Genomic DNA, 104,752 nt, shown 5'->3' on the forward strand with positions numbered 1-104,752 from the left:
CCCGTCGAGGTTACTGGATATCATGGCCGGCCTGTACACTGGTACTGTGAGTGCTGTGCAGAGTGGAGGCAGGACCTCTGCGTTTGTCCCAGTTGATTCTGGGGTTCGTCAGGGGTGTGTTTTTGCTCCTACTCTGTTCAATGCTTGTGTGGACTGGGTGTTAGGCAAGGTAGTGGGGTTTATTGGCTGTGGGGCATCTGTTGGTGAGGAAAGATTCGCAGATTTTGACTTTGCTGACGATGCTGTGACTTCGCAGAGTCAATGGAGGCTCTGACCAGGACTCTTGAGAGACTGAGCGAGGAGTCTGAGTGTCTGGACTTGCGAGTGTCCTGGATAAAAACCAACATCCAGGCCTTTAATGACCTTCTTGGCACGGCCATCAGCAGTGTGTCTGTCTGCAGAGAGAGTGTTGACCTCGAGAGGTTTACTTACCTCGGCAGTGACATTCATGTGTCTGGTGACTCTTCCTATGAAGTCACTAGATGGTTTGGGAGGGCATGGGGGAGGGTCATGCAGTCACTGGAAAAGGGTGCAAAAGGACGAAGGTCCGAGTCTTTAGAGTCCTGGGGCCTCATGTATAACGCCGTGCGTAGAACTCGCACTATAACATGGCGTAAGCACAAAAGCCGAAATGTGCTTACGCACAGAAAAATCCAGATGCAGGAATCTGTGCGTACTCCAACTTCCACGTTCTTCCGCTACATAAATCCCGATCAGCGTGAAAACTAACGCTCGTGCACGCGCTTTATGTAACGCCCCAATGCCTCACAGAATTACGCCTCTTTGAATATGCGAATGAATATAAATCGCCCTTAAACTCAGCCTTCTGGGAAAAGACAATGGGAAAAGCACGGGGGGAAATATAAGAATTTCAGCGAATACCAAGTGGAGGCAAAGGAAAAACATACTATTTGTTCAAATAAACGGTGGTATAATCAACAAAAGGAAGTTGATTGAGTGACATAGCGTGTTGGAGAAACTTGAAAGCTCACATTCACAAAATCGCACAGTGCGGAAATAAAAAGAAGTCACATATCAAAGTCGCCGTGAAATGCCGAGTTGTAGCCCACTGTCTGAGTGTCATATGAAAGCTTATTAGGGTACAGAGAAAAAAAGACACACAGTGGGGAAAAAGCACGACATCTCGACATTTCCACTTTTATCACGTAGTTTATTTTGTCATTAAAGTAGAACATCATAAACTTCATCTTAAAATCGTTTAATTAACCAGTTTCTCAAATCACATCGTAATTAAAGTAGCACGTTAAATGCTTTGTTTTGTATTTGATCTTCTACTATGTGCTCTATGTGTGTGAATCACTACTTGCTTCTTAAACCGGCTCTCTTCCTCCAACTGGACACAGAGTCCATTACATTCGTGATATTACAGCTCTCTGAATAACTAAAATACTGAGATGTATACGTGATATCATTTTCATGATGATAGGAGCTAAAGCACGTTATTAAACATGTGTTTCACTTCGATGAAATAATTTATTGCAGCAAACAGGAGCGACTCTAGGCTTGTGGTGGCACTGGGCAGAGGAAGAATCGGTGGCTCCTTTGCCCGCCAATGTCAGTAAAGTATCTTATGCACGGTGGATGGCCACGTCCGTTGCAGACACTGCATAGCTGCCTCGTGCTCATGACACAAGCATTTAACTTTTGTCGAAATTTGTCGCTGCATTTTTAGCTGTGTTGTTATTTTCTCTTTCTGTTTTATATTCAATATATATTGGCGTAGCCGTCACTGCAGTCAGTGCTTTTCTTTCCCCAAGTAACCGATCGCCACACAATCAGCTCTGTAATAGAAGTTAAGCCATCTGTAAGCTTAGCGCCGATTCTTCAAAACGTTTAAAGAACATTGAAATATCTTCGTAGTACATGTTTAATTATTCTATCCTTAAAGACACTCCCAGTGAAGAATATAGATTATTTAAATGAAGTTAAAGTTTTATCTGTATAATTTAATAAACATATTTTGCTGCATTTCACCTTAAAAATGATATCGTCATCATATGTAAATACACGATTTATAAAGTGGCTCAGGTTGTGTAATATTATAACTGTAGTGCAAGTTTACAGTGAGGTGATTGTACTTATAAGTACAAACAGTTCTACAAGGAGCAATTGATTGAGTGCATTTAAAGTTCTTGGGATGAAACTGTTTCTGAACCGCGAGGTCCGTACAGGAAAGGCTTTAAAACGTTTTGCAGTGGCTGAGACAGCGTGTCCTTGAAGCTGTATACCGATAATTCTCTTTCCGATCAGCTGCTGCTGTGATTCACACTCAGATACAGTGATATAAATACTCCGAGTGGTGCAGTGAGAGTAATATGGAAAAAGATGATCCGCTGTGGCAACTCCTAACGGGAGGAGCTGAAAGAAGAAGGAGAAGTGAGAGTAACAACGCTAAAGCAGTTATGGTATTTGGAATACTATGGCTGTTCCCTGGACCATTATATTGTTACAAGTTAATTACAATCAGATGCGTTACACTAATAAACAATATGCGGTTAGTTTCAGTGTATTTATAAAGCCGCGTCAGGAAAATAATGAGTAACCACACAGGAACAGTAGCACTGCTTTGACGCTGGGTGCCGCCAGTCTGCAATACAGAGCGAAAAACTTGCGTACGACAAGGCATGAGGTACCGTGGAAAAGTGCGTGGCTTTACGCCAAGTGTAGGTTTTATACATCGCGATTTGAACGTGGAACAGTTCTTACGCAACATTTCTGTGCGTACGCACCGTTTATACATGAGGCCCCTGGTGCTTCCTGTCTTGCTATATGGTTGCGAGACATAGACGCTATCCAGACCTGAGACGAAGACTGGACTCCTTTGGTAATGAGTGTCTCTGGAAAATCACGAATGAGGTACATGGCCTTCATAGTGAGGGAGTGTCAGTTACGGCACTACGGCCATGTGGCGCGTTTCCCCGAGGATGATCCTGCTCACAGGACTCTCATTGTTGGGAACCCGAGTGGCTGGACCGGGCCAAGGGGTCACCCACGTAACACCTGGCTGCAGCAGATAGAGGTTCATTTCCGGAGGGTGGGACATTGAACCGCGTATCTGCCTAGGGGTTTGCCAATTGGGAACCCGAGCTGTTTCATCGTGTGGTGGGTGTGGCAATGCACTGTACCAGTGCCTGCTCCCCTACTTGACTTGACTTGCAAAGTCCATCCATGAAAAGGAATAGACCAGTGATTCTTAACCTCTTTGGAGTCCCGGACCCCTTTAAGAATCAGAGTAAAGCGTTGGACCTCCTTCCCCAGAAATATTCACATAACGCAACTTGCACGCAATGAATATAATGTACTTTAGTTACGGAGATTTGATTGTCTAATACATATACAATCATATGAAAAAATGTGGGAATCCCTCTTAATTCTTTGGATTTTTGTTTCTCATTGGCTGAGCTGTCAAAGTAGCAACTTCCTTTTAATATCTGACATGCCTTATGGACACAGTAGGATTTCAGCAGTGACATTAAGTTTATCGGATTAACAGTAAATATGCATTATGCATCATCACAAAATTAGACAGGTGCATAAATGTGGGCCCCCCAACAGAGATATGACATCAATACTTAGTCCTTTGAGCCTCTAGACGCTGTCCTCCTATAGCCTTTGATGAGTGTCTGGATTCTGGATGGAGGTATTGTTGACTATTCTTTCATACAAAATCTCTCCAGTTCAGTTCAATTTGATGGACAGCCTGCTTCAAATCATCCCATAGATTTCCGATGATATTCACGTCAGGGGACTGTGACGGCCATTCCAGAACATTGTACTTCTCCTTCTGCATGAATGCCTTTGTAGATTTCTAACTGTGTTTTGGGTCATTGTCTTGTTGGAATATCCAACCCCTGCTTAAGTAACTTCAACTTTGTGACTGATGCTTGAACATTATCCTGAAGAATTTGTTCATATTGGGTTGACTTCATCCGACCCTCGACTTTAACAAGGGCCTCAGTCCCTGAACTAGCCACACAGCCCCACAACATGATGGACAGTAGGTAGCTGGTGTTTTTCTTGGAATGTGTTGTTCTTCTTGCGCCATGCAAAGCCCTTTTTGTCTCATCAGTCCAAAGCACTTTGTTCCAAAATGAATCTGGCTCGTCTAAATGAGCATTGGCATACAACAAGCGACTCTGTTTGTGGCGTGAGTGCAGAAAGGGCTTCTTTCTCATCACCCTGCCATACAAATGTTCTTTGTACAAATTGTACTGAATTGTAGAACGATGTACAGATACACCATCTGCAACGAGATGTTCTTGCAGGTCTTTGGAGGTGATCTGTGGGTTATCTGTAACCATTCTCACAATCCTGCTCATATGCCGCTCCTGTATTTTTCTTGGTGGGTTTAACAGCAACTGTGCCTGTGGCCTTCCATTTCCTGATTCCATTCCTCACAGTTGAAACTGACAGTTTAAACCTCAGAGATGGCTTTTTGTAACATTACTCTAAACCAGGATACTCAACAATCTTTGTTTTGAGATCTTTTGAGAGTTGCTTTGAGGATCCCATGCTGTCTGTCACTCTTCAGAGGAGAGTCAAAGGGAAGGAAGCACAACTTGCGATTGACCACCTTAAATACATTTGACCACTCATGATTGGACACCCCGGTCTGTGAAGTTCAAGGCGTGATGAGCTCATCCAACCAAGTGATCAGCATTGAGAAGTGACAGGCATTTAAATCAGCAAAATGACAAGGGGACCCACATTTGTGCACAGCCAACTTTTCACATTTGATTTAATTTCTCACAACTAAATACGGCTTCACTAAAAATCTTTGTTTGGAAAACACCGCAGTACTCCTAGGAAATGAAAGACAGACCACTGTTATCTTTATTGTTGAAAGGAGAGTCCGTTATTATGCAGGCTGAGAGGGGTTCCCAAACATTTTCATATGACTGTATGACATGCACAAAGTATTATTAAACTTTAAAGTAATCCATTTTTAAAAGCACTCCTTTTTCTATGCAATAAGTAATGGCCACTCATTATAAGTATGGAATACTTTCCTCTTGTGCAAATTAAAACAGATCTACTACTATGTTTTTTACTACCATTACTACTACTCTAAATCAACAGTACCAGGCTGTATAGTGAATATAAATGTTAATTTTTATCTGTCCCTTACGGACCCCCTGAAACCCTAGGGGTCCACGCATGTTAAGTTAAGATGATGAATTTGTTAGTATGTCGTCATTGTAGTGTGTAGCTTCAAGGACCTGCTTTTTTTTTTTTTTTAACTCATTTACTATTTGTACCCACTGGGAGTTCACAAGGGGCTTTCTTGTTACCTTTTATTTTTTCTTATATCCCAAAAACATGCATTTTAGGTTTCCTGAGATCTCATACCCTGTAATGGAAAAAGTGAGTCCAGCAATCAGAAGGACAGATCAACAGATGCTGACTGAAAAAAAAAAAAAATCCGCTTCTCAAAGAACACTCCTATAAGAACATGAAAAAGAATTTATTATGACTCAAAAAGAAAGGGGCTTTGTCAAGTACCCATTGTCCTCAGAACGCCCCCTGGCCCTAATCAAGAATTAGTTAAAAGGGACGCATACAAGGATTCTTAAGTTATGCCGGCAGTCGGCAAGCTCAAGAGAGGCCTGACAGAAGTACAGTGGATTCGGGTCAAGTCTTCAAACCCCTTGAACTCTTTGCACGTTTTATTGTGTTGCGTGATCACATATGTGCACAACAACTACACTGTCCATGTACCACTGAAAATAATGCTTGCTTATATTCTTTTATTTCACCCAAAAGCTTTCTGATGAGGGAATCAGTGAGTTTTACAAGAGAAGCAATCACCCATCATAAGAGGCCCGTCAGACGTCACTCTGTGTTGCGTACTAGATGGCCTTCACCGACACTGAATGCCAATTCCTGAAGAACTGCTGTGCCATCAAAAGTACGTTCATCTTCTGTGCCCGTCAAGACTGAGGCATGTTGGGGAATGATGGGGAAAATAAATATATGGAGATAAATATTCCGAAGTCCAATATGTATTAGAATGGACTTACATTTAATACGCCTCCATGCAACGAGAGTGTAATGTATTTATTTATGATTTGGCCTCCATGCTCTGTATATTAATAAACTAACTCACCCAATTCTTCCCCCCCCCATCTTTTACAGATAATGGAGCAGCCTTTCAGCTTTACAAAAGGCCCGGGCAGCCTTCAACTTACTGCAGTTTTGATGAGAGTGTTATGTGGTAAGCATGGCATGGTTGTGCATTTCTGTCATTTTAAGCACATTATTTGTCACCTCCTGAGTGTTTTGTTTTTCTTGATGTGTTTTAAATGGCTGACCTGTTGGCAGCAGCGTCTGCCATAAAGAGGAATACAGAGAGATGTGATAGGCCGGTTGGCATGGGAAGAAACAAACCCCTGTCTTAGTCTCCTTCACAAATGACACCTGAACAAAACCTTCTTGTGCCTTCCATGGTGGTCACCACTCAACATAAATGAGCAGCATTAAGACCCCCACCTAAACTGAGATGCTCCTTACCTGGTTCCTATTAAGCCCATTTAGGTCCCATCTTGACACTCCTGGCTCATCTGTCCAATTGCTGTGCTGTCACAAAAGGCACATCTGAAACTTACTAAGCTGTATTTGCACCCTCGTTGCTGTGCATTGGACTGCCAGACTGATCAGGTCTGACGCAGCGAGCAAATGTCAAATGCAGTGATGCTCTCGTGAAAGGCTCCAGCTTCCTGTCACCCTATATGGAAAAATATCCATCCATCCATTATCCAACCCGCTATATCCTAACTGCAGGGTCATGGGGGTCTGCTGGAGCCAACACAGGGTGCAAGGCAGGAAACAAACCCCGGGCGGGACGCCAGCCTACCGCAGATGGAAAAATATGCATGTCTGAATTTACAGAAAGTCTAGATGTGCAAGCATTTCTAAACTCTCAAAGTCCCTTCCTCCAGTCTTGAACGGCAAAACATACATCAGTATTATGTACAGTCGTGGCGAAACGTTTTCAGAATGACCCGAGTGTTGGTTTTCACCAAGGTTGCTGCTTCAGTGTTTTTAGATCTTTTCATCAGATGTTTCTATGATATACTGAAGTAGAATTACAAGCATTTCATAAATTTCAAAGGCTTTTATTGACAGTTCCATTAAGTTTATGTACAACGAGTCCATATTTGCAGCGTTGGCCCTTCTTTCTTTTTCAAGACCTCTGCAATTCACCCTGGCAGGCTGTCTGTCAATCAACTTCTGGGCCCAATCCTGACTCATGGCAGCCCATTCTCACATAATCAATGCTTGGAGTTTGTCAGAATTGGTGGGTTTTTGTTTGTCCCTCCGCCTCTTGAGGATTGACCACAAGTACTCAGTGGGGAGTTTCCTGGCCATGGACCCCAGAATTTTGATGTTTTGTTCCCCCCAAACCACTTAGTTCACACTTGTGCCTTATGGCCTGGTGCACTATCATGCTGAAAAAGGCATTGCTGGTCACCAAACTGTGCTTGGGTGGTGGGGAGAAGTTGCTCGTCGGAGGATGTTTAGGTCCCATTCTTAGGCAAAGGCAAAATGGTGAGTGAGCCCCACTGCCTTGGCTGAGAAGCAACCCCACGTGACATGAATGGTCTCAGGATGCTTTGCTGTTGGCATGACACAGGACTGATGGTAGCCCCGCTCCACCTTTCCTTATTTCCAGATGCCCCAAACAATCAGAAAGGGGATTCATCAGAGAAAATGACTTTAACCTCAGCAGTCCAATCCCAGAATATCAGTCTGTCCCTGATGTTTGTCTTGGCTTCTTTGCTGCCCTTCTTGACACCCACCAGGCCATCCTCCAAAAGTCTTTCACTCCCACCTGCCTGCTGCCATTCCTGAGCAAGCATTGCCTTAGTGGTGCCCGCAGCTGAATCAACTTTAGGAGATGCTCCTGGCACTAACTGCACTTTCTTGGGGACCCTGTACTTCACAACGACAGTGGAAATGAGTTTTTTTTTGGGATGAAGTTCATTTTCATGGATTCTTGCAATTCATCTGATCACTCTTCATCACATTCTGGAGTAGATGCAAATTTCCATCATAAAAACTGAGGCAGCAAACCTTTGTGAAAATAAATATTTGCGTCATTCTCAAAAATTTTGGCCATGGCTGTATGCAGGGCCGGTGCCGCCATTAAGGCAAATGGGAGCAGATCCTAAGGGGGTGTGGTTGGCAGCCATACAGGTTAGCTACCAAACAGTTAGGTGGTGCACCAATAACCTTGGCCTAGAGTGCAAAATAACCTACAGCGGCACTGACTGAATGTGTATAAGCCCAAAATGTAATAAGCTTAATAATGGATGGATGTATGTATATATATATATATATATATATATATATATATATATATATATATATATATATACTGTACTAGCTGTGCCCCGCGACTCTGCCCGTGTCCTAGTGAAACTTGTTATGCCTTTCTCCCGGTTGCCTTAAAGAAATTACTTTACTAGTCACGTGCTATTGCAATACTCAGCTCTGGGCGTAAAGGCAGGAATCGCCTCTGGATGAGGCAAGAATTCACTGCAGGTCCCATTCATGCCAATAGCCACACTGGGACAAAGTAGAATCGCTAGTTAAATTAACGTGTGACTTGGGGAAGAAAAAAATTGGAGTAGCCAGAGGAAAAAAAAAACATCACACAGATATGGGGGAGAATGCAGAAAATCCATTAGGACAGTGACTGGGCCAGGAGCTCAAGCCAGTTTCCTGGAGCTGTGAGGTGGCAGCACTAGCAACTGTGCCATTAGGCCTGGAAACATTCAAATCAAGTAAAAGTAAAAAATGCGCTGAAGTTATAATAAAAGTTGCGCAAAGAGAATAGATATCCAGTTTTTCTTCCTGACACAGAATGAATTGGATTCAGTGACTTTAAAAAGTCCTTGCAGTAAATTGGATTCAGTAAGTACAATGGAGTGTCTCATGAGAAAACATACGAGCACAATAGGCAGTTCAGAATAGCTAATGAATTATTATTATTGTACATCTGTGAATGGCTAATTACCACTTCAAATGTCGGTACCATGATCAGGACTGGTTGTGCTGCACATACTGGCATCGCACGTATTGTATGCTGTACGGTAAATTTTACACGTTCAACCAAATCGCATCCCCTTTTTATTTACGGTTGCTTTATAGCACTTTAATGCTGCCTTATAATTTGTTAACTGAGATAATAACTATGTTTAATAATTCCAATTCACATTTTTACACCAATGGCAAATGAGACTTGACCTTGAATGTCCCTTCAGTGAATCGTACCCACCATTATTTAGGATATATGAGCAGAAAAATGTGCGTTAGTATGTAAATATCACATTATCTCTGAACATGTAATACTTGTGTGTAACTCGCCTATCTGGTTCAGTTCCCAGCGCACTGGGTACAATAACAACAATGACTCAATTAGGTTGACCTGTTTTGTAAGTCGCTTTGGTTAAAAGCATCTACTTAGCAAATTCGTGGAAAAGAATGAAGGGAAATGTAACATTTCACATTGACAAGGACCCCATGATGAGGTTTCCAGTTAACCTAACCTGCATGTTTCTGGAATGTGGGAGGAAAACCAACAAGTCATCACAAATTGTGTCAGAGCGTTTTCACCTTGTGGCCAACGAAATTTAAGTACAAATAAAAGTGCGATATTTAAGTAAATGATTTACAAATATAAAATGTTATATATAACTCTGCACTGTACCACAATGCTACCTTCAGCTTAGGGCCACTCAGATTCAGTTTATTTGATGTCAGGTGACAGTAATTTACCTCTGTATATGCTCCGGAATGTGATTGGATAAACTCGAATATGATTAGAGTAGAAAAAAAAAAAACAACTTTATTAATCCCAAAGGAAAATTCAGAAGGTCACATTTGTCATTAGAAAGGGTGTCCTCATCTATACAACTAAAGCATTCTCGGATTATTATGATATACCAGCAGCAGCACCTGGCATTGCCCGGGTACTTCCTTTGAATTCATAACTGTGAAACCCTTTTTAATTGTTACATTTTTTTCTGATTCCAAAGTTTAAATTGCTAATATATATATATATATATATATATATATATATATATATATATATATATATATATATATATATATATATACACAGTATATGTATATGTGTGTGTGTATCTTAACAAAGATTTACACAATGCGATTATAGTAAATATGGTTTAAAAAAGTAGTTGATTTAAAGTCATTAAGTGTTTTTAAGCTTTTTTAAATTTCTGAAAACAGTTATTGGCTACAAATGAAGCACTTCATGATGTTTAATGTCTTTAAAATAATTAAGTGTACAACTAAACATGAACATCCATTACTGACAATAATCACTGTAACTCTATATACAATTTAATAATACCTAACTAATTTACATAAATAGTTTTTACACTGAATAGCTTTAATGTGAAATTGTATTTTTTATTTTAAATCGATTTATTTATAACCAATAAAAAATGAACATCAATAATTGACAATAATCAATGTAACTCCATCCATCCATTCTCCAACCTGCTATATCCCAACTACAGGGTCACGGGGGTCTGCTGGAGCCAATACCAGCCAACAAAGGGCGCAAGGCAGGAAACAAACCCAGGGCAGGGCGCCAGCCCACCGGAGTCAATATAACTCCATCCATCCATCCATCCATCCATTTTCCAACCCGCTGAATCCGAATACAGGGTCACGGGGGTCTGCCGGAGCCAATCCCAGCCAACACAGGGCACAAGGCAGGAACCAATCCTGGGCAGGGCGCCAGCCCACCGCAGTCAATATAACTCTTTTTATACAATTTAATAATACCTAACTAATTTACATAAACAGTTATGATAGCAATGCAATTTTAAAGATTTTTTAGTTTTAACACTGAATAGCTTTAATGTGAAATTGTGGTTTTTATTTAAAATCGATTTATTTATAACCAATAAAACATGAACATCAATAACTGCGAATAATCAATGTAACTCTTTATATACAACTAGCTGAAATACCCTGCGTTGCCCGGGAGGAAAATAAGGTTTTTTTTTTTTTTAATTGTTTGGGAAAACAATAATTAAAAATACCCCAAAACTTTAAAAATAAATGAACAGACAATGAAGACTCACTTATGTGCTTGTCTTGCGCTCATGTATGCCTGTTATCATCCAGTTGACGCTCAGAACTGGCCAACTCTATTTAATTTCAGAAGCAACAGGGGCGCGGTGGTGGCGCTCAAACATAAAGAATGCTGGCAGTCACCTCCATTATGCCCTCTGGTGGTCGTTCGGAGTGTCAACTGAATGATAACAGGCATACATGAGCGCAAGGTCACCCCCACAATACCCAGAAGGGGATGGGTTAGTGTTGATTTCACCCTACAGTATTTTTAGTGATGTTGGAAAATACATACACACACACACACACACACACATTGACTTTTATATATATAGATTTAATAATACCTAACTAATTTACATAAACAGTTATGTTTAGCAATGCATTTTTAAAGATTTTTTAGTTTCAACACTGAAAAGCTTTTATGTGAAATTGTGGTTTTTATTTTAAATCGATTTATTTATAACCATTAAAACATTACCATCAATAACTGGCAATAAATAATATAAATCATTGTATACTTATTTCCCATAGTTTAATATATTAATGGTCCTTTTGGGATTTTTTTTAGTTTTACCATTATGAATACTTTTAATGTAACATTATGTTTTTATTTTTATTTTTAATTCTAAATCACTTTTTTTATAACCAACAAAATAGGAACATCAATAATTGACAAAACAATAAAACTAATTATATACAATATAATAATACTTAAAACAGGTTTAACATATCAGTATTGGTTTTAGGATTTTTTTTATATATTAATGCTCTGAAAAGTTTTAGAATAAAATTGAGCTTTTAACGTTTTTTGTTTTTTTTTAATATTGCTTTAATTATAACAACTAAAACATGAATATCAATATCAATAACTCATTCCAGCAAAAAGAATATAAAATATTTAACTAATTTACATACTGTTCATCATATCAATGTTTCTTTCAGGATTTTGAAGTTTTAACATACTGATTAGGTTTGATTTTTTTTATTTTTTAAATCGTTTGTTTTGTAACCAATGAAAGAAGAATATCAATAATTAACAAAACCAAACTCATGATATGCAATGTATTAATACATAAAACAGTTTTAACAAATCAATGTACCTTTTAAGATTTTTAGCTTTAACGTTCTGAATGGTTTTCATGTAAAATACTGTTTCTACTTTTAAAGGGTTCATATTTATACGAGTGACACACACCGTACCTGCCACTAATTAACAGCGCCCTCCTTTTAAATGTAAACGTATGGCGGGTGTTTTCAAGCGTTTAACATCTAGAGCTCATATAGTGACGTAGCCCAAAGGCCGCTGACGACATGGTGACGTCACCGAGTCGCGTCGTGACAACGCCGCTCCGTCTCCGCCGGTAAGGGCAGCCGCTCGCAATTAGAAAGTCAGTTGTGACTCATCAGGTTCCACGGTGATTCCTTGAACCAACCCCCCACCTCACCCCCTCCCATTTTGTGTCGTCATCGGAAAGGTCAACAAGGTAGAGAGCGTCGACTTGCAAGCAGACGTTTTAGGGAGGGTGGGGGCTACGTGAGAAGAAGAAGATTGGGAGCTGCGTTGTTAACTTTTGTTTATTTCGAATAAAACTGACCACCAAAAAGAAAGAGAAAGAAAAGAACGAGAGAGAGGGAGAAAAAAAAGAAAGTCAGCAAAACAAACAAGAAAAGGACGGTTTCATTGGGTAAGCGGAAATTGTGTCTTTGTTCTGTTTCGGATCGTGACTCGTACTCCGCTTGGAAACTGTTTGCCCCGTTTTGATTTTTAAAAGTATCGAGAAGAGTCGCCAAGAGTTTTAGAACGGTCGGAAAGCCCTTTTGTCGCTTTGTTTGCGTTGTTTTGTGTGGATTCTTTTCGCCGTCTTTCGAGTGGCTTACCGGTTAGTTTGCCGCGTCCGGTATACAGTTCGGCGTCCTTGGGGAATTGGGGCCAGGGTTGAGTGTCAACGTGGAGTCGGTAAAGGGCCGAACAGCTGCTCACGATTCTTTATTATCGTTAAGGACTTTAACTAAGGAGTAAACGTTGTCATGTATTTGATCTGGGGTGGGGGTTGTGTGTGTATGTATGTTTGTTGGGGGTGGACGACCCTGTTGTTCAGTCCTTGTTCCTTGGGAAGATTCTCCTTCACTTTACTGCTTCCAAACACATCGACTCGCCCTATCGGCATCCACAATCTGCCACTTCGCTTGTCTCGTTATTCCCTGGAATTTCCTCATTGCTTAGTCGGCGTTGAACGGCTTGTGACGTCGCGACACAATGAGATGAGGTAGGCCAGCTGTGTGACGGGGGTGGTGGTTAACTCTTCTGAAACGCGAGATGTACGTTGCGAGAATACGCAATGTGTGTCGAAACCCTGTGCAGTTGCATTATTATTATAATAGTCACAAGATCAACTCCGGTTAAAAATAAAATCCTGTTATTTAAATGTCACCTGATTGTATCCCCTGAAACACGATTCAGGTGTGCAAGTCACGTTCTGATTTAGGTTTTTGTTAAGATCCGATATTTTAAAGCAAACTCAGTAGTTCTTGGCAGCAAAAAATTTAACGGGACGCAACGTTTCTTTAATTTTAGGCAGACTTCATTATCCCAGAGGGATTTTTTTGTTTGCAACAGTAAAGTACAGAAAACATTCTATTACTGAGATCCAATCGATACAACAAAGGCACGTTTGACAGCCCATGTTATTGCATAAACACACACTCAAAGTGATCAATACAAAGAATGACTTTCAACCGCATGCAAAACAATAGTACAGAATTTAATTGTTTCTTGTGTTGGTCTTTTTATAGTTCCTTCGGTTTTATTAGTTTTTAAGCTTGTTTTATTAAGCGTCTCAAGCATGGGAAAGGCGCAATATAAATAGGATGTATTCCCATGAATTTATTTCCAGTTTCTAGGATTGGTTTTCTTTCTGTTTTAATTGTGCATGATATTGGAGTTTCTGTGTTTTACGCAGGGGTGGCAAACTCATATTGCACAAGGAGCTTCTGTATCTTCAGGTTTTTGTTTCACCCGCTTTCTGGTTTAGTGACCAATTAATGAAAAGGTTTTCTTTTACAAACCACTAAATAAAGCGATGACAGTCAAGCCAACCAAATGACTAATTTAACATCATTCCCATTGGCACCCGTTTTTCAGTTTCTTAAAAAACTTTAAGGTCTGAGAAATATCAGAGTGATCTGCTCCAAAAAGCTTTTGTACAAGCTGTAGACTTTTTAAAAAAAAAAAAAAAAAAAAAAAAAATTAATGGGTCTTATTAATTGCTTATTAGGAGGTTGGTTAGATTTTTGCAGAATTCATGTCACATGGCCACAAACTGGATGCAAATCCGATTTGGGGACCACATATGAACGTGACCCAAGTCTGATCTGAAAAGAGCAGGTTCCTTTGTCCGCACAATCCTGAAAACCTCAGATTTGGGTCCCATTGAGGCAAAAAATCGAATTGGTGTCATTTCAGCTTGGTATTGTGAACGTAGCCACCTTAGTTAAGGCCTAATTTTACCCTCATTATTTTTTTTTTAATTTGTTTTGGACTCGCTCACTTTAATGACCAGATGGAATTTTTTATTTGTGTGTGTGTGTGTGGCAGGATAGACACAAAGTCGCTTTTATTTGGATTTAAGCAAGCAAGAGTCGTAAGTTGGCCCCCCCAAAAAAAAGACTCCGGTGTGATCTTGGTAGCAGCTGGTTGGCCTTTCGCATGGCTGTGCTAATGGAGTTTCTCAGGGTTTTTTTCTCACTTTCTAGATTACGCTAAAGGAGGTGAGTGGCTCAGCTGTTTGCTTTTGTTATGTTTTTGGTGTCCCTGCCAGTTTTATTCAGCTTTTTGTTTAGTGTTCGTTGCTCAGTAGAGCCTGTTGTGTGCCACCAGCGAGAGAAATGTATACATTTTGAGAGGAACACCTTCTATTCGCCTGTTCTTCTCAAAGAAGTGTGACAAGTGAATATTTACTTTTCTAGGTCACTTGTGTAATGTTGCGTAACAGCTTGTGAATTACCAGTGCTGTCTTTGAGCTCTTATTTAACATGGTGGTGTGGTTTTAAGATTTGTTTTAATTCAGAAGTCGAGCAAAATGACACTCTTTATTGCCTAACTCAAAAGATTACAATAGGCAAGCTTTCTGGGCCCCTTCAGACAAGATGTAAGAATAAGTGAAAAATCTATAACATGTAAATGCTGTACATAAAACCAAAACGTTATTTTAAAGATACTGTAGAGCGTCTCCGATATCACATATGTTACAGCCGTTAAGATAGACAGGCCACCGGCAATAAATACCTACAATGCAAGAAAAATTGTATAAAAGTGTGTACAGTTACAATAAACGTACGTACATGTACTAAGTACGTAGAAAATTAGGTATGGGTACTCGCCGACAATGACACGACGACTTGTCCGATAACAATGAGTTTAATTTTCCTGCACAACACAGGAGAGAGTCGCAGCTCTTCCAAAGGAGCCATTTCAGGCGATTGTGTAGCACCGCCGCTGTTCTTCTTCCGGCCGTCTTCAATCCAAATCCCTAAAGCAGATTCCATCCGGGCTACCGTCTTTATTACATCCACTTACAACTCGTTTTGCGCCCTGGTTAAAGGACACTGCGGCTGTAGATCTTATATTCTTTTCCTCCTTTTTAAATAAAAATAATCGTGGACTCATTGATGCCGTAATGGCATCCTGGAGCGGTGTAGCTGTTCCCTTACTTCAACATATCCACAACTTTTACCTTTTCGGCAATCGTTAGCATCTTCTGTTGCCGCGTGGGCACGGCTCGTGAAGCAGTAGCAGATTGTTTTGGGGCCATAACGAAGGGCTTGACTATGCACAAAGATAAACACGACAGTTAACTCTTTACACGGCGAAACACGTTGATGCTGATAGAGCGAGACGAGACTTCCTGGTTAACGCAGCGGAATCGAATTCGGTGCTCCGTCGCTGAGCCAATCCGCTCGCAGGAACTTAACTGCATGCTCTGATTGGGTAGCTTCTCAGCCCTCTGCCAATAGCGTCAACTGAGGACGCAAGTACCAGAAGTAAATTGTCCGCAGAAACCCGCGAAGCAGTGAAAAATCCGCGCTATATATTTATATATAATCCGCGATAGAGTGAAGCCGCGAAAGTCGAAGCGCGATATAGCGAGGGATTAATGTAATGTGATTGCTATATAAGCACTTAGACTTAAATGGACCAAATATGGTACAACTTGTAGAGTATTTGCTGCAGGCCTCGTTAAAATTTAAAGCGACTGCATGAGCAATTTGAGTGGGAGGTAATATCAAATTTCTTTGTAAGGGGGACAATTTCTTGTTTGCATTGTTATCCATCCCGGCCTTCCTTTTAACAAGCAATTGGAGTTGCAGATCAACCATCAGATGTGGTTGTTCTGTTGAAAGTCTTGTTCAAAGGGTTATCGGCTAAACGCACAAACTAATCCCAGTGCAACATTAAATGAGGGTAAATAAAGGCAGTTTGAAGATTATGTGGTAGCTGACACAATATTACATATTCCCGATGGCTTATAGGGGTGCTTGGAACACGGCTGGGGGCAGAGGAAGTGAAACCTGCTGAAATTCAGAGGATGTTTTTTGGGTGCCAGTGTTGATCAGACATTACGGTACCTTAAATCATAATGCCCTATGGTACGTGCAGGTCCATAACGGATATCCAACAGTGCAGCAATCCCACGTAATGTAATCTGACCGCCTTCGCTGGTGAAGTATTCACCATGTCGATGAGAGCTTGTGTGAGATGCTGGAAGGTCGGCCAGGTTGAGCTTCATAGGTTACACTTGTTCATCCCGCTTTGTATAAACGAAGGTGTTGTCCATTTGTCTGTACACATTCTGCCAGCTTGTTGTGGAAATTCTGCATTGCTCGACGTAATATGTCAAGAGGAATGCCGGCAATTTCCTCTTCAGTCCTCCTTTTTAGTTCAGCAGTGGTTGCAGGACATATGCGGTATGCTTGGCTTTTAGGATGTCCCCACAGAAAAAAAAATATAAAACACAAACCATGAGAACTGGGGTTCTCGGAGGCCATGGAATTGTCACCGTAGTGTGAAATGACGTGTCTTCCAAGCAATCCTCGAATCGCCGCCATCGATTTGTCGGGCAGGCAGTATGCCAGATTGAGCTTCATAGGTTACACTTGTTCATCCTACTTTGCACCCTTTAGAAACGTCTTGCTGGATCCTGCTGGTTCTTCACTTCCGCGGTGAGCCAACATCCTTTTGAATTTCGTCAGGTTTCACTCCCACCGTCCAAAGAGATCTCACTAAGGCGCGTTGTTCCATAATGCTGCAACCTTGCTCAGTTGGCCTTGGCTTCAAGTAGACAGACCCGCGGTACCCAAATGTAATCCTGGGGACACTTTGGGGCTGTAGGTTTGTCATCAGCTCTCAGTTGAAAAACTGCCTTAGGAAAAAACAGCCTGAAATAGTCCAGCGGCGTGTAACCGGTTGTGTCCAACAGCAAGCCGTGCCTTTTTGTAAAGTCCGGTAGCCAGTTCGGCTCCCAAGGATCAATTTCTGGGTATTCCCACCCAAGTGAACCTTGCCGTAGGGGCACCGACAGCCCGAATGCGCTCAGCTGCCAGCCGAGCAGCTGCGGTGGCATCGGCTGGTCTCCGATCGGCTGATGCCTGCTCCGCAATTTCTTCCTCGATCTCCTGATCACTATCAAAGAAATCTGAATCTGACAAATCAGAGTCCGACTCCGCGATAATGCGCAAAGTTTCTTCGGCCGAGTATTTTCTTTTTTGAACTCGCTTCGCTCCCGCATGAGATGTTGATGCCATCTTGCCTTTGTTTCTATTTGTTTACATATCGCAACTCACGCACACGCAAGGATTAGTTGCTGAGCCAACGAGATTAACATTCCTCCAAGCAGAGAGGGAATGCCTGTAACGTGACAATGAGTTTTGTCGCCATTAACAGCTGATTGTCGCCCTCTGTCGACATCCGCCCTCAGCCCCTCCTGTCGACAAAAGTCGACACCCGCCCTAAAAGAGTTAATTGGGATCTTAGCCTAATTAAGTGCGCTGTGATTTCCCAGTTTGTGTTTTGGGCTCAAAGGAGAAATTGGAAGAGTTGGTGTGTTAAGGCATTTTTTTTTAATAAATTAAGCACTTGTATGTAGATTTTTTTGTTTTAATTTATATATGTTCATCCTGATTCTCACTGTGCATTTCCATTATTGACTAATTAGTGGGTCTGACGCTGAAGCAGTTGCTGCTTTTCATCATTTAGTGGTGGTCGTCTGGGTGTCTGCTTTGCTTGTTTTTAATTATCACAATCGGAATACAATGAAGCTGTACATAATGGTTTTGTTGAATAGCTGCCATCGATTGCCGGACAGACAGTATGCCAGATTGAGCTTCATTATGTTACACTTGTTCATCCTGCTTTGTACCATTTATAAACATTTCACTGGATCCTGCTGGTTCTTCACTTTCATAGTGAGCCAACATCCTCTTGAGTTTCAACAGGTTTCACTCCCACTGTCCAAAGACATCCCACGAAATCTCGTTGTTCAATAATGGTGCAACTATGTTCAATTGGCTCGTTTTTTTTATTTTTTATTTTTCCAGACTGAACCCGTTTCTTCGAAATTATGCACTCGTGTTGTAATCGCATGAGCCGACGGGACACACGGTCATGACATCCTAACTGGTAATAACGCCGAAATTCCCTTCGCGCAGCAGTCGCACAAACACTATTATCATAAAAGGCTTTCACAGCAAACGCTCGTAGGGCACCACTTCGCTTCTCCATTATAACTAAATGGCAAGTGGTTGTCAACGAGGTTTCATTGGTCCCAAACAACTTCCAATGCCCCAGGCTCACCAACACTTATTTCCAAAATTTCCCATTTCCCTGCACCATGGGCAGAGTGGTGGCTCCGAGGTAGGGAACTGCACTGGTAATCGAAAGGTTGCTGGTTCAAATCCCGTCGGCGCCCGAAGTGACTCCACTCTGTTGGGCCCCTAAGCAAGGCCCTTAACCAGCAATTGCTCCGTCCTGGGTATGACGTTAATCTGTATCCAGCCTTGCATGTAGGCCCTCCAACCTGCAGGGAAAAACCTTGGGGTTGGTGGCAGAACTCCAGCCACCATAAAAAAACCTCACACTGGTTCCATTCCATCTGAACTACTGTGTTGCTGAGGTGTCACCCATTGCGTGGGGATCCTGAGTTGATTTGTCATGTGGTGGGTGCAGCAATGCGCTGTATCAGTGCCTGCTCCTAGCCTGCACCATCCTGTATTATAATAATCTGTGGAGTTGTATCGGAATAATACCTTGAGGATTTTATTTATCACTTTTCATGTGTTTTTTTTTATCGTATGGGTTCAGAGGTCTGTCTGTCTGGAATAATCTCTCATTGGATTATTTCTGTGCGCCGACGTTAGACATTTGTGTAGGAATGCCAGTGTTAGGATGAATAGAGAGAGAGAGAGAGTCATTTTGAAAAAATAATCTTAGGGTTGTACGTTAAGGTTGAGTATTTGGGGTTTTGCGTAATGTTTCAACGAATGAGTTTTTCATCCTTGACTGTAGGGCTTTAACAAATCCTTATGAAAATCATTAAGTGACTTTCTAGGGCACGGGTTGGCAGATTCAGTCCTGGAGGGCCGCAGTGGTTGCTGGTTTTTGTTTCAACCCAGTTGCTTAATCAAAAAAACAATCCTTTTATTTTCATGGCTTGTTAGTGCTTTAACTCTGCCATTCTCATATCATAGATTTGTTTTCCTATCTAAGGATATCATCCAAATGAAGTCTAAAACAGATGAGAGATTCTTAGTGCTTCCCTTTTTTTCTCTTCACTTTCCTTCAAAGTATTTAATTAAATTAAACCCAATAGTGCACGATAAATACACACAGGTGTAAGTGGAAACAAGCTAAATGGAGAAATGCTGGTTTCTTTTGTCATTTGCATCTTATTTCAAATAAGGAGCAAATTAAAAACCAAGACTAAAATAAACAATAAGGGTTCAAAATCTTAATGAGCGAGACAACCAAAGTGAGGCAGAAGTGTTACTTGAGCAGTAAGGGCTGCTTATTAAGCAGTTGGGTTGGAACAAAAACCTGCGGCCCTCCAGGACTGAATCTGCCCACCCCTGTCTAGGGGTTGTCGGTTTCGAGCTGCACATTGATCCGCCGAAAACGTGCATAATTGATTGAACTAAAGCGAAGTTAGTTATTTAATCATCCCACCATGAGGTACACCAGTCTCGTTTCACTCCTGTAACCCAATCTCTTTAAGGTGTGAATTGTCAACTTTCTCAACGTTTCATTACCTTGCTTTACCGACGTGGATTATGAAACCTTGTAACACGGCAAAAGTACACGGATTGATCTAATAGTTTATGTACTAAACACGAATGGTGCCATCTGGTCTGGTAGAAGAAGAGGAGGAGGAGGAAGGTTAATTGTGTGTCTGTAAACTTGAGACGCCCCCCTATTTTTAAACCGGAACTTGTTTGTAGTGAGCTGGCGGCTAGAGCTGTTTTTATTTTTTTTATTTTATTTATTTTTTGTTTTTTGTTTTTATTGCAAGTCAAAGTCTTCTAGCATGTAGTTGGCGAAGTGAATTTAGCCGATTTTCTCCATTCACCAGAGTTGTATTTTGTTGACAGGATTAATATAAGGGACATGGCTCAAGAAACTAATCAAACCCCAGTGCCTATGCTCTGTAGTACCGGTTGTGGATTTTATGGAAATCCTCGCACAAATGGCATGTGTTCAATTTGCTATAAAGACTTCCTGCAGAGACAAAATGGAAATGGCAGAGTTAGTCCGGCAGGTAAGATTTTACTGTACAACAACTTTTTTTCATTTTTCTTTTTTTTTTTTTCTTTCCTCATTTAGGTAGTTCTCACAATGGTTTGCCTTTTTATTCGAAATGAATTCAAAAATCTGACACGCCTGTAGGCTGGGTACAGTTTGATTTTTTTTTTTTTTTGTGCTCATGGTTTAGGTTGGTCTTTTTCTATAGGGAGGAGATTTTGTGGCTTCTTGGGAAAACTCTTATTATACCAGCTCTCTTTTTTTTCTGTGTAATCTTATTTAAAGCCACAAACTCCTGGAGATCTGGGCTGTTTGTATTTCACAGTGCAAAAGTAAAACTAGAGCTTCCTTATTCTGCTTGTTGTGTTTTATGTTTCAGAATTAGTGCTGGGCGGTATGACAAATTCTATAACACGGTAATTTTCAAAATGATGCCGCTTTCATGGTATTCAACGGTTAATTTTTTTTTTTTCCCCCAATGCATGAGTGGATGTTGACCACAATTTCCACTGCAATTACTGCAGTAGACTGTCTAAGAATACCCTTTTCCACTGTCACGAGAATTGTACGTTGTTTAAAAAACATTTTTTAATGTGCACACAAGTATTTATACAGGTTTGCATGGCCACATAAAGTTTTTAAGGGGGTGGCACTAATGAAGAGAAGGAATCGCATTGCATGAGAGTTGTAGTCAAAATATGGAGACTTTTTATTGGACAAATTTTGCAAACAACTTGAAAGTATCATTTTGCCAGAAGAGGCATTTTGACTTAGTAAAATATACAGAGGTGCTTGTCAAAAGTTGTATTGCACTGAACATGTTTTAGAAAAGGAATAAATCGTAAATATTTTATTTTTTGTAAACCAGCCACACTTGCGACTTGGGATCCAGTGTCTTGGTCATAGCCCTGAATCCGTCTTTCTCCACAGTGCTTAATGGAGCCATGTCTTTGGCTGTATGGATTGTAATGGTGCTTGCTTTTTTTTTTTTTTCTGCTCGTAGGCAGTACCTGTAGCAAACGCGTCTACACGCGACGTCTGACTCGAGTGTCCTCTAACCTTTTCCGTTTTATCTTAGTTCCATGCATTCATGGTACTCCAAAGCATGTTTGCGGCTAAGGTGGTGAAGCAAATTGCTCATGATGCCATCTCTGGCAACAACCTTTTGAAACCGAGGTATCTCCAGACAACAGACACGGCTTCTTTTTTCAGCTCTGTGTCATCGCGTTCAGCTTTATCATCTGCTTCGGCTTCAGAATGTTCTGTCCTTTTTCTCCGCTCAATATCTCCGCTAACACATTCACTCTGTTGCATGTGTGTTTAGCGGTGTAGCAGTGAAAAAGGTCCCCCCCTTAAACAGTTTCCCGCTGCCCCATTTAGGCTATTTAAGCCGGTGTTGCGGTATAAGAGAAATCCATATCGTAACAAAAATAAACGTTTTTCGGTATGAACCGGTATACCTCCCAGCACTATTCAGAATCCCTTCTTAAAATGTGTTTGAGTCCAGGGATGTCTGCATAATGGTTTTGAATTTCTCTACGTTCACATCACAAGCCTCATTGCTCGGTTTTTATTTTTTTTGCTGTATTGGATTTGCCTGCCTTGACGGTTCACGTTCATCTCTTGATCCTGTGTTGTTTATTCAAAACCATAAACTCGTTAAGATCTGGGCTTTTAGTGTTTCACAATACAAAAGTAAAACCATTTTCTTTGCTGCTTTACTCCACTCCTCATGTTCAGCTTTCAGACGTGTTTTGGAGTCAAGGTGTCTACATAATGGTTTAGAATCTTTAAACTTTCGCTACGGTCGCATCACAAGGTTCATTGCTCTGTTCGTTTTTTTTTTTCTTCACTCGCCTCCATAGGTGCCTGCTGCTGTGTATAACCGTAATGTGAACACATCTGTCCTCCGAATCGGCACTCATTGATATATGTCTGTGCACCAATCCTTTACATCGCCAACAACAACAAAAAAAATGTAATTTGTGAGACCACTCGTGGCATTATAACCAGCCAAATGGGCATGGTAATAGCTAGTCAAGCAGGGGTCCCCAACTCCGGTCCTGGAGGGCCCCAGTGGCTGCAGGTTTCCATTGTAGCCCTTAATTGGTGCACGGTTTCTGCTGCTTATTAACTTTTTTTTTTAATTAATTTAAATTTACTTGTTTAAGATTTGTTCCCCTGAATTGCTTCATTTCTTTCCTTAAATGGCACCCAAACGGAAATGAAATATGAAGCGAGTAAGCTAACAGAAGACCAACTAAGGCCTCAAACTCCAACCAATTTCAGTCCAGCCAGTTGCTTAATGAGGTGCCGTAGCTTGTCGTTTATTAGACCCGTTCTTTAATTCCATGGCTTGGTGCTGCTCTCCTTGTGCAATGGCAGACATATACACAATTGTTGATTTTCCTCTTTTCTAAGAGTACTGCTTAAAATGTTTTGGGGATCTGAGCAGATCAGCATTCCTGAGGCCTTCGCCTTTCTTTATTTTCAGATACTGTATGATCGACACTTTTTGGTTATGTTTTTGGGTTCATTTTGTCTCGTTGTTTGGCTGCTAATTAAGGGGGGAAAAAAGGTGTCTTGAGTCATCAAGAGCAAGTCGGTTAAAGTTAATTCAAAAGAAGTCAATTATTGCAGCAAATACAAGTCACAAACTAAGAAAAGGGTTGGAATGAAAACCTGTAGCCACTGGAGCCCTCCAGGACTGAGGCTGGGGATCCCTGAGCCAGTGTATGCATCGCATTTTGCTCTTGAAGACTGCAAACCATGTACACAATTCGGTCAAGAAGGTGCAATAGAACCAGACTGTTAACTTTTTTTTATGCTGTTTTCGTGGCTATTACTGGCACTACTGCACTAAGCGAGGTACGAGAAAGGGAGCCAGCGAAGGTGTGGGACCCATGACTGTTGTCACATCTTGATCTCTTCTCCATTGTTGTTTTGCCAGTGCTGACTCATGACCCATGTGCATAGGCAGAATGCACATAAATTGCCATCGGATAGTTCTTTCTCATGTCACAAATTAGTGTGTGCATCTGATCTGATCAAGGACCACTTGTGAAAATGACTCGAGTCTGAGTTGAAAAGATGTTTTTTTTTTTTTTAATGTGTCCACACAGCCCTGAAAGCATCAGACTTGTGTCGTATGAAGGCGGCACAGCGGATTTGAGCCAGTTCAGCCTCGCTATGTGAAGTCGTCACTTATTTTTACTCTTAGATTGACTGTGCTGTTTTGTCCTCTTCTTTTTTTTTTTTTTTTTTTTCTTAGCTTCCTCAGGTGTTGCCATCATGGGAGAGTCTTTACCACTCCAAAACTCGGAAAGCAGTACATCAGAAGTAATGGCAGCACTGAACTCTGCGTCGTCACCATCTGAACCAAGCAGGTAGTCTCTCTCTTTCAGATTCTGTTTAAATTCAGCATGTATGCTAGTGTGGTGGTGGTTTATATTATTTCAAAAAAAAAAGAGGTCTGTCCAATATAAGCTCGCTGGTGTGGTCAGAATTTAAATGTTTTGCTCTTCATTTGGAGAGTCTGTTAAGGTTGAAGCAGAGTTAAGTGAAACTGCCAGTAAATCAAGTGAAACTGCCAGTAAATCTCTTTGTTAAAAAGCACACTAGAAATGTATTTTACAAAATAAATACATTAATAACGAAGCTTTCCACAACCCCTATATCTAAGCCTAGTTTACTTTGACTAGCCATATTAAATATTCTTCACAGTTAGCTAAGCATGCAGCTGGACATCGTTTCAGTTGACAGTAATATAACTAGAACAATGAATACCTCATTATACATGAAATACACCATAGAACGCTAGTTACAAGAAATATATCCTGTATACTTCTAAAGTTCAGTATGAGTGGCCCTCTGTGTAAAAACAGTCCGAGTCTCTTAATCTAATGGATCTCTGCACTAGTAGTGATAGACAGATAATACTTAATTTGACCTGAAGGGGAAATTGGTTTTACAGAAAATTTATATACATGTATAAATACTAGGGGGCTTCGCTCGCCCACCCCCGGGTTTGGTTTACCAGATATACCATTTAAAGAGATTGTTAGTTTCATGGGAATTGTTACATATGCATTATTTTCACTTTAAAGCTTTTGTAAAAACAATACTTGTCCTTTATTTCCGGTCCCGGGCGTGGTCAAATCTTTCTCGCAGGACATAGAACGCCGCTCATGTTGTGAAGGGGGGCAGCTGAACGCACGCTGAGGAGATGCCGTCGGATCAGCTGCTGTGTTTCTGCTGCTGCTGGCGGGCTGCGTGTTCTGCTTGTCGCGCTGCACGTCGATCATTTTAAAAGCCTATACAGCAGCGGTCCTTCAGCCACTTTGCGTCTCTGCCGCTCGTGTTATTATGGGGTTCTGAACGCACGCGAAGAAGCGATCTGATCATCTGATGACTTGCTTGCTTCTGCTGCTGGCGAGCTGCGTGTTCTGCTTGTCATTGTTTTACGAGCTGGGAGCACATGTCTGTCTGCCAAAAGCATTCCAACAACTGCTTAACTAATTGCTTCAATTAAAAAAAAAAAATAAATAAAATACCATTACTTCTGATGTCCTGTTTTGAGTTTTGGAGTGGTGACAAACTACAACAATAGACACATTCTGGCATAAGATATCAGAGCAGCTACTGTTACTGCAGGCTTGTAGGTGGCAGTAAGATGAGGTCAGGCCTGCTCGGATTGTGCCGCAGGTTTATGTTTAAAGCCATTCAATATTTGGATACAGAAGTGTCCATGAAAGGAACTGACCTAATAAGCCTTTTGAGTCACCAGCATTAAGAAGGATTTGTCAAAAAGAACGCTGGTACAGAGTGAATCATTTCTGTTGATGAGTCAGCCAGAATGATGCAACTTGCTCTTTTTTTCCCCCTGCAATGACATTGACCAATTCAGTGCCTGGATCATACATTTAATTTTAATGGCACTCTGCTCCCTTTTTCATTACTGTACATTCGCAGAAATCTCTAGACCTTCAACTCGGTCTAATTAAACCCATCCAGTATTAAAATTGCGTCTGAAATGAGAGGTGTAAGCCTGTTCTCCACATTACCCAAACATCACAGTACCTGAGCTCTTATTCTGTCCATTCGATGTGGCCATGTTAAGTAGAATGAAGTCTCTGTAACCTTTCATTTTTAAATTGCCATTGAAGAATTTGGGATTCGCTTTGATTGTTTAGTAATGTATTCATATATATCTTCTTTTAGCTGCTCCCGTTAAGGGTTGCTACAGCGGATCATCTTCTTCCATATCTTCCTGTCCTCGTCATCTTGCTCTGTCACATCTGTCACCTGCATGTCCTCCCTCACCACATCCATAAACCTCCTCTTAGGCCTCCATCCTGAGCATCCTTTCCCTAATATGCCCAGCGTGTCTCCTCTGTACATGTCCAAACCAACGCAAGTATATATACATTGTAAAATTATACAAGTACAGGTGCCGGTCATAAAATTAGAATATCATGACAAAGTTGATTTATTTCAGTAATTTCATTCAAAAAGTGAAACTTGTATATTAGATTCATTCATTACACACAGACTGATGTATTTCAAATGTTTATTTCTTTTAATTTTGATGATTATAACTGACAACTAATGAAGGTCCCCAATTCAGTATCTCGGAAAATTAAAATATTGTGAAAAGGTTCAATATTGAAGACACCTGGTGCCACACTCTAATCAGTTAATTCACTCAAAACACCTGCAAAAACCTTTAAATGGTCTCTCAGTCGAGTTCTGTAGGCTACACAATCATGGGGAAGACTGCTGACTTGACAGATGTCCAGAAGACGACCATTGACACCTTGCACAAGGAGGGCACGACACAAAAGGTCATTGCTAAAGAGGCTGGCTGTTTCACAGAGCTCTGTGTCCAAGCACATTCATAGAGAGGCGAAGGGAAGGACAAGATGTGGTAGAAAAAAGTGTACAAGCAATAGGGATAACCGCTTGTACCCTGGAGAGGATTGTGAAACAAAACCCATTGAAAACTGTGGGGGAGATTCACAAAGAGTGGACTGCAGCTGGAGTCAGTGCTTCAAGAACCACCAGGCACAGACGTATGCAAGACATGGGTTTCAGCTCTCGCATTCCTTATGTCAAGCCACTCTTGAACAAGAGACAGCGTCCGAAGCGTCTCGCCTGGGCTAAAGACAAAACTGCTGCTGAGTGGTCCAAAGTTCTCGGTTGAAAGTAAATTTTGCATTTCCTTTGGAAATCAAGGTCCCAGAGTCTGGAGGAGGAGAGGAGAGGCACAGAATCCACGTTGCTTGAGGTCCAGGGTAAAGTTTCCACAGTCAGTGATGGTTTGGGGTGCCATGTCATCTGCTGGCGTTGGTCCATTGTGTTTTCTGAGGTCCAAGGTCAACACAGCCATCTACCAGGAAGTTTTAGAGCACTTCATGCTTCCTGCTGCTGACTAACTTTATGGAGATGCAGATTTCATTTTCCAACAGGACCTGGCACCTGCACAAAGTGCCAAAGCTACCAGTACCTGGTTTAAGGACCGTGGTATCCCTGTTCTTGAATTGGCCAGCAAACTCGCCTGACCTTATGGGGTATTGTGAAGAGGAAGATGCAATACGCCAGACCCAACAATTCAGAAGAGCTGAAGGCCACTATCAGAGCAACATGGGCTCTCATAACACCTGAGCAGTGCCACAGACTGATCGACTCCATGCCACGCCGCATTGCTGCAGTAATCCAGGCCAAAGGAGCCCCAACTAAATATTGATTGCTGTACATGCTCATACACTTCATGTTCATACCTTTCAGTTGGCCAACATTTCTAAAAATCCTTTTTTTTTTTGCATTGGTCTTAATTGATATTCTAATTTTCCGAGATACCGAATTTGGGACTTTCATTAGTTGTCAGTTATAATCATCAAAATTATAAGAAATAAACATTTGAAATACATCAGTCTGTGTGTAATGAATGAATCTAATATACAAGTTTCACTTTTTGAATGGAATTACTGAAATAAATTAACTTTGTCATGATATTCTAATTTTATGACCGGCACCTGTATATATGATGTCTAATCTAGGCTGCCTCATTTTCTGCGTGCATTCAGCACAGGCAAGTGTCATAAGAGTGTGTGTATGCATAGATATATGCATGTGTATATAGATTACATAGGTATTTTGATATACCTAATTTGTGTATTTCACTTAAGTGGGTGGGTATCATGGCATAGAATGTAATTGAATTAAACTGATTTATTCCTTGGTATTTTACGGAAGAGGTTTGTGTTTTTATATAGATTGTGGAGCGGGACCCGGATACACACAGACAGACAGACCGACGAACAATGGTTTTGCACCCAACACATTCATTTTATTTGCAATATTTACATAAGTTCAGTGCACAAACCCAGTGCCTCTAGCACCAACCCCCCCAAAGTCCAGGCCTCACAGTCTCTAGATGCCTTCCTTCTGGCCACCTCCACTCCTCTCTATGAGCTCCGTCCTCTTCCACCCGACTCTTGCTAATGAACGGAGGGAGGCGGCCCCTTTTATCCCAACTCGGATGGGCATCTGCTGGATCCCGGCAATCCCCCCGGCCACACCCCCGTGTGGCGGGAGTGCCGGCTGCGCACCCAGAAGCCCTCCTGGTGTGTCCAGCCGTCTTTCTCCCCCAGCACTTCCTTGTGTGGCGGAAGTGCGGAGGTCCAGGGTTCTTCCGGCACCGGGGCGCTGCCTGGCTGCCCCCAACACAACCAGGGCAGTCGCCCTCTCGTGGTCTGGAGGAGGCACAAGCCCTCCTCTGGTCCTCCTGGGCGTCCCGGCTGGGCTCCACCCCCAGCCACATGCAACAAGATATAGAGATCTCAGAATTTGATCCAGTTTTTCATTGAAACCATCTGCCTTTTGCCGATCGAGGAATGCAGAACTTTCGGGTTTTTGTCCAGGGCTAGTGATTATGTACTTCTGGGATGTGTGTTGTGTTTTTTTTTTTTAGTTTCATTTCTGACATTTAAAATGTATGTGTGTGTATATAGCTTGTGCCCAAATAAGGGGAAAATAACAACCAACTAATAAGCAGGGACCACAATAATGCAACACAAAAGTTGCTGTTCAGGGGCAGGTGTATTGTGACAGAGTGTTTGATCACATTGGAACCATGAGAAGCAAAGGCGCATGCAGTTCCATTTGCAATTTTGCAATTTTATTTATTGCCGCCCATATTCCCACCTTGCCAGAATGTATCACTTTTTAGCCGATTACTGTGTCATTTTTTTATAAGCCACGTTCTAGCCAGTTGTGGTTTGATTTTATTTTAAGCTGTTTTTGCATACTTGTGCTTGTATGTTGCTGCTGTGTTCCTACGCCAATCTACAAAGTTTTTTTTTTTTTTTTTTTTTTTAAATTGTAAATTTGCATTCAAGAGGGTATGTTAAACTGAAAGTTGTCATTAGGTCAGGGTCTCTAAATGTCTCTTTGAATGTATTAAACAAGCTTGAATCCATGTTTGCTAATGGGGAGCTGTGCTTTGGCAAAATTTGTATTTGAATAAAAAGGCAGCTCAGTTTGCTCTCGGTTAACCTGTTGGAATTTCCTTCCAAAATGTACCTTTTTTTTAATTAAAATTGCAAGTATTAATTGGTTTTGTGTGACAAATTATACATTGTTTCATCAACACACAGTTAAGTATTACCTTAATTTAAGGAGCTGGTTCTGTAAACCGCTTTTTTTTTTATCATGAAGAGAAGTTTTTAAATGACTCCAATATTGTAAACCATAGCATATGCTCATAAATGTTTATCTTTTTGACATTTAGCCTTACATCGTGCCAGGTATTATCAAATTCCACTCCAGTAAATACCAAAGAATGCGGCGTAACAGAAGTCGGTGCAGCTCTGTCAAATGAAGAATTACAAGGTGAGGCTCTGAATCATTTGTTCCCAGCGCAAGTTTTATTGAATTTCTGCAAGATTCTTTTTGTGTGCTGCTTACATTTTCCTTTTACAGCGCTTGATCATTTCTATACCAAAGAAATGTTTTTCCCTGTGAAAGCATCATTGTTTGATTTCTGTTCCATTTATTCCGAGAGAATCTCTGGCCAACACAGAAGTATAATAGAGTTTGATTAGGCCTTGTTCTCATTTACTGTGTGCAACACCTCACCTTTTAATTTGTACACAACTTTAACCATTCGCAGGCCTGAACCGGAATGACACAGTAGCTGTCATTCTTTAGGGTTACACTGTAAAAATGGCTAAGACAAAGGAGTTGGCTGCAGCGGTCACAAATACAGGGCCCCTCCATTACCCCCGAGTTTGGTATGTTAGCGATAGAAACAAATCACAGTGAATACCTTGTTAAAAAATGTAAACCACGGGAGTCGAACTCCAGTCCTTGAGGGCTGCATGTTTTCATTATAACCACCATCTTGATTAGTCGCCAGTTTTTCCATTAGTGAGCCATTTTTACTGCTAATTAACTTCTTTTGCCTTCATTTTAATTATCTTGACTTGGACCCCTTTAGTTGTCTCTTTTTCCTTGCTTAGTAGCCAAACAGTAATTAACAAACAAGCCACCACATGACCAGCTCACCTGTGTCCATCACACAATATCTGAAAATAAAGAAAGGTCTCAGTAAGGTTGATCAAACATTTTGATTGTGTTCTTAGGGGGGGAAAAAAAACCAGAAAAATCAAGAGATTTGGAAATGTCTGCTGTGGCAGAATGAGAGCAGCAACAAGCCACTGAAATAAATAACAGGCTTAATTAACAGCAGGAATCGGCTTCTCATTAAGAGACTGGTTGGAGTTTGAAATCCCAGTTTAGCCGGTCATCTGTTGGCTCGTTTCACATCTCATTTCTGTTTGGCTGTCATTTAATGAAGAAATAAATCAACTCGGAGAACTGAATCCTTAAAAACGGGGCTATTGAAATTAAGGGGGAAAAGAGTCAATTAGCAGTGAAAACTACTTGCTGATTAGGAAAAGGGTTAGAATGAAAACCTGTAGTCACTGCCGCCCTCCAGGCCTGGAGTTCGACACCCCTTATGTAAACGATCCAATCACATTTGGTGTTAGAAATGGTCGCCGTCGTCTTGCAAACACCAGCCGACACTGCTCTCCATATTGGCCCAGGTATCTGCAAGCATTGTAGGTGTTGATGGCAACAACTTCCTGTTCAGTGCTTCACTGTAATTGTTGCAGTGTGCAAGGCTCATTCTTGTACACTTTGTTCCCCCATTTTAGCGCTCCCCAAAGGAAGATATCCGGACATGTTAGGCCCAGGGAACGAGATGGCCATAGTCCCAATTTTTTCCAAAATAACAATTCAATTTTGTGCCATGCCATGAGCGGACGTGTGACAGGTCGCCCCATCTTGCTGGAAGTAACCTTTACTGATCTCACGGTCATCCAGCTCAATCACAAATGAGTCAAAGTGTACCCTGCCTCACTCATTTGTACATATATCCAGGCATACTGTGATCTTATTTTGGATTGATTCATTAAGACAGTAATACATCATAACTCCATCCCATTAGAATCTTCACAGGCTCAAATTGGTGTCCAGTGATCTTTTCAATTCCTCTTTTAACACTTGGCTGTGCTATCAAAAATTCTTAGTCCATAGAGTATTTTATTCAGCCTCCTTGTGTCTGGGTGTAGGAGTAAAACTGAGCACAGTTGAGCAGTAATTAACGTTTATGGCTAAATGGTGACCCTAATGCATCAGAGGAAAGGACACACACACACAGAGCCTGGTTTATGCTTGTCATGTGAAACCAGAGCACCGCAAAACACGTACACTAATTTATTCTTATACTGATCGGTTCGATTGGTGCATTGATAGTCTCCTAGAGAGTAAGTGACCGTGTTCAGTCAGTGTCACATAACTAATGCCACAGCAGATTATGTGAGACTAACGGAGCCGCCATTGCTTCGAAATCCATACTAACCCCTACTTTCTCTGCTGTTCTTTTTCCGTTTTTCTGTGGTGGCAATCTGCACCACCACCACCACCCCCCAATCAAAGCACCGTACCATCCCTACATTGATGGATTGAAAGCCAGAGGTCCGCATGACCATCATCAAATTCTTCCATGTGAATCCTGTAAACCATGAGGACTGATTGAGAACATTTGTTAGGTAGAATGCCTAGAGGGGGCTGGGTGGTCTCATGGCCTTGGAACCCCTGCAGATTTTTTTTTTCCCCCTCCCGTCCTCTGGAGTGGGTTTTTTTTTTTTTTCTGTCCTCCCAAGCTGTTGGATCTTGCGTTATTTTTTGTTAATTAGTATTGCCTTATTTTATTCTTGTACTAGATAACGTACAGTAGCTGAAATACCTGGCGTTGCCTGGGAGGAAAATTTGTTTTTTTTATTAATATAAATTGAGAAAAATTATAAAAAAAAAAAAAGACTTCAAAAATAGCAAACAATGAAGATTCGCTAATGTGCTCATCTTTCAGTCTTGTATGTATGTTATCATCCAGAAATAATTAGGAATTCTTTTCTTTAAACAGAGTATTATCTATTGTTTACGCTTTCAGAATATGGGGTCTCTTTCATGACAGGTTTTATCATCTAGTATCAAGTATAGATCCTATAGTATTATTGAATACTTTTTTAAATATGAATGTAATTTTTTTTTTCCATGAATAAGACAACTATTTGAAGCTTGGTCATTTTTATTAACTAGGGGGTGCCGTTCGTCCAGCCCTGGGTTTGGTTTACCGGATATACAATTTAAAGAGATTATTTTCATGGTAATTATTACATATGCATTATTTTCACTTTAAAACTTTTGTAAAATCAATTCTTGTCCTTTATTTCCGGGCGTGGTTAAATCCCTTTCTCACAGGACGTATAACGCCGCTCGCGTTGTGAAGGAGGGAGGATGCTGAACGCACACTAAGGAGAAGCAGTCCGATCGTCTGCTGGCAAGCTGTGTGTTCTGCTTACCGCTTGTCGTTTTAAGAGCTGGGAACACAAAGTGTGTCTGCCAAAAGCATTCCTACAACTGCTAGGTTAGATGTCCATGAACTTGTTTTAAATGTTGTCTGACTGCCTTCTCTCGCGGGACGTCAAATTGTCTTCCGAAATGATCACATCTCATCTCCCTCTCAAAAGTTTTTTTTTTTAATATAAAGTGAACTTTTTTTACTGAAGTATCAATCAACGTCTTTTTTTTTTTTGAGAATCGCTTTTTAGATTTTAATGGAATGCTTGCTTCACCTTTAAGCTGCATGGAACTCAAAATGGCTTTTTTTTTGTCTTGCAAATATTTGTTTATAGATATGTTCCTTATTTGTTGTCAATCTCTTTTGGCAACGATAGGCGCTACTCCAGAAGGAACATCAGTGGATAGTACAGAGGGCAGCGTAGCCGGTAGCGGAGTGGATCAGTTCGGTTGTGGTAGGTCAGATATGTAATCCTAACCCACCAAACCCTATCAAAAAAGCAGCAGTCGTTTCTCCCCAGTCAAGATAAAACACGTTCAAAAATCCCTCACCGTGGCTGGTATCATATTGAGAACAATGTTTAATTTTTTTTTATTTATTTATTTAACACATTAATGTAATGCAATGAGTGTTCGACATACACATCCCAGTCCTCATTTCCTTTAAATTTGCACCCTATACTTTTAAAGGGCTGGGCTTTTTATTGTCTTGTTGGTGTCTCCACCACATTATGTCAGGTGCACTTGCTCTGATTCAATCATACCCTTAAACCACCAGAACCGGCTCTAGTCGTTTCCCAGTGCTGTTTGCCAGCACGCCAGAGCCAGGCATATTTGGTGACATACATTCCTTGAACGCCACAACCAGCTAATAGTCGGTTCCCAGTGCAGTTTGCCAGCACGCCGGAGCTGATCTGTCCGTGCCGTACATTTGTTGAGCAGCCAGCTTATGACCACTGGCATCCCCTAACAAATCGGCATCACTGTCCCTGGGATTGAGCCACTGCACTAGACTAATCTGAGAGCGTCCGCGTTGGCCTCTGTGTGTTTGCATGCAGCCGGTTCAAGCGCAGTTGGCTCGGTGATTTACTGAATTTTATCAATGGCCTCCGTTGCATCTTGTACATATAATAAGAGATTGTTGCAGTTTTTATTTTTATTTTTTTTTTTTTGCAGTTCATTGGCATTGTGTAAAATGATCAGTGTTGAAATAATTGATGGGGAAAAAAATATGTTCCATTGAAATTTAATTTTTTCTTTTTGAATTGTGACATTTCCTTAAATGCAGCAAAAAATATTTGGCATCCACGACTGCATTACAACCCCCACCCAAAATATGTGGCAGCTTGAGGGTTAACACTAGGGTAGCAGTGGCTACAGGTTTTTATTCTAACCACCATCTTAATTAGTCACCAGGTTTTGCTGCTAATTCACTTCTTTTGCCTTCGTTTTAATTAACTTGACTTTGGCCCCTTGGTTCTTTTCTTTTTCCTTAATTACCAGCCAAACAAGACACGAAACAAGCAGCCACATGACCAGCTCACCTGTGCCCGTCACACTGTGAAGGTCTCTGTAAGGTTGATCACTCGGGTCACCAAAACTTTTTGACAATGTTCTTGGGAGAAAAAACAGAAAAATGTACAGTTTTGGAAATGTCTGCTGTGGCAGAATGAGAGCAGCAACAAGCTGTGGAATTAAATAATGAGTTTAATTGCCAGCAAGAATTGGCTTCTCATTAAGAGACTGGTTGGAATTTGAAGCTCCAATTTGGCTGGTTATCTGTTGGCTCGTCTCATTTCTGTTTGGCTGCCATTTAATGAAGACAAGAATCAGTTCAGAGGACTGAATCCTTAAAGACGGGCATTGCAATGAAGGGGGATTAATTAGCATTGAAACCTGGTCACTGATGGGAAAAGGATTAGAATAAAAACCTGCGGCCCTCCAGGCCTGGAGTTGGACACCTGTGATTTAACAGTAAGCACTATTAAATGAATCTTTGTCTGGCAGTGCTTCCATTTGTAGGAGTATAACAGAGTGCAGCTTTTCCCACAACCCAACTAATAAAAATCTGAATACTTTTTTTATTAAATAAACTAGGGGGCTCTGCCCTCTGCTCGCTTTGCTCGCCCACCCCTGGGTTTGGTTTACCAGATATACAATTTAAAGAGATTGTTTCGTGGCAATTGTTACGTATGCATTTTCACTTTTTTTTTTTGAAACTTTTGTAAAAACAATAGCGGCTGAACACATGCTAAGGAGGTGCCATCAGATCATCTGCTGAACTCATGCCAAGGAGGTGCCGTCAGATCATCTGCTGTCGTGTTGCTATCCGTCTTCTGTGCTGTACTCCGCTCTCCCTTAATTGGACCGAACAGTCACTTAAAACAAAAAAAGCTTCAACCTGGCTGGGATGCTACAATACTTTTGAATTTGACAGCTTTCATATTCGTTACCTTTCTTTGCATGTGTATCGTGCCATCGTTTGTTTGAACCTTTCAAATTCCACATCTTTCATAATCTCTCGTCTGCCTTTTATTCTCTCCATCGCTTTTGGGTCTCTTTGTCTCCGCGCTGCACTTTCTTCTTTGCTTAGTCGTTGACATTTCATCTAGAACGTATTGTCCTTATACGCTTTATATGTGCCCGAGAGCACAGGATCTGTGTGTACTACGTGCCTTTACACGACTGAGTGTTGTTCGATATTGTTTGCGTCTTGCATGTCTTAAGTGTCTTCCGAGAACTTGAGATGATCACGTCTGGTCGCCCTGCTTTTCCTTTTCAGGATTTTTTTTTTTTATATATATATAATAGAGAGACTACAAATACAGTATGTCCATGTACTCCATTCCTTTCTCATTCACTTCTTAACATTGATCTTTAAATGACAGAAACCCCTCATCTGTAGGTGCTGAAGTGAGCTTTCACGTTGGCATCTAAACATGTATGTATATACATGAGCACCACACATGCCATTAAATATTAACGTTTGGTAAAGTTTGGCTTTAGACCCTTCTTTACACACATGCATACAATCAATAACCAATCGCTCTGATTAAACGTCCTCTGTGTACGCCTTTACCTGAACTGTCCTTCACCCTGTGTTGTGGCCCCTCCAAACAAAACGCCAAGTAGCCTGTAGCTGCATTTGGCTGGTTTCTGTTTGCTTTGTAATGGTGTTCCAGAAATGAGTGTTGACACGCATGCAAATTTTTTCAGTGTTTTCGCTTTAAACGTTTTAGTAAAAATTCAATGCAAAATGGTTTATGTAAAAAAAAAAAAATTGGAAAACTGGTAATAAACTTCCCCAAGATTGTTAGACCCATTTGTTAGCGTGAGTGCATACTCAATGGGACGTTCTATTATAACCTCCAAAAGCTACATTTTATAAAGAGAATACTCTTATTTCTCATCATTCTGACTACACACGAGTTCAGTTTATGATCTGCCTTGCAGTTGCTAAGGCACGGAGCGGCAAGAGTTTCAAACCATTCAGAACGTATTGAACATAACTGATGTACTAAAGTGGAGCCTTATGCAATAGAAAAGTACCAACCTTTAACAGGAGAAAGATGAGACTATAACACAGCAGACAACCTCTTTTATTCTGCATATTAAGACACTGGGGGTCACCGTTGCCCCTTTAACCCCAACAGACAGATACTCAGGACACACAGTAAAAGCAATAAGAAGCATTTTAATTGTTTTCTTCTATAAATGGTGCCCTAAGCACCACGATAAATCGGCAAATAAACACTGTCTCTCTCTCTCTCTCTCTCACCACCCCCACTTCCAGCAAGTGTTGTCCACCTCCATTCTGGCTCGCTTGCTGAGTTCCCAGCAGTCCTTTAAATAGTCCTTGACCCGGAAGTGCTTCTGTTCTTCCTCCCGTGCGACTTGCCAGCACTTCCAGGTCAGCTGGAGAATTCAAGTTCTTTAACCAGCCTGGAAGTTCGAGCTATGGGGAAAGCAGGCGTTCCCCAGGTCCTTTGACGGCACTCCCTGGTGCCACCCAACAGGGCTGAGAAACCAAACTCCAAGTCCCAGGATGCCCTGCAGGAATCTGGGGCACTGCTACACTCCAGGGGAGCTGCCACCTATCGTTTGAGGAGGCAGAGTCGACAAGTAGCTGCCTTCTCCCATCTTTCCATTTTAGGGACTTCCAGGCCAGGTTGAACTGCCGGCTGTGTCTCTCACGATGTGTAAAATTTGTTTTATTTTTAAATTTTCACTTAACCGTTTTAAAACTATCGGGCTGAATTTTATTTTTTGGTTATGTGTTTGACTAGACGCAGCTTCACAAAGCTTCTGACCAAGGCTTGTTCTCAAGTTCTCTAACATACAATTATGTTCATACATCAGACTTGCTGATGTGATACATGAATGGTGAGAAAACTATTTCCCTTCATTACTCTAATGCATTTTAAACAAGCTGAGCAGTCACTCCTGTACGTTTAAACATTCTAGAATTGACACTTCCATAGCCCTTTGGCTTATGTATGTCGTATGCAAACAAAAAAGAATTTGCAGCTCCTCCATATTCATTATCCAGCTCCTCTGTGATAAACTGATGGCCGTTTTCTTTCTCGTGCAACTCCTGGCTACAGGGCTTTCGGGCAAGTCTGACACACAAATGACCTTGCAGCAATTGTTCAGTTGAACGTCCCAGAATGTCAGGTCAGTTCACTCACTAAATATGGCTATAAACATTTTACTTTGCTTATCCCTGAAGGCAAATTTTTTTTTTTTTTTTGTTCCCCAAACCGCGCAGCGTCGGCTATTATACAGTGCCCGTTGAGTCCTTTTTCTGGTTAACACTAGAATTACCAGTCCAGTGCTATAGCGCATCTTTATGTGAAAACGGCATTGTCAGATGGGGGCGGGTGTGGTAGGGTAGGATCGTGAACATGACTGAGAGAATGAAACTGAATTAAAAAAAAAAAAAACAAAACACAAAGCTAACCTTTACAAGTATCATACATTTACACTGGCTGTTAACATACATTTGATTTCAGTCTTTTTTTTATTCTACAATAGTAAGAATAAAAGCAGCTGACTTCTCAAAACGGACTCGGAGGATCAAACCCGTGAAGTTTTGATTACCAGTCAAGTTTTTATACCGTTGCGCCACCAAAGCAAAATATATACATTAATATCAATATAAATTCTTAATACATTTTTTTTATTTTTAAAGTTGTCCTGTTTCACTGCTATTCGGGTGGAGCCACGGCAGACACATAGTATTTAAGTTAAAGCCCCTGTCACAACTATATCTTTTCTCTCCGTATATGGCAGCTGCTTTGAAACTTCTTCACCCCACAATATTAATTCTTGCTGCTGTTCATTCATCAAGTTGTGTAAACCCCCCAATCTGTACGTGCATTGTTGATTATACTGTCATCAGGTTATATCTTGACACATTGAGCTTTCCTTTTTGCTTTATTTGACATTTTGTATGAGTTACTCACTGGTGTGACAGTTGTTGTTGTTGTCGTCTTCTAATAGGTACGAATGGATCTTCCCAGACTCCCGCTGAAGGCCAAGAGAAATCACCGGAGAAGCCAAAACAGAGAAAAAATCGTTGTTTTCTATGTCAGAAAAAAGTTGGTCTTACAGGTAGGGTGGGTTAAAAATGTCAATAATCCCACTCAATCCTAATACATGGATGGTGACATTGACATCAAACTACAAATTATCCAGGGAATTTTTTTTTTTTCCCTGACGTTTGTGATTTCTCCAATAAGGGGGGAAAAAAGGCACCTACTTTCAGCACTTTGTTGTTTCAGTCTGGAGGTGTTTATTGCTCTATCCCAGCGGAACACACATTTCAATTAAACTATAATTAGCAATTTGCCAGATTAGCAATGAGTTTGTCAATATGCAACTTTACATAATTTTAATATTCTACCAGCCTAAGACTTTTATAACATTTGACTTTAGTATACCGACTTTTGTGGTTCTTGGGAATGATGGGTTCACTTCTGTGTGTACCATCAATCTGCTTCCTATTATGAGCAACGGCCATCCTGGGTTTAAAATTTACATTCCATGGGGCAGGATTAGAAATGAGGACATTAGAGGGTCAGCTCATGTTGGACGATTGGGAGAAACGGTCAGAGAGGCGAGATTGCGTTGGTTTGGACATGTGCAGAGGAGAGATGATGGGTATATTGGGAGAAGGGTACCAAGGATAGAGCTGCCAGGTAAGAGGAGAAGAGGGAGGCCTAAGAGAAAGTTTATGGATGTGGTGAGCGAGGACATGCAGGTTATGGGTGTAAAAGAATAAGATGATGAGGACAGAAAGATATGGAAGAAGATGATCCGCTGTGGCAACCCTAACGTGAGCAGCCAAAAGAAGATTGTACATCAAGGGCTGATCAGAGTTCATAGATGTCGCGTCTTATTTTGCATTGACAAATGGCACCCACCTCAAAGGCCGTGCCCAGATCCAAGTGTGAGCACACTTTACTGATTGGGATGTTCTTTTGTTGAGGATGAGTGTAGGTTCCATCAGCATGAATACAGAATTATGAGGGTTACAGACGTGCACAATCGGACAATGGCTGATTTTCTTAACGGCGTATGCTGTTTGTGTCTGGTGGGCTTTTGTGCCACGCTTTTATGCGTAATTTTGTTTTCGTTTCTGGGCAGATTAGGACATTAACAAAAGGATCAAAAATGCTTGTGTTCTATTGTTAGGTTAGTTTAACAGTTTTATCTTTTTGTCCACTGCGGAAGCACGTCTCCTGCATGTGAGAAGTGAGGACGAGGAAGTTTTTTTGGCAACTTCCTACATGTATGTTAAAATTGCAAGCAAAAGGGTATTATACACATTTCAAAAATGGTAGATGACTACATTCTGAGAGCCCAGTTGCAAGAGTGACAACGAAAGTATGGGGCTAGAGTATTAAATGTGAAAATGATTCCCGTGACTTAAATCTTCTATAAGCTGGGCAAATTCATGGCTCCTACTTTAGTGTGTTTTTTTTTTTTTTTTTTTTTTTTTTAAACAAGATGTTACCCACCTTGATTGTGGAGTTGTAATTTAACCAGAAACCAGTGCCAAAAGAGACCAAGTACTGGTAAAGATGGCCTGATTGTTGTTGGGAAAACATTTCTTCAGCATCCACCCTAGTAGAACATTTCACAATGGTGTGTGCCACATGCAAGCAATAACCAAAAGGGAAAATTCACCCTGTATTAGTATTCAAGAAATGTGCATTTGACCTCTGACTAGACCAATGACTGTGATCTGAAGCAGGCAGCCATGATAACGCTGGAGTGGCTTCAAGACGCATCTCTGACTGGCTCAGACTTCAACCCCATAGAACAGTGCTTCCCAAACTCAGTCCTGGGGACCCCCTGTGCCTGCAGGTTTTTGTTCCAACCAGATGCACAATTGGTGATAATCCATAACCACGGATCTCATTTAATTAGCTGGTCTTCTCTTATTCGTTATTCGCATTTCTAGTACATTTTTTCCCCCCTTTTTTTCTAAAGCTATAAATGCTTGGCTCTCTTGTTACTTTCTATATACCATGCATACGAGAAAGTATAGGAATTGTGAAACTGACCTTGAGATTTTGATGACTTTTGACATTTTAGACCTTCCAGAGTCCGAAAATACCATTTTTGAAATTCTGTCTGTGTGTAAGCATAACCCGAAAACTCTTTGCCTACTCGGTCAGTGAGATTTTGTACAACTGCTTTATATCAAAAGTGAGGAAACCTGTCAACTTCTGGGCCACTTCTGACACGCAGAAGTGATACTTTAACTGGATACTTTTGCAAATTATTTTATATTTATATTTTATAAATTTTATTACTATTTAATTTAATATTGTTTCTTTGTATTAGTATACTGCTGCTGGATTTTGTGAGATAGATCCTAAGGGGAAATTATCTATCTCGTTTACATTTTGTATAGATATGATGATAAAAGCAAAACAGACATGAAATTTGAGAAAAAAATAACTTAACCGGAATTATTTTATTTAAAATACCATATGAATTTTTTGTATCATGGAAATGTGTACACAATATTAAGCTTAATATAACGCATATTCTTTCGATAACTTAATTTCAATGTATACATTATCAGTTTAGCAATGTGTAAACACTGAATATAAAGATGTAATAGGAACAATAAGCTGCTACATCCCTGTTGTGTTCCTGGTAATATTTAATTTTATATATTTTTTTTTAAATTCCACAATCATAATTAAATGTGGCTAAGTGCAGTTATACCTATAGCAATTTATTGCAACAAATATTCTATAATACTACATTTTTTTTTCCTTTGTTTTTAGATGACTAGCTCTTTTTTACTGAGCACGTAATCTAGGTAATACATATGTACAGTAATCGTGAAAAAACTCAACCGTTTTCGACCTCCCTAACTGCGAAAATATCATTTTAATATAAAGTTTAATTACACCATCATTTCTCTATATTGATATCAATTAGTTATGAAGACAAGCAAATGGATATTTGAGACATATTGCGCAACTGGAAGTGGTTGTGATGACCTTTTCCTCTGTCTCTGTATACAAAAGTTGAGGGTAGCGCACTCCAGATTTTTTTTTTTCCTCCTATTTTTCCCTTTTTGCTGCATAATTTGCTGCCTTCATTTAAACCAAATAGTGAAATTAACAACAAGCAGAGCAGACACCCAGCATGAAGAAAGCTGCAACTACTTCAGAGTCAGACCCACTAATTAGTAAATAATTAAGTAAACTAAACACCTCGAAAAGCAGAATGGAAATTAATCGCTTAAAAAAAATAAAAGTAAAGTACCACCTCTGGTTAGCAGAAATAGCCTAAAAGTTGATAGAAATCTACATTTTGTACCTAATATTTTTAAGCAAATTTTGGTTGACCTAAGTCAGGGGTCCTCAATCCCGGTCCTGGAGAGCCGCAGTGGCTGCAGGTTTTTGCTCCAACCCAGTTGCTTAATAAAAAGAACTTATTGCTAAAGTAACACTTCTGCTTCACTTTAGTGATTTTGAGCCCTTATTGCTTAATTTTGTCTTAAACAGCTATTTGAATTGTTCCTTATTATCAATAACATGCAAATGACAAGCGAGAGCAGCATTTCTCCATTTAGCTTATTTACATTTACACCTGTGTGTATTTATCTGCACTATTGGGTTTAATTAAATACTTGGAAGAAAAATGAAGAGAAAAAAGTGAAGGACTGAGAATTACTCGTCCATTTTAGCCTTCAAATCATTTGCACGATAGAAAGGGAAAGAAAATCTAGGATATGAGAATGACCTGACATAGCAGAGTTAATTTAATTTCATAGCTTGTTAGTGTTTTATTGGCAAGAATTGCTTTCTAATTGAGCAACCAGGTCAGAACAAAAACCTGCAGCCACTGCGGCTCTCCAGGACTGGTATTGAGGACCCCTGACCGAAGTGAAAGCATACTCAAGTTATTGAAAGAGAGAGAGAGACAGACACAATTCCAAAAATCGTATTTTCAGATTCGAGATCTAAAATGTCGAGTCATCAAAATCTCAATGGAATTTTTGGACAGTTTTATAATACGTTCCCTATACTTCATATGCGAGAAAGTATTTCTGTTTTCCCTATATAACTGCTCAGTAAATTTTAATAATGATCTACCAAACGCAGTTTTGTGATTTCTGCATTGACTCCAAAATGGAGAACCGCATCCTTTCAATGAGTCACTTAATTAGGCTAGGAGTCCAATGGAACAGAAACCTATAGTCTTCCCTTAGATCGAGTTTGGGAACCACTGCCATAGAACAAGCCTGAAGATACCCAAAGATGGCAGTTTACAGATGCTTCCCTCCCAATCTATCGAAGTGACTCAATAAATAACTCAAATCCAAGTGTACAAAACTTGTAGAGACTTGAAGATAAAATTTAAGGGTCTGAATACACTTCTGTGAATAACAGAGATCAGTGTTTTGGTTTTCAATAAATTTGCAAACCCTTTCTGAGAACATCTTTTTACTTTGCCGCCATTATTAGCTGACGAGTAGTGTGTGATGGGCAAAAATGTCCAGTTTATTGTGTTTGTAGATTTTAATTTTAGAGGGATGAAGTGTGGAAAAAGTGAAGGAGGGGTCAATGTGCATTCTGTATCCAGTTTAGTCCAAAGCTGGCTGGAAGAGTTTGGGGACAGGCTGCCTGGGGCTTGAAGCCCATTTCGGAGTAGGCTAGGGTTTACAGTGGTTTGGTTTAACGGTCTCTTTAATGAAGTGTGCAGAAAATGAAGGGGTCTGAATACACACACTGGGGTCGTGTCTCTTGTTTTTGATGCAAGTTATGCAGTTTTTGTGTTGTCTTAATGCCTGTAAAAGCAGCTCTCTTGTCTACTGCCCTTATGTAAAACTTTTTTTTTTCCCTTCCCCTTTTAGGTTTTGACTGCAGATGTGGAAATTTGTTTTGTAGCATTCATCGTTATTCAGATACACATAACTGTACCTTTGACTACAAAGCTGATGCAGCTGAAAAACTTAGGAAAGAAAATCCAGTAGTAGTTGGAGAGAAGATTCAGAAGATCTGAGCAGCGGAGGACATGTTGGAATTCATAATTGCCTTTAATTTAGACTGACTTAAGCTGCTCTCCACCCCCAGCCCCCCCTCTCTAAACTCTAATTGGAATATTGAGCATTGATTCCTACATAAATTCTTCAATCATGCATGCTGTCCAAAATTTCATTTTTATTTCTTAATATTTTTAACATTTTTTTTTTTTCTTTTAATATTGTGGCTGGTTAAGCCAGAGCAATATGTTTTATGTTTTTTTTTTTAATTGTTTTAGATAGGAACAGTACTACATAACACAACTGGGTGAGGAATTCTGTTGTAGTGCTTTTCCAATATTTATAGACATGCATGTTGTAACTGAGGATTTTATTTTATTTTTTTGCTAACACCTTTTTTTTGTTTTGTTTTTACTCCACGGCAAGAATTCCTCTGTTCAAGGTCCTCACTGTTGAATGTATTGTAAACCTTTTAGGCTGCTTTGTTCATCTTAACCCCTTTACCGTATATTGCTGTGGTTTCTTACCCTTGTTCTGGTTAGTAAACTTTAACATTTGGAGTCCTAATCATTCATTCATTCATGCAGTAGACAAATTATTGCCGTGTTTTAGATGGCGTAACCTGTTGACTAATTTGTAAATGCTGAGCAGCCTTCATTACTGGAAAGATTAACAATTGAAAGTTTAAAATGTTAAACTACATTCCTCAATTGAAATAGAGCATCATTTTGTACCTGTGTAATGAAGACGTCGCACCTCCATTGTGGGTGTAGAGGTCCACAAGGCAGTAACCCCCCCACCCAAACCCACCACTATGCTTTCTCAAAACTCGCTGTGGTGTCTTTGAACACGAGAGAAACCTTGAGCAGTGTTCTGAATTGAAGTTGTGTTAAAGTGGGTTGACATTTCAGTTCGTTCTTTAGACACAATAATCCAGAAACGGGACTGTGAATAGGGAGATGGCAGTACAATTGGCCAAATCTTAAAATAGTAGTCCTATTGCTTGTTGGGATAAAATTTCACATTTTTATTTTTGTTGGGATACTTGGCTATATGATATTTCTAAATTGCTGAAACAATACTAATTGCAAAGTAGTTTGTTTTTTTTTTATTATTCCCCCATACCACACTGAATTTTCTGCATACTCTGTAAAATTTGAATTATTTTAAATTAGTGCAAAGGTATATTGAGTTAATATCAGTTATAATAGTTTAATATTAGAAAAGAAAAGGAAATCAAACAAAGTAATGAAGCAATTCTGGGTCACTAAGTGCAGTTACGACACTCCTATTGAGGAATCGGCCTGTTCATTATTACATTAATACATTGCTTTTTTATTTTTCTGTGTAAGGTTAAGTTCAGGTACTCCTTTAATATTTGTGTGGCATTGGAGTGAGTGGCTGTTATATTGTAGCATATTTATTTTTGTTTTAATCTCTCTCACACTCTTTGTCTTTGTCTCTCTCTCTCATTAAGATCTTTACATGGGTGGTAACATTGTCTCATGGTATGCATGTCCCCTTTTTGTCACCGAGCAGACACTGCTTTGCCTTTTTTATTTTTTTATCTCTGACCGTCCCTTGACTTTTAATGACAGTCTGTTTCTGCAGGACATTTTCAAGAATCCGGGGTACATTTGTATTTTTTTCGGTGAACATACATGCATTGGCTGAGGTTGAGTAAAAGTGTTGACTAGTTAATTAGATGAATAAACGGTCAAATTGCCAGTTCACCTCTTGTTTTTGTGTACAATATGGCATCTTTCTGAACTTTTTTTTTTTTGGTCCACCCCATTGGAGTTCCTAGTTTTCTAAGCCAAATCCTGGACCTCCTTAAATAAATGAGTATAGTTAACTGTAAAATTCCCAATTGCTCACCTTTTTTGTGTTTTTTATTCATAATATGGCATCTTTCTCATTTCTCCCAATCCCCCCCCAGGACCCCTCCCCATCCCCAACCAGCCAAGCCAGCTACTGGGGTTTCTTGACCTTGTTTTATAACCTAAATCTCTGGATCTTCTGGAGCCGTTGGCGAATCCCGTTCATGGGTGGCACTCCTTGTGACACAAGACTGGCACCAGCTTTGGCTCTTCCCAGCTTGCTTTCGTTATACTGATCTTGAAAGAAATGCTGCTCCGTTGTGGGGTAAAATGTTTTTTGGTTTGACCTATTTAACTTTCTTAATGTCAAAGGGGGGGGTCGGGGGGAGTTAATTGCTTTCAATTTCTACAGGATGAAGTAGCAGTTAGCAGCTGCAGGAAGGGTACACGTACGTCAGTAATCTGAAATAATACAGGAAATCGATCCGAACCACCGAGGGTATATAAGAGAGAGGCGCCGAACAGTAGAGGCGATTCAGTGGCTGGCTGACGTTTCATTGCTTTAAAGGTGCACGTCCATCCAGCTAATAACCCAATTAAGGACTTTGTAACAGCTGACTTCTTTTTAAAGTGGCGGGGATGTTTGGTGCTGCGCTTTTTTCTTTTTTTAAAGCAGGTCAGGGTCCACTTGTATGACCTGTTTGTTGGGGAAAAAATAAACGGTAAAGGGGTTAACAGAAAAGGGTTCAATATGTGTTCATTTTACAGTTTGCTCTATCGAAGTGTGAGTGTGCGCGTCTAATGTGGAGGTGGGGTGGGTGTTTTATGAATTAGGGGTCTGTGAGTGGATGATCTTATTGGCTGGATGTGTGTGCGTGTGAGGGAAAGTTCATATAAATGAAGAAACTGTGCTGTATTTATGTTTAGTTTATTCACTCTCTTTGATTAAATAAAAATAAAATGCACATTTTATATGCTTTTTTTTTCCTTGAGTGTATCTTTGGCCAAAATCTAAATCGTTCTCTATCCGGTGGTCTCGTGTGTGTGTGTGTGCGCGCGCGCGCCCCAAGCCGGTAATTAGACTGATGTCACGCGGTTTTCTTGTCTATTCTTCCAGGTTGTATTCACACAGAGCTACACCAGACAGGAGAACCTCCTTGCAGTTCGAGGCTTGTCCGTTTTAAAACACTCGCGTCCCTTTTTAAGCCAGAGCCGCTGGGTGGCGCCGCTGTATGCGTGTTTGGACTGTGGAATCGCACCGGAGTCCCGGAAGCAGCTGCAGGCAAACCTGAAAGTGTGAACGCGCGTCCGTGGCGGATAGTCGTGTCCTTTTCTAGCGCGTTGATGTGGTCGGGATCATCGCGTTTACGAGGGAGCTCAGCGGATTTTTATTTGCCATGTAAGTGGAACGGTTTATGCAGATTAATGTGATGGCCATGCACCGGGAAAAATTAAAAGGTAACACGATATTGCGGACAACTTCTGGAAGCACTTTTTAAACAAAGGAAAATGTGTTCAATCACACGCACACACAATGTCTGTCGAGCTGCATGATAAAAGTTGGGTCTCTGGGTACTAATTTCTAGTTGAAATTATAGGCACTTGTGTACTAAACGGACGGCAGTTCCTACCCAGCCAAGTGTCTCCGTCGGGGTGGCGCCCCGGTTGCTTAATTTTTGGAGTTAATTAAATTATTAGACTGACATACCCCAACCACATATACTAACTGGGGGTAGAGCATAATTGCCTATATGTCCCCTTTTGAGTGCCAAATGTTAAAAACGAAAATCCGATTTGTGTCACGATAATAGAAAAGGGTACTAGTCTTCCATTTAGTACACACGTACCAAATTTTGTTTCTTGTTCTTAAAGGGAGTTTGTTGTGAGATTCTGTGTTCTATTATATGCCAGTCGACTCCAGTTGCGGACCTCCAGAGCCCCCCAGCTCTATTGAGGACGGTATCTTTATATTCAACAAGTCGGTGTTAAAACCTGCTTACACTTAAAGGGCTTAGGGGAGGAGTTATCTCACTCAAGTAAACCAGGTGACGACAACTCGCAATCCAATTGGCTGTCCGGCGAAGGTCTGCAGCAGGACCCTTCTATATATGCAGGTTTACATCTTTTATTCATCTGTTACAGAAGACTCGGGTGTTTAACAGTGTGTTTAATGAAGAAATACCGGCAGAGGACCTGCAAGACGTTTTTGTTTTTCCAAGAACACACACTGATGTCGACCAGTGTTGTGCATCTGGACTGTTTCCGTCCCCATTTAGAGCCAATTCACCCTCTTCTGTCAAGACCGTAATGGACACCTTTGTTGGCAGTCTGTCAGGTGGAGTAGCCTTCATTCTGCACCAAAAACAATAAGCAATAAATGTGAGATGTTTCTGCAGATACCTGTTTCATTTTGGCCAGTACCTTTTTTTTTTTTTTATATAGGTTGGAGTGATGACGCGGAGGCAGGGTTGCCGGTTTGAATCCCGTAAAACGCCAGCCCTGCAATTGCTCCGTCCTGTGTATGACGTTAACCTGCATCCAGCCCTGCAAGCAGGTCCTCCAACTTACCTGGAGCACTTGGTGGTTGATGGCAGGATTGGCACTCCATCCAACATACAAAAACAAAACTGTGTGGTGCTGAGGTGTTGCACGACTGTCGTAATTTGGGATCCCGTGTTGGGTGCGACAATGTGCTGTTATCAGTGAAGCCTCCCGACCTCCGTATCTTGTAGCACGAGTGAACAGGATAACTGGTGTCAGGGGTGCCAGTGCAGTGGTGTAGCTAGGGGCAGGGGCATGATTGGCCAGAAGGCTCCGAACAATTCGTGTGTAAGTAGCAGGGTTGAGAAAAATATCACTCGTGATTGAAAAAAGTAAAATTCTCTGATTTATATCCACAAATACTTCAAAAATTAATTTTCAGGCTGTCCTGTGACGGCATCAGACACCGCAGTTGAAATTTATGAGGCAATAACAAATAAACATTACACCGATTATAATTTCTAGGAAGATAAACAAGTAATTTATAGTTTCGTTATCAATCCGAATGCGTTCATGCTCTGCGCAGAAAACATCCCCACCTATCACTTGCACACTACATTTGGTTCTGGTTTTCGCAGCGTAATTATATTAAACTAATAATTCGAACACGGCTTATCAGTGCGTATATTCTTGTCTAGTTGATGTTTATAGATAATTGTATGTGAAAAATTATTGCTGTTTCTCTATATTAATAAATCTAGGCCAAATGTATCTTCATTTATTTATTTAAATTTTCTATTTCAATTGGTTAACATATTCAGGTATGTTGGAGGGCGCCAAATTGAAGCCCCGCCCCGAGAGGCACGAACTCTTAGCTACGCCACTGACGCAGTGACAAAGGTTTCTCTAATAACAACTTGGCATTTAAATGGGACTAATTAAGGACAAGCTGACTGAGTTGACCACTAGGACACGAAGGGAAGGGCTCCTGAAAATGGGGCTGTGCAGTTCATTGTCAAGTCAATTTTATTCATAGAGCGTATTGAAAACAGACTTTGACCAAAATGCAGTACAGCTACCATAAATACACAAATTCTTACAGTGTATACTATATACTGCATATATATTATCGACAATGTGTGAAAAGTCGGTAATGAATAGAATGCCTTGGAGACCACCACGACCACCGCAGATCAATCATTTCTCAAACCTTTTTTTTTTTTTTTTTTTCCCCCTTTACATTTTCTTTACATTGTGGTTTTAATGTAAAGTTGCGGCTATCTGGGATCGGGCTCTGACTTCTTGCATTCGCTCATTTTGCGATTTCCGGTCGGCTCCTTTTAAAGGATAACTTGGGGTCTTTTTATCAAGTTGAAGTTGTGTCTTCACATTGGCATCACTGTGTATATTTGCTCCCTGAAATTGTCTTTTTAAAGTAAAGCTTTAATTTATTTTACCAATCCCTTGTCTGTTCTTGTAGCTAACAGTGGTGCAAATGGACACACAGGTGAACGAAAAAGCCTTAAATGAAGGCATTTGGTAAGTTTTATTTTCAAGCCACACACATTGCAAAATCGCGTGTTCATGTCCTTCTAAGGAAGATAAAACTCAAAGCAAAACATTGTAAAAGCGAGGGCTGTGTACAATCTTTGGTTTGTCTTATAATGGCTAATGTTTTTAAGTTGATGCCACAATTTCTTATTAAATGCTTACACTAAATTCACTTTAATAACAGGATCAATGTGCCTGTCTGTGTCCGCCCAGTCTGTCATTCCCCAAAATGGCACATCTCATATTTAGTAATAGTAGTACAATGCATTACATCTTTCATTCTAAAGTGCCACAAGCATTAGTGCTTCTTTTATGAATCCCATGCAAAATGGCATATAACAGGGACACCTGCATCACATGGTACATTGCAGACATTAAAGCTGAGGTCTACATTAATTACAAAGAATTTAACCCATTTTAAAGGGGTGGCACAGCTAGTAATAAAATCAAAGCACAAGTGTCAGTGGGTCTGTGTATCCATCTGATTGCTATCTGCCATCCCAAAAAGTGGCACATCACAAACACTTCTTTTACGAACCCCATACCAAATAGCATATAACAAAGACATGATTTGCATTTGTCACTCCAACAGATGGTGCCTCACAAATATTAACCCTGCTTTTATGAATCCCATGGCAAATACCAGAAGCATATTCATCTCTCATTCCAATAGATGGTGACTCACAAATATTAACACAGATTTTACGAACCCCATACCAAATAGCATATAACAAAGACATGATTTGCATTTGACATTCCAACAGATGGTGCCTCACAAATATTAATCCTGCTTTTGTGAATCCCATGGCAAAAGCCAGAAACATGCATTTTGTCATTCCAATAGATGATGCATCACAAATATTAACACAGATTTTATTAACCCCATACCAAATGGCATATAACTAAGAAATGCATTACATGGGGCAGTGCAAATGTTAACACTGATATCCACATAAATTTACTTATGTTTCAGCTAATCTTAGATGGGTAGTACAGCTAGTACTATAATAAAAGGATAAGATTCTATGTGTCTGTCCAGTTGCTATGTCTCTGTTATTCCAACACATGGTGCATCACAAACCTTCACACCGCTTTTTAAAATCCTATACCAAATGGCATATAACAGACAGCATATGCATCGCATGGTTCTCTGCAAGTATTAATGATGCCATCTACGTTGATTTCAGGCAGTGCTGCTAGTGGAATAACTTTATCATTTTAAAAACTTGTATTCCTGCTCGTATTTATTAAGTACATGACACACAAAGGAGCTGCACAGTAGTGTGCTGCCTCTCAATAAGGAGACCAAAATTTGTGGCCTGGGTGCTCCCTACGTGGACACTGCAGTTTCTCCCTGTGCTTGTATGCCACCCACTCCGACAAGGACATGCAGGTTAGGTGAACTGGTATTTGTAAATGTGCTTGTGTGTGTTCACTTTGTAATGGTCTTGCGCCTCGTCCAGGAGTTACAGTCATGTGAAAACATTAGGACACCCTTTGAAAGCATGTGGTTTTTTGTAACATTTTTAATAAATGGTTATTTCATCTCCGTTTCAACAATACAGAGAGATTAAAGTAATCCAACTAAACAAAGAAAACTGAGGAAAAGTCTTTTCAAGATCTTCTGTAAATGTCATTCTACAAAAATGCCTATTCTAACTGAGGAAAAAGATAGGACACCCTTGCCCCTAATAGCGAGTGTTACCTCCTTTGGCTGAAATAACTGCAGTGAGACGGTTCTTGTAGCCATCTACCAGTCTTCGACATCGGTCTGAGGAAATTTTACCCCACTCCTCAATGCAGAACTTTTTCAGCTGTGAGATGTTTGAGGGTTTCTTGCACGTACAGCCCTTTTCAAGTCACCCCACAGCATCTCAATGGGATTCAAATCTGGACTTTGACTTGGCCATTCCAGGACTCTCCATTTCTTCTTTTTCAGCCAATCTTTGGTTGATTTACTAGTATGTTTTGGGTCATTGTCATGTTGCATGGTCCAGTTCCGCTTCAGCTTTAATTTTCTAACTGATGGTCTCACATGTTCTTCAAGCACCTTCTGATACACAGTAGAATTCATCGTGGATTCTATGATGGTGAGCTGACCAGGTCCTGCTGCAGCAAAGCAGCCCCAAACCATGACACTTCCACCTCCATGCTTCACAGTTGGTATGAGGTTCTTTTCTTGGAATGCTGTGTTTGGTTTACGCCAAACATGTCCTCTGCTGTTGTGTCCAAATAATTCAATTTTGGACTCATCTGTCCAAAGAACATTATTCCAGAAGTCCTGGTCTTTGTCAACTTTATCTCTGGCAAATGTCAGTCTGGCCTCGATGTTTCTCTTGGAAAGCAAAGGTTTCCTCCTTGCACACCTCCCATGCAAGTTAAACTTGTACAGTCTCTTTCTGATTGTAGAGGCATGTACTTCTACATCAACAGTAGCCAGAGCCTGCTGTAGTTCTCGAGATGACACTTTAGGGTTTTTGGAGACCTCTTTTAGCATCTTGCGGTCTGCTCTTGGGGTGAACTTGCTGGGGCGACCAGTCCTGGGCATGTTGGCAGTTGTTTTGAAAGCCCTCCACTTGTAGACTATCTTCCGGACAGTGGAATGGCTGATTTCAAAATCTTTTGAGATCTTTTTAAATCCCTTCCCAGACTCATAGGCTGCTACAATCTTTTTTCTGAAGTCCTCTGACAGCTCTTTTGTTCTCACCATGGTGCTCACTCTCACTTCAACAGTCAGGAGCACACCAAACTAAATGTCTGAGGTTTAAATAGGGCAAGCCTCATTCAACATGCAGAGTAACGATCTACTAATTATGTGCACCTGGTGTGATATACCTGTGTGAGATCTGAGCCAATTTAAGAGGGAATACATGTGAGGGTGTCCTATCTTTTTCCTCAGTTAGAATAGGCATTTTTGTAGAATGACATTTACAGAAGATCTTGAAAAGACTTTTCTTCAGTTTTCTTTGTTTAGTTGGATTACTTTAATCTCTCTGTATTGTTGAAACGGAGATGAAATAACCATTTATTAAAAATGTTACAAAAAACCACATGCTTTCAAAGGGTGTCCTAATGTTTTCACATGACTGTATGTCTGACCTTTTCTGCCCCCTGCCCTGGATTGTTGAATGGGGGGTGTAGCTTAGCAAATGGATGGGTTTGGAAGAACTTAATTATTTCTGTATGTGTGTGCATCTTAAAAAAACGGAGGTCTATACGCAATGTATTAAGTACATAGCAATTAAAATCTTTTTAAATGTAAAGGATAGGCTAATTCACCTTAGTCACTGAAGTGTGTGGAGCTACTGAAGTTTAACCAAGATGACAACTCAAAAGCTGTTTGCAAACTGTTATATCATCGTCTTTATTTATTTTTATTTATTTATTTATGTATTTATTTTTTCATGTCACATTTGTTTTCAGAGTGGTATGCTACTATCATTTGAGCTGGAGAGTGGTGTCCATTCTGGGGTAGATGTGTAATAGAAAGCTTCAGCTAACGGACCAGTGGTGCGTTTTCGGATCGGCCCAAAGCACGAGTGTTAATGTGCGATATAAAGCGACTACACCTCCTCGGATCTGAATGTCCTCTTCGTTCTCCGTGGGTTCGATCTAACGGTCTTATTACAACTGTGCGGACATCGCAGTTTGACGGGTGTTCGCGAAACTTCAGATTTAAACGTTTTATCCGTGGAGAAGCAGCCATAATCTGAGCAGCGGACTTTTGCGAGATGCGTCAGGTTTAATTACTGTATATTTTGTAATCCTTTTCCCTATGCATGTGTTATATTCCAATTTTTAACAGTTTAAACAGTAACTTGCTGAGTCACGGCCAAATCTGGTCTGAATTAAGCAAATTTAAAGGGGTGGGGGCGGAACACGCGGCTTGGCCGCTGATTGGTCCCTTATTTTTCAGAGAGGCGGGGCGGGGAGCAAGTTGAATGGCTGATGTTTTCAAACACCTGGAACTTGAAGCTGCTCTTCCTAACTCTTCTTTCACTTCAAACCGGTCCGGAATCCTGCCGATCCTGCACCATGTCCTTCATTAAAGTGGACGAGAAGTCCGATTTCCCCATTCAGAACTTGCCTTACGGCGTGTTTTCCACACCGGATAACGTAAGTAGTCACTGGAAGTTAAATCCGTTGCGAGTTGTGCGGGTCGGGAACGGTCGGCTGGAATGCTATAAGGTAATAAACGAAGAGAGACGAGATTCGCTTCTTTGTTTTGAACTGCAGCTAAGGTGTGTGCACCTTTGATCCCTTCGAAGAATGAAAGGGGGATACCAGTTAGAAGTCGGCTTTCGTTAATATTCGGAATGGATTCCTTTCTAGAAGGATTCCGGATCCAATTGTTGCGCCATTATTCCAGTCTTAAATTTTAATATCCTTATCATCCCCAAACGCTGTTAATCCAATTCAGTGGCGCCTTTAAGTCCAGGGCAGGGCATTAGACCACTTACTTCTCTTTGTTGGCTAATTTGGCATCGCCAGTTGACCAAACCCGCACGGCTGTGAGGATGTGGCAGGGAAGCCCAAGCGGACGCAGCAACGATCGGGTGTATCGGTGACACAGCTGCGAGACTCAATATTCGTTTATTATTAATGTTAACATTTGTAATAGCGGAAATGAGAGTCTGGAGCTGCGTGGAACAGCACTGATTTCACGGACGCGGGTGTGAATCGAAGTGAAATGGAATGAAAAGCCCAGGTGCACTCAAGGCTAATGTGCAAATCCCACCAAATAAGCCTTGTTTCGTTTTCCTCCGCTTTCGACTTTATTTAGTTAAAAAAAAAAGGCTCGTCAAGAGAAACCACGTGCAAGAGCGGAGTAAAAAACACCAGAAAAAAAAAAATCAAAGTCCAAAGTAGACGTCTGACCCAATTCTCGGGACGTCTTGCGAAAGACGGGACGATCAAACAGTTTCTTATCTTAACTTTTATCAGGTCGTCCTACCATTAGAATTTGTTAGATTTACTCTGGCATAAAATATTACGTTTTATATTTGATGATAATTTATATAAAATCATGCGAATGGAGTTTTATTATCAGTCAGTATAGTTTTTTTTTGTCAGGTTGCTTCAGTTGCGCGGTGTTGGAGCCAGCGGCGAAGGTGGTACTTTAGGGACCCCCGACACACACATAATATAAAGGAAATTATATATAAAGACGTAAAGAGAATGCGTTTCATAAAATGTACACGTAATTAACTGAATATAATTTCTTTGAAAAGTTTTTTTAACTTTATACACTTAATTTTTGTGTAATAGAAAAACACTTTAAATATATAACTGTATTGTTCATGAATAGGCCCGTTAGCTTGAAAACACTTCGTAAAATATTTGTAGTTATTAATTTAACTGAATTGGCATTTAATGATTTATTTAGGTACCTCAGGAGAGAAGTAAATACTTTATTGTTTTAGACAGGTAGCATAATAAGACGAGTGAAAAATTTAATTAACGTCAACCTCGGCATTAAAGTCTGCAGTGCTTCATGAAATGCATGCGTCTCTGTTATACACCATTTAGGATTTATAAAGGTAGAGTAAATGTTTGTGATGCGCCATCTGTTGGAATAAAAAATGCAATGCTTAAGTCTCCATTGTATGCCATTAAACTTGAGGTTTGTAAAAGCAGTGTTAATGTTTGTGATGTGCCATCTGTTGGAATGCCAAGTGCAATGCATAGGTCTGTGTTACATGTCATTTGGTGTGGGATTTGTAAAAGCAGTGTTAATGTTTGTGATGTGCCATCTGTTGGAATGCCAAATGCAATCATCTTAGTGACGATGGCCTTCCCCTTCTTGTCCAGAGCTCACAAGCCTTCAGAAACACAAATGGTGCCTCTTTGTGTACATAACTTGGACATTACCATCATACCTCTGTGACTTAGGATGTGGTTGTCCCCCTTGAGAATACTATCATTCGTGCCATTTAGATGCATGTGTAATGTCAGTACCCACTCGGTCCTCCGGCCAGATTTGCACTCAACATTACGCTTTATGTCCGCCCTATCTGGACCGCGTGTGCACACACATGACCCACATTATTTTCATTTGAGGGGTACATTAGCTGACTGTAAAGAGAATATGATGAAAATTCTTCTGCACAGATTCATTGCACGTTGTGCCTTTGCTGCCGGATTAAGCACATTAAGCTCCTCGGTATGTAGCACAGATCAGGTAGTGACTTGGAGAAACCCCCCAGAAGTATGTAATGCCTCGCATCACAAGCTTGGTGGGTGTTAGTTAGTCGTAGTGATAGGAGCTTGGCAGATGTAGAGAGAGATGAAGAACACAGAGTATAATTTTATCTCGAGGAGGCCTTGGTACTTTGACATCTTGAATCACATTTTTAGCCACAATAGCATGGTTGACAGACTTCCTTAGCCCTCACTTAAAAGACCACCGCCCCCCTCAAAACTAGTTCAGTGTCCCTTCCCATTGCCAAGTTTGAATAAATTCTGTACTTGTGCTAAACCCAAGGTCAAGTGGGGTTCTCTCCTCGTTAGTGCCGTAGATTCAATGAATACATTCCCAGGTAGCATAGTAGGTAGGATTTCTCTAAGGACGCTGAGATCTCAGCTTGATGTTACTGGAATAGGAATTTGAGAATCCATGTTGTTCTCATCAAAATGCATTTTTAGGCCCTCACGACACTTGGGAAGGCTCAGTCTGTGTCTTCTGTTTGTATGGCGCCCTCCTCAATCTTGTAGCACTTCTTCAGTGCAGTCAGTGATGTTCAGGGAGATTTCTCTAACCTCATCCTTCTCCTCTGGTCTTCTTTCAGCCCCGGCATCGGATTGGCATTGCCATAGGAGATCAAATTTTGGACCTAAGCGTGATCAAAACTCTCTTCACTGGACCTTTGCTGTCACAGCACCAGGATGTCTTTGACAAGGTTGGTTGACCCACACGTTTGCTGCTAATTTCAGACCAGGGTTTCTTCAAGCGGTTGCTCCGGCTTGATTTGGTGCTGATGCTCAAGCTGACCGTCCCTTTGTAATGGTTCAAATGATCTTAATGCATTCATTTTTGTCATGGCACCAGAGACGCCAGGTGGGATTTCCCCGCACTCTGTACAACTACAATATTTTGAATGAAAGGTAGTGGGGAGGGTCTTACCTATCTGACCAAATGACCCTTTGGGGATTGTGGTGTTGCTTCTACGTCAAAATGAATTCTTTAGAGCTGACTGAAGGGGTCATTCTGTCTCTCGCTCTCTGTCTTTTTTTTTTTTTAGCCTACACTTAATGCCTTTATGGGCCTCGGCCATGCAGCATGGAACGAGGTAAGAAGCGTCCTTCAAAAGTTGCTCTCTGCTGATGAGCCCACCCTAAGAGACGACATCAGTCTTAGGAGCAGGTATGTTCTTCTCAAAAGGCTTCCAAAAAATACCGCCTGGAGTCTTCAAAATCGTATTTTGAGTTGTTTTTTGGGGGGTAGCGCATCTTAGGACTCCACATGCAGCTGACCCCTCTGTTGTCAAGGGTCTTTTTTGCATTCATGGACCTCCTCCTCCGCTTTGATCAACACACTGACTTTCTAGAGGAACATTCTCCATGTTGAATGTTGTTGTTCCCTTTACGACTTTGTGGACTTTTTCCAGAGTCGTCGCTCCATTCTGTCTGTCCACACTTCCCGAGAGAGCCCCCTGCTCACTCCATCTGCTCTTTCCCTCTTCTTAACCGTTGCCACCACTAGAACTTGAAACTCCAAGTGCAACTGGCAGATAGATGGCGAGGTGGGCCTTTAAAGTTCATACGTGGGACTGCTTCTGTGGGAGTCCCAGTTATCATATCTGGGATGAGGATAGGGAACTTCATGGATTGTCCTGTCAGAACTTCTAGTTCTCCTAGTAGCCCCAGAAGTCCTTGCAATCCTGTATTAGATGATAAGCCTCCCTACTGCCACCTGACTGCAAGTAGGGTGTATTCAGACCCCTTTGTTGCTAAAATAGTTTAAATGATCTTCTTCCCACATCAGTAATATCCCAGAACAACAAAGTGAAAGCAGGACAGTCATTCAGTCAGTCAGCCATTCTCCAACCCGCTATATCCTAACACAGGGTCACAGGGGTCTGCTGGAGCCATCCCAGCCAACACAGGGCACAAGTCAGGAAACAAACCCCTGGGCAGGGCACCAACCCACTGCAGGAAAGGAGGACATTAGAACTTTATTTCATTTCATTAAAAATCCTTAAATCTCAGGTTGACGCAAGTAATCGCACCCTTTGTTTTGACACTTTGACACTGAATCCCATTCTGTTGATCCTCATTGAGATGTTTGGAGTCCACCACTGGTCAATTCCTTTGATTGGACTGATTCACCTTTCTCCAGAAGGTCCCACAGCTGAGTCAAAACCAAGCCATGAGGTTGAAGGAGTTACCAGCAGAGCTTAGACATGGGATTGAGTCGAGGCTCTGAACTTGAGAAGGCTACAAAGAAACTTCTAACGCAGTGAAGGTTCCCAAGTGGCACAGTGGCTTCCATAATCCTTAAATGGAAGAGGTTTGCAACAGCCATGCCACTTCTTTGAAGCTGTCTGCCCAGCCGAACAACAATCATAGAAGAAGGGTCTTGGCAAGAGTGGTGACCAAGAACCTGATGGTCTCTTAGGTTGAGTTTCAGAGAACCTGTGTGAAGATGGGAGATACTTTCAGAAGGACAACCAACACTGTACTACTCCACTAATCCTGGCTTTATGGCCAGAAGACCATACTGAAGGAACCAATAGTGGGCAGCGTAGAGACACTTAACTCATTCAAGTGTCCTACCTGGCTACCACTCTAACCCAGGACTCTATCATGGAAGCGTGCTTGGAGTTTACACAAAGGAAAAGAATGGAAGGGGTCTGAAAACTTCTGATGGCACTTTTTCTTCTTTCGGCTGCTCCCGTTAGGGGTCGCCACAGTGGATGATCCATTCCATATCTTTCTGTCCTCTGCATCTTGTTCTGCCATCCCCATCACCTGCATGTCTTCTCTCACCACATCCATAAACCTTCTCTTAGGCCTTCCTCTTTTCCTCTTCCCTGGCAGCTCTATCTTTAGTACCCTACTCTCATTTTACTCAGCATCTCTCCTCTGCACATGTCCAAACCAACACAATCTCGCCTCTCTGACTTTGTCTCCCAACCGTCCAACTTGAGCGGACCCTCTAATGTCCTAATTTCTAATCCTGTCCATCCTCGTCACACCCAATGCAAATCTTAGCATCTTTAACTCTGCCACCTCCAGCTCTGTCTCCTGTGCCACCGTCTCCAGCCCATATAACACAGCTGGTCTCACTACCGTCCTGTAGACCTTCCCTTTCACTCTTGCCGATACCCGTCTGTCACAAGTCACTCCTGACACTCTTCTCCACCCACTCCACCCTGGCTGCACTCTCTTCTTCACTTCTCTTCCACTATCCCCATTACTCTGTACTGTTGATCCCAAGTATTTAAGCTCGTCCACCTTTGCCAACTCTACTCCCTCATCCTCACCACTCCACTGACCTCCCTCTAATTCACACACATGTATTCTGTCTTGGTGGTCCTACTGACCATTCCTCTCCTCTCCAGAGCAGATCTCCACCTCTCCAGGGTCTCCTCGACCTTCTCCCTACTCTCGCTACAGATCACAATGTCATCAGCAAACATCACGGTCCACGGGGACTCCTGTCTAATCTCGTCTGTCAACCTGTCCATCACCATTGCAAATAAGAAAGGACTGAGAGCCGATCCCTGATGTAATCCCACCTCCGTCACTCCCACCGCAGATCTCACCACAGTCACACTCCCCTCGTACATATCCTGTACAACTCTTACGGCTCGTATTTCTCTGCCACTCCTGACTTCCTCATACAATACCACAGCTCCTCTCGAGGCCCCTCTGTCTGTCTGTCTGTCTGTCTGTCTATCTATCCATCTATCTATCTTATCCTGCCTACTATACTATATCTATCTTAGCCATCGGATTCAAAGTGTCAAAGGCTTCTGCTTAGTTAATTAACCTGTGTGTGGTGCCAACCTGTGGCAGGGCACAATCTCACACACAATCTTTCTCCTTTGTCATTGATCAGGCCAACTTGCTAGTACCCATAGAGAATGGTTAAATGTCAAAACTCCGTACAGATGATGACCAGGTTGGCATTCAAGCCCAACCTACAACAGCATTGGTGATGGTACCACCATGCCACCAATAAACAAAATAATTGTCCATTTAGGTAATGGTCTCACAAAGCAATGAAAATGAGAGAGGAAAAAAAAAAAGTCTGGTCACATTGGTTTTATGTCCGAATCTGCTGTCCAACATGCGTCATCTTATAATGAAAGGACATGAAGCTTCTTCTGCTGCCCTGATGCCATCTGGCTGCGTCTCATTAGCATGTTTCATGGCTTTGATTCTTTCTCATTGTCGTTCTTTTATTTTCCGCAGGGCCTTCGTGCACCAGAGCTTAGCAGAAATGCATCTGCCAGCTGACATTGGTAAGGACTTGTATGCCCAGTGCTTTTTTTTTAATTTCCATCATTCTGGATTACTACGGGTCAGAAATTGTCATTTTTTTTTTTTTTTTATGCATTTCCCTTAAGTGTTTGTAGTTTACTGGGCATCTGTTTGGGGGTTGACATACCCCAGGATTTCAATTTTGCTATTTATTTCTGGGATTTTTAGACATCCAGAGTGTAACATTTATTAGCATTTTACTTTGGTGCCCCTTTTTTTGAAATGTGTCGGTCATCTCCATGACAGTTATTCCATGACAGGATAAGGTGGAGCGGATTGTTGCCAGATCTGCCCAAAGGTGCCAGGGCTTTACACTTAAAGGCCTCTTTAACATTTAAATGGAGCTGGTCCAGCTTGTTATTTCCTCAAGCATAATGTGGCACATACTGATGGCAGTTTGTCATTATTTCTTAAGTCACACGACTGAAGTCACCATCCCTCTATTTTTTTTAATTCTCTTTATCCATTTTTAGGACATAGGGAGTCACTGCCTACTTCGTTAGACAGCAATGATTACCGTCAATACTTGTTGGGCATCCCTGAACCCTCTCAGTCATCATACCGTTAGAGGCACAAAACCCAAATCGGATACCCCATAAAGCTTCCTGTACGTGCAGCAATAACCAGGTTCGGCCTTGCATCCGAAGTGGCATTGCTCATGTCAATGAAGAAGGGGGCATCTTCATTGGACGAGACCCTCCACCTTCATTATTCATACACAAAACAAAAAAAAACAACAACTCCCTACTCTGCATCTCATTAGATCTATTCCAACTGGACCCCGGGTTCATTGGCTGCCCCTCACTAAAATGGTATCCAGTGGGCTGAAGGTTGGCTCTCTGAGAACAGACCCAAAAATGGCCTCATTTGAATTCCAATCAGTCACTTATGTGATGTTCTTATTAGGAAATCAATCCTCGACACCTGTAACATGCAGCACAAGTGCAATTAAGAAAAATCCTCTTGACGAAAAGCGAAAGAAAAGAAGATGACAAAATGTTATGTGAATGAATTATTAATGGAGTCTAATGATTAGACCCAGTGAACGGGGCAATGATCATCTTCTGTGAAGTCAAACTTGATGAGACTCCGGAGCCTTCTAAACGCTGCTGACTCGGCAGCAAAAGCCTGAACCTTGACTTGACGCCTTTCAATTAGGCTTAATTACTGGCAGCGGCAGCAGCCCTCACTACGCCCGCCACCACGTCTTCATTAAAACTTGACAAACTGTTTATTTCAGATTTTTCAGTTAGTTTGGTGTACCAAATTGAACCACAAGAGGGCAGCAGAAGTTTAATTTTTAAGCATCTGTTACACTGGGCAATGAAGATTTTTGCTTCCTGAACTCTCTTGGGTGTGTCCTATGGAATTTGGTTTGCCGGGCATAAACATTCCGTTTAAATTTCCCTATCACATACCATACCATATTATATCAACGGTCTATTTCGGTGATTTCCTTTCAAATTTGAAGTATATATACTGGATATCCTCCTTAATAAAAGGATACATTTCTGTGTGTCTGTCTTGTTGCTGTGACTCCAAAACATGGCACATCACACACGCTTTTAGTAATAACTGTGTTACATTTGTCATTCCAGCAGACGATGTGTCACAAACATAAACCCTGCTTTTACGATGCTAAACCAAATGTCGTATACCAAAGACATCTGCATGGCATTTGTCTTTCCAATAGATGGCGAATCACAAACATTAACCCTGCTTTGACGAATGCTAAATCAAATATCGTAAGCCAAATACATTCCCATTGAATTTGTCATTCCAACAGATGGTGCACCACACGTATTAACACTCCTTTAACGAATCCCATACCAAATGACATACAACAGAGACATTGGTAATGCAATTGTCATTTTAACAGATGGCACATCACAAGCATTAACAGTGCTTATGCCAAAGACATCTGCATGACATTTGTCATTCCAATAGATGAAGAATCACAAACATTAACCCTGCTTTGACGAATGCTAAACCAAATGTCATGGGCTATAGACATTTACATGGCATTTTCATTCCAATAGATGGTGCATCACAAACATTAACACTGCTTTTACTAATGCTAAACAAAATGTTATATGCCAAAGACTTTTTACATGGCATTTGTCATTCCAACAGATGGTGAATCGCAAATCTTAACACTGTTTTACGAATCCCATACCAAATGAAATATAACAGAGACATATGCATTTCCATTATTATTCTAACAAATGGTGCATCACAAGCATTAACATTGCCTTTATGAATACTAAACCAAATGTCATGGGCTATAGACTTTTTACATGGCATTTTCATTCCAACAGATGGCGAATCGGAAATATTAACCCTGCTTTGATGAATGCTAAACCAAATGTCGTTAGCCAAATACATTTCCATTGAATTTGTCATTCCAACAGATGGTGCACCACACATATTCACACTCCTTTAACGAATCCCATACCAAATGACATACAGCAGAGACATTTGTAATGCAATTGTCATTTTAACAGATGGCACATCACAAGCATTAACAGTGCTTATGCCAAAGACATCTGCATGGCATTTGTCATTCCAATAGATGAAGAATCACAAACATTAACCCTGCTTTGACGAATGCTAAACCAAATGTCATGGGCTATAGACATTTACATGGCATTTTCATTCCAACAGATGGTGCATCACAAACATTAACACTGCTTTCACTAATGCTAAACAAAATGTCATATGGCAAAGACTTTTTACATGGCATTTGTCATTCCAACAGATGGCGAATCGCAAATATTAACACCACTTTTACGAATCCCATACCAAAAGGCATATAACCGAGACATATGCATTGTTTTTGTCATTATAACGGATGATGCATCACAAGCATTAATGTTGCCTATGCCAAAGACGTCTGCATGGCATTTGTCTTTCCAACAAATGGCGTGTCACAAGCATTAGCATTGCTTTTGCAAATGCTATACCTTATAATAAATATATAATATAAAACTGAGAATGTTGCATTGCATGGTACATTTCATTAAAGCGGATGTCTATGTTGATGGTTTCAATTTCAACGCATATGTAGTACCTTCCATTTTGTTTGGGACAAAGACTCATCGTTCTTTGATTTCCCCCTCAGTTCCACAGTTTAAAGTGACAAATCAGACTCTTCAGACGTGAATAAAGTACGCATTGCAGTCTTTCATTTGAGGGGATTTGGGGACACTTTGGTCACAGCATGTAGAAACGACGGCACTTCTGCAGCTGTGTTGGGTTTCAATGACCAGTTCATGCTGATTTTGAGGTGTAGATTGGAAAATCTGGAAAGGAAAGAATAAAAATGGATGTTTTTGTGAAGAATGTTTTCAACTGCGATTCTTTAAAAAAGTACTCTTGATTGATCGTCGCCCTATTTTGTTTGATTTCCTGACGCAAAGTTCAGTGTATTTTGATTTTGTTTCTCACAGTCGCGTGTTTGTTTTTCAGTGAAGAAGTCAATGGCTCACCTCGGATGTTTTGTCTCCACAGGTGTATCTTCATACTCTTTCCTTTTTTGTTTCCTTAGGTGATTACACTGATTTCTATTCCTCTTTGGATCACGCTACCAACGTTGGAATTATGTTCAGAGGGAAAGACAATGCTCTGATGCCAAACTGGTAATGCCATTTACAATGACTGGCTTCGCAGGTCCAAAAGAGGTCAACATAATGGAGGAACATCAGCCAGGGGGGGTGGGGGTGTGGGGGTCTGTCTGTGAACAAGTGTCACAGGTCAAGGGTACAAAGTTGGTCCCCACAAGTGGGGGGCCTCAAAGCTAAAATACAGCCGATCGTAAAAAAAACCTCAGAGCTGATAGGCAGAAATGTATAGAAAAAGAGGGTCTTTAACACATCGAGGGAGCCAGAATTGCATATCGGCTGGGCAGCTCGTTCCACCAGCTTAGGAGCCACACATGAAATGAGTCTGGACTGAGATGTGATACCCACTGGTGTTCATCAGCAGACCTTCGTGGTCGAGCACAGGACCTCACAGGTGTCTCCATGTATCGACCATTGTGGTAGGCAAGCATCGAGGATTTGAACTGATTGTGTGGCTACAGGAGCCAGCGCTACGTGACAACGGCACACCATCCTGGTCCTTTACCTTTGGAGTCGAAATGCCAGGAGAGAAAGAGAGAGTGAGTAAGGAGTTAGCCTGGCGCGTTTGTGTTGGCTTCCTAACCCGTGTTTCTAATTCCTTCAGGCTCCATCTCCCTGTTGGGTACCACGGCAGAGCCTCCTCAGTCGTTGTCTCTGGGACCCCCATCCGGAGACCCCTGGGTCAGATGCGTCCCGATGAGGGTAAAGAAATGCTGCTAGGGACAATGCTGCTTGAAAGACTCTTTTCTTCGCCTGCTACTCTCCTATTTCTCCTCCTTTTTTTTCCTTTTCACCTTCTTCCTTCTTCCTTCTCCCTTCTTCCATCCATCCATTATCCAGCCCGCTATATCCTAACTACAGGGTCACGGGGGTCTGCTGGAGCCAATCCCAGCCAAAACAGGGCGCAAAGCAGGAAACAAACCCCGGGCAGGGTGCCAGCCCACCACAGGGCACACACACACACACGCACCAGGGACAATTTAGGATCGCCAATCCACCTAACCTGCATGTCTTTGGACTGTGGGAGGAAATCCACGCAGACTTGGGGAGAACACGAGAGGCAAACCCGGGTCTCCTAACTGCGAGGCAGCAGCGCTACCACTGCGCCACCATGCCGCCATTCTTCTTTTTTCTTCTTATTCTCTTTCTACTTTTCCTCTTTTTCTCCTTCATTTTTCTGCTCCTCCTTATCCTCCTTGTTCTTCTTCTTTTCTGTCTCCCTTTTATTTACACTCGTTTTTGCTTCATCCTTTTCTCCTTTTCCTCCTCCTTAACCTTCTTGTTCTTCTTTTCTCCTTCTTCCTTTTTCTGCTCCTTATTTCTTTTTCTTTTTCCTCTTTTTTCCCTTTTTCTTTTTTCTCATTCTTTCATTCGTTTTCACTTTCTCCTCCTCCTCCTTTTTCACTTTCTCATCTTTTTCCCTTTTCTTCTCTTTTTTTCTTCTCCTTCTACCTTTTCTTCCTCTTTTTCTCTTCCTCTTCTTCTCCCTTTATCTTTCTCCATCTTTTTCTCCTTTTTCACTTTCTCCTCATTCTTATTTTCCCTTTCCTCCTTCTTCTCCTTTTTTCTTCCATTTCTTTGTCCTGTAACAAGTCTGAAGTCCTTTCTTGCCTGCCTGCCTGCCTCATGACTGTGACGTTTTGCAGGTTTGTGTCACTCCGCTGTATCTGGGTGGCAGTTTGTGGCACTAGAGGAGCTGCGGTGTGTTCATCACCCTGTTAAACGTATCCAAAGTCCTCTGTCCTCGTGTGTGTGTGTGTCTGTCTTTTGTAAATTTTGTAAATTGCGGCAGCACTCGCTGTCCAGCTTCCCCTTGTTTGTGTGATAATGCCCGGACCCCCTGCTCACCTGATGCTCTTGTCCGCTTTTGAAGCAACTGATCAAGCACCCCAGGAATGTGCAAATCTGCCCGAGTCGGCCGCAGGTCTGCTTCTTATCCAGTGTTGCTGATTTGGCACCGGTTGGCTGATTTAACGTTTGTTTGGTTTCTTTTTTCTCGTCCAATGCAGCTAAACCTCCGGTGTTTGGCCCGTGTAAACTCCTCGACGTGGAGCTGGAGATGGTAAGTGACTGTCTGTCTGTCTGTCTGTCTGTCTGTCTGTCTGTCTGTCTGTCTGTCTGCCTGACTGTCTGTCTGTCTGTCTGTCTGTCTGTCTGCCTGCTCTTTTAGATTTCTTCTCCACGTCTCCACAGTTCAGCCAGCACCACCTTGTCTGTTTTTTTGTTTGTAGACTTTGTTCATATAACTTTATGAACATCGGAGGCAGATGTTGCACTCCTGTGTGTGGTGTGACACTCTCGGCAAGTCGGCTGGTTTGATTTTAAACGTAGTGAGCACTGGACTGTGTGTGTGTGTGTAATTACAAAGGCACGAGAGCATGGCCGGCATCTGTCCACGTGAGTGGCGGTGGAGCGGTCACGTGACCTTCGCCTTGTAGATGATTGGCCAGGAAGTGTTCACCTTAAGGGAGGACGGAGAAATGGGATTGTGTTTGAATCATCAGGGAGCCTTCCATTGTTATTACGTGTGCTGTATTCACACTCCTTGTGTAAGGCGCTATATATAGAGAGCCCCATATAACGTCGGGCTCGATTCGCTGCTTTACCTCTGAACCGTTTGTCTTGCAGGCTTTTTTTGTAGGTCCCGGCAATCCTCTGGGGGAGCCAATTCCGGTTCACAAAGCCCACGAGCACATCTTTGGGATGGTGTTAATGAACGACTGGAGCGGTGAGGAATCCTGTTTATTCAGGGGGTGGTCTGCTAAATGTATGTACGTGGAAGAACACTAAGGGGGCTCCTCCATTACCGAGAAAGACCCCACAAATGTACGTTTAGAATTGGACTGTAGCGTAAATACACAGTGTGTTCCAAGCTGACCACTGTATACTCTTCTTTCTTTCTCTTTCTCCCTCTTGTTCTCTTTTTCTTCTTTTTGTTTTTCTCCCTCTCATTTTCTTTCTCTCTCCATCTTTCTTTATTTCTTTTTCTTCCTCTCTTTCTTTCTGTCTCTCTCTCCCTCTTGTTCTCCTTCTCTCTCCATGTTTCTCTATTTCTTTTTCTTTCTTTAAAACTCCTTTTGTTTCTTTCTCTCTCTCTTTCTCTCTCCCTCTCTTTCTCGTTTTCTTTCTCTCCCCATCTCTTTCACTCTCTTACTCTTTCCTCTTTCTTTCTTTCTCTCTCCCCCTCTCTCTTTTTCTTTTTCTTCCTTTCTCTCTCTCCCTCTTGTTCTCCTTCTCTCTCCATGTTTCTCTATTTCTTTTTCTTTCTTTAAAACTCCTTTTGTTTCTTTATCTCTCTCTTTCCTCCTCTCTCTTTCTCTCTCCCTCTCTTTCTCGTTTTCTTTCTCTCCCCATCTTTCACTCTCTTACTCTTTCCTCTTTATTTCTCCCTCTTTCTTTCTTTCTCTCTCCCCCTCTCTTTCTTTTTCTTCCTCTCTCTCTCCTCCTCTCTTTCTCTCTCTCTCTCTCTCTCCCTCTCGTTCTCCTTCTCTCTATCTTTCTATTTCTTTCTCTATCTTTCTCTTTTCTTTCTTTAAAACTATTTCTTTCTTTCTTTCTTTCCCTCTCTCTCTGCCTCTCTCTTTCTCCCGTTCTCTTTCTCTTTCCCTCTCTTTCTCGTTTTCTTTCTCTTCCCATCTCTTTCTCTCTCTTACTCTCTTTCTTTCTTACTGCTTTACTCCGTTGTTCTGGGGAGACGTGCAGGCGTGAATTTCATTGTCCGGACTACACATGACTTGAGGCCTACACGGGTTCAGGACCCCGACTGCTCTCTTCCATTTGCCCACCACAGTACAACGTCCAGATAATCCCCAATCCCCAAAGCCTGGCCTCTCCTCCTACTACCAGTTGACACTTTGCCCCCAACCTCCCTGCAGATGAGCACCATGAGAGCCGTACGTCTGTCTTACTGCATGATGGAGGCGTCCATATTGGGTCAGTCTGTCTCTGAGTTTTGGTGCACATGTCCGGTTTCTCTGTCACTCTTGACTCTTGTTGTATTTTTTTTTTTTTTTATCTTCAATTGAAGAAACTCCTCCCAGCTGAAATCTGTTGTCACCAAGGCTGGGATGGCCGCGCTTTCATCTCGTCACATCCGTCACGTGCGTCACGTCGCATGCAGTTCCCTGTTGACCGGTCACGTCTTCAGTCGGTTTCAGGTTGATGCCCGACTTTTAAACCGTTCCCACCCTTGGACCCTCATCTCCATATTATATTACACTCTCTAAGTTAGATCCTCCGCCCGTACTTCGGGAGCTTTTCAAGCGTTTCCCAACTTCAGTGCACAGCACTTTGTCTTTCTTCTCCCTCCGTCTCCCCTCCCTCTTCTTCCTGACTCCGGCTCACTGAATGGAGTGTGGCAGCCCCAGGTGTCCCATGATCTCCTTCTGGGTGGCACGTCCGAGTGTGGCGACAGTGCTCCTGCACCCCCCAGACAGTGACCACGGGCCCCAGCAGCATTGAGCTTTCATGTTCCAAACCCATGGCATCATAGAGGGCAGCCCCCCGTCCCCTGGCTTACTGTCATCCCAGGGGAAGTAGGCGTCATCACATGTCCAGCACACACTATATTGGTGGCTTGAAGTCCTTTCTCTCTGTTGTGAGCCAGAAAGGCAGACTGGCGCTACGTTCACATTACAGGCCTCATCAGCAAATCTCATCTGATCAAAAAATCGGGGCTGAGCCATCCTGACGGCTCATATTCGTGAGTACAAGTGACCCGCTAATGGTCCTCTGAAATGGCACACACTGATGCATCTCCGCACGAGCCACCATATCTGAGGGCCGACTCGTGGTATTAAACCCGACAAAATGGTGGGGCGAGTCACTAGTGTGTGCATTGCTGTGGAGGGCGGTAAGCGGTTCATCTGCTGCACACGATTGGGTCACGATTTAGCTACGGCTGGCATTGCTGCACCCAGAGATGTGTGGGTACAGGAAAGGAGCCAGCAGTGGTGGCACCGCGACTGTTGCCACAGCCTCGATCTCGCCTCCATTGTCATGTGGCCGTGTGTGGGCAGAAAAACAAAAGAATTCCATATGCGACCCTTCTCATCCATGTCACATGGCCACTGTCGCAGGGTGAAAAAGATGGTACAGGACAAGGCAGATTACATGGGGTGCCAGCTGGGCAACAAACCACATTTAATTTTAGAGAAAAAAAAAAACACAAATCAAGCACTTCAATGTGCGTTTGAAGCTACAAGACACGTTCAGTAAAGGCCATTGCTGGCTTGGATCAGCGCCGAAGCCAGGTCAGCATGTAAAGGAGACCCCATCCTCCAGGGTGCAGTCACGTCTTATTGAGCAGACTGCAGGGGGCGGGGCTTCTATCACCTCAAGGGGCGGTCTTCTCGAGTTTGCTGGGCAGGAAGGAGATGAGAGTGTCAGAGGAGGGGGCGGGGCTTCTTTCATCTAAAGGGGGCGGTCTCGAGTTTGCTAAATAGGAAGTAGATGAGAAAGTCAGAGGAGCGGGCGGGGTCTATTTCATCTCAAGGGTGCGGTCTTCTTGAATTTGCTGGGCAGAAAGGAGATGAGTGTCAGAGAAGGGGGCGGGGCTTTCACCTCCAGGGTGTTGTCTTCTCGAGTTTGCTAGGCAGGAAGGAGATGAGAATGTCAGAGGATGGGGCGGGGCTTCTTTCACCTCAAGTCGGCAGCCTTCTCGAGTTTGCTAAGTAGGAAGGAGATGAGAAAGTTAGAGGAGTGGGTGGGGCCTATTTCACCTCAAGGGGAGCGGTCTTCTTGAGTTTGCTGGGCAGGAAGGAGATGAGAGTGTCAGAGGCAGCGCCCCCTCTTGTGGATGGGGTGGGGCTTCTTTCACCTCAAGGGGGCGGTCTCCTCGAGTTTGCTGGGCAGGAAGGAGATGAGAGTGGTTAGCAGCAGTGCCCCCTCTCGTTCTGAAGTTCTATTACTTACTTACTTGTCCTGGATGGCTGTTCTCTTCCTCTGCCCTCTGATGCCCTATGCACTGATGGACCTTTCTGGAGATTGTGCTGCACTTTTGTCTTCCAGCCTCCTCGTCTGCAGTTGTACCTCATACTTGGAGAGCTTCCTTCCCAAAGTCTTCATCTAAGTGATCTGTGTGCTCCAACGTGATGATTTATTTGCCTGGTGGACTCCGACACAAGGAAGACATTTGGTCTTTGTGTAGTGCCTGTAATGTGCTGGGGGGGCACTTTAGTTGTTGTTCCAGGTCCACCATCGACAGCCAGTCTGTTTGCAGAGGTTGGTGGGTGATGGCCTCTTTTGTAGGATTGGACCACTTGCTCTGATCTGTTCCTGCACTGATGGTTTCTGTGATTACCCTTCAGTTCTTAATCACGTCGTCTGTGGTATCTCGCCTCTTCCAGTGCCTCGGAGTAGAAACTGATGATGTGCGTCAAGATTCCACATTTTCAACACAACTGCCATGCTGATGTCTCTGCTTTGACCCCACGTGAAGACGAGTTGCCTGGACAAGAAATTTCATCCGGGACAGATAGGCTTTCCATAGCTCTTTCTCTAGAGCATTGTCCCACCTTGTCAAGGTGCCCTGTTGTTTCAGGTTTACCGTCCTGGTCAACCTGTCCTCCTTTTCTCCGGGACAGATAGGCTTTCCATAGCTCAAGGGGCGGTCATCTTGAGTTTGCTGGGCAGGAGGGAGATGAGAGTGGTAATGGCAGCGCCCCCTCTCTTGCCGAGGTGGTATTATTTGGCAAACCTGGAAGATGTCCTCCTGGTGCACCACACAAATCGGATACCTGTCATCTGAGTTAGGACCATTCATGAGTTCAGTCTGACCTGAACACCTCAGATGGGCATCACATTAAGGTGAAAATGTCAAATTTGAGTCCGTTCAGCCCCTTAATGTGCACGCTTGCAGTCTTGGTGATGGATATGACTTTTTCTTTTCCTTTTTTTAATTTTCTTCTTCCTCTTCATATTGAGCGCATTTTATGCCAGGCCAACAAAAAAACAAGTTAATAATTGCAGGCAACTCAAGCTAGGAAGTTGAGAAAGGCGTCGAGTGTGCAGCTTGTGGCCGATGATAAGAACTCAGCTTTGTGCTCCCTGCTGCGCACTGGCAGCTTGATCAATACATAAATGAAATGATTTATGCCATCCAGTCAGTCTGCTGAGGTACCACTTTTGATTTTTTTTTTTTTCTGTGCAAAACCCCCCGAGGGAGCCAAAGCACTCGGGTGGATGGCGGAGGTGGGGAGCTTGTTAGACGCTAAGTGCTGCGCAGGTATTGGCTGTTTGGACCTCGGGGGCCATAGCCGGGAAAAGGAGCCGATGGATTACCTCAAAAAGAGACGACCGACCGACCGACTGACGCGGGGCTTCACGTCTGAGCCGGGGTGAAGTTCCTGAAATTGAAAACGCGTTTTAGCTCGTCATGATTCCTGCCCTAGAGTGTCTTTTATAGTGGACTGAACCAGAAGATGATCTTCAGAAGCGTTTCATTCTGTTGTGACTCGCAGAATCCCAGGCATAGTTGGGGTGCCAGTCGCACCACCCTGTTTAATTGTGTGGCAACACAACAGAAGTTAAAGAAATAAACGAGTCACACGAGGGTGCTGGAAGATAAAACGGGGGTCTAAGCAGTGTTTCTTTCTAGTTGCAGCTAAGGGGGAGGGGGGGGGCTCTGTCATGTGGAGAATTCGGGTCTCAAAAAAAAAATATAATAGAGAGAGATCTCATATGTAATATGTGATTCATCCATCCATTATCCAACCTGCTATATCCTAACTACAGGGTCATGGGGGGTCTGCTGCAAGGCAGGAAACAAACCCCAGGCAGTGCGCCAGCCCACCACAGGGCACACACGCACACCCACTTTAGGATCACCAATTCACCTAACCGGCATGTCTTTGGACTGCGGGAGGAAACCCACGCAGACAACATGCAAACTCCACGCAGGGAGGACCCGGGAAGTGAACCCGGGTGCTCCTAACTGCGAGGCAGCAGCGCTACCCACTGCGCCACCGTGCCTCCCAATATGAGATTCAGTATCTGCCAAATAATACAAAGAGTACAAGACACGCGTTTCACCCTTATTGGGACTCGCCAAGTGTACGCACTTTTGCATCCCCTTATGGGGAGTGAACCTCTGACGTCGGCACCTGAGGCGATGCCTCTGACATTCACTGCTGGTTCATTTATTTGGCAGGGTGAAGATAAGAGTCTGTCTGTCTTTCTTTTTGAGTCGGAATCGCAATCGGATTATTAGCTGGTTACCTACCAGGTAACGCTTGTGGTTGGTTGGCTGGCTAGTCGGTAAAAGAATGTAATACTCCGATCTTCACCCTGCCACACAAGCAAACCATGCGCCATGGTGTAGTGTCTGAGAGGAAAAGTGCGCACACCTTGACAAGCCCGTGTCGTGTACTCTTTGTATTAATCGGCAGACACTGCATCGCATATCTATAATCTGCTTCTCACAGCTGAGAGGACGTGACGGATGTTTGCCAACTGGCCAGCCAACCACAAGCGTTACCTGGCAGGTAAACGCCTAATAATCAGATTGCGATTCAGACAGAAATATATATATATAAATTGTATAGAATTCTTATATATTGTTACGCTTGGGACACAGATTTGCACAGAGACACAGGAGGTCGTAGAAACAAGAAGGATTTTTATTCAAACACACGAGCTTAAATGTGCTCCATGACAAGTCAGAGATGACAGTTCCGCTAGGAGCAGAAAAAACTAAAAGCAAACAATCAATTCCAAAACTGACAGGCGCTGCGCAAGGCTTATAAATCGGCGGAGTACCGCGCGAGGCTTGTATTACGCGTTATAGTGCAAGTATAAGGAGCAAAGTGAGGGTGGTAGTCAGTGTTTCCAGTGTGAGGGTGGTAGTCAGTGTTTCAGGGTTTGTGGTTTTCCCAGGGGCGTCTGTATCTATTTGGGGGTGCGATCAGCCCTCCAGCTCACAATATATATACGAGGGGGGACCCAAAAATAACCTGAGTTTTGTTGTTGTTAGGTTGGTACTTGTAGTACGTGGTTGGGCCGCTAGGGCGATCGTTACACTCCTCACAAGTCAGTCTGCCAAGTGCCATCAGTCTGGAAGGTTATGCTTGTGTTCAGTGAATTTTATAAAAGTAGTTTTGTGCAAGCGTCATTTTTTTTTTTTTACGATGGCCGATTATCGTGAGCAACGCTCGGCAGTGAAATTTTGTTTTCTTCTTGAAAAAAGTGTTGCAGAAACTATTGTTGTTGAAACGGTATGACAACCCTGAACCACCCACCCTACTCACCGGATTTAGCTCCGTGTGATTTCTTTTTGTACCCTCCGATGAGAAAAGACTTGAAAGGAAGGCGTTTTGCTGACGTCGAAGAGGTAAACCAAGAAACGACCAGAGCATTAATGGGCATCACTTCAGACGAATTTAAAAAATGATTCGAACAATGGAACAAACGGTTAGATAAGTGTATTCCCGCCAATGGAGAGTACTTTGAAGGAGACTAATTGTAGTTTGTACAGAAAATTAAATTAAACACATTTTAAAAATATTTCCGGTTATTTTTATATAATAATTTATATATATTTATATTATATTTAAATTATATTATTAAATTATTTATATATATATATATATATATATATATATAATGATAATAATATATATAATCATTTGGATCTTGATCTTTGTTTGTCCGTGAATGAATTAGAAGCAGAAGCACTAGATGGCAGTAGAGAGACAGCTAAAACATAGGCCTTGCATTAAGAATCTCCTCCAGGCTTATACTACTGCAGACTGTAGTACGCCAGTCACACTTCAAAACACAGACATTCAAACTTAACAAACTCTTGTGCTTTATATTAACTAAAGAGATCTTCATTTAGATCTTGATCTTTGTTTGTCTGCGTAGACCACCTTCCAGTTTAGTACGTTGTTGTTACTCACGGATGTCAACAATGTGCCGGAATAACGAAAGGGGTGGTGGACAGTGTTACGCTGGTTAGCTCCTGAGGCCTGGTTAGAGAATGAAATTGCCGAAGATAAAAGGTACGTGCCTACGTAACATATGAATGAAAGAAAGACAGTTGATAAAATGAATGACAACATAACAGCACATTCCGGAAATTATTATTGTTACGAGTAGCTGGCGAGTGCTGCGCGTCTCACAGTTGTACCGTGGCTTGTTCACATGTCAGTGAAGTGATCCTTATTTATGCTTTAAAGAGCCTGGATACCTATGTGTCCTCCTTTTAAAACCATTGCTTCGTGTATATTGCCTCACTCTTTGGATTGCCACAAAGCAACCTGCGAGATTGGAGAAATGTTGAGAAGACATCGTGAGAGGAAACGACAGCGTTGTGAAAACGAGACAGACTGTGAATGGACAGAAGGAGAAATGCTCCTACACCACCACATAATTACTATTCAGACAGTGATTCAGAGTAGGCCGTTCCTATCAAATCAATGTCCAAGGATTTTCTTTTGTAATTTTGTTTCCCTTATAAAAAATCATAATGCTGTGCGATGAAGGGCCCAGTTCACGACTGGCAGCCGCGTTTAAACAGGGAGCCCTTCACAGACAACTTTAACACGCACAACGTAGTTGGGCGCGCATAGCTAGTATATATATATAGATATATATAGATATATATAGATATATATATATATATATATATATATATATATAGATATATATAGATATATATATATATATATATATATATATATATATATATATAGATATATGTATGTATATATATATGCATACGAGAGATAGAGGGGGGCACGTGCACTTGGGAGGCCGCTGAAAGGCTATGGTGACTGCAGTTACCCACCAAACCAGAGAGTGGCGCTGTGTGCTGCTGCCTTCCCTCTTCCTACCCTCTGCAGACCCCCATGACCCTGTAATTGGGATATAGCGGGTTGAATAATGGATGGATGGCTCTCCCATATAATTGAAGAGGTTACAAAAAGATAACGACACACCATGAATGCAGAGACGTCTTCTCAGACACGAGTCATGTGCTCACTGACTCCAAGATGGCGGTGGAGCTGTTCTTCAGGTTTGAGTGGCAGAAGAGGTCATGTCAGGAGGGTGGGTAGTAATCTCATCAAAGTTCTGTCTCTCAGTTATCCATTCTGCTGAGGGAGGAAGATGAGGTCGCCTTCTTCTTCTTTTTCTCCTCCTCCTACTCCCAGACTCCTCTATGATGACAGGAAGCTCATTCATCCGTACTGATGCCTCTCCCATTGCAGTTTTCACTCCGTTTTTAAATGACTCCATTTCTAGAAACGCCTCCCCTTCCTACAGATCCGTTTGTAACCTGCTGCTTCAAGCTTTGAGGTTATTTACAGCAAATGGCGATCCCGGGTGGGAATAACGTGCGATTTCTCTCTTCTCTTCTAGCACGAGACATCCAGAAATGGGAGTATGTTCCTCTTGGACCTTTTCTTGCAAAGAACTTTGGAACTACAATTTCTCCATGGGTGGTCCCAATGGCAGCCCTCATGCCATTTGTTCAGCCAAATCCCGTACAGGTATTGCACCTTGGTAACATTTGAAACACAGCTGCTGATGCCCATCTGGACATACCTTCAGTGATGTTCCTGAAATCGTTGGGTGTTTCAGGTCTTTCAGCACCAGAGACCCTCCTCCAAGTGACCCAACTGGGACTGACCAGACCCCAGTTTGTGTCCTGCTGGCCAGTTAGCTCCTTTACCGTACGCCCACACCCCACCAAGAGCTGCTATCGAGAGGCTTTTTCTGCCACTTCAGTGGGATCGTGGAAGACTGATCTCTTCCGTCGTCCTTCAATGTCCAATGCGCTGACGGCCCTGGCCGGAGATCGTGCCGCACTTTGCCTTCCAGCTTCCTCGTCTGCAGTTGTCCCTCATACTTGGAGAACTTCCTTGTCAAAGCCTTCATCCAAGTGATCTGTGAGCTCCAGCATGATGATTTGCCTGGTGGACTCCGACACAAGGAAGACATTTGGTCTTAGTGTAGTGCCTGTAATGTGCTGGGGGGCACCTTAGTTGTTGTTCCAGGTCCACCATCAATAGCCAGTCTGTTTGCAGAGGTTGGTGGGTGATGGCCTCTTTTGCAGGATGGGACCACTTGCTCTGATCTGGTCCTGTGATTACTGTACCTTTTGGGACTTGATCACATTGTCAGTGGTATTTCACCTCTCCCAGTGCCTCGGAGTAGAAATTGAGTATGTGCGTCAAGGTTCCACATTTTCAGCACAACTGCCATGCTGATGTCTCTGCCTGACCCCATGTGTAGCTGGATAGCCTGGAGAAGAAATTTTATCCGGCACATTTGGACTTTCCATAGCTCAGTCCATTGTCGCCCTCTTCTCTAGAGCATTGTCCCAGCTTGTCAAGGTGTCCTGTTGTTTCATGGTTACCATCCTGGGTACCCCCTCCTCCTCTGATACTCTCACCTCCCTCCATGCCAGGCCCTGGTTTTCCTTCCCTCTGGCAGAGTCAAAATGGGTCATTTGAACTGGTCCCAGTCCCATTCGGTCTTGTGTCTCCACTCCCACCAGCGTGCATTCTTGATTCTGTTAGCTGGGCTGTCTGCTGTGCCCACCATCACTTCATACCTGTTGTCATCTCAATTCCTGCCTTGGATACCATCAGCTCCCCTAACAGCCCATTCTGCAGCACATCCCAAGCTCTCGTCACCTTGATCTCCAATGAACTCGGTGGTAGCTGCAGCTTGGTGTTATGTCCATAAAGGGCCGCTTGAACTCGGGGTTCCACAGCAGACCCGGCCACCTTCCGAAGTGAGCTCCAATACCTCAACAGTTGAACCCGCTACTGCGATTCTGCGTGCACTAAATTTACCTCAGGGTCGCTGCGCAGAACAGGTTTATAGACGCACCGCTGAAGCTGTCCTGGTGTTATGGCCCTGGGATGCACCATTCGGACCTTTTTCTGGACATACACAGAGAACGTTCAAGAAACTCCCAGCAACACACTGCATGAAGCAACCATCCAACCCCTTCTTTTGAACTCCTTTCATGAGGAGTCCCGCCCCCTTGTGACTTCCAGCAGCTCTTTTGCATGACAACTCCACCCCCTGGCCAGATTCATAAGCCTGATAGGTCCATTACCATTGGAGGCTTGGCCACCTCATTTGGCCTCTAAATCTTCTTTAGTAGTACATTTAAATGTTTATTTTTTGTAACTTTTTTATTTAGTTTTGTATTTAAATCTTTTCATTTATGTTTGAATTTCAACTTATTTAGTCTTGCATTTAAATCTTTTTTTGTTTAATTGTTAAATATAAACTTTTCTAGTTTTGCACTCGTCTTTTAATTTTTTAATATCAACTTCTTTGTTTAATTTTGAATTTAAATCATTTAAGATTTAATATCAACTTGTTTAATTTTGCATTTAAGTCTTCTTTAATTTTTTAACTTCACTTTATTTAGTTTTGTATTTTAACCTTGTTGCAATTTAAAGGATTGAACACAAGATTAAAATACAAAACTAAATAAGTTGAAATTTAAAAATAAAGCAAGATTTAAATACAAAACAATATAAAAAGTTGCAATAAAAAAAAACAAAAGATTTTTTTTTATTTGTTTAGGTTTGCATTTAAATCTCCTGTTTAGCTCTTTCTTTGTTTAATTTTTTTTTTTAATATCAACCAAATTTTTTTGGTTTTATATTTAAGTCTTTTAATTGTTTTAATTTCACTTTATGTATTTAGTTTTGTGTTTTAAATATCTTCTTATTTGTTAAAGTTTGTATCTAAATCTTTTTATTGCAACTTATTTAGTTTTGCATTTCAATCTTTTCTTTTTTCTTATTTCTAGCTGCTTGGTTTGTATCGTTGAGAGTATCGTCGTCATTAAGTGATGTGCTGCTTCAGTTATATTTTTGAATGATTATTTCTTCAGTTAAAATAATGGATGCCTTTGTTCCACTTTACTCTTTTTGGGGTCCGTGCCCCTTTGGTCTCCGCAGTTTTTGCCCTGATCAATGACGCTGGCTGCTCTCGGCCCTGTGCCAGCTTCCTGACTTGCCACTCACCCTCCCAATCCTCTGTTTGCCGTTTCAGGAGCCCACGCCGCTGCCCTACCTCAGCCACGAGGATCAGTTCACATTTGACATCAATCTGTTTGTCTCCTTGAAAGGTACGTGAAGCGAATTGCATGCGGCTCAATATTTAACAGTTCAGCAGACAAGGGAAGGGCGGCCGTCTAAAGCCGAGGTTCCGGAGAGCAAAGCAAAGCCAAAAGATGAGAGCTGCCACCCTTTACCGTCAATATCATTATTGTGCCTAAAAATGGACTGTCAGCGTATTTATATTTTTGTATTTTCTGGTTGCGTTCAGTTAATCTCCACCTAAGTCTGACATGTAAAGGGTTTACCCATACAGTGAAATGGTGCCAGTCTTGTGGTGAAACTCTTCTGTGTGGTCGTGGTACATAATGTCGGGCGTACACGCTGGGATTTTCCCCACAAGTTTAAAAGTAATTTGTGGTTGCCAACTGATTTTTGTGAGTCTGCTCAAATTTCAGCTTCTTCACGTGCCAAGGGCTGCTGTACCCGATTTGTATATCAAGGAATGGGCTGTCATGTGATTGGAAGAATTTCCCTCGTGCCGTCTGTCCCGTAGTGGGACTCGGCTCACAACCCGATTTTTCTGATGCCGCCATCAAATTTCCTGCTTGGCCTTTCTGTGTCTGCTGCTTTGTTGTCTTCTGGTACTCTACATTTCCTCTCTTGTCCCTAATGCAGGCTGTGTGGCGTAGTTGTTGAAGCTTTGGACTTCAAACCCTGAGATTGTGGGTTGAAACTCCACTGCTGTGGCACTGTGTCGTCCTGAACAAGGAAGTCACTTCACCTGCCTGGATTAAGAAACGTATCCAATTGTATCTCTCAAACGTTGTAAGTCGCCTTGGATGAAGGCGACAAGCCATAACGGCAAGTAATAATGATCACAAAGCTGCTCTGGGTGTGTACCTGTGAACGCACGCCTGTAACGCACTGGCATCCCAGGCATGCTGCTGAGATAGGATCCAGGCCCAGTGACCCTGAAAAAGATGAAGCAAACCTAACAATGAAGGATAAAGTGACACCACTGTAATGAATGTTGTCCCCATAAGTCACCTTGGGTAAAAAGCCCCTGCTGAGTATACACTAAGAATTGTCACAGTTCTGCACTGGCAGTTACAAAATGACCCACCGGACAAGAACGTCCTCTGTCACTTTCATCAAGATGCAAGCACTGAATGGACATTTGTTTTCTTTTAATTAGGTGAATCGATGAAGGAAGCGGCTGTTCTATGCAAGTCAAATTTCAAGGTAATCCTTTCATGTGCATTGAAAGTAATTGAGATAAAGCGGTTGCTCTAAAAATGCCCTTTATAATCCGCAATGTGGATGTATTACTCAAAGATTGTATAATGTAATGATGATGATGGTGATGATTTCAATTGAATGGGATGGTAGGGTCGCTGTTTGTGTGAAGTCTGCACGCTCCTTTCTTTCTGTGTTATCTCCAGGTGCTTAAGGGGGTGCACATTTGATGAACTGGCAGCTCAAAATTGAGAAAAACCCACTGAGTCCGCATGTGCTCTCCACTTGTTTTAACCTCCATGGTGTTAACCCTAAGTGTGCCTTAGAACATAGGATTCTATGTACATGTGGTTAAGCCCGAGTGCCTCTTGGGTGAAGCCGTACAGTTTTAAACTCAAACAGCACTCCGGGTAGCATTCTGCTGCCATCTAGTGGATGAAATAGCATCATGCTATTTACAAAAAATACAACAACAACAACAACAACATTTATTTCTTTAGCACATTTTCATACAAAAAGTAGCTCAAAGTGCTTTACAAAATGAAGAATAGAAAAATAAAAGACACAGTAAGAAAAGAAAATAAGTCAACATTAATTAACATCGAATAAGAGTAAGGTCTGATGGCCAGGGTGGACAGAAGAGAAAAAAAAAAATCCAGATGGCTGGAGAAAAAAAAAATAAAATCTGTAGGGATTCCAGACCATGAGACTGGCCATTCCCTCTACCTCACATACATGAAACAGTCCACTTTGGATTTAGGGTTCTCATGGAAGGACTTGATGATGATGATGATGGTCACGTGGACTTCTGGCTTTTAATCCATCCATCATTGTTGGAGCATCATGAAGCTTTGAGTAGGTGGAGGTGGTGCAGGCCGGAAAAAGAAACAGAAGAGAGAGTTGGGGTCAGTACGGATTTTAGAGCCACCATGAATAGTTGTTATGAAGAATTGAACATTCAGAGTATCAGGATTAAGTTAAAGTGAAGTTATAAAAAGGCCATGTTAAAGTAATGTGTTTTCAGCAGTGTTTTAAAGTGCTCTACTGTATCAGCCTGGCGAATTCCTATTGGCAGGCTATTCCAGATTTTAGGTGCATAACAGCAGAAGGCCGCCTCACCACTTCTTTTAAGTTTTGTTCTTGGAATTCTAAGGAGACACTCATTTGAGGATCTGAGGTTACGATTTGGAATATAAGGTGTCAGACATTCGATATATAAGATGGGGCGAGATTATTTAAGGCTTTATAAACCATAAGCAGAATTTTAAAGTCAATCCTGAATGACACAGGTAACCAGTGTAGTGACATCAAAACTGGAGAAATGTGTTCGGATTTTCTTTTCCTAGTTAGGATTCTAGCAGCTGCATTCTGCACTCGTTGTAATCGATTTATGTCTTTTTTGGGTGGTCCTGAGAGGAGTGCGTTACAGTAATCTAGTCTACTGAAAACAAAAGTGTGAATTAATTTCTCAGCATCTTTCAGTGATATAAGAGGTCTAACTTTTGCTATGTTTCTTAAGTGAAAAAATGCTGTCCTAGTGGTCTGATTAATATGTGATTTAAAATTCAGGTTACAGTCAACAATTACCCCTAAGCTTTTTACCTTCATCTTGACTTTTAATCCTAATGTATCCAGTTTATTTCTAATAGCCTCATTGTATCCATTATTGCCAATCACTCAGATTTCAGTTTTCTTTATTTAACTTGAGAAAGTTACTATTCATCCATTCTGAGATACAGTCAGACATTGTGTTAGTGAATCAAGAGAGTCGGGTCATCAGGTGCTATTGATAAGTACAGCTGTGTGTCATCAGCATAGCTGTGGTAGCTCACGTTGTGCCCTGAGATAATCTGACCTAACGGAAGCATGTAGATTGAGAAGAGCAGCGGACCCAGGATAGAGCCTTGTGGAACACCATATTGGATATCATGTGTCTTTGAGTTGTAATTCCCAAAACTAACAAAGATTTTCTCCCTGTCAGGTAGGATTCAAACCAATTTAAGACCGTGCCAGAGAGGCCCACCCATTGACTAAGGCGATTTCTAAGAATATTGTGATCAATGGTGTCAAATGCAGCACTCAGATCTAAGAGGATGAGAACAGATAAATGGCCTCTGTCTGCATTTACCCGCAAGTCATTTACTACTTTAACGAGTGCAGTTTCTGTGCTGTGATTTGTTCTAAAACCCGACTGAAATTTATCAAGAATAGCAGGTTTATTGAGGTGGTCATTTAACTGCATAATGACTGCCTTCTCTAGAACTTTACTTAAGAAAGGCAGGTTAGAGATGGGTCTAAAATTTTCAAAGCAGAGGGGTCAAGATTATGTTTCTTAAGTAGGGGTTTAACTACAGCAGTCTTAGGACAGTCGGGGAAGACCCCCGTATCTAGTGACGAATTTACTATGTCAAGAATATTATCAATTAGCACGCCCGATACTTCTTTAAAAAAACTTGTTGGTATCGGGTCAAGGACGCAGGTGGAGGGTTTTAATTGAGAGATTATTTTTTGTAAATCAGGTAAATCTATCCTAGTGAAAGAGTTTAATTTGTTTATAACAGGATGCTGGGGTTTAGGAGGATCCTTAGTGTTGGGGAGATATACTATGTTATTTCTAATATCATTAATTTTTTGATTGAAAAATACAGCGACAGCCTCACAGGTTTTACTGGAAGTACTTAGGACGCATTCCTTTGAGTTACCTGGTTTAGCAGACAATCAATTGTAGAGAATAAGACTCTGGCTATGTGTTTTACCACTCTATAGTAACTCATCAATATTCATGAGTGGGGGTGGAGCCTTTAACGCAAAACACACAATGGCATGTAAACGAAAAGCTGTAAAGCCAGCTTTACAATAAACTGGATCTGAACCATCACTTGATTCAAGCAATAGTGGTAACATTGCGAGTCGGTCACCAGAGAGTGACACTGTATGACCAAACCAGCACGATACGCCTGGCGGCTTCGGTCACATCAGCACGATACGCCTGGCGGCTTCGGTCACATCAGCACGATACGCCTGGCGGCTTCGGTCACATCAGCACGATACGCCTGGCGGCTTCGGTCACATCAGCACGATACGCCTGGCGGCTTCGGTCACTTCAGCACGATACGCCTGGCGGCTTCGGTCACATCAGCACGATACGCCTGGCGGCTTCGGTCACATCAGTATGAAGCTTTGGCGTGATGTAAAGGTAAAAATGATGGCAGTCAAGTGGAAGGATAAGAAAGACGTCGGCCACCTAAGCAGTGTTCACAATGAAGCAACCGTCGATCTTTGTGTTGGGGAAATGTGGAAGTCACTTGCACTGTGGGAACCTTCGATAACACAAGGGGTGCATTAATCATGCGGATCGGGCACTGATTTTCTATCCTCTCACGCGCAAACAAAAAAAAAATGAAGTAAGAAAAGTGCAGAAAAAAAAAATGCGTCTGTACTGTCCATAAAGTGACATCAGGCTGTGCCTTGGTGACAGTTTGAAAAACGAGCCACACGAAGGACGTGTTCCAAATCCACATCAGTACAGCAGGGACACTTGACAGATCTCTCCTACTGTGATTATGTTGACAATTTATTTCAATTGTGTCTAAATGTTTCTGTTACACATAATATTTTTTTCTTGTTGAAAAATGTTCAATATTTTTGGCTCATTTTTCTCGGGGTTAGCATAACACTAAGGAGGTTACTGATGTATTTAAGGGCTGCTCAGGGGTGTAAAACCACCAGAGGGCACTGTGGTCTGCCTGGGCCTCCAGTCCAGCTTAGAGAGCCTCTTCTGACTTTGGAAAGGGTTCTCGTGTCTTTGAGTGCAGTGAGACCCCGGGATGCATTTTAAAGACCACCCTTTGTACCCAGTAAGTCTGTGCATCAGCTTTACGGTGTGAAGAAGAGAGCTGGAAAGAGTGACTGAGAGAAATGGGAGTGGGAATTAGGGTTTTTTTTTTGGGGGAGCTTATTGTTTGTGTGAGGGTGTCCTGTAATGAACTGACACTCTAGTCCTTTGTTTAAACAAAACATTCACTTGGCTTTGTTGATCATTTTATTTTATTTTTTCTTCAAAACAGCATATGTACTGGACAATGAAACAGCAACTGGCCCATCACACCATCAGCGGCTGCAATGTCCGACCTGGAGATCTGCTGGCTTCTGGGACAATCAGTGGTCCAGTGAGTATCGGGGGTCACCACTCGCATCTTAAAGCCCAGCAGTGTTCTTCACAGATGAAATTATTGATTGGTGGCAACTGTGAATTTCACTTGATGATTTATTACCATACTGTGCTTGTTAAGGCCTGACTAATACACAGTAAAGTAAAGGATGTCAGGTCAGCAAGACAGAGAAATAAACAGATATGAAAGGCACTATATGACCGACTGATAGACAGACAGACAGACAGACATTGTGGCAGAGAGAGAGATGTGTAAGACAATGGGGGAAGACCTGGCTTTTTATTTAAAAAAAAAAACTTCTTTAATCAATAAATAAATAAATAGAGATGCTGAGCCGTCAGATTTGTTCTGGTAGTCCAATACCCGCTTTGCCAAATTATGATGCGTCCTAAAGGCATTATATAATCGAATGAGGGACAGATAGATATGAAAGGCACTATAAGATACATGTGAAAATAACTTTATTATAGATAGTTGTGAAAGGCACTGTATTATTGATATGAATTGCACTATATTACAGACAGACGGATATGAAAGGCACTATACGATTGATTGATAGACCAAATATGAAAACACTGTAATAGACAGTGTGGGGTACAGCCCGGACACAGACAGGTAGACATGTTCTTTCTCCACACACATGTTTATTTACAATATTTACAATATTAGTAAAGTGCACAACCCCAGTGCCGCAGCACCAATCACCCTTTCAAGTCCTGGCCGCACAATGATGCCTTGCTCAGTCCTCAGACCGCCTCCACTCCTCTCCTCCGAGCTCCGTCCACTTCCACCCGACTCTTGCTGTCGACTGGAGGGAGGCGGCCCCTTTTATGCACGCCCGGATGGGCTCCAGGTGCTTCCTGAGGAGCTTCCGGCGACACACCCCCATGTGGCGGAAGCACCAACTGTGTAGTCGGAAGTCCTCCGGGTGTTCTTGCTCCTCAAAGGCACTTCCTGGTGTGGCGGAAGTGCTGTGGTCCAGGGCTCCCAAGGCACCGGGGTGCCCCCTGGCGGTGACCACGGGCCCTTACAGGGTTGGGCTTCCAAGCCCCCAACCCGTGGCCCCCAAAGCAACCAAGGTGGCGGCCCCCACGTGATCCCAGATGGGCACACGCCCACTTCCGGTCCCTCAAGGCGTCCCGGTCGGGTCATCGTCCCTGGCATCCTTGACAACAGATAGATAGAACTTTATTTGTCCACCAGGAGGAAGTCTGGCTTTTAAATAAAAACTAATTAAATCAATAAATAAAATAGATAGATATGCTAAGCCATCAGATTTGTTCTGGTAGTCCAGTACCCACTTTGCCAAATTATAATACGTCCTAAAGGCACTATATGATTGAATGGTAGACAGACAGATATGAAAGGAGCTAGAAGATAGATGTGAAAACAACTTTGTTTTTGATATCTATGAAAGGCACTATATTACAGACAGATGGCTATGAAAGACACTATACAATTGATTGATAGACCGGTAGATAAGAAAGACACTGTGATAGACAAATGGATGTATAAGGCTCTATATGATAGACAGAAGATTGTCGCCAGAAGGAAGTCCGGCTTTTTATGAAAACTCATTAAATCAATAAATGGATACCGTATATACTCCCGTTTAAGTTCTTCCATGGATAAGACTTGATTTCAATATACTATAATTTCCGGTATTTTATAATGTCGCTCATATAAGTAGAATGTGGAAAACTCACGCTATTGGTCGAAGAGATTGCGGCGCACACGGCCTTTTGTTTCTATGTGTTGTGCCTACGTGACCACATGACGATACCCAAACTATTCCGAAGTGACGTTGACACTGTTTTGTGTTTTTGTATCATACACCTTTATCATAAGATCATCCCTTATCTACGATGGAGCGTTCGATCAGAAGAAAACATGAAGCTGGTTTTAAATTAAAAGTCATTGAAGTGGTGAACGAAATTGGTAACTGCGCTGCTGAAACAAAGTTTGATGCGTCTGAGTAACTGATGTGAGATTGGAGGAGGCAAAAAGATGTGACAAAAAAAAAAATTAAGTGTCCCATTTAAACGGGCGTACATGTCGGGGTCAGCACATCCAAATCCGAGACCAGGGTCCTCAGCCGGAAAAGGGTGGAGTGCCCTCTCAGGGTTGGGAGTGAGATCCTGCCCCAAGTGGAGGAGTTCAAGTATCTCGGGGTCTTGTTCATGAGTGAGGGAAGAATGGACCTTGAGATCAACAGGCGGATCGGTGCGGCATCCTCAGTAATGCGGCTCTGCATCGGTCTGTCGTGGTGAAAAAGGAGCTGAGTCGTAAGGCAAAGCTCTCAAATTTACCAGTCGATCTACATTCCTACCCTCACCTATGGTCATGAGCTATGGGTAGTGACCGTAAGAACGAGATCGCGATTACAAGCGGCTGAATTGAGTTTACTCCGCAGGGTGTCTGGACTTTCCCTTAAAGATAGGTTGAGGGGCTCAGAGTAGAGCATTGAGAGGAGTCAGAAGAGGTGGCTCGGGCATCTGATCAGGATGCCTCCCTGGTGAGGTGTTCCGGGCACGTCTAACTGGGAGGAGGCCCCGGGGAAGACCCAGGACATGCTGGATGGACTACATCTTCTGGCTGGCCTGGGAACGTCTCAGGATTCCCCTGGAAGAGCTAGAAGTGGCCGGGGAGAGGGAAGTTTGGGCATCTCTGCTCAAGCTGCTGCCCCCACGACCCAATCTCGGATAAGCGGAAGAGGATGGATGGACAAGTCGGGGTCTGATTTTATGATCAATTTTTTTTGGGTTTCAAGATCCGACTTGTATGCGAGTTTATACGCTAAATAAATATGCTGGGCCGTTAGATTTGTTCTGGTAGTCCAATACCCACTTTGCCAAATTATGATACATCCTAAGCATACGTTGGAGACAGAAATTAAGCTGCACGGCCCTTGGAGAGAGCACATCGTCAAGCTGTTCAGCAGGCATCAAATACAGGAATGGGTGCTTGCGAGGTAAGGGCGTATGACAGCTTCCTGTCTAGTGAGGTTACCTTGTGGAGAAAATTCAGTAGTTTGCACAATGGGGTGTTTTAGTGGTCTTTGTGTGTAAAACAGACAGCCTGTCACATTTTTAAAAAAGCTCAATGTGCTCCTTTGCGGTGACGTAAATGAAAGGAAAGAGCAGAATTGATTTGGCGGATGTGTGACGGACTGCATGTATTACATGGCTGAAGAAAAGAGAACAAGTAAACACAGCAAAGTGGGAACGAGGCTTTAGGAAGCAGCACTCCTTGTTTGCCACCCCTTTAAAACTTCCCCAAAAAGTCATTTTAGTGAGTTTTGATTTTAATAATGGTGAAGTCACATTCAACACAAATCTGTATGAATCAAAACTTTCCTGTTTCACTCATTACTAACAGGGAGCCGGTGGTCCACATGCTTAATGGTGCTTCAAAAACGTTGCTGTTTAGGGCGAAGGCCACCAGAGGGCTCTGTGAGCTGCTGGGGGCCTCCAGCTTAGATTAGAAAGCCTCTTCTCACTTTGGAATTGGCTCAGGGTGCTTTCTGTAATGTCAAACCTCCAGCTACATTTTAAAGACCACCCTTTGTGACCCTCCTTTGGGGCATAAACATTGGTGAGTAAGACAGGCCATGATTTGGAAAGAGTGAATGAGAGAAATGGCAGTGGGAGCAAAAGTATGTGGTGGTACTTGTCGAGTGGGAATATCAAAATAACAATACACGTATTTTGTTTGAATCACCAGAATCCGGAAAGCTTTGGCTCCTTGTTGGAGTTGTCCTGGCGAGGAACGAAAAATGTTGACCTGGGCAATGGAGAGACGCGCAAATTTCTGCAGGATGGCGATGAAGTGATTATCACAGGTATGTTTCAGGAAATCCGAAACCAGCAAAAGAGAGAGAAAACTGTGTGTGTATAGCGCCTTTCAGAGAGTACAACATTACAAGGCACTTTACAAGTCGGACACAAAAATGACGCAAGGTGGCACATGCTTGGGGTTGATGACACCATCACGCTACAGGAAAGCCAGCAGGGACGGAGCTTCTTGATATTCTACAACACAACCTGAACGTCTGGATGAGAAAGCGTTCATTTCGAAATTGGGTTTAGCGCTCTTTGTAATATTCATAAAGGAGAGCCTGTCTGTCAGGAAATGGGGAAACATGAAATATTTAGAGCTGCAATTTCATCAGTGCCCATGTCTAGCGTCACACCGTCACCCGTTAGATTAATGCAACACAAAAAATCATTTCTTTATAGAAAAAAGATCGACTACAATCTATAATCTTGGCCGTGTCTGGTGGTCTAAGTCGTGACGGGGTCGCTGCACGCTTGTGCCGGACGGCTGACCTCCCCTTAAATGCCATCTCAGGAACTACAGGCCAGTGCTTGTTACTCCATTCTTTTTAAACGTGCAGCCTCCTTTATCTCCAGGGGCTTTGATGTCCCCTGCCGAGTACAACTCTGTGCAGCGGCAAACTCATTTGCTATTCTGATGATGATGAAGAAGAAGATGGAATGATTTTATTGTCTTTTTTTCTTTTTTTCTTGCACATTTTTATTCCCTTCTGTAAACAAAAATAATGCGCAGATAATTAGTTAGGCCTCGTCTGCTTTCTGAAATGCTCACCTTTTATTAAGTTTATTTTTTAAGTAAACTACAGATCTGTAGTTTAACTTAACCCTAACCCTAATTACAAAGTATTTTAAAACAGTTAGAAAGCACACAGCAATGACTACCAACATGAAATCATAAGACACAGCAAAATTCATATATGAATATACAAATAAAACGCTGCAATCTTTGTATAGACTGCAATTTTTACAATAAAGATGGAATACGTTCTGACTGGAAATGTCTTGGTTTAAATTTTTAATCAAACAAAACCTGCCATTTTGGCACAGGTATGTATACATGTATTTACATATACTTATACAGTTATATTTACAGATGTATATATGTTTGTGTGTGTGTGTGTGTATATATATATATATATATAAATATATATATATATATATATATATATATATATATATATATATATATATATATATATATATATATATATATATATATATATATATATATAAATTTTATTATTTATTTATTTATTTATTTATTGTGGGGTGCAGCCCGGACACAGACAGGCAGACATGTTGGTTCACCACACACGTTTATTTACAATACTATTTACAAGTTAGTAAAGTGCACAACCCAGTGCCGCAGCACCAATCATCCCTTCAAGTTCTGGCCGCACAACAATGCCTTCTAGTCTCTTCAGACCGCCTCCACTCCTCTCCTCCGAGCTCCGTCCTCTTCCACCCGACTCTTGCCCCAAATGAAGGGAGGTGGCCCTTTTTATCCACATCTGGATGTGCTCCACATATATGTAATCATGCCCTTTAGTTGTCTCCTATACACACGTGTGTGACAATGTGTGTGTGTGTGTGTGCATATATATACATATGTGTATGTATATGTATATGTGTGTGTATATGTGTATATATGTATGTATGTATATATATATATATATATATATATATATATATATATATATATATATATATATATATATATACACAGTGGTGTGAAAAACTATTTGCCCCCTTCCTGATTTCTTATTCTTTTGCATGTTTGTCACCCAAAATGTTTCTGATCATCAAACACATTTCACCATTAGTCAAATATAAACACAAGTAAACACAAAATGCAGTTTTTAAATGATGGTTTTTATTATTTAGGGAGAAAAAATCCAAACCTACATGGCCCTGTGTGAAAAAGTAATTGCCCCTGAACCTAATAACTGGTTGGGCCACCCTTAGCAGCAATAACTGCAATCAAGCGCTTTGATAACTTGCAATGAGTCTCTTACAGCTCTGGAGGAATTTTGGCCCACTCATCTTTGCAGAATTGTTGTAATTCAGCTTTATTTGAGGGTTTTCTAGCATGAACTGCCTTTTTAAGGTCATGCCATAGCATCTCAATTGGATTCAGGTCAGGACTTTGACTAGGCCACTCCAAAGTCTTCATTTTGTTTTTCTTCACCCATTCAGAGGTGGATTTGCTGGTGTGTTTTGGGTCATTGTCCTGTTGCAGCACCCAAGATCACTTCAGCTTGAGTTGACGAACAGATGGCCGACATTCTCCTTCAGGATTTTTTGGTAGACAGTAGAATTCATGGTTCCATCTATCACAGCAAGCCTTCCAGGTCCTGAAGCAGCAAAACAAGCCCAGACCATCACACTACCACCACCATATTTTACTGTTGGTATGATGTTCTTTTTCTGAAATGCTGTGTTCCTTTTACGCCAGATGTAACGGGACATTTGCCTTCCAAAAAGTTCAACTTTTGTCTCATCAGTCCACAAGGTATTTTCCCAAAAGTCTTGGCAATCATTGAGATGTTTCTTAGCAAAATTGAGACGAGCCCTAATGTTCTTTTGCTTAACAGTGGTTTGCGTCTTGGAAATCTGCCATGCAGGCCGTTTTTGCCCAGTCTCTTTCTTATGGTGGAGTCGTGAACACTGACCTTAATTGAGGCAAGTGAGGCCTGCAGTTCTTTAGACGTTGTCCTGGGGTCTTTTGTGACCTCTCGGATGAGTCGCTCTGCGCCTTGGGGTAATTTTGGTCGGCCGGCCACTCCTGGGAAGGTTCACCACTGTTCCATGTTCTTGCCATTTGTGGATAATGGCTCTCACTGTGGTTCGCTGGAGTCCCAAAGCTTTAGAAATGGCTTTATAACCTTTACCAGACTGATAGATCTCAATTACTTCTGTTCTCATTTGTTCCTGAATTTCTTTGGATCTTGGCATGATGTCTAGCTTTTGAGGTGCTTTTGGTCTACTTCTCTGTGTCAGGCAGCTCCTATTGAAGTGATTTCTTGATTGAAACACGTGTGGCAGTAATCAGGAAATTGAACTCAGGTGTGATACACCACAGTTAGGTGATTTTTGAACAAGGGGGCAATTACTTTTTGACACAGGGCCATGTAGGTTTGGATTTTTTTTTCTCCCTAAATAATAAAAACCATCATTTAAAAACTGCATTTTGTGTTTACTTGTGTTATATTTGACTAATGGTTAAATGTGTTTGATGATCAGAAACATTTTGGGTGACAAACATGCAAAAGAATGAGAAATTAGGAAGGGGGAACAGTTTTTCACACCACTGTATATATATATATATATATATATATATATATATATATATATATGTATATATATGTATGTGTATATAGATATATATATATATATATGTATATATATGTATGTGTATATAGATATAGATATAATATAGATTGAAAGAGGTCTATAGATGTATAAAGATATAAAGAAAGAAAGCCACATGATAAGTTGGGGTACCACCTTGGCGTGTTTTTAGAGTAAATGCTGAAGGCCCACACTTGGCTGCCACACACAACTTATCAAGATGTTTTCCATAAAGATCTTTTCCCACTAATTTCCCTGCCCAATACTTCAAGGCAGGACAGAAAGGCTTTTGCATAAATATTGCATTCATTTTGAGCGAAGTGCATGCATTAATTTAGCTAATTTAATGTAGTGCTGCCCAAGAGGTCCGGAGGTGCCCCCCTCCTGCTGGCGGTACGCACCGATCGATCGGAGGTCAGCCTGGTGCATTGATCAGCTGTCTAGAGGTTCTTTTTGGAAACACAAGGGTTACAAGCTGGGGTCAGGTCAAAGAGTTAAACGAATATTTCACCCTGACAAGCATCAGGTCTGCCTTGTGGTTCCCAAGTGGATTATATCTTCAAAAACATGAAATACTTTGTTCAGAAGGGGCTTCTTAAATTGAGTGAATCTGCTAGGATTCTGACAGTCTAAAATATTAAAAACGGTTGGAATTCGAGGGGGTGGAGGGGATTGCAGGCCTCAGTAGTCAAAGCCTAGTCCCCAAACTCTAAAAGCAGGCTTATGGCTTGCATGGGCCTAAAAACTTGAAGGCACAGACTTTAAAAGTGTAAAATTTCCAGAAACAGAGGAAAATCAAAACCAAAGAAAGAAATCCCTGCTGCATTAGAATGTATTAAATGGGCTTCAATATTTAAGAAAAGAAAACCGAGGCAGGAGTAAAGTGGGCTTTGCCATTTAGGCCAAAATAAACCAATCCAAATACACACAAGCCAGGAACAGTCAATTAAAACACAAGCAGAGCCCAAAAGAAAAAAAATGTAACAATAGAAGAACAAGACAATTGAATTTGTGTTTTTATTAATGACTCAATGACTGAACAATCAAAAAGCTGGGCTCGAGAACAATGCCACACTGGCTGGGCCAGTTCTCAGGCTGCATCATTAGGTGGCCCTGCCTCCTTAGGCTCCACATCTAGGGGACGGGGAAGAGAACGAAATGAAACAGCGCTTTAACAACATAAAACTGAACATAAGCGACACACAATGTAATATTCATTGAATAAAATGCAAAACAGAAGTAAAATGAACATAATTAATAATACAAAAGAATATCTAAAGTACAACATAATGATTAAATAAACAAAGAAACACACCTGAGCCAGAGAAGAGACCCCAGCTGAAATATAACAGAATCAACATCAGTTAATCATTTTATTTGTTCACTTGTCTGATGGACTGATGCCCTGTCCTCAGTGGGCTCCGGTGTTGCCCCGGATGCTGTCAGGAAAGGCTCCACTACCACCACCACCACCGTGTGAACCTGAACTTGAATCAATAGGTTTGATGGATGTGCTGAAATGAATGAATTTTGCCGAGCCATCTTGTGGACTTTACGTGTCTAACATTTAACGGAGAAGTGACTGCAGTAACGCGATCTTAACGATTGGCGGAGTGTTGGCTCTGAGGCTAGAGATCTCCACTGGCAATCAGAAGGTTGCCAGTTTGAACCCTGTAAATGCTCTGTTGGGCCCTTGAGCGAGGCCCTTAACCTGCAATTGCTGAGCAGTGAGATAAGCGCTCCATAAATGCAAAGAATTATTTTATTAAAGAATTAATGCAAAATGTCTTCATTTTAGGTTACTGCCAGAACAAGGAATACCGAATAGGATTTGGAGAATGCAAAGGAAAAGTTCTTCCCGCTCTGCCTTATTAGGTTTGCACCCATTTCTGCAAAACAAGAAGGCAAAGATGAGCATTCTGTATCATTGTTTGTGGTAATAAAGACTTGTATTGCAGATCTGCTCTGGGTGTGCGTGTCATTCTCATCAGCATTATAGCGTCTTACACCAAGGATGTGGATGGGATCAGTTTAGATTTCCAGCCAGCAGCTGGAGCAGGCCATGAAATGGAGCCGAACACGCTGTCACCTTACACGACTTCATGTTGGAGGGGATGTCAAACTTGATGAGTGCCGTCGTTGCTCTTGTCACCTGAGGATATCCTAGAATTGCAGGGGATGTCAAATTACCTGACTGCATGACGACGTTTCTGCCACCCGTTAACGTGCTGACTGACAGAGCCTGTGTAGTTATGGTGAGTTTAGCTGCACTTCTTCTTTTCATTCTGCTGTGGTACATAAAGCATGAGACATCAGACTGGGTGATCCTCTCATTTGTCTGTGAAGTTTCTTTTAGCTTCATTTACATGCACCGTACTTGGAAAGGTGAGTGCTCATTGGCTGTCAGTTCTCGGGACACACACGCAGAGCCCGCCTCTATGACTTAACACAAAATCAAACCTGTTTGATGAAGTCGGGGTGGGATTGTGGACGGGTGGGACTGAGTCGCCGGGGATGTCAAACTACAGTATTGATGTCCTCAGACACACACACACACACACACACCATGACCTCCACAGCCTCACTCAGAATATGTAAATGAAGTCTGTGACTGAAAATTACTGGAAAAATCCAGAAGTGTGACGGGGCCTTTATTCTGCCCTGGCCAGCTGCTTTATGGGTACCACTAGGGGGCTCTTAGTACTTTTGTCTCCCAAGTTCCGGCTCCCTGAATTTAGAACACTCTCTACTGGCTCACTGCTGCACATTACACCCTTGCCTTTTAGTAACCATTCTGGAGGCTGGTGAAAGACTGGACTGATGTTTGGGTTCTTTTATTGCTTATATCTCACCTTCTGGTTCCTTCTCGTTATAAAGTGATGTGTGAAGAATTCAGACCCTTTACTCACTACCTTGTCAAATGACCTTTGGAAGCCATTCCAGCCTGGGGTCTCTTTAGGTTTGACCCACATGGATTTGAAGGTGTCTTGCCAATTGTCTCTGTAGATCCTCAAGCTCTCTCAGGTTGGATGAGAGACTGTTGGTCGACGGTTATTTTCAGGTCTCTCCAGACATAATGTTTGTTTGGATTTAAGCCCAAGGTCTGGCCAAGCCACTCAAGGACATTCCCAAAGTTGTTTGTAAGCCACTCCTTTGCTTTGTGTCCTTTTTTGGAACGAGAACTTTGAACCCAGACTGAGGCCCCCAGTACTCTGGAGTAGGTTCTGATTAAGGACTTTGTTCTGTCGAGCTTCCCCTCAACCCTGTCCCTACTGCTGCTGCCATCGGCATGTTGGGACGCAATTGCACATGTGAGGGATGCTGCCTCGTTTTCCTCCAGACATGTCTTTCCTTTATCAGACCAGATAAAATTGTTTCTTCACAAGCCACTCAAGAATATCATCAGAGTTGTCCCTTACACTCTTTGCTTTGTCCTGTTAGAAGGTGAACCATTTGCCCAGTCTGAAGTCCAGAGTGCTCTGGATGCAGGTTTTCGTCTACGGCCATCTCTGTTCAGCTAAACCAGCCTAGTCCAACCGTCCCTGCTGTTACCACCACCATACTTCACTGTTGGGATAGTATGAAGGTAATGAGAGCAGTGCCTGGTTTCCCCCAAAATTGAGGCCTGACGGTTCAATCTTGGTTTCCTCAGAGTCTTTGAGTCCTTTAGGTGTCTTTTTGCAGACTCCAAGTGGGCTTTCATGTGTCATCTGGCCATAAAGCCCAGATCAGTGGAGTGTTGCCGTGTCGGGTGTGTGCACATGACACACTTTTGGTACCATTCTGGAGGTTGGTGAATGGCTGGACTGATTTTTAGGTTCTTTCATTGCCTATATCTCACCTTCTGGTCCCTTCTTGCTATAAAGTGATGTGTGAAGTATTCAGACCCTTTGCTCACTACCTTGTCAATTGGCCATTCCACATTTGTTATATTTGAGAGTGTCCTACCATTCGTCTCTGCAGATCCTCAAGCTCTCTCAGGTTGGATGGAGACCGTTGGTGGACGGACCTTCTCAAAGTTTCTTCCACCTCCACACAGGTTCTCTGGTGCTCAACCACAGTAACCATTGGTTTCTCGGTCACCTCTCTTACCAAGGATTGCTCAGTTTGGCCAGGCAGTCAGCTCTAAGAAGACTCACATTTGTTTCAAACTTCTACCATGGAAGAATTAAGAAGGCCTCTGTGCACTTTGGAAACCTTCAATGCTGCAGACATGTTTCTTTTTGTTGTAGCCTTCTCCAAATCTGTGCGTTGAAACCATCCTGGGCAATTCATTCAACGTCATTATTGGGTCCACCTTCTGTAGACCGGGGTGTGCCTTTCCTAATCATGTCTACCCAATTGAACTGACCCCAGGTGGGCTCCAACCAACCAAGGTGTAGAAACATCTCAGTGATGATCAAGAGAATGGGAGGCACCTGAGCCAGACATCAAGTGTTGAAAGCAAAGGGTCCAAACACTTGTATCAATGTCACAGTTCAGCTTATTATTTTGAATACATGTTGGAAAATATCTAAACACCTCCATTCCTGGGGTGTTGTTTGATGAGGGGAAAAAATGGAATTTAAAATAATTTGAACTCAAGGCTGCAACATAACAAAATGTGACAAAAGTGACTTTGTGAAGGAGCTGCATAACACCTTCAGTGGATGGCATTTGTCACGCATGTGTGTCGGAGGACTCGGTCACCAGCTCTGTCGAAGTATGTAATAACCCACCGTGACGAGAGGGGGCGCTAACACTGTCGTCTTCTTCTACGCCCCCACACAGTGCTGAGAACCCGCCCAGTGAGGGCAAGTAGTTCTGCAACTTCTGGTCCTTTTGGGCCAAGCAAAGCTTGAGGATGGAGCTCCCTAAAAGCCAGACGGCCATAAAAGAATCCCGTCATGGGATACGTATGAAGAAGCACACTTTACGTTTTTATTTTTCTTTCCTTTGGACGATTATGATGGACGACCTGTTTCATAAGATGATCAGTTTTTTGAGTCTGTCATTGCCACATCTGACCACACATTCCATTTTGCAAGTACAGTCATATGAAAAAGTTTGAGAACCCCTCTCAGCCTACATAATAATTTACTGTTTTGTCTTGGTAAAGAAATATTTTCCTCTACTTTCCCCTTTTGTTTTATTAATGTGTAGCCTTTGTCAGGATTCCTCATATCTCACAGACTTACCACTGTCTATAAGGTATTATAGTATATAACTTCTCCCCACCTTCCTTTCTACATCTATAACCTCAGGCAATTAGATTTAGTAAAAGACAAGCAGGAGTTAAGTTACGCATAAAATGATGTCCATCCATCCATCCATTTTCTAACCCGCTGAATCCGAACACAGGGTCACGGGGGTCTGCTGGAGCCAATCCCAGCCAACACAGGGCACAAGGCAGGAACCAATCCTGGGTAGGGTGCCAACCCACCGCAGATAAAATGATGTATTATTGATAATATTCATAAATGATAACAAATATATACATTTGAACACTGGCAACCATACAACCTGATAAATAGTGATGTGTGGTTCAGGCGACGCACAGACTTGTTAGTTACTTAAAATGTCTCTAGTTAAGGCATCATTGGAGGTCCGCTTTCTTCAGAACAGGCCGCATGTCTGTCTCAAAATGGCTGCCGAGCTGTGCTCTCCATTGTGTTGTCCTTTCAGTTCATGGATCAGTTTGGTAAGAGAGCGAGAGGCTCCTTCATCAGATGTTAGTAAGAGAGAGAGAGAAGTGAGAGTGAGGCGAAGCAAGCAGATTTATAGATGTTCTGTCCAACCCCTACAGCCAATAGGGCATTGTGGTACTCAAAGGCTTCTGATACAAGCCAGTTCCAAACAGCCACAGCCATACTTCAGACCAATGGGGGAACAGAACATCTTAACACCTGCCACCCCCCAAAACCATTTGTTGAGCTACAATTTGCCAGTTTGGCAGCCTGACTTTCCTATGGGGGTTGACTGAGAGACTTCAGGGAAACGTTAGCCAAACTTGTTTAAGGCAGTTCCCTCCCCAACTCTGTCGTAAAATTACAAAGAGACCCATTCCTAACATGAATGCTTCTCACTAATGTAACACTAATATTACATTGCTTTGCCTAAATTACAAATATATTTATCAACTTGTATGCAAAATTTCACATCACAACATCTCCTTTCCACCATAAAGATAACAGTGGTCTGCCTTTCATTTCCTAGGAGTACTGTGGTGTTTTCCGAACAAAGATTTTTAGTGAAGCCGTATTTAGTTGTATGAAATTTAAATCAAATGTGAAAAACTGGCTGTGCACGAATGTGGGTCCCCTTGTCATTGTGCTGATTTGAATGCCTGTCACTGCTCAATGCTGATTACTTACAACACCAAATTGGTATGATGAGCTCGTGAAGCCTTGAACTTCATAGACATGAGTGTCCAGTCATGAGTGGTACAAGATATTTAAGGTGGTCAATTACAAGTTGTGCTTCCTTCCCTTTGACTCTCCTCTGAAGAGTGACAGACAGCAAGGGATCCTCAAAGCAACTCTCAAAAGATCTGGAAACAAAGATTGTTGAGTCTCCTGGTTTAGGGGAAGGCTACAAGAAGCCATCTCAGAGGTTTAAACTGTCAGTTTCAACTGTGAGGAATGGAATCAGGAAATGGAAGGCCACAGGCACAGTTACTGTTAAACTAACCAAGAAAAATACAGGAGCGGCATAAGCAGAGTCAGGATTGTGAGAATGGTGACAGACAACCCACAGATCACCTCCAAAGACCTGCAAGAACATCTCGTTGCAGATGGTGTATCTGTACATCGTTCTACAATTCAGCGCAATTTGCACAAAGAACATCTGTATGGCAGGGTGATGAGAGAGAAGCCCTTTCTGCACTCGCGTCACAAACAGAGTCGCTTGTTGTATGCCAATGCTCATTTAGACGAGCCAGATTCATTTTGGAACAAAGTGCTTTGGACTGAGGAGACAACAATGGAGTTATTTGGTCAGAACAAAAAGCACTTTGCATGGCGGAAGAAGAACACCGCATTCCAAGAAAAACACCTGCTACCTACTGTCAAATTTAGTGGAAGCTCCATCATGCTGTGGGGCTGTGTGGCCAGTTCAGGGACTGGTGCCCTTGTTAAAGTCGAGGGTCGGATGAATTCAACCCAATATCAACAAATTCTTCAGGATAACGCGTTCAATTATCAGTCACAAAGTTGAAGTTACGCAGGGGTTGGATATTCCAGCAAGACGATGACCCAAAACACAGTTGGAAATCTACAAAGGGATTCATGCAGAGGGAGAAGTACAATGTTCTGGAATGGCCGTCACAGTCCCCTGACTTGAATGTCATCGAAAATCTATGGGATGATTTGAAGCAGGCTGTCCATCAAATTGAACTGAACTGGAGAGATTGTGTATGAAGAATGGTCAGAAATACGTCCATCCAGAATCCAGACACTCATCACTGGGTATAGGAGGACAGCGTCTAGAGGCTCAAAGGAGCAGAAGGAGGCTCAACTAAGTATTGATGTCATATCTCAGTTGGGGTGCCCAGACTTATGCACCTGTCTAATTTTGTTATGATGCATATTGCATATTTTCTGTTAATCCAATAAATTTAATGTCACTGCTGAAATCCTACTGTGTCCATAAGGCATGTCAGATATTAAAAGGAAGTTGCTACTATGACCGCTCAGCCAATGAGACACAAAAACGAAAAATGAAAAATGCAATGCATTTTATTACTACAACTGTTTGTGATGCACCATCTGTTGGAATGACAAATGCAATGTATTTTATTACCACAAATGTTTGTGATGTGTCATTTGTTGGAATGGGAAATGCAATTCAAAGAACCCAAAGAATTAAGTGGGGTTCCCAAACGTTTTCATTTGACTGTAGCTAACGTAGCACATTTGCCCCAATCGAGGTACAATATTTTGTCCTCTTTAGGTAATCCAGACTCACAATGAAGCTTTGCAGCTTCGGTTTCTTCCGTCGATCTGAGGCTGCTGTTTTGAGTTCATTTCCAGTTGCCATTGCCGGCCTTGTATAATGGCTCCCTGTAGTTGGCGTGGGTGTCTACATTTTTTTATTTTTGTCCTTACTAGTAAACTGGTCAGCTGAAAAATACTTTTGAACCTCTGCAACAGCAATAAAGAAGAAATCAATCAAGTGCACCATGCAATGCATATGTCTCTGCTGTACACCATTTGGTATGGAATTCATAAAAGCAGTGTTAATTTTTGTGATGTGCCATCTGTTGGAATGAAAAATGCAATGCATTCTATTACTACAAATGTTTGTGGTGCACCATCTGTTGGAATGGAAAATGCAATTCATTGCATTACTAGAACTGTTTGTGATGCACCATCTGTTGGAATGACAAATGCAATGTATTTTATTACCACAAATGTTTGTGATGCATCATTTGTTAGAATGGAAAATGCAATTCAAAGAACCCAAAGAATTAAGAGGGGTTCCCAAACTTTTTCATTTGACTGTAGCTAACGTAGCACATTTGCCCCAATCGAGGTACCATATTTTGTCCTCTTTAGGTAATCCAGACTCACAATGAAGCTTTGCATCTTCAGTTTCTTCCATCGATCTGAGGCTGCTGTTTTGAGTTCATTTCCAGTTGCCATTGCCGGCCTTGTATAATGGCTCCCTGTAGTTGGCGTGGGTGTCTACATTTTTTTATTTTTGTCCTTACTAGTAAACTGGTCAGCTGAAAAATACTTTTGAACCTCTGCAACAGCAATAAAGAAGAAATCAATTTTTTTCGTCTCCCTCCCCTGAAAATATACAGAGTGACAGGCAGCAGTGGTGGACAGCAGCCATATTTCTTCTAAAGCTAAGTCCTGAAATAGCTGATTCAGCTTATGCTGCCTAGAGGCGTGAAAGTCATTCGTTCATGACAGGCAAATGGGGAAAAAAAAAATCTGTTTATTACAAAAATGAAAAGTGAACAATATAAAAAGAAGGGTATAAAGTTCTGGGAAGCCAGCAATTACTGCGTAACGGTGCAGATTGAGCTTATAAAATGTGCACAAAGTGGCTTCAAAGATCGAAAGGCTGGGACGAGAGGAGGGAAGCAGAGTTTATTGCGAGCAGATGCTTCCACCAAATGTGCTCCCCGAGTTAATGAAGCGACTCCCATCCCGCTGTGCTAAGGGTCAAGTTCACAAATTGCTGGCCAGGTACCTGTAATTATGATTAACGTCTTCAAGATAAAACCTTAGGGATGTGGAAGTAATGGGGCATGTTTGGCAGGTGAAGACTACGAGGTCTGAGTGCTTGGCTACAACAAAGGTTCAATTAAGTTGTCGGGACGCCTTCATCCCGCTAGAAGTTGGTGTCAACACTAATGAGAAGCAGAGGGACAGACGAATCACAAGACACACTTTTACATTCGCCCACGTGGACAACGCATCTGGGCACTGAGAAATGAAATTGTGAGACAGGTGGCAACTCTGCCTTTTGGCCAACAGAGGGTGCTAATGGACCAGCCACAGTCTGTTCAAGTCCCAGGTCCGAATAAGCAAAAGCCTAGAGAGCAACTTCTCTTAGCATGGCAGACGTGCACCAAGTCACTAGAGTAGGATGACCAGATTTTCAAAAGTCCCAAACCCGGACACTGGTAGGCTGACTCGATTGTCACGGTTCCAAAATGGGATACAACTCACTAATCCATGGAATGCACTAGCCACACACATAATTGAAGACCCGCCTCCCATGGAGTGAAATCAAAGTCTGGGGATTCGGTTCTTAAGATGGGACAAATGGCACCTTTAGTTCAATTCTGGGACAGGAAGCATCAAATGGGATGAGATGCACAAAAATGGAAATATCCCAGGAAAACTATCACGCATAGCCTGAATTTAGGACTGTCCCAGTCAAACCGGGATGTCTGGTCACCCTACATTAGAGGGGAAAATGGATTCCTATGTATGTGTTCGAATCCATTTGAAGCCCTAGTGGTTCACTGCACTACAGTGACAATCAAAAGTAAAAGTAGTGACAATCAAAAGTAAAAGTAAGAAATCGGCGTATAAACCTGAATAAAAGGAAAAGTGTCTGTGTGTCAGTGCAGTTGCTATGGCTCTGTTATATGCCATTTGTTATGGGATTTATAAAGGCTTAATAACATTTGTGATGCGCCATCTGTTGGAATGACAAATACAATGCATTTTATTGTTGCAATTGCTTGTGATGCGCCATCTGTTGGAATGACAAATGCATTGCATTCTATAAATGAATGCTTTCTGAAGGCACTGTATATACAGTATTTATGTAATTTATATACTGTATATATATTTATAACAGACTAGCTGTGCTGCCTGCCTGAGACATGCTGAAATGTAAGTATTGAATGTACACCTCAGCATTAACTTAAGCAGTGCACCATGCAATGCATATGTCTCTGCTGTACACCATTTGGTATGGAATTCATAAAAGCAGTGTTAATTTTTGTGATGTGCCATCTGTTGGAATGGAAAATGCAATTCATTGCATTACTACAACTGTTTGTGATGCACCATCTGTTGGAATGGAAAATGCAATTCATTGCATTACTACAACTGTTTGTGATGCACCATCTGTTGGAATGACAAATGCAATGTATTTTATTTCTACATGACTTACAAAATACATTCCAATAGATGGTGCATGGAAAAAGTTAATGATGAGGTCTACATTGATTACTTAGATTTACAAAGGTAGCACAACTAGTTTTGAGGTCTGCTAGGCCAAAAGCCTGCAGTTGGTAGTTTTGAGGCTAGCTGGATTTGGGGTGAGTCCCCTTGGGCAGCTTGGTTAGGTTATGGCCCTGCCTTTATGGCCCTTCTAAGAGGACTTGTGCCCGTTTTACTTTGTTTTGGATTCGGACAGCTAATCGCAACAGCATATCATGAGAGGTTCCTTGGATTGAATACGCCGGGTACAATCCAGACAGCGAGACAGGTAAGAGGTTATATGGAGGTTGTATGGCTGGTCTGGACATTTCTTCCTATCCCACGTTATGATAAAGAACTTCAGAGGTTAGTTGGTACCTTCCATGTTAGTTGATCTGATGACACAATTGTGCGTAAGGCTCTGCTCAATCCTCCTTATGGTTTGGAGTGTCTGTCCTCTTATATTTCTAATCTCAGATCCTCTAATGCTGGATTGCTCAATAACCTGAGACTGAAACATTAAAAACTAGAGAGGCCATTTTTGTCTTGCTGTTATGCACCCAATATGTAGAACAGGCCATTATAGCTGAATTCTTTAAACCACCTACCAAAGCCGCCTCTTCAGTTTTACTTTTCTTCATTCCCTTTTTCCCTTCCCTCCCTGGGGTGATCAGCTTGTCTCATAAAATGCACTGTTTGCTACTTTTCTGTGTTTTCTTCTTCTGGTATTCGGTGACAGCACTCTGCCATCACCAGCCTGGGACATGAACCCAGATATCTGGAGCTGTGAAGCAGCTAAACTTCACAGAACTTCTCCTGGGCACTGTGCCACCTTGTTTAATTCAAGTCAATGTGGGTGACCCAGGGAGTTGAGGTGCCCAGTGGTTGTTCCTTAGCTTGCTCATATACAAATACAATGGCATGTTTGATTGTCACCTTCTATAAATTTAGAGGACATGGCATCAAATTTAGGCGATGACGGAGTAGATGCCCTCGGTAATTTGGGCAGCGAGCTCTCAGATGCTTTACATTGTTTCATCATGTAGACATCCTAAAGTTCTTTGTGCCAGGAAAATGTCCTAATCTCCAGCCGGCTCAGCTCCAGGGTATCATTTAGACAAATGAAACATCACAGCCCCCCAAATGTCATGTCAAGCCCCACACCACCCAAACTGTGAGGAATACTGTAACTTGTTAAGAGTTGTGGGACTTTACCACTTCATGCCCACCTAGTATTTCAGACGCCCACTTACCATTTTAGTCCTGGAGCCGAGGGTCTGATCTCCAGTCTGTCGTCACCGTCAGCTTTAAAGCGTCCTGAGGGGAGCAGAGCCACTGGCTCCATAGGCTGCCATGTACAGTGTCCAAGTTAAAAGAGCAAGATGACAGCTAGTCGATGTATTAGCACGGCACCGTGGCGAGGAAGCGTTGAACCAATGCCCATTTCGAACGCAGTAACAAACCAACAATCCATTAAAGGAGAGATGAATTGATTTAAGTCTAATTAATTGAACCCAAATCAAGATGTTGTCCCGTATAAAAAGGATTATTGATGTGGGAGCCAAATATCTAACAATGCTGAGTCAAACAAAGCAACCGTACCGGGGATTTGTTTGTTCATTTCTCTCCTGTGCTTTAAACTGCTATAAAGTTTTATTACACGACTTGAAGAAACTGTTACAGGTTAATTTGAAATGAACGCTTGCCATCCATTCCTGTATCCTGGCAAGTTGGTCCCTTTCAAGTCAAAGCTGTTTCCTCACCATCGTGGCATGTATTGATTTGCCGTATTAAATTGTGTTCTAGTGAAGTGTTTATTGAAGTCGATAGACGGATTGGGAGAACACGGGGGGTCATGAGGTCACTGGAAAGGGGTGTGTGACGCTCCCCATGTCTCTGTAAAAGGACGAAGGTCCAAGTCTTTAGAGTCCTGGTGCTATCTGTTTGTGAGTCATGGATGCTTATCCAGTGACCTGAGATGAAGACCCTCTGAGGGTCCTTGGGTACTGCTGGTGTGACTTTGTGTTGCTCATGGAGTCCCGAATGAGGCACACGGCCTGCATTGTGAGGGAGCGTCAGTTTCCCCGAGGGTGATCCGGCTCACAGGACCCTCATTGTTGAAGACCAGGCTAAGGGGATGCCCATGTAACATCTGGTTGCAGCAGAGAGTTGGTCATTTCTAGACGGTGGGACTGGAGCACGTGTTTGCCTGGGGGGATGCCAGTCCAGATCCCGAGCTGTTTTGTGGTCTGGCAATGCGCTGTACCAGTGCATGCTCCCCGGACCTGACCTGACCTGACCTGAAGTGCTTAATTATCCATCCATCCATCCATTATCCAACTACAGGGCCACGGGGGTCTGCTGGAGCCAAACCCAGCCAACACAGGGCACAAGGCAGGAAACAAACCCCGGGCAGGGCGCCAGCCCACCGCAGGTATTTAATTATAACTTTTAAAAATACATTATCTCTTCTTGAAGTTTATAATGAAGCTGAAGGGTACGGGGGTCCACAGGTATATGAAAAAGCCCTACAACCCATCAAGTATTCTCCATGTCTGATTTTTAGAAACCATGCCTTCCACGTTTATGAGTCATCCTCGTGATTACAAAAGGAAACTAGAAATAACAATTAAGTGCCTTGAGCATGGGAAAGGCGCTATATAAATACAATGTATTACTATTATCTCTCTCTATATATAAAAAAAAATAAATGGAAAAACAAGGCGACGATACGTGATCTTCTCTGATGGTCTCGAAAGACATTTTAAAGAGCCCGCGAGACAAAAAAAAAAGACTGGCCACGGAGCGGGGGACCATAAACATGAGACTTGGTGCCAAGAGATTGTCCCAGGGCCATCTCGCGGCGACGTGGAACATAAGATTCTTGCAAGACACTCCCTTCTTATCAGATAAGGCCACGGAGCAGCCAGCAAAACATTCAGTCATGTAAAGTCACGTGGCACACTCCGATCCTGTGCTCTTAGAGAAAAGAGGCGCGATACACATGCAGAGAAAGGTACAGAATATGAAAGCAGTAAGAGTCGAAAGTATTGTGGCGTCCCAGCCAAGCTGAAGCCTTTTTTGTTTTAAGTGACTGTTAGGTCCGGTTTAGGGAGGGCAGAGTGCAGCACAGCAGACTGATAGCGGGGTGCTGATTGATGCGGTAAGGGGGAGGCGAGAGGTGTTTGGGGTTACGCAGTTGGCGATTTGTTAAAGTAGAAATTTTGTGACACTTCATTACGTCAGTCGCTACAGTATCAAAAAAAAAAGATAGGACAAATCGCATTGACGCAAACAAAAGGAAATTAGTTTAAGTCAGAGACTTTCAAAAACGGGGTTCACCTCGCATGCATTTATTGGTTACTTTGCCAAAAGAATTATTAACTGCTGATGATGGGGATCGTTTTGTCTGGGCTGAAATTCCAAAACAGAGAAACCGGTCCTGAATTATGGTACACACGTGTCTCACTGACCTCATTTTAAAGATTCAGCATATTGGGATACAAAAGATTCCAAATATCGTGTTTACCGAAGTTCTGAAATAAAAGTGAATACTAATGAAATAGCAACAATTCAAAGAAAAAAAAAATCTTACAAGTGTGTATCCGGAAAACCAAACACGGGGGTTTGGCGAGTGAAGCGAAGCCCCCCAGTTATTATTATTATAATTATTTTATCCGAGACCAGCTGTGCTACCCATCGGGTTGAAATGGAAAATAATCAAGGCAGACCTCAGCGTGAAGATTTGCAGTGCACCAGCGACTGCAATGTGTTTTGTGAGGGATGTAGTGATAAAATCGAATCAATCGATTTGGGGCTCACTACTCTAGTAACCTTTTATGGGGGATGTACAGTAATGCAGACACATAGGAACAGAAGCTGCTGGATGGTCCCAGGGTTTCCACACAGCATCCAGGACCCCAAACAGCTTGTACGAGGCTCCTTAGGAACTAGTTAATGGCTAGGGTTCAGAAGGCACTTCCAGTTATACCGTATGGCCGCTAAGCTTGGACTTGGCCGAGGGCTCAGAGGTCAGAGTGTGGAGAAGGATCAGCTTAGTGGTGTGCGCCACTGTGATCTGCGAGGGTCATTCATTCCCATTATTTCATTTACAATGGGAATTCAATGGACAGGATGGATCTGACCGAGAG

At 42.1% G+C, this 104,752-nt stretch overlaps 2 protein-coding genes across 3 annotated transcripts; both read left to right on the forward strand.

Moving 5' to 3' along the window:
- The first annotated feature begins 5,811 nt into the window (after positions 1–5,811).
- On the forward strand, positions 5,812–46,159 carry zfand6 (zinc finger, AN1-type domain 6). Of its 2 annotated transcripts, XM_039772735.1 has the most exons (7): positions 5,812–5,929; positions 6,157–6,235; positions 20,773–20,939; positions 24,195–24,309; positions 29,715–29,815; positions 38,354–38,464; positions 43,239–46,159. In XM_039772735.1, exons 1-7 carry the CDS (start codon positions 5,875–5,877, stop codon positions 43,385–43,387), a joined length of 777 nt encoding a protein of 258 aa, XP_039628669.1. In that variant the 5' UTR covers positions 5,812–5,874; the 3' UTR covers positions 43,388–46,159. The 2 variants fall into 2 exon arrangements, with proteins under 2 accessions (XP_039628669.1, XP_039628670.1); XM_039772736.1 differs by lacking the exons at positions 5,812–5,929; positions 6,157–6,235 and adding an exon at positions 12,653–12,818.
- A 6,988-nt stretch (positions 46,160–53,147) lies between these two features.
- On the forward strand, positions 53,148–91,915 carry fah (fumarylacetoacetate hydrolase (fumarylacetoacetase)). The gene is made up of 14 exons (XM_039772739.1): positions 53,148–53,335; positions 56,008–56,118; positions 56,461–56,582; positions 59,639–59,688; positions 63,255–63,345; positions 63,932–64,029; positions 65,337–65,389; positions 65,956–66,055; positions 74,686–74,816; positions 77,350–77,425; positions 78,553–78,599; positions 82,661–82,762; positions 86,489–86,606; positions 91,751–91,915. The coding sequence occupies exons 1-14, from the start codon at positions 53,168–53,170 to the stop codon at positions 91,825–91,827; spliced, it is 1,344 nt and encodes a 447-aa protein (XP_039628673.1). The 5' UTR covers positions 53,148–53,167; the 3' UTR covers positions 91,828–91,915.
- Positions 91,916–104,752: the final 12,837 nt, after the last annotated feature.

The sequence above is a fragment of the Polypterus senegalus genome, chromosome 12 (assembly GCF_016835505.1).
Source record: "Polypterus senegalus isolate Bchr_013 chromosome 12, ASM1683550v1, whole genome shotgun sequence".
NCBI classification, from domain to species: domain Eukaryota; kingdom Metazoa; phylum Chordata; class Cladistia; order Polypteriformes; family Polypteridae; genus Polypterus; species Polypterus senegalus.

Coding starts and splice junctions, on each gene's coding strand:
- zfand6 (XM_039772735.1), top strand. CDS start 5,875: ATGGCCTTCACCGACACTGAATGCCAATTCCTGAAGAACTGCTGTGCC. Junction 5,930..6,156: donor GAACTGCTGTGCCATCAAAA/GTACGTTCATCT, acceptor CATCTTTTACAG/ATAATGGAGCAGCCTTTCAG. Junction 38,465..43,238: donor GAAAAAAGTTGGTCTTACAG/GTAGGGTGGGTT, acceptor TTCCCCTTTTAG/GTTTTGACTGCAGATGTGGA.
- fah (XM_039772739.1), top strand. CDS start 53,168: ATGTTTTCAAACACCTGGAACTTGAAGCTGCTCTTCCTAACTCTTCTT. Junction 59,689..63,254: donor GCATCTGCCAGCTGACATTG/GTAAGGACTTGT, acceptor TTGTTTCCTTAG/GTGATTACACTGATTTCTAT. Junction 78,600..82,660: donor TATGCAAGTCAAATTTCAAG/GTAATCCTTTCA, acceptor TCTTCAAAACAG/CATATGTACTGGACAATGAA.